The 144179-nt window shown below is 43.9% G+C and overlaps 1 protein-coding gene and 1 long non-coding RNA gene across 4 annotated transcripts; both read right to left on the reverse strand.

Moving 5' to 3' along the window:
* Positions 1-7922: 7922 nt before the first annotated feature.
* On the reverse strand, positions 7923-8651 carry LOC120231651. The gene is made up of 3 exons (XR_005528372.1): positions 8551-8651; positions 8151-8224; positions 7923-7981 (listed from the first exon to the last, which is right to left on the reverse strand). It is a non-coding gene; the product is annotated as an uncharacterized LOC120231651 (long non-coding RNA).
* An 18600-nt stretch (positions 8652-27251) lies between these two features.
* Positions 27252-102096, reverse strand: LOC120231679 (androgen dependent TFPI regulating protein). 3 transcript variants are annotated; one of them, XM_039231875.1, is made up of 7 exons: positions 102077-102096; positions 95813-96067; positions 85565-85699; positions 84314-84415; positions 51402-51517; positions 37806-37957; positions 27252-29137 (listed from the first exon to the last, which is right to left on the reverse strand). In XM_039231875.1, the coding sequence occupies exons 2-7, from the start codon at positions 96056-96058 to the stop codon at positions 29103-29105; spliced, it is 786 nt and encodes a 261-aa protein (XP_039087806.1). In that variant the 5' UTR covers positions 96059-96067; positions 102077-102096; the 3' UTR covers positions 27252-29102. The 3 variants fall into 3 exon arrangements, with proteins under 3 accessions (XP_039087806.1, XP_039087808.1, XP_039087805.1); XM_039231877.1 differs by lacking the exon at positions 102077-102096 and adding an exon at positions 96740-96847 and having other exon boundaries at positions 95813-96049; XM_039231874.1 differs by lacking the exon at positions 102077-102096 and adding an exon at positions 96740-96847.
* Between the last annotated feature and the right edge of the window lie 42083 nt (positions 102097-144179).

Consider the following 144179-nt stretch of genomic DNA (forward strand, 5'->3'; position numbering starts at 1 on the left):
CTTCAGCATATTTGCCCTGGTTTCCTTTTGCCGCTAAATAACACATAAGTGATGTGATGGCCCCAGAGGCATGCTACACGTTCAGTAGGTTTGCTTTGAAGCTGAGGAACCCAGGCCCCAGGGCACAGCCCTTCTTAAACAGGCAGCTCTCAAGTCCCCCACTCGGAGGGAACAAGCAGAAATACAGTGACCATGCTGTCATCATCTGCATCTCCTTGGGTCCCTATGTGACTGGTTGCAGGAACTGCTCAGTGTCAGGGGATGGACAAGTCTCATAGTCTGGCATGCTTGGCAAGGGTGTGCACAGACACTTGGCCCCCATGGCGGACTGCCTTTCCAAACAGGGCCAGACAGTAAGCAGAGGCTCTCTCACCTGTTAGATGATGCTGAGGAAGTTGACCTTTGCCCTAAAGCATGTGGAGTCACTCAAGACTTGACCAGAGAAATGTGCTGATGGTCGCTACAAGTTGCAAGGATGACTCTCGTCTTGTGTGGAAAGGATTGGACAGCAAGCTGAGGCAATGAAGAAAAGTCAGTAAGGTGGCAATTCCAGCATTCCATCTGTGAAGTGAACTATTGGGAGCCAAGGTAGTAGAGGAAGAGGTTGGGGAAGGTGGTAAATCCAAGGATACCATAGTATCCTTGGTAGGATCGGAAGCAGTTTTGTGGGGTTGGTGAGAAGAGAAGAAGAGAAGAGAAGAGAAGAGAAGAGAAGAGAAGAGAAGAGAAGAGAAGAGAAGAGAGGGGAGGGGAGGGGAGGGGAGCAGGGGAGGGGAGCGGGGGAGAGGAGGGGAGGGGGAGGGGAGAGGGAGGGGAGCGGGGGAGGGGAGGAAAGGAAAGAAAAGAAAACTTTAGAAAAAAATCTAACATCCAATATTACTGACAACTTACTTTGTGTCCTTAATTTCATTAGTATTTTTACATGTGTCAGGTCACTTAATCTTACTCTTTGAGAAGCAGATACTATTGTTGTTTTACAGATGAGGAAACAGATGCAGGGAACCTAGAAGATGACCCCTCCCAGTTGCCACACAGGGAGCTGGGTGGGTGGTGGTGTTTTCCAGTGACATGGGGCATAGCAGAAGTGGGACAGGTCTGGAAGGGAAGATAAGGCATTTGGTTTTTGGCCCATATTATGACCTGAATGTTTGTGGTTCCCCCCATCCTCCAATTCATATGTTGGAGCCCTAATCCCCAGTGCAATGATATTTAGAGATGCAGTCTTTGGGAGGTGGCTAGGGTTTGATAAGGTAATGAGCATGGCACTCTCATGATGAGGTCAGGGCTCTTCAGAGAAAAGGAAGACAAAGAATTCTCTCTTCGTGAGCATGCACTGAGTAAAGGCCAAGTGAACACACAGAGAGAAGTTGGCATCTGTCAGCCAGGACGAAGGGCCTCACTATAGGAACTAAACTGTCTGGTCCCTTGATCTTGGACCTCCCAGCCCCCAGAACTGTGAGTGTTGTTTAAACCACTCATCCTCTGGTATTTTGTTGTGGTAGCCCAAGTACACTAAGACAGCCCAGTTGAATGTACAATATCTGGGCGACATCTGAATGGTGATTCTTAGCAGCTATTTGAATCCTTAAGTCTGGACTCCAGAAGGGAGGTCTTTGCTGGAGAAATAGATATAGGAGTAGTCACTGAGGAGGTGGGAAGTGAAATCACAAACGTGGATGAAATTATCTGGAAAAGTGGGAAGAATAGAAGAAGCAAAGGGTTATGGCATGAAGCTGAGGCAGGAAAACTAAAGAGATCCCATGAAAAACTTTTTTTCCACTCCTTTTTCTGCTTCTATTCTTGCTAGGAACCACACACTTGCCTTACACAGGCCCTTATAGAGCAGATCATGGATTTCCTCCTTGTAAAGGTGGTGGAGTTAATATTTCTTTGGAGTCTTTCGGCACAGAGACTACTGGCTTATCAGGACGCAGGGCTCCAGGGCGTAAGTGACTCATGGCGGACATCTACACATTTGTATTTGTTCTTGGATGCCTGAGAAGACACATGCACAGGACCACAACCCTCAAGAAAAACCCCAGACCCCAAGCAAAGATGGGACTCCCTCTCTTTTCCCTTCTGAGTCTTCTGAACACTCTATGTCTATGCTCTGTCTTCAATAAACTCAGCTCTCACTCCTCCTGGGCTTGCACTTGATTTCTATGCTACCTGAAGCCAAAGACCCTCTTGGCTGGTCCTGAAGGACTCCCCTCTGAATCCTCAGACTCAGTCAGCCTGCATCAAAGCTATGAAGCTTGCATCAAAGCTACATTTCGGGGGCAGGTAGAGAGGAATCAAAATTAGATTTCAGAGACAGGTAGGGAGGAAAGCCCCACAGAAGACCAAAATGGGATGATTAGAATGGTAGGAAGGAGAAAAGGAGAGAAGGGATGGAAGTCAAAGGAGGGGAGAATTTCACGTAGAATAGAATGCTTAATAAAAACTTGACCTCAGGGGTGCCTGGGTGGCTCAGCAGGTTAAGTGTCAGACTCGATTTCAGCTCAGGTCATGATCTCAGTGTTGTGAGATCCAGCCCCGAATTGGATTCTGCACTGGGCATGGAGCCTACTTAAGATTCTCTCTTTCTCTCTCTCTCTCTCTCTCTCTCTCTCCCTCTCTGACCCTCCTTCACTTTCTCTGTCTCTCTAGATAAACAAAACAAAACAAAACAAGACAAAAAAACTTGACCTTAGAAAGGGTGAGTGACGAATGCACCATGCCAATTGAGTAAGGTGATTTGCAGGTAATTTCTTTTATTTTTAAAATTTTTTTATAGTTTATTTATGTCTTGAGAGAGAGAGACAGAGCATGAGCAGGGGAGGGGCAGAGAGAGAGAGAGAGAGAGAGAGAGAGAGAGAGAAAGAGAGAGACTGAAACAGGCTCCAGGCTCTGAGCTGCCAGCACAGAACCCAACAAGGGGCTCAAACCCACGAACCGCAAGACCATGACCTGAGCCGAAGTCAGATGCCCAACTGACTGAGTCATTCAGGCACCCCAGGTAATTTCTAAGTGTAAAGAGAATAAGTTAAATTAGTGGACAAATGAGGAGTCATTGAAATTTGAATTGTGGATGACAAACTTGAGACACCATGTGTTAAGTTACCTGTAGGATAATTTCAGAGGATGTTCAATCTGTGTTGGTTGGAGGGATAAGTGAAGCAGAAAGGGCAACAAAGTGGACAACCTTTTTTCTTTTTTTAAAAAATAAATGTAATTCCATCTCTGTCTGGAAGCGAATACTGTTGGCCTTGAAGAAGGTCATAGCAAGATTATGTATTCCCCTTGCATAGATTGAAAATACAGAGTGGGCATGTGCCCCAGATAGTCTACTTGTAATTTAATTTTTATTTTATTTGTTTTTAACGTTTTTATTTATTATTGAGAGACAGAGAGAAAGAGATAGTATGTGCATGGGAGGGGCAGAGAGAACGGGAGACACAGAATCTCACAGACACAGAATCCACAGCAGGCTCCAGGTTCTGAGCTGTCAGCACAGAGCCCGACGCGGGGCTCCAACTCACAAACCACGAGATCGTGACCTGAGCCGAAATCGGATGCTTAACCGACTGAGCCACCCAGGCACCCCTACTTGTAGTTTAGACAGGGTTTGGATTCTGATCCCGGCACCTTGCTATGCTATGATAAAAACTGCGAGTGAGGGGTTCAGAGAACAGAGCCAGCTCTCTTGCTGGTCATGCTAAAATGAACTGTTGTTTTTTAAAAAGCGTTAGAAGTGCTATAAGATAGCAGGAAGTGGAGACAGGCCAAAAAGACCATGTGGTGGAGACCTCTCTTATCTTTCACCGCAGTTAATTAACCAGCTCAGAGAAAAGATAAAGGAGAAAGAAATGCTTAGAAAATAAATAAATAAAACCCGGGCATAGGGTCAAGCAGAACACTTGTTGTAGAAGGAGATAATTATTATAATTAATGGTGATACATATGGATGATGTCAATTTGTGAAAGCGGTGAGGGTCTGGGAATTCTTCCATTCTCTCTTCCTCTAGGCCTCTGCTAACTCACCTACAAATCCCTGTTAACCCGGTGACCCCACTGCTATCTTTGTATTTTTGGGGGGAGTGTGTGTGCGCGTGTGTGCACGTGCGCACGCGCACGCACACACACACGTGCATGATTCTAAATAGCTCTGGAAAGTAGTTCTACAGATAGCAAGTAACCCAGAATAACCAAAAGGGCTCGACAATATGCTTAGTTGAACGTAATCTGAAATGCAATCAAGTTCATGGTCTCCCGTGATTAAGAAGAGCTAGCCCTCCCAACTAAGATGAAAAAGGAGGATGTTTTTTCTTCAGTATTGACTGCTGCACATTATCCAGCCTATTGAAGAATTACTAAATTTTAAAGTTGGAAGGGTTTTTAGAAATCAAAAATTCTAATTTTTTAGGAGGATGTTTTTTCTTCAGTATTGACTGCTGCACATTATCCAGCCTATTGAAGAATTACTAAATTTTAAAGTTGGAAGGGTTTTTAGAAATCAAAAATTCTAATTTTTTATCCCTGTAGATGAGAAAAATTGAGGCCTAGATAGGCTAAGTTATATCACCAGGGTTGCACGGCTGGACGGTGGCCCGGCCAGGATTGGCACAAAGGTTTCTAGTAACTTATTGTTACTCATTTCATGTGGCAGGTGTGTGAATAGAAGTTAAATATATTTTTAATGTTTATTTATTTTTGAGACAGAGAGAGATAGAGCGTGAGTAGGGAAGGGGAAGAGAGAGAGGGAGGCATAGAATCTGAAGCAGTCTCCAGGCTCTGAGCTGTTAGCACAGAGCCCGATGCAGGGCTCAAACCCACACAGTGTGAGATCATGACCTGAGCCGAAGTCGGACGCTTAACCAACTGAGCCACCCAGGCGCCCCAGAAGTTAAATATATTATTGTGTGTTCAGACACGTTTGAATATGTTTTTTTAAAACTCTGCTGTCATTACTTTACACACAAGTTTTTCAAGCACAGACATGGGTTCAAAGACCTATTCAGCTTTTACTTGTATAGTCTTGAGCAACAAAATTTTGTTATTTGCAGAATATTAAGCTATATCATTGAGAACTTTAACCCTTTTATCTTCCCATGTCCTAGCTTTTTAAAAAGTTTGTATTTACTTATTTTGAGAGACAGAGAAAGAATGAGCTGGGTGTGTGTTGGGGGGGAGGGGCAGAGACAGAGGGAGAGAGAGAATCCCAAGCAGGCTTTGTGCTGACAGCAAAGAGCCTGACTTGGGGCTCAAACTCATGAACTGTCAGATCATGCCCTGAGCCGAGATCAAGAATCGGATGCTTAACCCAATGAGCCACCCAGGAGCCCCCTCTATATCCTACCTTTTAAAATCTAAATCTTTTGCAGGGGGTGTTTCTGGCTGGCTCATTTGGTACAGCATGCAACTCTTGATCTTGGGGTTATAGTTCAAGCCCAACTCTGGATGTAGAGATTACTTAAATAAGTAACCTTAAAAAAACAAAAACAAAACTTTTGGGGGGAAAATTTCAGGGTGATGATAAAGGAAGTCATATAGTTAGCTGGGCATAAGCTCAAGGTCTCTTAGATAAGCCTGTCAAAGAAAGATTCCTCAGGAGGCAGGGTGGTCTCTGAGCTGTGAAGCGCAGAACACACAGAAGGGCTGAGCTAGAGAAAGCTTCAGGATCTCACTGGTGATCTCTCCAGCTCATCTGGTCTTATCTGGAGGCCTGTGCCAACTTGCATATTCACCTTTGAACGTTGGTGCGAATTCCCTCTTTTAAATATCACAATCATGTCCCAGATGCATGTCATTCTGTCTCTGACATCAAACAGACAGCTCGTGTTCTTTACCAGCATGCCTCCAGTAGCTCGAGAATGGCATTCTACAGCAGGCCATGGGTTCATGAGTCAGAGCTTCCCATCTTCGCTCTTCCTTCCATCAGAGCCTATAGCACCGAGTATTATCATGTAATTTATTTTCGTGAATGTTTATATCTGTTACTATTTATTTCCACTTACCTGTGGAAAGCTCTGATGTCAAGTTCCAATTCAACCGCTTTTGAACTCTGTGGCTAGAACCAAATCACTCGGCTTCTTGGAGTCTATTTTTTTTTTTTTTTTTAAATCTCTGTAAAGCTGTAAGGTTTATACCTGATCTTCTGTTCCAATGAGATGAAAGTGGGAAGTGCTTGACATTTTCCGGGGTGATAAGCACAATTCAAAGAAGGGCCCCAAGATTCTCACGCCCTGGTTTATATAGCCTGTGTGATCTCCTCCCCTTGAGTGTGGGCAGGACCTGGGACCAAGATAGGATTTCACAGCTATGAAAGGATTACTAATCAGTTGACTAGGAGTTCATCAAAAGGGTGGGCCTGGGGGCGCCTGGGTGGCTCAGTCTCCAAGTGTCTGACTTCGGCACAGGTCATGACCTCACGGTTCATGGGTTCGAGCCCCACGTCGGGCTCTGTGGTGACAGCTCAGAGCCTGGAGCCTGCTTCAGATTCTGTGTCTCCCTCTCTCTCTGACCCTCCTCTGCTCACACTGTCTCTCTCTCCCAGAAGTAAATAAAACATTAAAAAAAAAGGTGGGCCTGGCCTAATCAAGTGAACCTTAAAAGAAGAACTACAGCCTTCTTAAAGGGAGATATAAAGCCAGAGAGACGCTCCTGCTCACTTGAAGAAGTCAACTGCTCTGAGCTGTCTGTGGATGGAGGGCCTGTGAACCTGGCAAGGACTTGAGTGTGGCTTCAGGGAGCTGAGAATGGTCCCCAGCAGACAGCCACCAAGAAGTTAGGGACTTCAGACATATGGCTGCAAATAAAAAATCCCACCCTCATCTGAGGGAGCTTGAAAACAGACTCTTGTCCAGTTGAGCCTCTCAGTGAAATGCAGTCCAGCCAACCCCTCCATTACAGCCTGGTGAGACCGTGAGCAGAAAGCCCAGCTGAGGCTGTGCCGGAACTCGGGTCCACAGAAACTGTAAGGTAGTAAGTTAGTGTTATTTGACACTAAGTCTGTGCTAAGTGTTACGCAGCAGTGGAAATGAATACAACTACTCAGTATCGAACACCAAGAGGTGAGGGGTGAGGGACATGGACATTCTCTCTTCTCTCCTGATACCCCCACCCTGTCAGCTAGGGCACAGGTATGATCAACCAGATGTGTCCACCTGGAACTTCGAATCTGGGGGGAGGGACACGAAAACTCAGAGACCGTTAGAGGTTAACTCCTGAGGTCAGCAGCAGTGGGAGCAGCGCCTGGCACAGCTTTTGGACAATATGTGACCGTGGCATGACTAGTGGGGCCACATGGAACCAGGTCCCCTTCGTTCCTGACCGTTCTCCGTGTTTGGTGTTCATGTAAATTCTGTGAACCGTGCATTGCTTTTCCAATGCATTTATTTCTGTTGCAAGTAGCCAGAAATTGCTTCTGTAATTTGCCCCCAAGAACTTAGATTATTATAGATCATACATGGAAAAGTGCCTTGTAATATTATTTTAGCTGTTTCTCTGCCTTCACTTTTCTTCAGGCTTCTGCGTCTGACCTCTAGCCCTCTCTGACCATTATAATTCTTGGTGTCATTCTGCACCCTGATATTCCTATAAATAATACCTTGATTCTAATAAATAAATGGAACAGATATGTCCATCTGTGTGAAAACGAAGAGACCATTATCAAAAACCACTGAGGGAGAACATTTAGGCACTCAAAAATGCAGAGAGGGACCATGGGGGCTTGGGTGGCCTGTTTAGGTTTAAAAGAATTGCCTCCAGTTGAACTCCAAGGTCAAATGGAAAAATCTCTACCTGTCTTCAACCCTTCAGAAGACAAGTGTCTGCTACCGTGGCATCTCCAGGGAAGATGTTTCCTGGACGACCATTCAGAATGGGATTGGGTCTTAGAAACCTCCATTCCAACAGGCTCAAATTCACATCTAGGGTTCACACCTGCCATGTAATGAGCCAGAAGTCTGTACATATCTTCTCAGACTCTGCATTCCCACCACTGCCAGAATGGGAAACACATGAAAAGAGAAGCATCATCTTTGAGAACAGATGATTAGAAAACACAGTTAAAACAACAACAACAACAACAAACAAACACACAGCGATGCCCGGGTGGCTCAGTCGGTTAGGTGGCCGACTCTTGATCTCCGCCTAGGTCATGATCTCACCGTTTGCGAGTTGGAGCCAGCATCCGGCTCTGCGTTGATGGCGTAGGATGCAATCTTCCCTTCTCTCTGCCCTTCTGAAACAAACAAACAAAAACACACAAACACAAAACCACTGCCTTCATCAGAGTGGTCTCAGGGCCCGAGGATATGGCTGGGCAAGGGGTGGGGGGGCAGCCCGCGACCAGCAGTCCTGGAAGCTATGCTCTTGGATCATGAGTTGGGGGCTGAGGCTGCAACAAGTTTGAGAGCACCCGAGAGCAGGCCTGTTTGTTCAGACCAGCTAAACCCAGGGCCCTCGGATCACTTTACATACGGCCAGGGGGGCCCCTGGGGACCCTTTGTGCAGAAGGGCCTCTGCGTTTGAGGGAAGAGGACTACGACCATGACTTCCCCCACTCACCATATCTGCATCCAGCGCCCAGCAAGGGGGGGAGGGGGGGGCTGAGGGGTTTGCCCGTGACTCCTGGCAGGAGAGCTCCGGTGAAGGGAAAGGCAGGGATGCTTGGGGCCGGAAGCAGTCAGGCAGTAAGTGTCCGCAGAGCACAGAGCACGTGGCGGAAGGAGGAGGAGTCACAGGTGGCCCCACGGTGCTACGCCGAATAGCCTCCCAGGATACCCGCCGGGGGACTGCATTTAAGTTCCTAAATAGGGAAAAAGGTGCCAATGCGACCTCGGTCGAGGAAGCTGTAAAAACGAGTGAACAAATTTAGCAACCTCGGGTGGCAGTTTACCTGTAACACTTGGGGCAGAAATGGGGAGCGCGCCAGAAAGCCAGTGGCCCAGGGACAGTGGGAGGGGCAGGGCGCATGCGTGGTAGAAGGCGCGGCTGCGGGAGGAGCAGAGCGGAGCAGAGCGAGCACTGGACGCAGGCGCGCCCACCCCGAGGGCCTCAGGCCAGACTGCGGTGGGGGGAGCATAGAGGGATCCGGCTGGGGGCTGTCCAGGCCTGGCGCTGGGCAGGGTCCCATCTGCCTGAGGTTCTTCATGTTGACTCGGCATTCATGGTCCGTCCCTCGGGGAGCAAGCAGAGCATGGCCAGGGTCTTGGAAGTATTTGAGCACCTCCGCGTCTAGGTGATCACTTTCTTTGACAGTCCCAGCTTGGCTGGGAATAGAGTTGTGTGCCAACTGCTGCATCAGCATCAACTGGCCATCAACCCCTTTCGTTATGAGGTCAGAAGAGTCGTACCCCTGTCCCTTAGGCTTATATTTATGAACGTGGCCTGTGATGTCGTGAGGCCTTGTCAGGTTCAAATTTCCTATGAAAATGATGCTTTCCATTGAGGATAATATAATCGCAGAATTCCGAGGCTCAAAAGATAACTCAAAATAGGAAAACAAAGTTTAAATCATATTTCCTGGTTTACATAAAAACGAATATGGTTGTGAGCGAGGCACTTTATGTTTAGAAACATTGGTCACGAGTTTATACACATGGGTCACGTTATTCATATTACTGCAAGTCAGGGGTGCAGCATTTAAGCTAAAAACTTGAAAGCTTCCATGAGAGAATAGGGGAGGCTGGGATTTGCAAATGCTTGGACAAGGTGCTGGAAACTGATTGGCCCCAGATTCTTTTGTAACCGACATTCTGATCAGTGTCTCTGGGCAAAAGTTTGGTAAGGCTGAGAGCAGAAGAATTCTGATAGGGAGCCCTCTAACCGACCAGGGGGTGACCAGTTGGCCAGGAAGAAAAGAACCAAGGTATGAACAAACCTAGGGCAATAGAAGATACATTGTATTTTCTGATTATAGCAACATGATGGTAAGTATTAGCATCCCCTTTTTGATCACATACCTAAGGACACACAGTTGGTAGATAATCAAATAATGATGACGATGATAATACAATGAGGGTGAAGTCCTACCTGTGTATCGTGCTTTTCTGCTTACAGAATAAATTATTATTAACTAAGTGAGATCCTTGGATCCCTATAGTACACAGGTGATGCAGATTTTGTTATGATCATTTTTATTTCTGGTGTAGGAAAATTTGGACCAAAACAGCTTTTTAAAAATAAGTATTGGAAAGTCATACTTATTGAAATAATAAATCAAAATCCCTCTTTCATATTCATTGCAGGCTCAACAATTTTTAGCTGTGTGACCTGAAGCAAAGGACTTAACTTCCGTAAACCTTAGTTCCCTGGCACCGACTTTCCACACTACAAGGCATGAATGTGATAATCACTTTAAATTGTTTTGTATTGTTAGGGCTTCATAAATATTAACTATTTAAAAATAGGTATCATTAGAGGGGCTCTGGGGTAGCTCAGCCAGTTAAATGACCCAACTCTTGACTTTGGCTCAGGTCATGATTTCAGGTCATGATCGTGAGATCAAGTCCCAAGTCAGGCTCCATGCTGAGTGTGGAGCCTGCTTGGGATTCTCTCTCTCCCTCTCTGCTACTTCCCTGCTTGTGCTTGCTCTCTCTCTCTAAACAAAACAAAACAAAACAAAACTTAAAAACTCTTTAAAAAATTGGGGCGCCTGGGTGGCTTAGTCGGTTAAGCGTCCGACTTCCGCTTAGGTCATGATCTCGCGGTTCGTGGGTTCGAGCCCCGCGTCGGGCTCTGTGCTGACTGCCAGCTCAGAGTCTGGAGCCTGTTTCAGTCTGTGACTCCCTCTCTCTCTGACCCTCCCCTGCTCATGCTGTCTCTCTCTCTCTCTCTCTCATAGAAATAAATAAAAACATTAAAAAAAATTTAAAAAAAAACTTTTTAAAAAATAGTTATCATTAGAGATTCAAAAGTCCTTGGGCCTTTTTCATGTATTTATTTTACAAAATTGTCAAAAGAACTTTTTGAAGATTTTTTATATTTTTTTTTTTATTTTGAGAGTGGGGGGGGCAGGCAGAGAGAGAGAGAGAGAGAGAGAGAATCCCAACCAGGCTCTGAGCTGTCAGCACAGAGCCCAATCCTGATCCAGGGCTTCAGCTCACAAACTGTGAGATCATGACCTGAGCCAAAATCAAGAGTTGTACACTCAACTGACTAAGCCACCTGGGTGCCCCAAAATGACTTTTTAATAAGGTGTTCATATCCTTGAAATGTACCATAGCATCACCAAGACAAGCTGGATTGAAGATATATCATCTGCTTATATATTTTGTGTCTCTTACTTACTCCTCAATATATTAATTCAAGAAATATATGGTTAATGCATCCTCTTTCAAGAGCTTACAGTCCAGGGATGCCTGGGTTGCTCAGTTGGTTAAGCATCCAACTTCAGCTCAGGTCATGATCTCCTGGTTTGTGAGGTCGAACCCCACATCAGGCTCTGTGCTAACAGCTGAGAGCCTGGAGCCTGCTTTGGATTCTGTGTCTCTCTCTTTCTCTCCTTCCCCCCCAGCTTTCACTCTGTCTCTGTCTCTCTCAAAAATAAATAAACACTAAAAAAAAAAAAATTAACAGCTTACAGTCCAATGAGGAAGCAATTTTTGTAGGTAATCCCAGTATAGTGGGGTGAGTACATTTTGACCCAGCAGTTCCACTGTTAATTATTTTCCTAGGAGAAAAGAGAAAATGTAGCCACAAAAGTACTTGCACAGGACTGTTCATAGCAACTTTATTTATAATGGTTCGAACTATAATTGATTAAAGTATCTAACAGTAGGATTATGGAAAACAAACTGTGATAAATCCATACACACTAAAAGCAACAGAAAGGATGAAATATGGATGCAAAGACATGGGAATCTCAAGAACATCATGTCCATGTTGAGGGTAAGAAGCTAGACACAAAAGCGTACATCTATGTGATTTATATGAAATTCCATAGTAGGTCACGTTCATCTATGGTGAAAGGAATCAAAGTGGTGTTGCCTGCAGTTGGATGTGAAACAGGTATTGACTGGGAAGGGCCATGAGAAACCTTTCTGGAGTGATGGAAATGTTTTCTATCTCGATGGAGGGGGCTGTGGGATAGGATACAGAGGTGTATATACGCATTTGTCAGAACTAACCAACTCGAACAGGTAAGATGTGTGCATTTCACTGTATATAAATTCCACTCTAATACAAAAACATTTTTACACTTTTATAAATGATATGTTTTAAAATCTTATTTTCCAAATACTTACTAATAGTAATATATGAATAGTAATACTAATAGTAAGTATATACTAACACATAGCAAGTCAATTACTTTCTGCATATTGACCTTGTATCATCTATTGATAAATCCACTCATTCATTCTGGTAGCTGATTTTTTTTAAATGTAATTTTCTCTGGGTTCTGCCTATGGTAAACCTCCTTCAGGCTTCCATTTCTCTTAATTACCCACTTAGGCTTCCCATTTGTGTCTCTCTGTGCTACAGTTGGGATCCTTTCTTTGATCTTCTTGTTCTCGGGTAGCTTTGTTGATTCTGCTCTCAGACTCCTCTTTTGAGTTTTTAATTTGCATTTTTGCATTGTTCATTTCTGATGTTCATTTGGTAATTTTTCAAATCTGTAGGTCACTTTCCCCACCCCCACCCCAAGTTCCTGTTTACTGCAGATAGTTTTAATTCTCATTTCTGTAAACATAGCTGTTTCATAATTTGCTTCTGATTATTTGGGAAACTTAAGTCTTTCAGGATCTGCTTAGACAGTGAGGTTTCTTTTTTCTGCTGTTTTTCTTTCCTCCCACTGTTTATAACTTATTTTCTTGTGGCTAGGCTACCATGACTTTGCTCCGCTCACTATCTATGAGACATGATTATTGGTGGTTACCGTGGCTTGGGCGAAGGAGCTCTTTTTTCAGTTTTGCATTTGCTTCTGCCAGACATTTGGGGACACTCTCTCTCTGTAATCAATTCAAATTAAGTCATGGCTTAAAGTTTTCTGAATCACTCCTGGGTTTTTAATTTAGGTTATAATTTCTCAGGGGGAGGGCTGGACTCTGGGTAGAACTACCCAGGGACAGATTGTGTGTGTGGTGTGTGTGTGTGTGTTTTCCCAATCCTTTGCTTTATTCAACATTAAGATGTATGTATCTTGGGAAGTTTTTTAAGGGGGGAAGGAGCCAGTAGTCTTACTTCTGCTTTATCTTTATCCTGAGGATACTTCCTTTGGGATTCTAGGTTAACATAAAAGAGGTGTCTAATATTAACCTTTTAACCTGGTGGACACTAAGCTTTGACTTCTCTCCTTCATACTCTGTGAAGTCTTGAAAACAGTTATGTAAGTCCCCTGGATATGTCTTCAGGGCAAAAGGCTTTTGTTGCATTTCTAGCCTTTATGGGTTCTTGGAGCCTCTTAGACTTGGTCTGATAATTTCCTATTATCTTGTTATTTTTTTAATGTTTTTAAGGAGACTGGAAAATTATTTTCCATTGACTTTACCGTGTTGGTTCAAATGGCCTAGCCCATTATTATTGTAAATAGAGGAAAATAAAGTTTAGAACATTTTTAATAGGTTCTTTTTCATAATTTCTAGGTATAAAAATACCTAAATTGGCAAGTTTCACTATGTGAAAATTTAAAATTCTGCATAGCAAGAAATAAAGGATGTAGAAAAGAAAGAAATCATAAGGAAGAAAGAAAATAGACATTCAACAAATAGGAGGAGGTGTTTGAAACTCAAATAAAGAAGCTCAAACTCAAGAGAAAGGACTTATTTTCTTAATACATTTAGAGCGCTATATTCTTGTTGATTGATACATAACAAATTACCTCCAAATTTAGCAGCTTAGAACAACAAACATTTAGTACCTTTCAGTTTCTGAGGTACAAGAACATGGAAGTAGCTTAGCAAGATGGTTGTGGCTCAGAGTCTATCATAAGATTGCAGTCAAGACTGTGGTCAGCTGGGGCTGCGGTCTCATCTGAAGGCTCAGCTGGGGCTGGAGGCCCCCCTTCTAAGGTCTTTCATGTCTTGGCAGGAAACCTCAACTCCTCACTAGTCACTTGCTGAAGGTGTCAGTTCCTCACCACGGAGACTTCTCCATCACCAGCTGGCTGACATTGCAGCTGGTTTTACTCCAGAACAAGTGACTCATGAGAAAGAGTCACCAAAAGAGAAGTCAAATGTGTTTTACAGGCTAATCTTGAAAATAACACACCATCACTTCTGCCATATACCGTTGGTCACTGAGACCAACCTGGTACAGTGTGGGAGGTAACTGTGTGTGAATGTGGATATTAGGAGGTGAAGGTCATCTGGAATGTCTTGGAGGCTGCTCACTACAAGCTCCCAAAGTTCAATACAAAATAAAAAACCCCAAACAGAAAAATAAAAGATATAAAATCTGTGCATTAAAAATACATATAAACAATACACACTAAGCATCTAAAACATGACAAGGTGTTCAATCTCATTCAAAGTAAGAATCATGTAAATTAAAACTATAGACAGATGCCATGTCTACCCATAAAGCTGTATAACCCACTGTATTATTGAAGATTTGGGGAAATAGGGTCTCATATTTTGTCAGCAAAGGTAGACACTGGTAAAACCTTTAAGAAGAGTAATTTGGCAATAACTATCAATAGAAAAACACACATTTCCTTTGATCCAACAATTCCACTTCTAGAAATTTATCCCAAGTATATTCTGGCACATATGCAAAATGATGTCTGTTTGAAGATCTTTATTGCAGCATTGGCTTACAATAGCAAAAGATTGGAAACCATTTGAATTTCCATCTAAAGGGAACTGATTACATGAATTATAGCAATATATATATAATGGAATTCTACGCATTTCTTAAAAGGAATGAGGCAGATCTCTTCATACTGATTTAGAATTTTCTCCACCATGTACTGGAAGATGTGAAAGCAAGGTGTAGAAAAGCATGTTGTCACTTGTGAAAAAAAAAACATATATATTTATGCTCACACATGAATACAGTATCTCTGGAAGCATATGCAAGAGATTGGAATTGGAATTGCCTTTGTAGAGGGGGACTGTGTGTCCAGGGAAGAAGGGGTAGACCAGGGAAGAGATTTAATGCATTCATTATTGTATATTTTGAATTTTATAATGTGTGCATTAACCACTCAAAATAATTTTTAAATATACTTTTTATAATTTTTTGAGAGAGAAAGAGAGAGAGTGCATGAGTTGGGGAGAGGGACAGAGGTAGAGAAATCTTAAGCAAGTGCCATACTCTGCATGTAGCCCAGGGCAGGGCTCAATCCCACAACCCTAGAATCATGACTTGAGCTAAAATCAAGATGCTTAACCAACTGAGCCACTAGGGAGCCCCAAATATATATATTTTTAAATATATTACAGTAGACTGAAGTGATAGTGACTTAGGCTAAGCTGATGTTGATGGAAACAAAGAGAAATAGAATTGGCAGGGGAGAGTGGGTAACTGCATTGGTGAGTGGGAGAAGGTAGAGTTCAGAATGGTGCTCAGATTGCCGGTACAGGGACCTGAGTGGATCGAAGAGAGGGAACCCAAGAGCATATCTCTTAGAAGAAATTTCTGTCGTTGATAAAATTATCAAGTTTTATTAAAAGAAAACCCACATTTTAAAAAATTCAAGGATATTCTTTTCCATATTGTTCCATGTGCTTCTTGCAATTGGAGATTATACTTTAAATGTCCTTGTATCTCTTACGGCACCTCGTGTGGTGTTTGACTTGTTACAGATACACAGTAGATATTTGCTAGATAAATGTCTGAAAACAAAATTTGTAAAAATGTGTTTTTTCTCTTTGGAAGGTAGATTAAATAATTGCCCAGATATGTGCCGAGGGTGAGCATCAAAGAGATTGAAAATAAAAAATCTTATCATCTCTTTACCTGAGCGTGAAGGGCCACAGGTGGAGGAAAGATGAAGTTCATGCAGCAAGTTGCTAATTGGAACAAGGCACAGAACTTCCAAAACACAAGATAATTTGTTTTCCTATCCCCAAAATAAGGGGAAGAGCGCGTCTGTCCACCAGAGGGCTCTCATCATTCCATTTAATTGTAGGCCTAGAATTACTCATGAGACAGATAGATGTAGTTGAAGACCAGCAGAGACTAGACCTCCTCCCCCACCCCCATTAAATTTATACTACCATGGTAAGGATGTCCTGCCGAGTCATCTTATTACAAGATGAGAGCCTTGAAACTCAGCAAATGTGCTTTAAACGCTACATTTCCAAATGTCATGGATGGCATCCTTGTCTTGCATTAATTTAAAACTGAATTTATCTCTAGGACCTTGTACCACAAGGACTGCTTGGAGGGTTTTCCCATACATGGGATGGCAAGAAGGAGGACCCTGCAACGGACTGCGTCCCCTCATGTAAGCCAATCTAAAGTAGTGATGTCTGTTGAAATTTCAGTGCTCTATGAAGACGTACAGGGTTCCGAAAACTAGGATTACTCGAGCCTATGCATTTACAGTTGTGCATTGCTTTCTCCCATTTTTCATTCTGCTGAGTCCTATGTAATGGTCTCTTATTTGGACTTGAAGTCAGGTAATTATTGGGACTTTCTTGTTGATTTCATGCAGTCATTCAGACAATTGGTTAGTGTCCCTCCCATTAAAATCTTCTGACCCTTAGTGCCCTCATCAGCTGCTTGGTCTCTGTGATTTAACTCTGAATCTACAGGATCACAAATGAAAACCTATAAATATCCTTCAACGGATTAATAGAGGCTTTGAGTTAAGAGAGCAGAGAAGGACGTGGACGTTTATTGGTTTCCAGACACTGGGCTGTATTCTAGGTCCATTACGACATTCCATCCATCCATTACAGTAACTCTAGCACAAGGTGGGCATTGTGCCTTCAATTTACAGATGAGGAAGCCCAGCTCTGAGGGCTGAATGAGTCACCCGAAATGGTAAATGCTGTGGTAATGGAACTAATTGAATTTTGCCTGCCTATAGGGTTTGTGCTCTTTCTGGCATTACATTTCCCCCTAAAATATGAACTCATGCTTTGGGCTTTCTTTATCTCTGCCTACCACCCTCTCCCCAAGCCATTCAGGGATCTTTGGTGGGGATTTAAGGCAGTGTGTTCTATATATCTCCTGGGAGTGTGGTTTAATTGTCGTTACAGCAACATTGCAAGGTCTCTCCCCAGTGTCCCCCCAGCTGTCCATCAACCATAGTGGACATAGAAGAAAGTGATGAGGCCCCAGCAGGTCTTTTGTAGTAACTGGTTTGGCTATGGCTGCTCTTCCCATTCCAGCTACTAATGACCTCTGGCCCTGGGACAGCCTGCCAGACTAATAAACACAGGTAGGGTTAATGGGCCACCAGATCAGTAATCGTGCTCCTTGACGTGGACTTTATGTATTGGCCATCTGCTCTGAGCTCGTATAATAATTAGACTTGCTCCCATGAGGAAGACACAGTGGCCCAATGTCAAGAGGACATATGCTTTTGGGTTTGCTCTGATTCCTTCACACCTTCTCACCCAGTTCGCCAGGAAAGCGATGTTATAGGAGCAAGATGGTAGCATGAGGTTGGCTGTAAAATCTGTCACCATGGAGGACAGTGACCTTTACCACCTGAACCAGAAAGCCACACCCAAGACCACAGCCTTGTAGGGTCATTAGCAAATGTGAAGATGTACCAAGCAGAAACCTGTGCAGTCCAGCCCCAGCCCCATCTGAAGCAGAGCATTTTGAAACCCCAAGTCCCCTCAAAGTCATGTGTGGAACAGTCTTGCAAGTTCATTTTCAAAGCAACGCTCCAACACTGAGGTTTTCTTTCTGAACTCCATTCCACTGAATGGGCTTATCTGAGGGAGGGCAGACTGCTGTTTCTTTGATTGGATGATGCAGGATTTGGGGAGATTCTTGAATGAAGGGAAGAGAGAGAGTGTGCATTCGGCAAACGGAAGCTGAGGGCTTATTATAGGCCTGTGAGTCACAGGGACTGCAGGCAAACGGTCTGGAGAGGGGCGGGTGAGTGGGGGTAGGTGTGAAGCAGGGCTGGAAGGGAAAGGAAGCCAGGACAGGGGAGAGGAGAGGTAGAGTGTATTAGTCAGGGCTCTCCAGAGAAACAGAACGAATAAGATGTGTGTGTCTGTGTGCATGTGTGTGTGTGTGTGTGTCTATACATACATGAGTGAGGCATTTTAAGTGATGGGCTCATACACTCATTTTTTATTATTATTATTATTTTTTAATGTTTGAGAGAGAGATAGAGGCAGTGTGAGCAGGGGAGGGTCAGAGAGAGAGGGAAACACAAAATCAGAAACAGGCTCCAGGCTCTGAGCTAGCCGGCAGCACAGAGCCCGACGCGGGGCTCGAACCCACAAACTGTGAGATCATGACCTGAGCCGAAGTCGGGCGCTTAACCGACTGAGCCACCCAGGCGTCCCTGGGCTCATGCACTCATAAAGGCTAGCAAGTCCAAAGTCTGCGGGGGGCGGGGGGGGCTGCAGTGGGCTACAGACCCAGAGGAGAGGCCCTGATGCAGTTCCCATCCAAAGCCTGATGGCTGGCAGAACGCCCACAAAGGGCCTCCCCCATGTATTAACTCTGAGAGCTCTGAACTCTTCTGCTTCTAGGGAAGTGTGTTGAGGTCTGAGGCAAGCATGGGAATGTTCAACCACAAAGCCCTGCAGAAGCCTTTGAACCATTCTCAGATCCCCACACTCTGCCTCAAAGTTGCATCCAAAGGAACTAGGCAGCCAGTCATGCCAGCAGATCTGTGGAGCGTTCGGACGGCTGGACTCCAGAAGGCAGCTTGGAAGGAAGGTTCTTCTAGGTGATGGTCAAAACAACCGGAAAGTTATTATATTCAATCAGACTTCAGTTGCTGCCGTGTCCAAGGAGAACTCCCAGACATTAGTGTTTCCAACTTTGCCTACACGCTGGGGTGACCTAGAGATGCTTTTAAAATTCCCAGTGCCTAATCTATATCCCCGATGGATTCAAATCTCTGGAGGAGGGATCTGGGCATAAGTATTTTTGCAGTTCCCCAGGTTCCAAATAAGCAGATGAGGCTGAGTAGCTCTGCTCTACCCCTTCCATAAGCCCTTCGTGTTTCTGCTCAATTCCCATTTAATCCACTTTCATGGACATTCAAACTGCGAGGCACAGGAAAGAGGCTCTTCCACGGCAATGAGGTCTTCTTGGGGTCTGCACCCTTCCCATATTGCCCCAGGAGGCTTAAAATGAAAATGGTTAACATTTTGACCTTAAGGAGACAGAAAGAAGGGTTAACCTTCTAAACATCACGAAGGAAACAGAAGCAAGATTTGGTGGAGATCACATGGCATAAAGGAAAGGGGGCCAGGCATCCCAAGTGACCAGACTGGGCTTGGACTCCATTCTTCTTGTATAATTCCCCCTTGGGAAAACCCACCAGCCTCACTGAGCCTCAGTTTATTTTTATCCTTAACATTTGGGAAGTTGAGGGGGCACCTGGGTACCTCATTCACTTAAGTATCTGACTCTTGATCTCAGCTCGGGTCATGATCTCATGGTTTGTGAGTTTGAGCCACGCATCTGTCTCAGTGCTGACAGTGTCCCTGCTTGGGATTCTCTCTCCTTCTCTCTCTCTGCCCCTCTCCCACTTGGGTGTGCTCACTCTATATATATCTCTCTTTCTTTCTCTCTCTCAAATAAATAAATAAACTTAAAATTTTTTTTAAAAGCTGGAATTTGAAATCCAAAGACCTCTGACCCTCAATCTCCTCATCTGTAAAATAGGGATAATGTTCTGGGTTGAATAGCCTTTAGGTCTGGCTGGAACCTTGGCATGTAAACTTACTTAGATGAAATTAGTTCATTGATCATCTTCAAAGTGAGTTAAATGAGAAGCAATCATCTCACCTAGGCTCATGAATCAAGGGGGATAAAAAGCAAAGAGGACACAAAGAGATCACCGAAGCCTGGAAACAAATGGACTCCAGAGACTCTGAGTTCCAGTCCTTTGGAGAGGGGACAGGTTTCCTGGCTGACATGGTGTACTAGGAACAAACCTTCCTCTTTTTTCTTCCTCCAACTAAAGAGTCCCATCTGGAAATCCCTTCCTTCTCCTGCTTCACCAGTGTGTGGGGAGAGGTTTGGCATCTCCGTGGCGCAGGTGGATTTAACTCTGAGGCCTTATATCTTTCTCCCCCAGGCACTGCCCTGTAGCCAGGGAGGGTGCACTAGGAGGTGGGGGACATCTCTGCGGTGGGGTGGTCTGAATGAAATGATTCTGGGCTTAGGAGAGCCCTAAGAACAATGACTGGTGTGTTTAAAAGAGAAAGGAGAAGCAGATTGGACACAGATTTCAGAATTCCACCATGGTAAGAGACACAGAGACCGTACAAGGTAAAATTCAGATGAAGACGGAGGCAGAGATTGGAGCAGTGCAGCCGCACACCAAAGATGATCAGGGGCCATCGGAAGGAAGGCTTCTTCTTTGGAGCCTTCAAGGGAAGCATATGCTGCTGCCACCTTGATTTCAGACTGCTGGCCTCCAGCCCTGGAAGAGGATAAACTATTGTTGCTAAGCTACCTAGTTTGGGGTCCTTCGTTGCGCTAGCCCTGGGAAACGATAATGGCTGTACTACTTCTAGATTGTTGCAACTATAAATGAATTTATATTGTAAGTATAATTATAAATAAATATAAATATAAAATACATTTAAATTATATTATAAATGTATTTAAATTGTATTATAAATATAATCAAACTTAGCGATGGTAAATGTCAACTGGGGTTATCCAGATGTACTGGATAAACAGTCTAGCCTGGGGTTCACTGGCACTTGGAAGGTATTTCAAGGGTGACCCTATGAGAGATGAAGTGACAGGACAAATGTCAAGTGGAGAAGGGGGCAAGGTGAGAGGCAGCAAGGTCATCAGTCAAATGCAAGAGATCCCCACCCTGGGCATCTCTACCCACCAGCCGGGGAAAAGGGGCTGGCTGCCCTTAGATCTCAGGCACACAACCACAACCCCCTTGTAACACACACACAAGCACACTCACTCACAAAAAGCTCAGAGCCTTGCTGACTCCCCTCCTCGGGGGCACTGCACCCCCATCCTGAAGTTGTACTTCCGATCTCTTTCCCAATAAGCGGCCACAGGACCAAGATTTATGTGCATGTGACATTTTCATTAACCCCCTTAGAAGGCATAGCACTCTTTATCGTCATTTTAAGTAATCCCAGGACCTAACGTGGCTCCCAGGTGGGCCCGAGAGAGTTCATCTGTGAGTTGGAAGGACATTTCCAACAGGTCTTTTCTGCCCAGTGGTGGGAGGTTTACCCAGAAATCACCACTGCTGACAGGGAGACCACGACAGAATTGGCTGTAGACATATCTCTTGGCCTCTTCCTCTCTGTTTGGTGGTATGTGAGGGCACCACCTCGAAAGGTCAAAAAGGCCAGCCTAGAGTCTAGCAGAGGAAAATACAGGCAGTGCCAATGCCATCTATTTTACAAGAAAAAGAATTTTACTTACCATGTGACTTTACAAATTGGCAAAGATGTGAGAATGCGTGTATATAAAATGACCAAGTGAGTGCATTTAGGAATATGCTTAAGGAAAGTTTTCCAGTGGAGCAAAACACAACTAGATGGGGAGTTTTCAGAATCACATACCAGATTCCTGCCAAGGTAAAAGTCATACAGTATTTGTTTTCTTAACTCAACTTCATCTAACTGCATAACTTGAATCTTAATAAAATTAAGTGTTGAGTGAAAACAAATCCCCACAGTGTCACTGAGTGTATCAGCTCAGGCCAGACTTGAGCCTCAGTGGAAGGTTTTGTAAGCTCTTGCAGTGGAAATGTTTTTTCTCTTCTTCCTGTCTGCATCTCAGAGGGGCTGAGTGCAGCAGAGCAGCTGTTAACACAGCGAGCGGGAGAAGCGAGGCTCATCTCTACGTTCCCACAGATGCTACAGGCGGAAAGGCTGCAAACCCCTAACCCCAGTGCAAGTGGCCCGAGCGGTGAGCACCATTCCCTGTCCTTAGGCCACGCATGCATATGACCCAGACACAGTAGGCATTTGCTCAGTGAATGAATGACTCCTGTTGTACAGTGGAGTACTCTGTTGTTCAATTTATTGGTTGCACTTATAGTTGGATTAAGAAATCAGGGGCGCCTGGGTGGCTCAGTCAGTTAAGTGTCCGACTTCAGCTCAGGTCATGATCTTGCGGTTTGTGGGTTCAAGCACCCCGTCGGGCTCTGTGCTGACAGCTCAGAGCCTGGAACCTGTTTTAGATTCTGTGTCTCCCTCTCTCTCTGTCCCTCCCCTGCTCATGCTCTGTCTCTCTCTTTCTCAAAAATGAAATAAACTATTAAAAAAAAAAGAAATCAATTGAATGGGGAGCACCTGGATAGCTCAGTCCATTGAGCATCCAACTCCTGACTGCAGCTCAGGTCATGATTTCACGGTTGGAAGGTTCAAGCCCCGTGTTGGGCTCTGTGCTGACAGCCCAGAGCCTGGAGCCGGCTTCAGATTCTGCGTCTCCCTCCCACTCTGCCTCTCCCCCATGTCTCCCCCCTCCCCCACCTCTCTCTCTCTTTCTTTCTCTCTCAAGAATAAATGTTAAAAAATTATATTAATGAAAAAAAACTAAATAAACATTAAAAAAAGAAATCAATTTAATGGCCACGATTTCAGGTAATAGAATAGAAAAGAATAGGACAGAGAATGAAGTGGTCTATCACATATATTAAAAGTATGTGTATGTGTTTCTATGGAGTCATGATGTAAAATGTATTTCTGAGGTGTCATTCAGACAAGATCGGGCGCGTTCAGTGTGGTATGGCCGTAGACTCTGAGGTGTCAGTCAGGAAAGACTAAAAGCCTTTGGTGATGTGGAAACTGTGGGGACACTTTGGGGCGCCTGGGTGGCTTAGTCGGTTAAGCGTCCGACTTTCGCTTAGGTCATGATCTCGCGGTTCGTGGGTTCGAGCCCCATGTCGGGCTCTGTGCTGACTGCCAGCTCGGAGCCTGGAGCCTGCTTCAGTCTGTGACTCCCTCTCTCTCTGACCCTCCCCTGCTCACGCTGTCTCTCTCTCTCTCCTAGAAATAAATAAAACATTAAAAAAAAAAAAAGAAAAGAAACTGTGGGGGCACTGAGGTGGATAGATCTGGATTTAAATTCCCACATCACCATGACACGCTGAACATGCTACTTCAATCTAAGTGTATCACAGTGTATCATGCGCCGTGCTCTGTGTATGAGTGGGTACAGTGGTGAATAAGCCATGCCCCTTGCCCTCAAAGCCACCCAGTGTACCTTTAATAGTTGTCAGTCTGTCCTGAGCAGTTCAGGAGATCTAGGACTGGTTGCTAAGATGCTTGGGTAAGAAGGAATCTTGGGAAAGTTCAACCAAGCTGAAGCTCTTCAAGAGTCAATGGAATCCAATTTTTTTTTCTTGCTCTGCCTCCTCTCTTTTTAAGAATGGCGACAACCCAGCACTAACTTCTCTTTCCAGCTATAAAGCAAATTTAAATTCCTGTAGTGCCAGCCAGACAATCAAGACTAGAAACATCGAGAATGACGTGTCACTGCTGTGCCTCCTCTTTCCACTCTTCCAAAGGCTCACAGAGTTTTGTTGACCTGTCAGTGGCCAAGATCATTGCCTAGGTCTATTTTGGGGTATGCTGACCACCCTCAGAGTGCGATGGAGAGCCAGGACCCATACCCAGGCATCTCTTGGAGACTCACATGGTAAACCATAGTGAACTAGGCAAGGTTTGCTCTTGGAGTATGCGGCTGACCCTTTCTGAACCTATTCCTTGTCTCCCAATATCCTCATGTTCATTCTGCTAAGCGTACCTTTCCATATCAACACTTTCGAATCACCAAATATCTTTCGCTGATCATTGAACATGAATGAGAGTAAGTCAATGGGTCCCCTCACTCATTTATGTGTTAAATGTGTCTCTCCATGCCCAGTGGAATGCTTTATCCAGGTGAAGGTTCTTTTGTATGTTAGTAAGATACTCGGAGTGGCAATAAGACCAGAGACCCTTTCCATGGTCCCCAAGAATCATACCAAGGGAGTGGCTGAAGAAGTCTCAGTTATGACAAAGAATCAGACTAGACCAAGACTTAACGAGAGGAGTCATCATCTGTGAGAAAGGGGTGAGAAGGCACCTAAAGGGATACAAATTCTGATGTAAACAAGATTTGTCTTCACTGGTCCCCCAACCTCCCTTTTTTAGGGATCAGTCTCCCTGATTTGGATCAGTGCTCTGTTGGTGCTCCTTGGGGTAATCAGGGCTATCCAGTCATCCAATATGGAGCTCCACCTGCATGCAATCTTTATTCTCCATGCCATTCCTCATCTGATTTTCCCCTTTATCAAAAAATGTATTTGTACTAAGTTTCATTCTATAATGTGCTTTCTACTGCTAGGCCCCACAAAACTCTAACCTGATCATCACTGTTAACAGGATTCTGAGATTTAACATGGAGAGAGTATCTAAAGTGAAACAGTAGCTCACATCTTGGCAATCTCAGCCTCTGGCAGAGGAGGTAGACCACTGGTGATGAGGCCTATAGGATTAAGAAGCTGTAACCAACCCTCAAGTCCATCCTCTGTACGTGTTTCCAGTACTTTCTTTCTCACAGTTCGGATCTAGGCCTTGTGAGGGACACAGACAACTCGACATGGCCCCCGGTTCTCAATGAGCTTGCAGTCAAGTGGCATGGAGAATCTTGGACGCTGCCGCCACTTTAAATAACTGTATTCACTCATGGTAGGTATTGTCATGTGACTTTAAAGAACCAAGCCTCAGAAATGTAAACTATTTTCTTCAGATTGTAGGTGCGTGGTGAGGGGTGGAGTCTGCTGTGGTCCCAAAGCTCACCTTTCCAGCCCACTGCCATAGGGAGAGAAGCCAAGAGGCTGGATAGAGAAGGGAGGTGCAGTATTAGGTGGGGCTGCTATGGACCACTCTGGGGTGTAGAGAAGGGAATGAGCCTTGTGCCTCGGAGAGAGCTCCAGGGAGCTTTTTAGGAGGTGGGACAGTGGCTCCCACTAAAGCCTGAAGCCACAAAGGACAACTGATTTATACGGCAATAGCCAGAGGAAGAGAGGTCTTTCCAGGTAGGGAGACCAGTTGAAGGCAAGGCTCAGAAATAGGAATAAAATCATGCTGGAGGCCAAACCAGGGGGTGCTGATTATTCCTTGCGGGCCACCTGCTCCTTCCCCGCCTCTTTATTCAGCCGAGGGAGGGAGAGGCAGGAGGGTTTCCCTAGTCTAAGGGGCAGGAGCTCCGCAAACCTGGCCTTGCTCACTGTCTTATCCGGAGCTGTGGCCTCATGGCCTCATGGCCTCACGGGGAGGAAGAGGAGGGTCTTCAAGTCAAGGGGCTTTTTCTCAGAAGGCCCTGATGACGTGGGTTGCCAGTTTCCAGGGAGGAAGGCTGAGGAAGCCAGGTGCTGCTGCTTTCCCTGTTTGGAATCCTGACCAGTTTCAATTTACATAACACAGCTTAATCCACAGAAACGGAGCCCCAGAGGCAGGTTCTTTCTTTCTCTCTCTCTCTCTTTCTTTTTCCTCTCCAAGACACGGAAACCTTTATTTTCTCCCTACACCACAAACCGGTGCTGTTAAATAATATTGGATAATTGCACCTGTCGTACTCCCCATATTGTGCTGAGGAAAAATAATTGCTGGTTTTCTGCTTTGCAGTTTAGCTGTGACTTCGTCATTTGACTCGGAGCATGTCATTTTCTCCCATTTTAGACTGTGTACAGTCAAACTGTGTGAAAGGACTCACAGATAGCAGCCCTGCGTGTGTGAGTGGGCGCAGGCCTCATTCAGCAATGATTTCTAATTTATACAGCATTGAAAATCCAAGGCTATAAATAAACAGTTCTGACTGGCTTTGCTGCCTACTCAAATGCGTTATTAAAAAAAAGAAAGAAAGAAAAAGAGCCACCAACTGCACGAGAAGGGAAAACAATGTCTGGGGATGGATTCTGGTTTCTGACACCAGGGCCTGGGAGGAAGAGGCCCCGACTTGGACTTGGGATGGGTTAGTTCAGCGCCCAGCCGGGTGGCCTTCGGGGAAGCCCCGCCCCGCCGCGGCTCCCTCGGCCCCCTCCCGCGCCCCACGTGCAGGTGCCACGTGTTCGGGGATTACACTGTATGCAACTAACTTCCTGTTATGACGAGTATTGCAAGCGAGTAGGTGCAGAGGAGCTGGAAATAGCTTGAGAAATGTATGACCCATTTGAGGAGAGGATGAGGCTAATGGATTGTTGAGGCAAACAGAAGAAGCCTTCGGCCCAAACTGAACATTGATGTCACGGGTAAGCTAGCAACTCCGGAACGTTCGGACCAGTCATGAGGCACCAGAGTTGCTCTTCCCTTGGTCTTTGTGAGTTTCCGCCAAGCTGGGGTCCCCTGACCACCGCTTTCTTCCGTCCAGCCCTGCTGATATCCTAATACACGTTTGCTTTTTTTGAGTGAAAACTTTCAGATGGCAGGTTACTGCTTTGCTGTGTAACCAAGAGGCAGGAATGTGGTCTCGGGAAGCAACCATCACTGCGACCTTGGCCTGGTCACTTTCCTCCTCCCAGGCCAGTGTGCAGGAGCCAAGTCCTACAGCCTTGCCAGGCCCACGTGGTTATGCGTATCTCGTCCCAGCTCTGCATTCAGTGGCCTGCTTGGAAAAGGCTGTGGCGGAGTGTTTACACCATGGAATGGGCAAACACTGTAAATCAGAGCCTTACAACTTTCTTTTTCCCCGGGAAGTTGATTTTTCTTTTAAGTTTTCTTTTAAAGTGTATTTATTTTGAAGGAGATAGAATGCGTGCACACGTGCACATGCACGTGTGTGCTCCAGTGGGGGAGGGATAGAGTGAGAGAGAGAATTCCAAGTAGGCTCCCCACTGTCAGCTCGGAGCCCTACATGGGAGCTGGACCCCACCAACGGTGAGATCACGACCTGAGCCACAATTCAGAGTCCATCACTCAACCAGCTAAGTCACCCAGCATCGCCCCCACCAGAAAAGGTTTTAAACTTTTACGAGCATGCCCTTTTCAGAAACTCGGTTTGTTCATTTGGAAAATGAGGACATAATACATTTTCTACTTATTTTTTTGTGCGGATAAAGCGAGACCAAGTGGGTGAGTACAGCTTGTAAATTACATGACCCTATACAAATACTATTGCTGATTATCTCATTGGTTGGTATTGTTTTCTAACCACTCAGGGCTGAGCGCAGCCTCAGGCAGGCAGCAAACCCTACATACGTCTTAATGACTGTTTATTTGATACTCATTGCAGGTATTTTGTCGATTTCCCCTTCTTAAGCTACAGACACCCTACCCCGCTGATGTATGTTCTCACTGGGAGGTGGTTCTGAGGTTATTCTGCTGTTGGAATGGATACTGCACTTTGGTCAGTGGTACAGAAATCAAGGTTTCATTTGGTTCCAAGGACAGTGAAGCCGCAAATAAAATTCTGCAGGCTCATCCCAGCCAGCAGCTTACCATCGCTCTGAGAAGTATGCAGCTCGAGTTGTCTTTGAGGTGTGGAAAATTTGGGTGATCCCCTGCGGGCTTCACATTTGGGGAATTTCCACTGTGACAAGTGCTTCTGGGCTCCTGCGGAGACCAGGTGCTCGAAGCAGTCAAGCAGCAGCAGGTATAGGAAAGGAGGTGGTGTTCTCAGCTCAGTCCAAAAAGACTTGAGGCTCATATTTATATATTAGTAGATAAAGGATGAGGAAGACAGCAGGTTTCTTGGTGTCTCTGCTAGGCTTCCCGTGGTCTGCCTGCCCTGCTGTGTCAGTTGGGCCTCTTCTGTAACACTTCAAGACTTCTTGGTATTTCTGAGCTTTCTGATGTTGGAATAGATAACGGTCCGATGGCCAGTCAAATGGCAATCAAGGTTTGGTGTGGTTCCAGGATCCATTTTTACCAAATTTTACCTATTTTTTTAACCAAATTTCTCTTGTATGATGTTAGGTTGGAAAGTCCAAGCACAGTTTACGCTGCGTCCCACACCCAATTCACAGGTGACACACTAGACTCACCCATCAGTAGACCCTTGTCATTCATTTCCTTTACAAAATAAAGACAGTAAATAAAGAGCCTGTAAATAATGACCCACAGAAACCCACTAGGAAGATCAAAGCAGGGTTCATGAATATGCTTTGTTAATCACCTGGCAATCAGTTTTGTTAAACCATAAGAGCTTAACTCAGCAAAGTGCTTTGTACCAAAATGTTCTTAGGGTTCCTCACGGCCATGTCACTTCCCGTCACTTGCTCCCCAAGTAAGATGTACATTTATTTGACGAAGTAATCCATATTTGAATGGAAGAGATTTTGATGGCATTGCCATGTCCCATATTTGGACCTGCCCCAAATGCTCGCTCACAAGATGGACAGGTTTCCCCATAGTTTTTACAACTTACTTTCTCACTGCACAGGTCAATTTGCAATCCTATGAGGTGGACAGACAACTTTGGCAGCACTCGTCTCCCTACATTTCTGTCTAGACTGTGGAAAACAAAATAGATGGGCAATCCGTGAAAATGACTAGTTTATAAAAATACTTGTTCTGAGGAAAGTTGCGGTTATTAAAAATGGCACAGGACTGAGAATTAGATGATCTGGGGACAGATGCTATTGTCTTGGCTCAGACACTAACTCTTTGGCCCTTGTGCAGGTGACTTTTCATCTAGATCCTCGGCACCCTCCTCCCTAAAGTGAAGAATTTCCACCACCCCAAATTCCTTTCTCTTTCTAAACATCCTCTAACACCAAGTTTATGCAAATGTCCTTGGCCTTTGGCCAGATTTTGACCACAGAAGCCAGAAGAAGGGAACAAATTCTGAGACAGCAGTTGTTTCGGGCATGCCCAGTAAACCTTTCAAAAAAAAACAAAGAGTCCCCAAGTTAAGCTACCTTCATAAACCCTCTTATTAAATTTAATATCATCCTCTGTCCTTTCTACCTTCCTATGTTGCTCCATCACCTTCCCCAACCAGAAGAAAGAAAAAGACAATAAAAAAGAAGAAAAGAAAAGAAAGGAAAAGAAAAGAAAAAAATTCTCATGTTTTCTTCCTCCTTTGGTCTTAAAAAATGGCCTGTGTCACTTCCTCTTCTTCTTTGGCTGCATCATGTCACCTGCACAATGAAGAACAGAGAGAGAGATCAGCCTTCAGAGTTTCCCTAATGGGTATTCTTGTGTGAGTAGATATTCACTCTGACTTGGGACAGTGGAAAGTCAAGGGCAATTATCCCCAGGCAAGAAGATGCACTTCACGAAGTTCCAGAAACCTGCCACCTCTACAGAAAGGGCAAGAAGTGACTCTGTTGTCCTCTTTGGTGCTTGGTCACTGTTAGCCTGTTGACCGATCTTTCCATTTGCCTTCGTGGGGTTCTGCATGTCTAATGTGCCCTGACTGATGTTGCTTTTGGTCAAGTCTGTACAGGCGGCACACAATCCATCGACTAGTTCTGAGACTGTGCGAATGGAGATGAAGAGACATCAAATTCGAGAAGAAATAGGAAAGTGGATATTCTCCTAAGTAGGGTTTATTCCACGACCTCTCACCAAATCAACTTGTTAGAATGGAAAAGCACTGGCACATTGATTAGATTTTAGTAAGCTCATTAGAGGGGTTTTCTTCTACTGAAATTATAGCATTAGATTTCTAGACTCATTTCCATTCAGCCAAGTTGGTACCTCCATGTTTATTGGTCATAAATTTTCACATAAGCTCTGAAATGTCTAACACTTCATTAGTGCATTTTCCTTTCCACCTGTTGCCAAATGGTATCAATCCTACTTTGAAAACTTTTCTCAAATCAGCCTCTCCTGGTCCATCCCAGAGCCCTGTTAGCTCTGGCTTGGTGTCACAGCAATTTCAGGTCCCTATAGTTTTATGCGTCGCCCTTCGAATTCTGGCCTCTCCCTCAATTATGTCCTTAAATATCTTCTAGTAATTTTATTTTGCTAGAAGGCCCCTTCTCAGAGGCGGAAGGGACTGATGACCTGAAGCCCCCCTCATCACACGGGGTTTTTTTTAGTGTGATGTCCTATATTCATATAGCGACTGTCCTATATTCATATCTCTCAACATTTTAGCCAGTCTTCTCTCTTCTTCTCCTCATCAATCCAGACACCCTCAGTCACTCCAGGGAAACTTCATTAATTTCTCCAGCTTTCCAGGCCTGCATGTCACTTTCATTTACGATCCCACTAATTTTTCATTTTCCGTGTGGATTCTCTCCTCCCCAGTCAGGTCTTCTGTACATTAGGTCTCTGAGTACAAACAAAGGAGCTTCTCTTTTCTGAAGCACACATTTTTGTCTGTGATAAATCCTTTTTTAGCTAAATGACGCATTCATCCCTTCACATTCAAGAGCTTGGGCAACATAAACTTCTCAACTTTGTCCCCCTCCCGCAGTCCCTCTGAAGGTTCCTAAAACTCTCTCTCTTTTAAAAAATTTTTAATGTTTATTTATTTTTGAGAGAGAGAGAGAGAGAGAGTGTGTGAGCAGGGGGAAAGCAGAGAGAGAGTGGGAGACACAGAACCCGAAGCAGACTCCAGGCTCTGAGCTGTCAGCACAGAGCCCAATGCAGGGCTCGAACCCAGGAGTGATGAGATCATGACCTGAGCTGAAGTTGGACGCTTGACCTACTGAACCACCCAGGTGCCCCTAAAACTCTCTTTATCCATGATGTTTACCAACCCTAGCCCCTCAAGTGCAACTGTAATCATAACCACACTCCCGCAACCCCAGTTGCCGAGGATTGGAGAGCCCTTCTCCATTTAAGAAACACAACAGAAACTGAAGGCTTAGAGAGAAGGAGCCCAGGAGCAGAAGTGGTGGCAGGAAGTTCCTTTGTGGGAGGAGAGCAGGTGGCTCCTTCTTCTGGATCAGAGTCTTCCCCATCTAACACTAAACAGCTAGACGGAGCACTGAGACATTTCCATATACCCACAAACACATTTGAGAAGGCATCCTCCTCAGGTGCGGACTGTGTGGACTTCCAACAGTCATTTCTTAGGCAGTCGCTTCCGTGGTGTGAACGTCACAGAAACCATATTTTTCTTTTTGTTTCTAGCAGGTGGGGGTGGGTCCTTAGTCCTGAATTTTCACGCTACTGAGCAGTCTCTAGGCTTCTCTGAGTCCTCAGAATTGGTCTCTGACCATGATTCCATAGCACATGACTGGAGACAAAGGAACTGTTGACTGTTACCTTACTCGGACAAAGTTCACAACATGGACTTCAAATTCTGACTGGGAAATAATGTTGTTACTCTTTTCTTAATGGAAGGGCAATTTTTCCAGTGGGATGCCTCCTAGTCGGCAGGCAGTGAGGGAGCTAGGTCCACGCCTGCCTCATTTTCATCCTTTCTTAATCCTCTGTTAGATAGTACCAAGGAGTAGAGATATTTTGGGCCAAACACTTAGCATTTGTCTTGTGCAAGATCCAAATATTTTTTTTTGCCGTCATGGCAAAAAACACCCCATTCTTTTAATCAACATCACTATGGATACCATATGTAATTATATTCCTTATTATTCCAATAGTCAGAAAGCAGAGTAAGTAAAAACATTATATTCACAAAGATTTACACCTATGTATCTACAGTCACAAAAGCTACTGCTGCTAGACTTTGAACTGAAAATGTGAAGAACATTTGCCTCATGTATGCGGGTTGGCTTGGAAAAGGGTGAGAAGGCAGATGGCTGGGGAGATAGGAGGTGTTAGAAGAATGAGGTTTGAACATGAATGAGGAAAAGTTTCAGTGCAGACGTAGCAGGAAGGCGATGGATTTGAGGTTCTGGCTGGAGAAACCCTCATAAAGAAAGAGGCAGTGAAAGACGGAGAGACAGTAATCTGGTTTGGACTCTGAGCTGAGGGAGATAAAATTAGGAAAAGAAGGCAAAAGGGAGATGCAGTTTTGTTGTTGACTGAATGCTGCTCCTGTGAGTCCCTGGTTTAGATATACACGTGGACCAGAGCGCCGGGGTGGCTCAGTCGGTTAAGGGTCCAACTTCGGCTCAGGTCATGATCTCGCAGTTCGTGGGTTCAAGCCCCGCATCGGGTTCTGTGCTGACAGCTCAGAGCCTGGAGCCTGCTTTGGAGTCTGTGTCTCCCTCTTTCTCTGCTCCTTGCCTGCTCATGTTCTGTCCCCCTCTGTCTCTCTCAAAAATGAATAAAAGTTAAAAAAAAAAAAAGAAAGAAATACATATGGAATCATCTCCTGATAAGATTCTTTTGTTATGAAATGATCAGGGGCAATGTGCAAGACAGAAAGGAAGGAAGGAAGGAAGGAAGGAAGGAAGGAAGGAAGGAAGGAAGGAAGGAAGGAACGGAGGGAGGGAGAACTCAGTACTTACATGGCAGACGAGGTGTACTGTATTGAAGCCCCTTGATGGTCCCTTTCTCCAAATCAGGGTGGAAACAATATGTCTGGGGCATCCCTAGGTGCTCAGATGTGGTGGACCCAGCTTACAATGATCTGCCAGAGACTATTTACCTTTGCCTGATTCTACTATTGTTTGAAACCTATGTTGCATCTAACTCTGCCCAAAGAGTAGACATTGAATCTTTCCTGGTGGGCATCTGGTCCCAAAAAGTGACCCAGTGATTGTCCAGCCCTCTGTCCTATGACACATAAAAACTAGAACAGGAAAGGTGGGGAGATGGTGACGAGTCAGGCAGGGTGGCCTTCTGGACCCACCTGAGAGCTTTGTAAACCACAGCATCCTCTTTAGGACCATCAAGACCTTCCTGAGGGCCTGAGAGCATTTGTCTCCCCATACAGAGGGCCAGTTCTGTGCATCTATATACTCCTGGGGGACATCACACACTATCCAGGTTCACATTTATTGGCATCACGTCTTCCTACTGCCCTTTCTCACTCCTCTCCATTGTCACCCACTGACATGACACATGAGGAGGTAGAAAGCGGGTAGACATTCAGCCACAGTGGCCATCACTGCCACAGACCAGTAGCATGAGTATCTCTGGGTATAGACCGTACCCCAACTCTGCTGAATCCACTGAATTTTAACAAGAACCTCATTTTAACAAGATCTGGAAGCACATACAAGTTTGGGAAGCACTGCTCTGAGACAGTGGCTCCTGATGTGGACTGCAAACTATGGTAACCGGAAAGCTTTTAAAAATATCAATGCCAAGTACCCACCACCAGAGATAGCGATGTAATTGGTCTGGGATGGACCTGAGAAGTCATATTTTTAAAACTCCCTCAGTGATTTTACAATAGTGACTTTATAATGTGGTGTGGAGCTTAAGGACTATTGCTAGAGAGACACTTGCACATTGGGTGGGTCTTCACTGATATATCTTGACCGCTTGGTACTTGGCTAGTAATTCCTAAGTGGACCACATTGTGTCTCAGGATTTCAGAACCGGGGATTCTAATGAATTCGAGACTCAGTTAGCCTGACCTCCTCTATCACTCTGTAGTTTTTAGGAATTGTTCCACCTCTGTCCATTTGCACTCAGCTATGTGATTGTTGCTTTCAATGGCCTTCAGCCAGGGAAACTGGTAATTGATGCCTAAAACTGAAGGAGAGGATTAGAATATCCACATAGAAAAGGTTACTGGTTTTTGAGGATGGTGAATGAGATTAACATCAATGGTAATGAATTCTTTTTTTTAAACTTTTTAAATGTTTATTTATATTTATTTTTGAGAGAGAGAGAAACGAAGTGCAAGTGGGGTGAGGGCAGAGAGAGAGGGAGACACAGAATCCGAAGCAGGCTCCAGGCTCTGAACTGTCAGCACAGAGCCTGACGCTGGGCTCGAACTCACAATTCTTGAGATCATGACCTGAGCCAAAGTCAGACGCCCAATCAACTGAGCCACCCAGGTGCCCTGCAATGGTAATGAATTCTATGTGCCAGGCCCTGTTCTAGTCACTTGACACTTCTCACATCATTTATGGTCTTACCGGGTGTCAGGAGGTGGCACTAGCATCGTCTCCATGATGCACAAGGAAAACGAATCAAAGGCATTAAGTGCCTTGCCCAGTGTCACAGGCCTACCAGTAGTGGGACCAAGATAGGAACCCGGGCAGGCTGGCACAGAGCTTTCCCCCTAGCCACCACCTCCCACTGCATTACCAAAGCACTCCTTAGAATTTCGCTCTCATCCAAGGAAGCTCAGGTGTGAAAAGATGACAAAACAGGGTCAGCCCTGGATTTGGACAGAGGGGGTAGCTGCTGACATCTCTCCACAGATCCAGAACAGAAGGTTTGGAGAGGAACCCAGACTTAGAAGAACCTCACAACTGATTGTCCAGGCCTCGACAATGCCAAACTACATGTAACCCGGCATGGCAGGCATTACCCGGGACTGTCCTGGGCAAACGGGTATGTGTGAGGTCATCCTGTAACTGAGTTGTTGAAGTGTACTGATATGGCTTATGTGGTTCATTTGCGGCTAGAAAATACCCTAGTTTTCTTGATTTCTATTCCAGTGCTCTTTTTGCACTGCCTGCCCTAATATGCATCTGTTTTTCAGCACCTCTCCAACCAGTATTCGATAGCATCCCTGTCTCCACTCCTTAAACTCTCTGTTTAGTGCTTTAATCTTCAACCATTAGAGTCACTCTTTGACCACTATATCCAGAAGCCTTGTGCACAAAATCCCAAATGAGACCTCGAGAGAAGAACCCTCAGATATTCTCTGTCTGCACTGACTGATCCATGGAATAAGCTAATGGAAATGGGAGATTCAAAGATGGAGAAGACACGCTCCTAACCCTTATAGAACTCAGGGTCTAGAGAAAAAACAAATCTCTGTGCAGACCAGAGAAGACTTCCTAGAAGAGGTGAGTTGATATGGTTAAGTGGGTGTGAGACAGGCAAAGACTGGGGAATGTGAAAGATGGAAAAGGAAGCCCATGGAGGTGAGTAACAGCATCAATGTGTAAAGAAGACAAGCAATTTGGTGGTGCTGGGGCACACATTTAGAAAAAGCGGAGCAAAAGCCAAGGCAGGGATTGCTTCCCAGAGACCCTCACATGTCATCCCAAGAGCTTGGATTTTCATCTGTAAATTGGGGAAGGCCTAAAGTGTTTTAAGTAGAATAAGACATGAGAAAGTGTGTTCACATAGATAGCTCTGTTTACTTTTAGGCAATTTAAGTGTTCACTGCCATTGGAATGTTAAGTGGTCTAATTTCTCTGTCTCTTTTAAAATTTTTATTTATTTTTTGAGAGAGAGAGAGAGCAAACGAGAGAGGGGAAGAGAGAGTGGGAGAGAGGAACCTCAAGAAGGCTTCATGCTGTTAGCTCAGAGCCTGACATGGGGCTCAAACTCATGAACTGTGAGACCATGACCTGAGCTAAAACCAAGAGTCCAAAGCTTAACCTACTGAACCACCCAGGCACCCCTCTAATTTCTCTTTTAATTCTTATTAGACCATTTGTAATTATGATCTGTTTAGAATTTAACCCATTTATGATCCTATTCTGAGGCTATATAGGACTTTTGACCCAGTCTATTCATTAAGGAGTTAAAAATTTAGAGAGAGGAGAGGCATGCAAGACCACGTACAGTAATCTCTGTCACTCACATGAACATTCACATGTGTGCATGTGAGGGTCCGTCCACATGTTGATGCTCGCCTCTTTACTCATTGGGACCTACTTGTAGTGAGAAATTAGATGTAGTTCTTAACTGATAAAGCCTATTTAAAAGAAATTTGTATTGTGAGGCACCTGGGTGGCTCAGTCAGTTAGGCATCTGACTCCTGGTTCTGGCTCAGGTCAAGATCTCTCAGTTTTATAGGTTCAGGCCCTGGGTCAGGCTCCTCGCTGACAGCGCATAGCCTGCTTGAGATTCTGTGTGTGTCTCTCTCTCTCTGCCCCTACCCCTGTCTCTGTCTTTCTCAAAAGAAATAAACTTTAAAAAAAAGAGCTTTATGTTGAAAATAGTGATCTCAATAATACTAGATTTGGTGAAAAAATTTTTAATGCAATGGGTGTTTAAAAGTCACTGTAGAATAACAACTTAAAATTAATCATTATTAAAGTCAATGCAATTGTTTTAAAAAGTTAATGTTTGGGGCGCCTGGGTGGCTCAGTTGGTTAAGTGTCTGACTTCGGCTGAAGTCATGATCTCACGGTTCGTGGGTTCGAGCCCCACGTCGGGCTCTGTGCTGACAGCTGGTTCGGAGCCTGGAGCCTGCTTCTGGTTCTGTGTCTCCCTCTCTGTCTGACCCTCCCTTGCTCATGCTGCCTCTCTCTCTCAGAAATAAGTAAAACATTAAAAAAATTTTTTAAATAAAAAAAATATAAAGTTAATGTTCTCTATGCCCTGAGTAACCACATTTTTCTCTGCATGTCCTGTATCCATCACATTTCAAATGCATTAGTTTCTTTTTTCTTTCTTCCTTTATATACATATGTGTGTGTGTATATATACATGTATATATGTACATACACACACACACACACAAATATATTTGGGGTAGACATCAAAAATTCTTACCAAGAACTTCAAGTTGCCAAATCAGTTAGAATTAGATGTCAACACATCTGAAATGTCAACACATTTTCCCCCCTCTGGATAATTCCCTGCGATTTGGAATCCTGATTTGGGGAATAAATAAATACAACATGAACTAACCGGTTTTTTAAGTGTTTGCTTTCAAGGATATTGCCTTTAAGATTTCCCCAACCGATTAAATCCTCCAAGAAGAAGAAACAAGTGAAAAAGCCAAGTTGCATACTTATTTCTCCAGGGTCTCATTCTCCTCTCAGAAATATACACGCTTGTACTGAACCTTCTCAAACTGTCATGTTGTTTTTCTTTTCTTTTTTTCTTTTAATTTTTTGCATACATGGGCTTATGTTTTCACACCAGTTCATAGATTGGGCGGAAGATGCCACTTCTGCCATCTCTATTTTGATAGAACAGAATGGCATGTGGGCGTGTGATGTGGGGGATTGTATGTGACTCTTGTTTTCCTTATATATGAAATCAGGGTAGAGTTCTTGTGCTTCCCTTTGGGTAGGGAGAAAAATCATGGTTATTTTACAACCTAACTTTGTGATAATTTCTTCTCCAACAAAATAATATTCTAAGGGTGGGGGCAGTGGGTGGAGCAAGGAATCAAATAAAATCTTCTATTTTAAAGTCAGCTAAGATTTTTTTTGTTTTGTTTTTTAAATGAAGAAACAACATGGTTCCAACCACCTGTAGTTAGAAAGCTTGGCTTGCTGACCCATTCACTTTGCCCAAGACCCTGTCTAAATGAGAATTCCCATTCTCAAGTACAGGGTGTGATTTTATCTGATAAATGTTGTACTAAGGGTTGAGAAGCAGCTGAATGGGCGAGGGATGGGAAGTCATCTGGGAAGGCACTACTGAGGGTGGAAAAACTAAGAGGGTCATCTGGACCCACATCCTTCAAAAAGGAAACCTTGACATTTAACAGCTTGTATCTGTCAGTCCCTCACTTAGAGGAGGAAGACTGAGTTCATTGGTTCATGTAGGGATAGGGACACCTTGCTCTTGTTCTTTGGGTCCTGAACTCTCTAAATAAGATTATTTTTGCCTTAGAGTTAAAGGAGGTGTAGTGGGGGGGGCAGGGAAATAATTTGATGGGGTCTTTTGGGAAGATTCACACTTCCTCCAGGCTTTCCTTTTGCCTACTTTGGTAGGACCTGAGTCCTCTGGACAAAGGCATCAAGCATCACTTCCTCCTGCTTTGGACTAGATTCTCCCTCCGTTTCCAGGAGGAGTGGAGAGTGTAAGGAAGGTGTGTCTCTGTAGGTAAAAGAGAAATAAACTGACCCCATTTCCAGTGGTTGAGTTTCTCTCCAAGTAGATAGATGCTGGCGCTAAAGATATAGCTGAGAGAGAAGAAGGCTGTTAGACCCACTGGGCTGAGCTTGGCAAACACAGGATACACCCACGTACCCGTCTCAGAGTAGATCCATAGGACCCTGCAAATAATGACAAATCACAATAATTAGGACGATGTGTGTGTGGGGGGGGGCAGCGGCATGGTGGTAGAGCCATTTTATTCTCAAGATCAATGGGTTCTGGAGCCCAGGCAGATGAAAAGAAGCCATGGGGATCATTTGTCAACAGCTGAGGTATTCCACAAACCTGCAGAAGTGATTCTTTTCTGGATAAATAGACTTGATTCAAAGAGACATCCTATTTAATAAGCTGCGCTTGGCTATTCTACCTAATCCATTAAAATTCAATGTTGGTGAAAGAATATGGGAGAACATCAAACACATCATCAGCCAAAGAAAGTATGTGAGGACATGAATTATTTTTTTCCCTAGGTGGTATGACCTGCTGAGACATTGAACTTGCTGAGATGGCATCATTTTTTGGCTCTTAGCCAGACAAGTGGGGTTTGCTTTTCTGTACCTAAGAGTCAGGTGTAGCCCTGAGTCTATTGGGGTAGGAGGGACAAAGATGGAGCATTATTGCTCTATTGTAAGAAGCTTTCAGAGGTAGGAGGGGTTTAATCGTTGGCCCTGATTTTCAGCTCATGAATCTAGCCGTGGATACAGTGTTCAGTAGGAAAGTGTGGATTTACAGGAGGTTCAGATCTTGCTTACGTGTGGATAGAATAGAAGCCACTTCTGTAAGCCAAGAGAAGGAAAAGGAATGTGAAGAGAGGAGCCACGCTATCTAAGCGAAGCCTGCAAATGCAGTATGCTGGAAACCAACTGCACTGCAAATGCCAAAATCTGAAATAACTTTTAAAATTAAACATGGGGAAGATGATGTATTAAGTACAGTTTATAATTGGTTAAGCGGACAGAGTCTGGAGCCAGCCTTTTGTGATTCAGAGTCTAGTTGTGCCACCTTTTAGCATTCTTACCTTCAGCAGTTTATTCAACCCCTCTGTCTCCTGCCCTCATGTAAAACATGAGGGGCAAACAGCATCCATTTCATAAAGCTGCCATCAAGATTAAGGGAGTTAACCCATGTAAAATAAAATAGTGTCTGGCCCACTGTGATCATTTCATGAGAGTTTTAAAGCTTCTCTCTTCTTAGGGATGGCACAGAGGGGTCTTAGCAACCCTTCTTTGAGGCTCCCTGTCTCAAGTAACAATTAGGATAGACCAGGTAGGTCATGCTTCAGAAAGAATATTCAAATTTGGATACCCCAGGTTATCAGTTCAGATAGAAGAATAAAATTCTGAGCTTAATTAAACTTTCAGAAACCCAAGTGACTCTGCGTTGCTTCAAATACTTTAGGTATTTCATGTTTATGGAAGAGACAAGGACTAATATCAGGGTCAGGACTGGGGAGAGGCAAGGGAGGCACTTATGGTATGATATTCATGGGGTCATCTCTGTACATTAAGGACATAACCAATAGAGTGAAAAGGGAACCTATGGAATGGGAAAAAATATTTTTTTTTCTGAATAACAAAATTATTTTATTTATTTATTTTTAAAATTTTTTTACAAATAGTTTATTGTCAAATTAGTTTCCACATAACACCCAGTGCGCATCCCCACAAGTGCCCTTCTCCATGCCCATCCCTCCCTCCCCCCCACATCCATCAGTCCTCAGCTGAGAAAAAATATTTTCAAATCACACATCTATTAGAGGATTAATATCCATAATATACAAAGAACTCCTACAACTCACCAACAGCAACAAAAACCCAAACAACCCAATTAAAAATGGACAAAAGAGTAAATAGACATTTTTCCAAAGAAGATACACAAATGGCCAACAAACTCATGAAAAGATACTCAATATCGTGAATCATTAGGGAAATGCACATCAAAACTATAAGGAGATACTACTTTGCACCCAGTAGGATGGCCACAACCAGGAAAATATCAAGTGTTTGGAGAGGGTGTGGAGAAACTGGGACCCTTGGGTCCTGTTGGTAGATATGTAAAAGGGTTTAACTGCTATGGAAAATAGTGTGGCAGTTACTCAGAAAATTAAATTTAGAATTACCATATGATCTGGCAATTCCACTTCCTGGTACATACCCCAAAAAATTGAAAGCAAGGACCCAAAGAGATATCTGTATACCTATGCCCATAGCAGCATTATTCTCAATAGCTACAACATGGAAGTATTCAAGTGTCCATCTATGAATGAACAGAGAAGTAAAATGTGGTATAGACACACAATGAAATATTATTAACCCTTAAAAAAGGAGATTCTGACACATGCTGCAACATGAATGGACCTTGAGGATATTATGTTATATGAAATAAGCCAGTTGCAAAAGAATAAATATTGTATGATCAAATTCATAGAGACAGAAAGTAGAATGGTGGCTGTCAGGACTTGCAGGAAGGAGGGAATGGGGAATTACTGTTTCATGTGTACAGATTTTCAGTTTGGGAAGAAAAATATTCTGGAGATGAATAGTGATGATGGCTGCACAACACTAAATATGTAATGCCACTGAGCTTAAAAATAATGAAAATGGTAAATTTTTCTTATGTGTATTTTACCACAATAAAAACAAGGAAGAATCAGTCTTAGCGTAGTACAAATCAATCTAGGGTTGACCCTTGGTGCCTCGTCCTGACCATGCTAGTATCACTCTGCTGTCCCAAACTCATCTAGATGCTCCTCTTATGTAATTAAAACTTTACTAGATAGAAAAGAAACAATAATTATTACTGCTTGAGGGGGTGGGGGGATTGCCTCCACCATTCAAGACCCTTCTGGCTAGTCTAAGAATTACACTGATGTGTGGCTAATTAACAGGAGAAAATAAAATTTAATTTTGTATGTATGGGGGGCTCCACAAGAATATGAGGCCCATATTCTTCCAAGCAACGGAAGTGTATATGTCATTTGAAACTAAAGAATAGGGGAGGGTGTTCTGGGTCTTCAAAGGGAAGGAAGACAATTCACAGAAAGATGAGAAAGAGTAGAGGTTTGTTAACTGAATGATTGCTGAGCTGTACATAAGAAGAGCATAAACAGACTTTGCTAGGGTCCTCCCTGTCTCCCTCACCTAGGTTATATTATACTGTGCTTATCTATGGGAACAGCTCCCAACCTGGAGCAGTCCCCGGGATGGATTTAGTCCCCTAAAGTCTTTTAGGCAGTTCGGGGAAGGTCAAAGTTTCTTCCTCAACATTCTACTTCTTAAAAATAACAGAAGACGGGGCGCCCGGGTGGCTTAGTCGGTTAAGCGTCTGACTTTCGCTCAGGTCATGATCTCGCGGTTCGTGGGTTCGAGCCCCGCGTAGGGCTCTGTGCTGACTGCCAGCTCAGAGCCTGGAGCCTGTTTCAGTCTGTGACTCCCTCTCTCTCTGACCCTCCCCGGCTCACGCTGTCTCTCTCTCTCTCCTAGAAATAAATAAAAAACATTTAAAAAAAATAACAGAAGATCATGGAGGGGAAGAAGGGGGAAAATAGTTGGGGAGAGGGAGGGAGGCAAATCATGAGAGACTCTTGAATGCTGAGAACAAACTGAGGACTGATGGGTATGGGGGGAGGGGAAGGGGGGTGATGGGCATGGAGGAGGGCAATTGTTAGGGTGAGCACTGGGTATTATATGGAAACCAACTTGACAATCAACTATTTAAGAAAAAAAATAATCAGAATAAAATAGTTCTCATGCTGGGGTGCCTGGGTGGCTCAGTCAGTTAAACATTCAAGTCTTGATTGCCGCTCAGATCATGATCTCATGGCTTGTGAGTTTGAGCCCTGCCATTGGGCTCTGTGCTGACAGGACGGAGCCTGTTTGGGATTCTCTCTCTCTCACGCTCTCTCTCCTCTTTCTGCCCCTCCCCCCACTTCTCAAAACAAATGAATAAAACATTTTTAAAAATACAGTAGTCTTCATGTCAAAGAGATACATTTTGGGTTGCAAACGGTGCTTCCTTACATTGTCATTATTACCAATATTGGGATTCTGTGAGAGGCATGTCCCATGGGCATGTGCATTAGAAGGATATCCACAGTACTTCTTTCCTACATAGCTGCTTCTCATTACAGACCAGAGAAGGTATAAAAGAATAGAAAGTAAATCCCCAAGGAGCTGGAATTTGGGGTCAACCAGGAGATCTGAATGCACTCCAAACAGATTGTTTTAATTAGCTCACCATGTTTACTTTATAAACTAGAAATTAGGGCTTCCTAGTTTCCATGCACATTTATATAAGATAGTCTGTGAATAAGGAAATTCCCCTAGAGGCCTGGAAAGTTTCTCTTTATTTACTTCATTTTTGTTTCCTTCAGCATAAGGTTCCATAAAGGGAAGTTCCTGAGGTAAGTTAATGAAGTCTGTAGCTTCACAGAGAAAATGAAAAGAAAGTCATAGGTGTGTTAACTGTCAGCGGAAAAGTAATGAAAATACTAATACAATAGCAGGCAGAAGTGCAGTTATTTAATGAAGAGCAGTCAGAGAGAGAGACAGAGACAGAGAAAGAGAAGGAAGAGGAGGAGGGTGAGGGATGGAGGGAGGAAGGGAGGGAGGGAGGGAGGAAGGAAGGAAGGAAGGAAGGAAGGAAGGAAGGAAGGAAGGAAGGAAGGAAGGAAGGAAGGGAAGGAAGGGAAGGAAGATGGAGGCCAAAATGGAATTCGTCAATGTCTTCCTAGTCTATGTCAGCCCTTCCCCAGCCCCCATGTAAGATCCCATGAAACCACATCTAATTGTTTCTCCATTGCACTCATTTCCTAATCTTGGTCCAGGCTCCTTCATCTAGAAGGGTTTCTGTAGTTGTCTACTTGCTGGGCTTTCTTGGATCCTTCAGTCCACTTTCCTGACCACAAGCTGCTAGCGATCCATTAATCTTTCCAAAAGAGAAGTCTGTTCATGGCACTCCCCTGCCTCCAGTGGATCCCCACCAATGCTTTAGGAAACCCAGCTCCTTTACCCAGTCTACCTGGCCTTGTCCTGCCCCTCTGTCCACCTTCATATTGAGAGTCCATCCATATTAGACCTTTTTCTGTTTCTCAAATAAGCCAAGCACTGCGGCTCTGGGCTTTCACTTAGGCTGTTGTCTCTGCTTGGAATGCCTGTGACCTTTTCACTTCCTAGGACACACTTCTCCTTGCTCTGTGCCTGGCTGAACCATGCTCACACTTCAAGTTTCAGCTTATATGTCAGTTTCTCTAGAAAATATTTCCCAAAGATCCCATAACACCCATTTTGTTAGGCTCTTATGTCATATACTTCCTTTACCATGAACTTACCCTTGTTGTTTATTTGATTGTCTTTCTCAGCCTGGAATGGGACAAAGATTTTATCTATTATGTATATCTATTTCCCAAGTGCCAGGAACATGGCAAGTTCTTTATATTTTTAAATAAATGGCTCTATGGGGCATTTTTACTAGCACCTATAGTTCCCTCTTTTTTATATATTTTTTAATGTTTATTTATTTTTGAGACAGAAAAAGACAGAACATGAGCTGGGGAGGGGCAGAGAACAGAGGAGACACAGAATCCGAAGCAGGCTCCAGGCTCTGAGCTGTCAGCACAGAGCCCGACACAGGGCTCAAACTCATGGTCTGTGAGATCATGACCTGAGCCAAACTCTGATGGTCAACCAACTGAGCCACCCAGGAGCCCAAGCACCTATGGTTCTCTTTAACTGCTGTTCACTGTAGCTTCCGCAGATAGCTCTCAGCTGCCTGACCCACTGAGAACATCGCAGCCTCTAAAACCAGGGAGATGTACCCATGGCCTCCCAGATTTTAGTAAATCGATTGCTTGCTTTATTAATACCTTGAAGAGGCCAATAATTCTGACTCTTAGTTCAGAGAGCAATACTATATGCCCTTCTAAGCTATCTGCTGAGTGAACCTATATGAGTCAGGCTAGGCAGGCACAGTTTGGCAGCCAAAAATTAATCTTTTATAGTTTTCTCATCCTAGATCTTGTAGCATCAATGGTTTCTCATAAAATTCATGTTTTCTATGTCTTATCAGTACAGCAACAGTGGTCATCTGTGGGTTGGGGACTAGTATATAAAAAAGGGCTTTGGAGGCTTTATGCTAACAATTCCTTGTTTTTAAGTTTATTCATTTATTTATTTTGAGGAAGAGTGAGCACAAGTGGAAGAGGGGCAGAGAGAGAGAGGGAGGGAGGGAGAGAGAGAATCCCAAGCAGGCTCCACACTGCCAGTGCAGAGCCCAATGTGGGGCTCAAACTCGCAAACTATGAGATCATGAGCTGAGCTGAAGTGTGATGCTTAACCAACTGAGCTATCCAGGCTCCCGGATCCATATACTTCTTAAAGTACGAACACTCATGCTGCATCTCCCTAGCCCAGAAGAATAATGGAATTAAAGGGCCCTCTGGCCCCATATTTTCATGCTGACTTCCTACAGAAGCATGCAAGGCGGTCCCAGTTGTATCTGAGATCGGAAGCCAAGCACACCCTGAATTCACATTTTGTCAATAAATTCAACAAGTTAGCAGAAGACTTCCTACCATGGAAACGTCCCTGAGAACAACTGGGACCTGGTGATTGTTTAAGATGGGGACAGGGCCTATTGCTGCCTTTGCAATGCACCCCCAAGTCACCCTTATGTTCACCGGCCTTCCCAGGCCCCCAAACATGAGCAATGGCATGGTGAAGATACTTGCCAGCCTCTGGCTTTTTAATAGTAACTTGTGAATTTCTACCACTTTTTTAAAAGTTCGTTTATTTATTCTGACAGAATAAAGAGACAGCAAGAGCAGGGGAGGAGCAACGAGAGAGGACGAGAGAGAATCCCAAGCAGGCTCTGTGTTGCTGGTGCAAAACCCCACGTGGGATTTGAACTCATGAACCATGAGATCATGACCTGAGCTGAAATCAAGAGTCAGACGTTTAACTGACTGAGCCACCCAGATGTCCCTTCTACCACTGTCTTAAAAAAATACATGTAAGTAAAGAATGCAAAGAGAAGAGAAGAAAATGAAGTGAAAGAGGAGAGGAGAGGGAAACAGAGGAGAGGGGAGAAGAGGAAAGGGGAGGGGGGAGGGGAGGGGAGGAGAGGAGAGGAAAGGAGAGGGGAGGAGAGGAGAGGAGAGGAAGGAAGAGAGAAAAGAAAAGAAAAAAGAAGAGAAAAGAGAAAAGAAAAGAAAAGAGAAAAAAGAAAAGAAAAGAAAAGGAGAATTTTAAATGGAGTAGGAACTGTGAAGCTAGAGGGCTAAATTGCTTAACTGGATGTTGAAAATATCAGCAATTATGAGAGCTGTTTGGGGTGGCCACCTGTTCAAGACAGTTAAAACTGTTGCCCACCCTTGCTATATCGCCCCCTTCTGGCCAGGAGCTTCCTCCTCCCTTTAGCGACCATCGGGCTCTTGGAACTTCTCCATTTTCTACCACTGGATCATTCTTTGCAACTTTGCTGCCCCCTTGCCCCTCCTGCCCCTTAGAGGAGGGCATTCCCCCCAGCATTACTTCCTACCTCTCTCTCTGTCTGTCTCTGTCTGTCTGCCTCTCACTTTCTTTTCCCAGTGAGCTCATTCTACCAGGAGGGTTCACTCCCTGGATCTCCACTGTCCCACCTCTCCTAGGAAGGATGTCCAAATGGAAGTTCCTCTAAGCAAGTGGTTCTCAGCCTTGGCTGAAGATTAGAATTGCCATGGGGAGCGTAAAAAATCCCAATGCTCAGGACATACCCTAAACTAATTAAACCAGAACCTTTTGGAATAGGACTTAGATGGGGGATTTTAAATGGAGTCTTTCACTTACACCCCCAAACTATTTTGTTTCCCGAACGTTTCCACATGTATTAGTGGAACTACCATCTTCCCTGGTCTACCGGCCAAAAATTCATAGAACTGTCCTTGACTTCTTCTTCTCATTGGCCCATGGCATGCCAGTGAAGCCACAAACCTATTCTGTTACTTCTGCAATGTGTCTTGGGTGCCGTCACTCCTGCTTGGTATGGTATTACTTCAGGATGGTATTACTTCTGATTTTTGAAGCAGGCATTTGGGTGGAGCAGGAGCTGAGGCTTTCACAGGAGGGCCATGTGTAGATGACCATTCCCTCTCCCAGCCTTCTACTTTTACTCATCTCTAGTTTGCTTCCCAGCTGGCTTGGCCTTCTCCAAATGTTGACAATGAGGGGCATTGTGTGGCATCTCTATATTTATTTCATATATTAATTTACATGGGGGCAAAGGAGTACTTCTGTGAAAAATGGGGCTGGGGTTCTGATCTCAAGACTCAAGGTTATGAAACTATGGTGCATCAGTGACAGTCCCAGACAAATGTACTTATACCTAGGAGAAAGCTAATGGCGGCTCTGGGCAGGGATGTGTCATAATGCCCTAGTGGAAGTAGACATTGACCTTGGAACTCAGTTAAGTGCATCCCTCTGGCAGTTTTTAATGTATTCCGGTGGTAAGATATCTGGATGTGTAAATGTGTGTGTATGTAAATGGATGCACAAATTTAGAGGCTGGCTGCACCTGAGAGCCCAGGCACCTTTGACGGGGGAGCTCACCTGAGTGAGCAGAACATAGAAGAAAGAAATGATCTCTCCTGCCTCATAGGAGCTGCTATTGAAGATGAAGTTACACATACCTCCCCCACTGCTGGGTTGTCGCTGCATAGATGCGTGATGCTCGCCCTTGGCACGCAAGACTGAACGCACAAGCAGAGACCCACCGCACCGGCAGATTTCTGGTCTCCTGAGACCAAGGTGGTGGCACACTTCAGGCCAGCTGGGGCTGTTGTAGGGGCCGATAGCATTATTCTAGGGACACAGGGGACCCGTGAGCAGTAACAGTGTGAGTCTCAGCAGATGGGGGTTGGGGTGCAAACCGGCCTGGACTCGGAGCCGGGTGGAGATGTCGGGTCCAGGAGGCTAGGTGTATATGACCAGTCTGCAGAGGTGAACAACATGGGTAGGTATGAATACTCGTGGGCTTATTAGAACGCTTAGAGAGGAGGATCTTGGAGATCCGGGCCACCTGCAGCCAGGAAAATAGCACTCTGAGCACCCAGACATGGCCTGACATGGGAGCTAGGTAGGACATAACCATGGATCAAGAATAGGGCCTTGGGATTAAACTCAGTAAGAAAATTCCAGCTACTGTTTGTCTGGGTGTTATTCTATTTTGCTTCCCAAGTCTTGATGCACTTGTCCATTTTAAGCACCACTGTCAAGATAGCCTCGTTACGACATAATTCTCTGGCCATGTTGCTAATGCCTCTCACTTCCCCTCCCTGTTGCAGAAATACAAACCCCACGTGGTCTATACTGGGTCTAACTTCTAGTCTGCCATCTGCAAGCCTCCGGGGGCGGGCAGTTTTAAGGCCACTTCCGATCAGCCTGTGTCACCAGCAGGCCCAGCTACAGGGAGGCGCTGACCATCGCTCTACCGTGATCATGCCCTCTTGGCCTTAGGGACACGCTCTGTTGTGCACTTTCATTTTTGCCACTCCCCTCCACCAGCCCTTCAGTGCCGGCAGCCAACACACACCTTTCCTGAAGCCCTTCCCGCACCACCCAGCCAGGCAAAACTGCTTCCTCCTCCGAGTTCCCATGGCTCCTTGCCTTTGCTGTATTTCAGCACTTCCCATCTTGCGTTCTTACAAAGCACAGCGCATCTGCACGTACTAAGTACAAACCCCCTGCAGGCTGGGGCTGGGTCTTATGCTACTTGGCTCTTCCCAGCAGGACCAGCCCTGTGTTAGGGGAAATATTTGTTCCATAAAAATATTTGTTCCAGGGCCAGCCGTAGGAACATTTCTGTCTTCCTGCTTCTCGCCATGACCTCAGAGAGAGCTAGGTGAGGTGTTTAGGGGTGAGAAAGGAGGGAGCAGGGAGCAGGCTACCGTGTTTATAGGTGAGTAACGCTTTCCAAAGGAAATGAAAGATTTGCAGTTATTACTACTTCGCAAAGCTCTCTTTTCCCACTCAGGGGCCAGCCCTCCGATGTTGCAATCTGAAACGTAACAAAAGTCAAGTGCCACATGTGAGGCAGTCCCCACGATCCCGGTGGCTATTTTTAGGTCATCGTAACGTGGTTTCCGCAGTGCGATGCTTCTCCAGCTCAGAGTTATTGCCATTTTTCTGAGTCATGTTTGTTTCTCACGCTCACTCTGGCCCCAGCCCACGTTCTTTACCTCATTCTTGCCGTGCCGTTTCCCTATTTGACCATGCAAGCTGGCATGCCTCACAGCTGGCCCCCAGCCACTTCCCCAAAACGGCTCCGTGGATAGCCACCCTTTGTGGAACTCTCTCGATGGCCGTCTGTGGCTGTGAGGGCCCGCGGGCCCCAGAGCATTGCGCAAGGGCGGAGGCAGCGGACAGCAGACGTCTGAGCTCCCACCACCAGGATGGGCAGAGGTCTGGAAGCTTCTGTCAATGCAGCAGCGTAGATGCCGCATGCAGGTGTCATCCCTTAGTCCTAGCAAAAATGGACCCCAATGGGCCAAACGCCGATGTGGTTATTTCATCGGTGACGAGGAAGTCCAAATCCCAAACTTCTTCCCCCCCTCCCCAGGCACATTCTTGCTTATGACAGGTCTTCATCGCCTCCCTCCCTCCCCTTGCTCCGTTGTATCACTGTCACATCCAGTCTGAGCACAGAGCTGGGAACGATGACATCACCAAAGTTTTCTGACTGTAGAAATGAGGTTAAGCTTTTGCGCATGCTCACCTCCTTACCCCTCCCTCCCCCAGCATGTAGCAGAGCATGTTTGGCACGCACAGGGAGCTGAGCAAATACCTGGCCGTGTGGGTATAGTGGAAAGCGAACTGGATTTGGAAATGGGAGCTCTGAGTGTAAGTCCCAGCTTCGACCTTCCCCAGCCATAGGACCTCCGTCATGTCCTTTAATCTGTGAGGCTTCAGGCCTCCAGGGCTGGATGACCTCCAAGTCACCTCCACCACTCGCCCTCTCTGATTCCATTTGCAGATTGACCGATATGGTCGTCGGTTGGCTAACACCATTCTTTCGAGTTACCACAAATGCCACTAATTGATCTCCCCTGTCTTGTTCTTCTTTAATTGCCACACTTCATCCAGAGGCATCTTTCCAATCAATCATTTACTCCCCCACTTAAAACTTTCCCACAGTCAAGCCCTCCCCTCCCACAACCCAGATTCACTGAGTGAATTCATGATTCGGCTTTTCCCTGTCTTCCAATTCAGCCCTATCCTCAGCAACTCCAGGCCTTTGCAGATGCTGTTCCCTCTGCCTGAAGATCTTTTCCACATCTCTTTTGACTTATTCCTTCTCATTCTTTGGGTCTCAGCTTAGACACCAATTCCCTTCAGACAGCAGCTCTCAACATCCCTCTTGGGCACCCACAGCCCCCTGTGTTTACCCCCATTATAGTTCCCTTACTCCGTTGTCCCTTTGGAATTTTCCACTCTCTCAGACAGCCCCTGAAGGCAGCCTGTGACTTGCACACTGCTGTATCCTCAGCTGATTAACATAGTGCCTGGCACCGATGAATAATTGGATGGATGCATGATACTCTCGCATCGGACCCCCATCTCATTGCACCTCCTTTCTCCTCCGACAAGCTAAGCTCTCTTGACTACCGCTTCTCATCTTTACAGCCACCACACTTATTCTCTAGGACACGGGTGGTTGTAGGTCCTTTTCTACCCTCTTGGTCCCTGAAGATAAAAGGGCAAAAGTCAGGTATGATGATTGATGACCACTTTCCAAGGCATTAGGTAGCAGAAGTTAACAGACCAATGAAGGTGCTGTATATATGAACTCCAAAAGTTACACTCAGCACAGAGAACTAAATCAGATGAAAGTCCACACAAAAAAACAAAAGTATGGAAATTCGTGTGGATAATCGGCCAGATGCCACCCTGCTTCTGCTCCACACATGATAATCGGAAAAAATATCTTTATGTATGTACGCACCCAACCTTGGGATCCAGATATTCTGTCGTTAGGGATTTATTCCTTTGGGTTAAGCCAGATATGATAACTATGTGGCACCGGTCTTCCTACCCTCTATTCTTACACTACTGACAGATACTGCTAAAGGTGACAAAACCCTTTTTTGGTAGGATCTCAGAATCCTTCTCAACACTGTGCTCCAGAATCAACCGCCAGTAGGTGCCCAACTATCACCTGCTTCTTAAAAGTGTCCTTTGTTAAAGTGCAAAGGCCCCAAAGATGCCTGGGTGGCTCAGTCGGTTAAGCCTCTGACTTGATATCAGCTCAGGTCATAATCTCATAGCCGTAAGATCGAGCCCTGCATCAGGATCTTCAATAGGTGTGGAGCCTGCTTGAGATTCTTTCTCTCTTTCTCTGCTCCTCCCCTGCTCATGCTCTTGTGCGCTCTCTCTCTCTCTCTCTCTCTCCCCCACAAAAAACAAAAACAAAAACAACAACACAAAAAACAAAAGGCCCCAGACTGGCGACTAGCGTAGATCACTGGAGTTCTGAGGGAGACTCATTGAGCAAGTACTTTCTTTCTTCACAAGAGGAGAAGCAAGAAAGAGTTGGGGCACTCAGAGAAGGAGAGGTGCAGAAGGGTGGGAGGTGCATATGTTCCAGAAGGAAACAAAGGGCATGAGTGGAAACATCATCAGAGCTCTGGGCACAAAGATTATGGGCTCTGAAGCAAAGGACAGCGAAGCCATGAAACAAGGGCTGTCCTATGGAATGAGTTCTCGTTCTGGCTTCCATCTCTAGCAGAGCCCTATACTTAATTAAACTTCCGCCACATAAGGAGGCATTGGGGGATTACCCAGATTGTCAGATATGAATAGCTTATATGAGTCTAGACTAGAGAAGGAATAGCAAGATTAGCTTCTGATCTGCAGGGATTATGCTTGGCAGGCCCCTATCTGTAGAGCAAGACACAGTAGTGGATGAGAAGGTGACAGGATGGAAAGGAGGGTGGGTTAGTCATTGGGTAGAAGGCCAAGTCTTTTCGCTTGATTACAGACCATCAGCAGCACTCCTGAGTATTGCTGTCACCAGGTGGTCGAATAATGAAATCCAGGCCAGCTCCTTGAATTCTCTCCCATGTCTCCAGTGTGGGTGGTCTGTAAGACCCTGGACAATTGCCCCAAGGCTCTATGGGAGCTCTGGTGCCTGATATTGATGTAAATAAGTCCCTAAAAACACAGGCAACAGAAATGGGCCAAACTAGCATGCCGGACCCGTCAAATGCCTTTTTAATTGCAAATGGAGCCAACAATCAATATTTTCTTGGGGAGAGTAACATGTGTAGCTTTGCAATGATCACTTCTCCATGAGACAGAGAGAGGAGTGTGTGACTGGCTGCCTGTGCACTCACACCTGTGTGCTCTAGGGTACGTGCTGTTCCCGTGAGCATCAACATCAAACGGTAAGAATCTTTCCTACCTAAAAATACAATGATGGTCAAATCCCTGTTAACCCAAGATGAAAGCAATCCTATAGAATAGAGTGCTTCTTCTGGGGTATGCAGAGTCTTGAAAGAAAAGTCTAAGTAGATTTCCTCTCTGTGATTCGTACCTGCTGATGTAAGCGAGGCTGGCCACAGCCAACAAGGTGAGTCCTTTCTTCCTCAGCGGGTAGCAATGTGGCCTGAGGAGGACTTCAACCAGTGAGAAGGGCAGTATGGATGTGTGCTGTAGGAGAAGAAATGATAGATCGTAATGTCAGAAAGCCCTGGATGCCTGCATGCCCCCAATTTTCTCTTTCCTTTCCTTTCTTATGCAACCACCAGATGAAACTTCCCCAAACTGGGCCAAGATCATGCTCCTTAGATGCCCGAGAGCCTTCAGTGTCTTCCTATTGACTGCCATGCTGGCCCAAACTCCTTTGGCTTGTCACCAAGCCTCTTTGTAATGTTCTACCACCTTCTCTGCTCCTGCTTATTGCTCTCTGCTCTCCTCTTACACACACACACACACACACACACACACACACACACACACACTCCTCCACTAGAATAAAGCTGTTTCCTCCATTCCCCTTTGCACTCAGTGTGCTAGCCCCCACCCTCACACTTCTCTTCATGCCTCGACTCTCCGTGTGGATTGTCTTCTCTCCCTGTATTCTAATCATTCATGTTCTTCACGGCCAAGACAATCTTCCGTGATGTGGTCCCTGAATTTTCCTCTTGCTAATTTCTCTCACTCAATTCTGCTGCATTTATATCCCGCGCCATGTAGTCTAGCACTTATGATGTGTACTCGTAAGATCCGGGGGTGGGGTAGCGGAGAATACGGCTTACTGGGAACATCTAGTAGTGTTAGTATTTTATATATATATATATATATATATATATATATATATATATTTTTTTTTTTTTTTTTTAACACATACAGCTATCATTCCTCTTTCATCCTGGGTCCCCAATTACCTCAGCTCTTGGTAGCCTCCTGTGTCCTAAGGCTTCACCTACAAACCCCAACTCATTCCCATTCCTGATCGGCAAGGCAGTGGTCGCCGGGGTTTAGAGATGTCACAGAGCCCATGTCACTGTGGTCTCATGCCCAGCTACGTGGCTGGGACCCTGGGTGCCGGCTCTGGGTGGCCTTTGCTGTCAGTTGTGTCTGTGTTGCGCTCATAGGCGCCTTCAAGAGACCGCCGATTCTTCTCACTCTACCTGAACTGCGAAGGGTACGGTCAGGAGATCAGGACCCACATGACAAAGAATGTGGCAAGTTTGTACGGCGTAGGGGTGGAGCGAGAAGGAACAGATCTTAATAGTAGGGCACTGCTGGGCAGAGATGGCCTCCTGGGGCCCTGACGAGGCTGCGGTTTCGTGGCACCAAGTAATTAGGTCTCTTACAGGCCCTTCGTACCCTGATTTTAGTTGCAAAGCTTAGAAGAACAGCATTGCAGACAAACTATAGCATATATATATATATATATATATATATATATATACACTTTCTCTTTAATTTCAGAGAGAGACAGAGAGAGAGAGAGAACAAACGGGGGAGAGGGTCCAAGGGAGAGAGGGAGGGAATCTCCAGCAGGCTCCACACTCAGCCCCATGCAGGGCTCCATCCCACAACCCACCATGACCTGAGCCGAAATCAAGAGTCGGATGCTCAACCGACCGAGTTCCCCAGGCACCCCCCATACTACATCTTTTATAGACTTTGCCCAAAGTTGGTTCTGACCTTACTGACGGGTTGCATGTACAAGTGGAAAGACACGTAGGCCAATTGTCATACCCTGCATCATTCTCTGGGTCTGATTTTAGGCTACAGTTTCTGTGTCTCTCCCTCTCATAAAGGAGCATACTGATTACAGGCATGAACTTTCACATCTGACCATGGGCTAGTGACTGAATCTGTTTGAACTTCAGCTTCCTCAGCTATAAGATGGAGAATCGCCAGTCCATATGTCACGGGGAGTGCCACCCTGAGGATTGGAGTTAGAGTGTGTAAAGGGCTTCCTCCTTGGCTCCTGAGCGCTTCCGGTGAGCATTAGCTACGATTGCCACTATGACCATTGTGACTGCTGGCCTGCACCCCCTTGGTGGCCCCATGTGGAGTGGGCTGAAGCGAGGTTCTGGGATGCCCACAGCCCCAGTAGCTCAGCTGCAAGGCATGCAAGCAGCTGGAAGAGGTTAGCACAGCAGTCCCCATGGCCACCCTGTGGCTCCCACCCCCCAGCCAACAGCGGATGCCTCCGCTCCCAGCCGAGGCCACCTCTGAGCCCTGGCAATGCCGGTGACTGCCGTCAATGCTCTTTTCACCCAGAGGCCACCTGGGGAGGTGAGAGACGGACGGGGCTGTCTGCCCAGTGTGGCCACCTGCCTCCCCGCCCGCCTTCACTCTGGTGCAGCCAGGAAGCTCCAGCTTCTATTAGGAAGCATTAACAGTCCCATTATACTGGCCATTGATCTGACAGATTTTATTAACCCTGCCCATCGTCAGCACCTTCCATTCTCTACATTAATGATCATTTGGAACAGAATTCCCGTGTAATAATGTAGTGCGTTCGCATTAGGACCAAATGAGTTCGCGGTGATTAATGCTTTTACAACAAATAACTCAGGAATGCATGACTGGTCACCTCTTCTAGAAGCCTGCCCTTTGCAAGTGACATTCAATTGGATTTCCAAATGAATTCTCCCTGATGACTTCTGGGAAGTTTACCTCAGTGGTGTCATTAGTGACGGGCCATATACTGTGGCTTCATACCAGCCAGAAGGTCTTTAAAAGAATCACAATTTTTTGTCCGGGGCTGGGGGATAGAAGGAAGACGCAGGCTGTGAGCTTTCTAAACATTGAGTTACTGTGAAGAGCCAAGTGTGGTCTAACAAACCTCCTGGTATTTGAAATGTGCTGGTATTTCACCTCGCGCTCACATAAACTGTATAACCTTTGTCAGGCAGCGCATAATTTTTTTTCTTCCTTAAAGAAAAAAAATCAGCAAGAGAAAAATCAAATATGCTTTCTGCTTCCAAAAAATCTAATAATTAGGCTGGGATTGACACAAATTAGAGCACTGCCAAAAATTACTGAAAACAGTGACTCATTCTGTATTTCAATTAACAGTTTCTCAGTTTCCCTTATAAACAGAGAAACTGACAAAAATTAATTATCTCAGAGGGGGTAAAATATTTCCTTCCAGGGTAAACAAAAACATCATGGGCTGAAACAATAATACGGGCACACAGAGAGGATGGAATGAAGTGGTCTTCCTTTGTCAATCAGCCATCATTTTGGTAGATTTTTCCTTAAATGTCTCGTTCCAAATGCATTGGTTAAAAGGACAGTGTTACCCTTTCCCCATCCTTTTCTACCAAATTATGCCGTTGCCTCCTGTCCTCAGTAACGCCCACTTCCATCTGAACATCTTGGAGATGTAACTCTAAGCATGAAACAGGGATTTAAATATTAGGATATTAAAGCATTTTATTTTTATTTAAAAATTTTTTTAATGTTTATTTTTTTATATTTTTAATGTTTATCATTTTGAGAGAGAGACACACACAGTGTGTAAGTGGGGGAGGAACAGAGAGACAGGGAGACACAGAATCCGAAGCAGGCTCCAGGCTCTGAGCTGTCAGCACAGAGGCCGACATGGGGCTCGAACTCACGAGCCATGAGATCATGATCTGAGCCAAAGTCAGAAGCTTAACTGACTGAGCCACCCAGGCTCCCCAAATGTCTATTTATTTTGAGAGAGAGAAAGAGAGAGAGAGAGAGAGAGAGAGAGAATGTGAACAGGGGAGGTGCAGAGAGGGAGACAGAGAATCCCAAGCAGGCTCCACACTTTCAGGGCAGAGCCTGACATAGGGCTCGAACTCACAAAACCAGGAGATCATGACCTGGGATGAAATCAAGAGTCAAACACTCAAACCACAGAGCCACCCAGGCACCCCTACTATAAAGCATTTTAGATTCCCTGTTGCAAAATAGCCTTGCACATAAGTACTTAAATTTACCAGCCCACAGAGCATTCTTACAGGATTACATTGAGTGCCAACATGAAACATAATGTGCACTTAGTTTTACTCACTTCACACCTGGAGATATGTAGCTGTTATAAAGAGCTTCCCTGTTTTCAAGGCTACAAGGTACAATGAGATGCATTTGGCTGATTCTTGAGAAAGAGGCAAGCCTTAATCCCCAAGATAAGCCATGGAGCCAACGATTTTTCACCATCATCATGCAGGCTCCAAGGGCTAAATCCATAAGCCTAGGATTGTCACACTCTTATCTCTAAGATCCAAGAGCACTTAATTTCCTCCAGTGAAAGGAAGTGAGGGAGCCTCCACATTTTGAAAATCAGATAACACTTAAAAATACGGTCTCTGCCTCTTTCCTTTATTTCATTTCCTTGTTGGACTAGCTCTCGTGTTGATCTGAATTGACCGAGACAAATACAGCTGCTTCTAGCCTCTCGGACTGGTCATTGAGAGACTTTGTCCCTCAGAAGCTGTTTCTCAAGATGAGCGTCCGTAATATCGCCCACTTTGTGTTCGTCTCAATGTTTGCCTTCTTCCCTCTGTCCAGGCAATGCTTCGATTTGAGAATCAGTTCTTTACATTGACTCTAAACTGAGGTCTTTTCCCCCAAGTATGTAAAATGTCTTTCGTTTGTTTATGGTGCTGATGGATAGATACTTTTAAATGAAGTCTTAGGGATGCCTGGGTGGCTCAGTCAGTTAAGCGTCCAAATTTTTTTTTAAGTTTATTTAATTTTGGGAGAGACACAGTGTGAGCAGGGGAGGGGCAGAGAGAGAAGGAGACACAGAACCCGAAACAGGCCTCAGGCCCTGAGCTGTCAGCACAGAGTCAGCGCGGGGCTCGAACCCATGACCTGTGAGATCATGACCTGAGCTGAAGTCAGACGCTTAACCAACGGAGCCACACAGGCGCCCCAAGTATTCGACTCTTGATTTCAGCTCAGGTCATGATCTCATGGTTCATGAGATAGATCCCTGGATCAGAGTCTGTGCCTGCTTAGGATTCTCTCTCTCCCTCTCTCTTGGCCCCTCCCCCACACTCTCTTTCTCAAATAAATAAACTTTAAAAAAAAATGAAGTTCTTTGCACCAGCAAGATCTCATTTCTGGGGACATTCAGGGTATTTTTTGCTTACTATACAGTAAATGTAACACTTCTTATGTATTAAAAAACACGAAAGCCTTTACAAAATCTCCTCGGGGGCAAACACATGGCTAAAACATCCATTAAAACATAAATGTAAATACAGCAGACACGGAAAAGAAGGCAAAACAAACCTTAATAGGATGCTATTATACTCAGGCTTGTTATTACACTGCTGGGTCATGTTCCTTAAGCTCACAAACTCCATGTGGTAAAAACACACAGTAATAATTGTTTTGTAAATCCTAGTAAGGCCATCTCTGATTTCAATAGCTACCATTCATTTGCCAGCGAAAAACTTTTGCCTCGTTTCTCACCACTGTAATTTCTGACTCTGACATCCATGAGTTGGGACAATGGTGAAGATCTCCCTGGGAATATTTTGTATCCAAAAGCAGAGACCATCTGTATTCTCTCTGCCCTTGTGTTGCTACAGTTACAATTTCGCTTTAAGTCCCTCTGATGCATGGAAACCCAGAAATGTAGACATAGGTTATATTTTTCCTTCTTCCTTCCTTCCTTCCTTCCATCCTTACTGCTTTCTTGCTGTCTTTCCTTCTTACCCCCTTTCAACCTTTCTTTCTCTCTCTCTCTTTCCTTCCTTCTTTTCTTTCTTTCTTTCTTTCTTTCTTTCTTTCTTTCTTTCTTTCTTTCTGTCTTTCTTTTTCTTTCTGTCTTTCTGTCTTTCTGTCTTTTCTTTCTTATAAACTACATTACCTGTGGGAGTCTTTTCAGCCTCAAATACCAGAGAACAGAGGACACTGCGATTGGACTTGGAAAAAGTCCCTTTTCCACTTTCTAGAAACTCAAGTGCACAAGCTAGGCACCACTATAATTAAAGAGCTAATGTTTAAATGCCTGGGGAGGGGGATTGGGAAGATAAATCACCCATAGAAAGAGCCACGGGTTTGCCTTTGATCTTGGTCTTCCTAGGTGGGCTGTGCAGCATGGCAACACTTCAGAAACATAAGCTAAACACCATTAGTCTTATTTACCAAGGAAGAATAGTAATGTTTCCAACTGGAATATACCAAAACTAAGATGAGTCGATGAATGAGCAAATGCACAGATTTGGGGTAAAGCAAATCCAGTTAACTATGAATAGTAGAATCCAAATGGCAGGTAATACAGCGGATCACTGCAAAAACTCTTTCAAGTGCACTTGGTTTAAAAATTTTCATAATAAAAGCTTTGGAGCAATGTGAATAGTCTTTACTGACCAGGGAAGAGAAGTAAATGCTCCGTGGGGCCTGAGGAAGAGAAGCACAGTGTTACTTAGGAGCTCCTATGTGCCTTGAACAGAGGGTTAAATGATACATTTCTAAATCTTCTAAAGAGGGTTTCTAAGTGATTTCTCACTTACTATACTATTGTCCCTTGGGTCAATATGGGATATGGCCAACATCTCAAAGCAGCAGATCTTCTAATAGGAAGCTAGTTGGCTTTTTTTTTTTTTTTAATGTTTATTTATTTTTGAGAGAGAGAGAGAATGCTTGCATGAGCAGGGGAGGGGCAGAGAGAGAGGAAGACACAGAATCTGAAGGAGGCTCCAGGCTCTGAGCTGTCAGTACAGAGCCTGATGTGGAGCTCAAACTCATGAACCCTGAGATCATGGCCTGAGCTGAAGTCGGACACTTAACCACCTGAGCCACCCAGGCGCTCTGGAAGCTAGTTGGCTTTGACAGCATCCAGACTGGTGAAGAGGTGGCCATTTAGACTCTATCCAGTTAAGGGTGGGGTAAAAAGAAAGATCTGGAATCTGAGGACTTTACAATCCAGGAATATATTTGCCTCTTCCTCTTCTCCCTCTCTCTCTCGGTACCTCTCCAAAGCCCCCAAATCTCTTCCTGTCACTTAATTCTCTCTGGCAATAATAACACCCTAGACACCTGCTGTAATCACTGACCCATTCCTTCATTTCTTCTATCCAAACTTGACACACTTTTCCTTTCCAATTCATCCCACAGCTACCTATCTTTTATCTTCTCCAGCTTCGCCTCCCTAGCTTTCCACCATCTTGGTACATAATGAACACTGCAATGAGACCAACCTTCCTAAAACAAGTTTCTTGTTGCTACCCCTGCTCAAAAAACCTTCTGTGCCCCCTGCTACCTCGGGTCCACTGTCTATACCCCTTTCCTAATCTCATCTCATCTCTCTGATTTTCCACAGCTTCTCAACAGGCTCCTCCCTCCTTCGACTCAAACCAGTTTCCTCATCTTCCTGGTCTTTCATTCTGTTTCCTTCCCTAGATTTCCTCTCCCCCCCCCCCATTTGTTGAGGTCTAGAATCTTTCTCTCCCAACCCACCCCTTTTGAGGTGCCTTACAACCAAAAGTGCACACGTTAACATGAGAAGACATGAAAGAAAATCAGGACCCAGGAGAACACTGAAACACACATATGCAACCAGAGGTGTGCTGGGTTGCTATTATTGCGATTCAAACTTAGCAATAGGTTGCCAGACAACCGAAATAAAAAGAGAGAGATGGAATGAACACAGTCTCTTTTTCTGTTTGTCTGTGCTTAGGGGAAAGCAAATTGTTCCACTAGCATTTTCCACGTAGGTGGTGTCCCTGATGCAGAACAGTTCAGAGAACTGGGTTCCGTAAACTGATAAACACTAAAGGCAAAATAATAAAACAGAATCTATAGAAGGGGCCTCTGCCTGTAAGGAGAGAATATTGTATAATTATGTAGGCTTCTAATGATCAAAGTAGTAGATAGACTGCAGAAATACCAAATGTCCCCCCTTGGGTGCTTTTGTTTGGTTTTGTTCCCATTATGAGTCAGACAACAGCCTGTATTTTATTCTGTGTTTAGAGCCTGGAGCGGAGGTATTCTACACTGTTGACGACGGCACAGAGATCTAAATGCTTGGAGGCATTTAGTGGTAACGCTGACTGCCCCTTACTACAAATAAGAAGCCAGCTGGCCTCTCAGGGCTGAGCGCCCAGCCTTTTCTGCACCTTCGAGGGCCCACGTCCCAGCCACGTCATACCCATGTCACATCCTGCGTTTGCACGAGCTGCATACACTCCTATCCCTCCCACAGCTCTTTGGGGCTGCCCTTGACCCTTCGGTGCTTCGTTCCATTCAGTTTTACTCTTTATGCTGTCAGTTTAATGTTTACACAGTCAGTCTTTTTCCCTGGTGTGATCAGATTATAAACCCGTTGAGGGCAAAGCTCTCATCTACTTTTTCAGGACTCCTCCTCTGCTTAATAAATGCTTGTTGACTGATTTCCTTTATTTGAACTCATGTGTTACAAAGTAGAGTTAAGTCCTTCATGCAGCCTGCAGAGCTGCTGGTGATCTGGTGACCTCGCCCGTCTTACCTCTATGCTCTGCTGTCCCTTCTTACAGCCATCACCCCACTTCCGCCACTCACAGTGATACATCACACCCTCGTCCTTCCCCTCCGCCACCTCCTCCACCTTCTTCTCACCTTACAGGGCTCAGGGTAGATACTGCTGCCTCCAGGGAGCCTTCACAGCACTCTGAAACCTACAGTACGATCCTTCACTGCCACAGCTGGACCTCCCCGTGCTAATAGACATCACAGAGTCCCACCCTTGTGCTCACTTGACCCTGGCCAGACTTCCCAGGGATGGAAACAACTCGAGGCTTAGGGCTGTCCCCGTTTCATCTCCAGTGCCCGACCCAGTACTTGACCTACTCTGGCCACGTGGCTGTTTGTGGCATTCGTGCACAAATCAGCGGAACGATGGAGTGGGGCAGAAGAGGAAGGGGCCATCCTCTGCCTCGCCCGGCAAGACAATCCAATGTTCTGGAAGGAGAAGACAGAAGCTGAAGGCCAAATGCAGCTGAGCTGGGCAGCCACCGCCCGGGCTGCATCCATGATTGCAGGGCCACATCAATCACCTCTTCGGGCTGATCACCTTTATCCATTGCCATGGCTATGGACGGAACCCCAAATCCCGAGAGTGGGCATCGTGGGCCACAGGGAAACTCACGAGAAAATGTGACTCCCAGGAACAAGCTCAAGGTGTCACCATCATGGCAACTACCCCGTAGACTCAGCCAAAGGGGTGTCAGTACCCAGGAGCCAGCAGCCCCTCAGGAGGTGAAAACATATGTCACCAGCAGAGGCTGTGCTTTGTTCATCTTGGGACCTGCTGGCCCGGGCCTTCTGCTCTGCGATTGGGCCTGGCGGAAAGCCCCGGGTTTTGTCCGGCGTCTTCTATGTATCCCTTCCTCTGGATGGGTGTGTGATCCACCCTTCCTCCCTGCTTCTGCGCCTGGCTCCAGATAGCACACATGGAGACTTGTTTTTAAGACATAGACAGATGGGCAGCTCTCTAGAAAGCTGCTCCAAGTTGGAGAGAAGAGACTGTTCTTTTCAAGAAAGAGAAAGTTGCAGAAGCATGAGAATCTGCTCTTGCTCTGAGAGCCATGATGTCTTGGGCATCGTCTCTCCTCCTCAGAGATCACAGCATGATGTCAGTAAGGGACGCGATGTGTGGGCAGCTGGTTTCCCTGGGAGATGACAGTGATTCAGGAAAGCACCCTGTATGCACATGCACCAGGGCAAAGTTCCAAATTCCCCGCATGACCGGCCCCATGAGGGACCGGTTTCCACACTCTCTCCTTCCTGCCTCCGGCTCTCCCTTGCCGACCCACCAGGATGTTCCTGAAGGAGGTCCCAGCTGTTTCCAAGACCGGCCGCTGCTCTCTGGTGGCTTTCCCAAATACAAGTAGGTGGTTGGCTTAGGGTTAGCCCATACATGGGTGAAGAGGGACATGTGTGCTCACTGCCGGGGGCGAGTCTTACCCGCAGAAGGGAAGGCAGCTGGGAGTGTGGCACAGGGGCAGAAGTAAAGAAGACGTTTGCTTGGGAAATGACCTCATTCAATATCTGTCAAATGTCTCATGAGAAGCAGTTCTGTTGTAGCACCCCAAGCACCTGAAATGTATATGAGGTAGGGTCTTCAAACTCAAAGAAATATTAATGAATTTCAGCATGTTAGAGCCCTGCAGTACGAGCTGGGACTTGGCGAGCTCTAAAGCATGATGGAGTGGGGGCGTCTGGGTGGCTCAGTCAGTTAAGCGTCGGACTTCAGCTCAGGTCATGATCTCACGGTTCATGAGTTCAAATCCCACATCCAGTTCTGTGCTGACAGCTCAGAGCCTGGAGCCTGCTTCAGATTCTGTGTCTCCCTCTCTCTCTGCCCCTCCCCTGCTCACGCTGTCTCTCTCTCTCTCTCTCTCTCAGAAATAAATAAAACATTAAAAAAAAAACTAAAAAAAAAAAAGCATGATGGAGTGGAGACTCTTTTGGAAGTATTAGACAATGAGAGGTGGCAGTGGGGGAGCCCCTGGACTTTACGGTCCTTGTTTAACCCAAAGACCCCCTTTCTCTTTTGCGAGGTTCACTAAGGGTGAATCTGTCTGACCTAAAAGACTCCAGGGTGTCTCTTCAACAGAATTCCGAACTGCGTCTCACCTCACAGTGTGTCACTAAGCTGTGCTTTGTTCTTTCAGGACAAAAATTCATTTTAATTCCCTTTTATTAAAAACAGAGCATATAGTGCAGACTAATTTTTCAATGATAAACATTTTTTTCTAGCTGAGAATTTTTTTATTATTAAAAAAAATTTCTTTTAATCCTTATTGTTTGAGAGAGACAGAGTGTGAACGGGGTAGGGGCAGAGAGAGAGTGAGGGACGCACAGAATCCGAAACAAGTTCCAAGCTCTGAGCCATCAGCACAGAGCCTGACGTGGGGCTCAAACTCACGAGCTGCAATATCATAAACTGAGCCAAAGTCAGATGCTCAACCGACCAAGTCACCCAGGCACCCCAATGAAATTTATTTTTTCTTAAAACAAAACAACTAGATGGCTCAATCATTTGGTCTTCTGACTCTTGATTTTGGCTCAGGTCATGATCCCAAGGTTTATGGGATTGAGCCTCTCATCAGGCTTGCGCTGAGCATGGAGCCTGCTTGGAAAAGTCTCCCTCCCTCTGCCCCTCTCCCCCACTCGCTTGTTATCTCTCTCTTTAAAATAAAAAACTTCGGGGGTGCCTGGGTGGCTTTTTGGTTAAGCGTCTGACTTTGGTTCAGGTCATGATCTCACAGTTAGTGAGTTTGAGCCCTGAGTTCTGTGGCTTCGAGTTCTGTGTCTCCCTCTCTCTCTGCCTCTTCCCTGCTCATCCTCTGCCTCTCTCACTAAAAAATAAATAAATATAAAAAAATTTTTTTAAATAAAAATTTTTTACAAAGCAAAACAAAAGGGCTGTCTGTAGGTTACTATACTGAATATGCCCAAAGAATGATTGAAATATGAGTTTTGTGCTCAGAAGAGACATCTAGCTAGAGACAGAGACTTGGGAGCCATTAGAGTGTAGCTATAACTTTTTTAAGTGGCAGGAGATGACATGACGCGAAAAAAGCGTATGAATGCAAAGAATAAAGAATCTAGGAATAAACGCTGTGGAATAGCAAGAATGAAATCAAGGTTTCTCAACCATTGCCCTACTGATGGTGTCGAATCGATAGCTCTCTGCTGAGGAGGGCTGCCTATACATCGGAGGATGGTTAGCAGACTCCTCATCTCCTCCGTAGGTGCTGGGAGGACCCACTCCCACCCCCCAGTTGTGACAACCAAAACTATCTCCACATATTGCCAAGTGTCCCCTGGAGAGCAAAATCAATCCCAGTCGAGAATACCTGATTTAAGTGATTAGCAAAGGAAGAACATCTTGCAGAAGTACTTGACAAGGAACAGTTAGAAAGTCTGGAGATCAGATAAAGGAAAGAGAACTCTTCGGTAAATACAGTCAAATGTGTCAAACGTTGGGAAGGTATTAAGGCTTGAGCCCCAGCCCCCTCAGTTTCCAAGACAAGAAGGCTGTGTTGGGAACCCAGCAGCTTATTTCTTGCGTTCTCAAGATGCTTGTTCTTTCTTCCAGGTTGACACCATGTTCTTTGTTCACTTCCCTGTACCTGTGGTTTCAACCGTTTATTCGTGGTGTTCTTGAACTTGGACCTTGGAGCCCTTGGGCACTGGGGAAAGTTAGCACGCAGTGTCTCCGTGGCTGCCATTGCCATCTGTTCCACAAACCCTGAGGCTGGGTGAAAATGAGAACAACTTTCTGAGCACAAAATTTGGGAACCTTCATGGGGGACAAGTTGGTAACAATTTGCTTGCTCAGAGTCCCCTACACCGTCAGGAACACAAACCTGGGGCATTGAGACAATCTTCCCTTCGCCAAGAAATTTGCCTCACTTCCTTATCGTGGTTTTCTTACGAAAAACAAAACAAAATTTCTCAAAAGGTCACAAAATTCCTTCTCACCACTGAATAGTAAAATGTGGCTTTTAGGAGTTCCTAGATGTGTTTGGAAAGGCAGGCCCAAAACACACAAGCTTTTGTTCCTAACCAGTTCTTACTAGGAGAACTCTCTGGAATAACTCTCCAAAAGAATCATGCACTTTTTGGTTTCCAAACTCATACCACCACCACCCCCCCCCCACACACACACAAAGGTTTTTTGTTTTATTTATCCTTCAAATCTGAATTTTCACTGGTAAAATCTATTCCTATGAAGGGAAGTGAAATGCCAAACTCTCTCCTGCCTTTATGAGCCTTTTCTAAATTTCTTTTTAAATTTATTTATCTGTGGAGAGAGAGAAGGTGCATGCGCAAGCATGAGCTGGGGGAGGGGCAGAGAGAGAGGAGAGAGAGTCCCAAACAGGCTCTGCATTCTGTCAGCACAAAGCCTGATGTGGGACTTGATCTCATGAACTGTCAGATCATGACCTGAACCAAAATCAAGAGTTGGGCGCTTATCTGACAGAGCCACTCAGGTAGACCAAGGTTTTGTTTTCTTGTGTGTGTGTGTGTGTGTGTGTGTGTGTGTGTGTGTGTGTTTTAATTCTGTACTCAACATAAGAAGACTCTTAATTACCACTGAGATGTTCAAATATTAGGTTCCATGGCAGGGAAGGGGCAGAGAGAGGGGGACAGAGGATCTGACATGGGCTCTGTGCTGAAAACCTGACAGCAGCGAGCCTGATGCAGGGCTTGAACTCACGAACCATGAGATCATGACTGGAGCTGAGGTCAGACACTCAACGGACTGAGCCACCCAGGTGCCCCAAGAATTTATTCTATTTATTCTATTTCTATTGAAGTTCTGTGTTCATGGATTCACTTTTCACATACATATACTAATGCACCCCACTACTAGCCTCTTTGCCCATCAATAGAAATCCTTGGTTGGATATATTACCAACCAAGAAAGCCAGCAATAAAAGGGTGGGGAACTGGCCTTTCACACATTTTCCCAGAGATAGAAAGAGGCTGTTTGGATTCTCTTTATTTTTCCTTTGACCACCTTACTTTCATCTGGTTACTTCCAATGGGGTCATGTCCTTATTCCTATTCTTAGTTTCAGCCTCTGCCATTTTTCTTCCCTGACTCAATGGCTTTTTTGAACTCCCTTGGGCTACATGAATACTCAGTTCACTAATTAATATCCAAGAATGATGGTAACAGAAGAAAGTGTAAGCCTGAAAGTGTTTCTGCCAGAGAATGGTCCACCTATGAACCACAGCCCCAATCAGAAACAACATCTTTTTTTTTTAAATATTTTTTTATTTATTTCTAGAGAGAGAGAGACAGTGTGAGCAGGGGAGGGTCAGAGAGAGAGGGACTCACAGACTCTGAAATAGGCTCCAGGCTCTGAGCTGGCAGTCAGCCCGACGCGGGGCTCGAACCCACGAACCGCGAGACCATGACCTAAGCGAAAGTCGGACGCTTAACCGACTAAGCCACCCAGGCGCCCCACAACATCTTTCCTTTAATAAAACATATGTAACTGCTATGACTGTGCACTCTTTGAACATAAGTCAATCAGTAGTATATCATGTCTCAGATAAAATAACCAAAACTCATATAGACATTTCAAGCTATCAATAATCCCTCTAGAATTTTCCTCACAACTTTTTGAACAAAAGAACACCTCACAGTTTCAGGGCATATAGTGTCAGCCACAACTCTTGCTGCAGGGCTGCTAAAGGCTTCCTCTCTGCCTTGGACACCCCCTTAGCGCCAGTGCACCCCACTCCATCCCTAAGGGGGCACTCTGGGGCCAATCAACGGCACAGAGATGCTACCAGAGTAAGAGGTGAAGATTTCACTCTTTCTTCCATGAAACCATCTTTATTAAGTGCCTACCTCAAGCCAGGCGCTGTGAGAGGTGCTGGCCTTAATAGTAAACAGTGTGGTCCTTGCCCTTGTAGATCTTAAAGTCTAGTCATCAACATTTTCTATAAATAAGCAACAAAACCACATAGATACCAATCATGATATATGTTATGAAGGAAACAAACAGGAATCTATGCATTAGAAGGAAAATGGGGCCAGGGACATACTCTTAAGTAGGGTAGGTAGGAACGGCCATCTTGAAGAAGTCATTTTTTAAGTTGGGGCCCAAAAGATAAGAGTGATCCATGGAAGAGCAGAAGGAGAACATTTCTGGCAAAGGGGACAGCATGTGCAAAGGTCGTGGTGTAGGAAAGAGTTCTGAGGGTTGCAGGCTCAGAGCAGAGGCCAGGTTCATCAGACATGGGAGGCCACAGGAAGGAATTTGAGTATTATTCTAAGCATAACAGAAAATCACTGAAGAGTATTAGGAAGGGAACTCTCCGTTTCCATTTATTTTGTTGTTATATAGAAAAGGTTAAGAATGGAAGCAAGAAGACCAGTTTGGAGATAATAAGTATTTTAGATGAGTCGTGAATGTGGACACCAGGGTGTTGGTGGTAGAGCTAGAAGGTGAACAGATTTGCTAAATATTTTGGAGGTTGAATGGATTCGATATGAGGGTGGGGGGATGGAGGGAGGTAGCAGGGTCAATGTTGGCTTGTGTTGAGCAATTGGGAGGATGGTGGCTCCATTTTCTGAGAGAGAGGAGCCCAGGGCAGGCTTGGCGGTACGTGTAACATGTCCACCTCAGGCCCCATTGACTCAACAGGTATCTGTATCACACCTACAGGTAGGTCTTGCACCAGCTGTGTCAGCTTAGGCGTCAGGGGGCAGGACTGGGGACTGGGCACACGGATGGGGATGGATGTGTTCCTGGGGAAAGAGTAGTCGCAGAGAGGGTGGCCCAGGGCAAGTCTGGAAGAACACCACCATTTAGGGGGCAGGTAGGAGACATAAGTAGAGACTGGGGTAGGAAGAAAGCTAGTTACTGTGGTATCCACAGAGCCCAAAAGAGCAGAGTTTCAAGGAGGGAGAAGTCTACCATGCCAAGCGCTGCTAAGAAGTGAGTACATTGGAGGCAAAAGCAGGAGCCCCGGGTTTGGCAACGTGGAGATGGTTGGTGACCAGAATAGGAAGAAGGAGTAGAATAAACATAGATGGTACTTATTATGTTCTTGGGCGCTGTTCCATTTGGAGGGGCTTACCTGCTTCTTTTTGATGTAGCTTGTCTCCCCAGAAGGAAATTCCTAAGAAGCCAACCCTGCCATCACCTGCCCCCAACACCCCGGTGAGAATCAGGGACGGGTTCAGGACAGTGAAGTTTTAACTTGAGGTTTGTCTTTGCTTTGGGTGGTAGAGAGAAGGGTGTCCTTCCTTTCGTCTTCTCGTAGAGTGGTCCAATTGAAAGACTGGAAGCAAGAGGATAGGTATCAGGAAAGTGTCTAAGCAGCAGCCTGCCATCTTGTTTCTGGCAAGGCCTTGAGCTTAAAGGAACAAAATGGGCCACTCTGATTTACAAGGACAGAAAGGACTGGGGGTGTGGGGGAGAGGAAGCAGCTCCTGTGTTGGCAATGTCTTCATCGTGGGGCATTCACAGCTCGTGGGGGCTTCGGGGAGAGCTAGGAGTTTGGTTCTGGTTAAATCTCTCCATGGGACCCAGCGCAGATAGCAAACAGGACTTGCATTTCACACTTCCCTGGGGGTGGGGGTGGTGGAGGTTGTTCTGTAGGCTTGTGCGGAACCCCACGTTGATGTGAACGGGAAAGTAAATCAAGCAATCCTGAGGAGGTTAAAATCCAACGCCAAAGCCTTATTTATATACAAGCTAAACAGCATGAGCCGGAATATAAAGAAGCACACACACGACTTGTGCTTAATTGTGACTCTGCCCGGTACAGGAGGGGGGGAAATTTGGTCACTTTATGATCAAGAGCCTCTCCTTAATGCCAGAAACCTCTAAGGGCCTCCCCTCCAGGGACACCTGCCAGCATTAGAAAGGAGAACACTCCACCAAATTCCTCTATAATCACAGTTTAATATTATTAAATAGCAGCCTATGGAATAAGCCTTGGGGACCTGGGCTCCTGTCCCTGATAAAGGGATGAACAAAATGGACTGCTTAATCATTCACTCTCTTCTTCTGCCTGTCCCTTTAAAATGTGTCCTTTAGAAACTTTGCCATTTTCCCCTCAAATACATTCTTATCTTCCCCTATTACCACTCCTGTCCCTGTGTCTGACTACATTAATAACTGGCATAGTTCAATTAGGGGTTCGTAGCATAATTTAGAGATCTGGGCCGTTCAGAGCAGTAGAAATGCTTCTGGGGTGGGAGTGGGGAGGTATGTTAATGGCGCACAGGGGCCTGTCCCCCATAAAGCGCACCTGCATTCAGATTTGAACCTACGCCACAGGAATCCTATGCTAGCGCTTTTCTCTACGCCTTGGAGCAGTCTCTGATTGTGGATTCAAATTGTCATCAGTGTATTTTTCCCCCTCTTAAGTTTTTCTTCTGCTGCTGATGCAGAAGTCGTTCGCTTCATTTCTACGTGGCTCTTGTAGACATTATAAGGTTCTCCTTTAACTTGGTAGTGGCCAATAGAAGTCCTTATCTCTAGCCCCTCCCCCAAGCCTGCAATCCAAGGCAGCCTTCAAATGCTTGCATTCCAACCATCCTTCTCCCAATTTACATTCTATTTTCATCCAGCATTTTAATGCATTCTTTTTTTAAATCACCATAAGTTGAACAAATTGCTTGCCATTTGCTTTTGGGATCTCCGACCTCCCTTCTGAGACCATTTTTCTTCTTCTTGAAGTATCCCCGTTAGCCTTTATAGGTAATAAAGGCTGTTTCTGGGCATCTGAGAATGCCATCTTGCCCCTGTTTCAGAAGACACTTGTAGGGAGTAAATAGGTTGGTGGGTTTGTTTTTTTTCTTTTCATCAATGCTTGAAGCGGTTACTTCACTGTCTGCTGGCGTCTTTGTTGCTAAAGAGAAATCAGCTATCAGATTTCTATTTGGGAAATCCATCTTGTTAATCTAGTTGCTTCTAGGATCTCCTCATGTCTAAGGTGTCCGCAGGGTCATACAAGTGGCTGACTGTCTGCCCTTCGTCTTGCGCGACAGTGTTTGGTACTTCTTGAATCAGAGCATTAGTTTTTCAAAAATTCTAGGAAATAATCAGTGATTCACTCTTTAAATATTGCCTCTACCTCCATCTCTTTGTTAGCCTCTCTTTTGTTTTATTTTGGGGACTTTTCATTACTTTCTTGTCAGCCAAACATTTAAAAATATTTTTAAAAATAGTTTACTCAGCGTCTTAGGTGTCTTGTAATGTTTGTTTCAGGGTACGTATTCCCACTCTACAGCCAGAAACAGAAGTTACTGGAGAACTTGTTTCCTTTGGGTGGATCACTTTCTCATGCGTAGGGTGTGGGCATGATTCAGGAGGAAGCGGGAATTTTATCGTCATGTATACATCCGAATCCTGGTAGGAACACAGAAGCCCATCGAGAGATTCCGAGGGGGAAGGTCTTGGGGGAATAGGCAACCATTGGGAAAGGTAGGGCAGTAAGAGTCAGGGAAACTTCTGATCAAAGGGAGGATTTAAGGGAGTTGGCCAAGAGGCTGTGGCAACTCTCCTAAGTTTCTAGGAGCTGCCACCATTAATTCAGCTGCTCGTAGTACAAAGTGTGTGATTCCTAGATGCTTGTCCAGCAGCCGTGGCTAAACTTGTCACTGTTTTCCCACAAAACTGTTCTCAACTGCCATTAGAGAATAATGGCTTCTTCTCTTGCACATCTCAGGAGAATGCCCCTCATTGGCTGACTGTTGCCTGGAACTGTATGGAGGAAGGGATTCTAAAAGCTGTATGAGGTCCCAGGCTTCTCCCTCGCTATGCATAGGAGGATGGAGAAGGGGTCATGGTGATTCCAAGTTGACAACGATTTGGCCTGGGTCATTATGTATCACTGATAACTTCATGTTGCCTGGGTCATTATGTATCACTGATCACTTCACGTTGCGCATGTATAATTTTCTTTGCTCCTAAAACATCCCCGAGAAGAACAGTAAACATACCTATTTTAAGGTACCCAGTATCACAGAGAGGTTAATTAACTTTCCCAGACTCACACAGCAAGACAATAGCAGAAATGAGGCCCAAACTGAGATTCTTCTGGTACATAAAGGCCATTCTTTTCATGAAATCAAAAATCAACTCATAGGAAAAATCTGAGTTCAATCATTTGTGCAACTTACACACAGAGTGAAGAAATTTTCTTCCATTCACCCCGACCTGATTATTGAGGATCAAGTTCCAACACCCCCTTTTCTAATAATTTGTCCCTTTCAACTTTTCAGCCCCCGAAGACACTTAATAAATGTGAAGAGAGAGGCCATTCACCGATGGTCCATTTCCTTCCATGCACTTGAAGATGTCTTGGATTATCTGCACCGTGCTATACTCTATGAGTCAGCCCCCACCTCCCCCCCAAAAAAAACCACTACCATTTTCATTGGGTATACAACTCATATTCTGGGTGTCAAATATCATTCAACCAATATTTCTTAAGCACCTTTTGTGTCGGGCTTACAATTTCTGTGATCATCATGATACTTTAATACTACTAACTCTGACATTATTAGGTTAGCAAAGTATTTTAAAATATGTCAGTCGAAGTATGCATATTAATTAAAATGTTCCCATTATAAGCCTTAAACTAACCTCCCCAGGCTGATTGGAGACAAAAGACTTTTATTAAATACTGTTTGATAGGTTAAGTATTTTAGTATCTCTGCCAATCATTGCTACAAATGCATATTGAATAAAAATGAATAAAAGAATATTTATTGTCAAGCAGGAAATGCGTATAAAAGAGAACTATTGCTATATTATTGTCTGTTAGACTCATATGCCCTAAGACAATCGCAAAAAATAACATTTTTAAGAAATGGCCATACCCCTTTGCCCCTTATCTGACAGACTTTCATTCTGTCTTGTTTTATTGTTTTGTTTTTCTTTTGAGAGAGTGAACGAGAGAGAGAGAGCGAGACAGAGCGCATGCAAGAGTGGTAGAGAGGGAGAGAGAATCATAAGCAAGCTCTACGCCCAGCATGGAGTCCTATGTGGGGCTCTTATTCCACAAGCCTGAGATCATGACCTAAATCAGATGTTTCACCCATGGAGACACCCAGGCACCCCTCATTCTGTTTTTAAACATTCATAATTAGACAGCTGATTCTCTGAATCAAGAGATGCACTCGACATACCTGTAGATTTTTGGGTTAATGGAGGGCCTTTTTAATGGCATCCAGGGCATTTTTCGTTCTCAGTAAACTGTTAAAGCCTGCAAGTATATCACAACAAGAAAGGCAGGTACGAATATGCAAAAAACCCACAAGTGAGAGAAGATACTGTCTCTCTCTAATCATACAAAAGTAGGGTGTCGACAAGTTACACAAACTCGTAGACAAGTGGCAAAAAGGTATACATTAACAACGGGAATATGTGAACAAATTTCACAGAATCATGAACAAGAGCTTTAAAAAGGCTAAGTCCTACCCAAATTTTGGTAACACTAGCTCCTTATATAAGTATGCGTTTTATGGAGTCACGGGGCTTGGCCCAGCTGTCACCCCAGCCCCCTTCAGTTTTATTCAAGGAGGATTTATTGGGTAGAAATCAGTGGAATAAGAAGTTGCTATGTTTTCTGGTATTCTCCATTATGATAAATGACAAGGGCATTCATGATAAGTAAGAAAAACAATCTGATTAAAAGGAAAGTGCATTCAGGGGCACCTGGGTGGCTCAGTCACCTAAGTGTCCAACTTCGACTCAGGTCATGATCTCAGGGTTTGTGGGTTCAGACCCCACTTTGGGCTCTGTGCTGACAGCTCAGAGCCTGGAGCCTGCTTTGGATTCTGTGCCTCCCTGTCTCTCTCTGGCCCTTCCCGGCTTGTGCTCTCTCTCTCTCTCTCTCAAAAATAAATAAACATTAAAAAATATTTTTAAAAAAGGAAAGTACATTCAACGAATCATAGAGCTGACTCCACAAGTCAGAAGTTGTCAAATGGTAGAGCCCACAAACTCCATCTGGTTAGCAAATATGTTGTCTACCTTAGCAGTGTCCTAAAGACTGAGCCAGAACTTACTTTCTTTCTTCTTCTTTTTTTTGTTTTTCTAGGGAGAGAAGCTACACGTGCAAGAGCATGAGCCATGGAGGGGCAGAGAGAGAGAGAGAGAGAGAGAGAGAGAATCCCAAACAGGCTACACAGTCAGCATGGAGCCCTATGCAGGGCTCAATCCTATAACCTTGGGATCATGATCTGAGCTGAAATCAAGAGTCAGACGCTCAACTGACTGAGCCACCCAGGCACCCCAAGAGCCAGTACTTTTAAATGTGTAGTTTTCACAATTTTTCAAAATGCAGATTTCCAACTTGGGTGTATCTTTTATTGTTTTTTTTTTCTGTTTTTATAAATAATAGCTACCTCTTAAGACCATTTAAGACTACTCCCTACTATTTCCACAGCACTGAGGGGACTTTTCTCCCTTCTCAGTGTCGTTTTACACAGTAGACAAGTACTTGTGCTCAGTTTTCAAAGATAAGAAAATTAAAGCAAAATCTAAGGAAATCTAGAATCTCTATGAAGTTTCTTCTGTCTGCTGGCTTCCCTCAGTTTCCTTGCCTTCCCCGCCCCTTCCGACATCCGCATTTGTGACCTTGGGTAAGTCATCAACTGGATTTTCCCAATAGTGCCAAGTCAGTGTCCCACAAAGGGCCATATCTAGAAAACCAAAGATAAGGTCAGAATATTCGCGCAACAGTGAACTGGGGCTCAGACTGGGATCGGTGCTAACCAATCCCTTTATGCAGGCCTGGAATCAGGTCTATTATCTGCCCCTAGTTGTTCATTTAGAATGAAATTACAATAACAATAATGCAATTTTGTAAAATGCTATCCTTCAAAAATGTCTTATTTTTAACTCTGATGTGCTCACAAAGGAGAGGACCATGAAGATAAGCAATGGCTCATAACTGCAGGACCAGAGATCTTTCAGGGACTTGGAGAAGTTCCCAGTGTCAGGATCTGTGTTGGGACCCCACCGTGTCAGCAAATCGAGTAATAAATGATCCGTGGGGCAAGTCTGGTAATTTTAGACTTTCCTGGTCACGCCTGCAAATGTTACCAGCAAAGCCATTTGATAGCAGGTTCTAAGCCTCTGTGCATTTGGATGCCTGTGCCCAATTACAGCTGTTCACATTTAGAAGGGCCATTAGGTGTTCTGTGTGCTAAGCAGAATACAAAAAAGCCCACGGCCCCAGAAAAGGGAAAGAAAGCCTGCATTTGCTAAACCCTTAACCACGTGCCTCACATGATGCAGGACACACGACACATACCACGACCACACCGCACAACAGACTCCAGCCAGCAGGTCTTACTCTGGGAAAACGATCAAAGCAAAGTTGCCTGGTCTTCCTCTCCCCCGTCTTCCCCATCGATGCAAATTCACCCCCAGTTTCTCTGGATAAATATTAGGGGCATAATCTTAGATTCTTTCCTTTGCCTTACCCTTGAAGCCATCAGCAAGGTTGTAAATTCTACCTCCAAAATACTCCTGAAGTCTCTCCATCGCTGCCCATCTCCGCACCTAAGCCACTGGCCCCAGCCCTAGGGCTCGCCCCCGGAGGCCGCCAGAGGCGGCCTGATTGGTCCTGCTCTCTGCACAGTGCTCTGTAGACAGCAGCCAGGGTGGGCCTCTCCTGACACAGAGTGGATCACGAGATGCCCCGGCAATGATTCCACAAAGCCTCCCCATGGCACAAAAAACAGGATGTACAGTCCTCAGCCTCATCTCCACGGGCTTCACGTTCTGACTCCGACAACCCCACCAGCTGGGGTTCACCTGATCAGCACCTCTCCCTTGTTCTCCCTTCCTCTGGGGACTGAGCTCCTTCCCACCCTGGGTGCTTCCTGTGTGCTTACCTCTGCCTGAACTCCTTCCTGCCCTGCTCCCTCCCGGTTAGGAGCTACTCATCGTCACAGACATACTGTGACCCACAAACCCATACTGTGCTCTTGGTCTTTCTCACAGAGTATATAATATTTGTCCTTACCCATGAACTTGGGAGATCGTTTAATGTCTGTCCTTCCTCTGGACTATGCACTCCATGAAGACAGGGGCTACGTCTGTATCATCCCTCATCCATCCTCATACACACAGCCCAAAACAGACATGAACTGGACATCCAGCAAAATTGCAAAAACACCCTGCTCCTATTTAGGCTCCTTAATTCATCCTTCCCTCAAAAGCACAGGGACTAGAACAAGATTTTATATAAAAAAACAAACAAAAGGGCTGTAAGTATACGCTCCCCACTCATGTAGGAAGAGCACTGAGCGTCAAAGCAGGATCCCCACTTTGAGCAAAGCTTTTACTCCCACCTCCACAGACCAGTGCCCCCTGCTGGCCTCACAAGGCTCAGCGCACAGGACCTCCCTGGAGAAAGTGCTCCCTCTTGCCCCCATGTGCTCACACCCCCTTAGCTTTGCTCTTGTGTGAAAAGTCAGAGAAAATGGGTGAATCTTAGGTGAGAAGGGGGGCCCCACTGGTAAGGAAGGAAGGCTGCCGCCAGCGCAAGGGAGTGGGCGAGATTGAGGACTTAAGTCGTCAAGGCAAGCACCCATATACACGAATGTGCCCATGAGAGCATGAGAGGGAGATGAAGGGCAGGGCGGAAGATTCAAATCTCAAGGCAGAAACGTGTCTGAGGGCTAGGAATCCATGCAATGGGCATGCAGTTTGTGGGTAAGTAGAGTCACCATCCAGGAGAGTAGACAGTGCCCTGCAGAAATATTCTACTGTTCGGTAATGTGAGGACCCGGAGGCGAGAGAGAGGTGGGGGACACAGGCAAGCTGGAATTTCCAGTTAGGCACAAGTGACTGTTCTACAGGCGGAAAAGATGCAGAGACAGGGAAGGGGGCTGGGGGCTGGTTGAAGGCCCATCATCAGCTCCCTGCTCCAGGCGAGCACCGGGCTCCCCGGCTGTTTAAGTGGCTGCCAGTGGGCATCCCAAGCAGCCAGAGGCATGGCCGGGCTTTCCTGTGCAACCTCTCTAATCAGGCAGGGGTTGCTCATTGGAGAGAACAGGACTCTAGGGTGCTTTCACTTCTGTTCTGAGATCACGGGATGTCACCTCTTTCCTACCCACTTAGCTTTTTTTCTTTCTTTCTCTTGGTATTTTAGAGGAGTTTGGGATCTTCCGTTATGAGTGTCTCCATCCTGGTTATTCTTCAACGTGAAGTCATCCAACGTGTTGGTAGTATTACGCATGGTTGCCATGGAAGTGAGGATTAATTACGTCACATGGGAGGGGAGACCCAGCACATCCTCAAGGGCATCGAATGATTTTAATTATTCAAAATCCTAGTAACCACTGAGAAGACACGTATATTGTTTAGATATTTTTTAAAAATCTTTGACCTTAATTTTGAAACTGGGATGTATTTTCTTTTTTATTTTTAATAGTTTATTGTCAAGTTGGTTTCCATATAACACCCAGTGCTCATCCCCACATAACATCCATGCCCATAACCCCCCTTCCCCTCTCCCCCATCCTGGGATGTGTTTTCTAATGGGTATTCTATTTAGAAATATGAAGAATCACTGGATAATGGAGTTGTAAAAGAGAGCCAGTCTTCAGCACACATTGGAAGTTCTCAAAAGTGGGATTTAAAAAAAAGAAAGAAGATACACTTTCACCACTCTGGTCCCTGCTCTCGAGAGATGAAGAAAACATGGGGCACCTGGGTGCCTCAATCAATTAAGCATCTGACTGGCTCAGGTAATGATCTTGTGGTTTGTGAGTTCAAGCCCTGCATGGGGCTCTGTGCTAACAGCTCAGAGCCTGGAACCTGCTTCGGATTCTGTATCTCCCTCCCTCATTGCCCCTCCCCTAGTGGCACTTTGTCTCTCTCTCAAAAAATAAATAAACATTAAAAAAAAAAAAGGAGATGAAGAAAGCAGGCACTGTGATCGCTTGGTTGTAGTTATATAAAACTGTGAGTGTATCGGTAATCCTTTGGCAGTTCATTATCAGAATCTGCTGTTTACCTTAAGCCTTCCTGAGGGGCAAGATGGCTTTATTGTCCTTGCTCAGTGAATTCTGCTTCCTAATCCTGATTTAGCTTCTGATTTCACTGCTGAGCCTTAAGCATTCACTCAACCGGTTTCCCAGGTGAATGCCTATTGGAGACTCTAACCCACCTTGGACTGGAAATGAATAGTATGAATAAAGGGATAGAAATGGTTTTCGGGGTGCCTGGATGGCTTAGTCGGTTAAGCATCCGACTTTCGCTTAGGTCATGATCTCGAGGTTCGTGGGTTTGAGCCCTGTGTTGGGCTCTGTGCCTTCTGCCAGCTCAGAGCCTGGAGCCAATTTCAGAGTCTGTGTCTCCCTCTCTCTCTGACCCTCCTCTGCTCACGCTGTCTCTCTCTCTCTCTCTAGAAATAAATGAAAATATTTTAAAAAAAAAAGAAAAGAAATGGTTTTCAACGAGAGGACAACCCACAAACAACACTGTAGTGATTAAACCTGGGAAAATCCAAGGAAGTATCAGGATGTGGCTCATGACCACATTTTCATTCTTGGCTCAGGAGCTATGGAACAGTGCTCTGGAAAAGGATGTCTTTTGTGGCACACCATTTAACTATCAAGGACTTAACTGGTGTATCTCTACCCTCCATGGAGTCCCAGAATGGGTTATTTCCCAATACCATTTTCTGATCTTTTTTGGCAGTCGTATTGTCTTTCTGACGTGAAACTTGTCTAGGGTAGAAAGTCACCAGAGGAGATTTTAAAATGTAATGGTACAGCAGATCTGAAGAAGGGGGAAGAGGCCACGAACCAAGGAATGTAGATGGACTATAGGTGGAAAAGGCAAGCAAACCGATTCTGTGGAGTCTCCAGAAGGAATGCATCTGGGCTGATGTCTTGACTGTATCCCACAGGACCCATTTTAACCTTCTGATGTCCAGAACTATAAGATGATAAATTTGTGTTGTTTTAAGTCCTTCAGTTTACATTACTTTCTTAAGTAGCAGCAAGAAACTAATGCATGTAGCATTGCCAAGGCTCTCCATCAAATTGCTCTTGTACAAGTCACTGGAGAGTTCGATATTGCCAAAGCCAGTGGAAAATTTAAACTCAGGTCATCTTACAACATCATCATACTTGACCTCTTGGAAGCTTCTGACATGCAATACTTCCTCTTTCTTGAAACATTTGCGTACTTGACTTTTGGGAGACCTAAAGGCATTGGGTTTCCTCCTAACTTATGGGCACCCCCTTCTCAATCTCCTTTGTAAAACTCTGCTTTTCCTCCTAAGCACAGGAAATGGAATGTTCTAAGGCTTAGTCCTAGGGTACCTTCACGAGCTGTACTTAGCCCTTAGGTGATCTTAATTAACTTTAAAAAGAATCATTATGATGAAGACACCCATGCTGATAGCACCACTCCCTTATGCTCGTATGTACAACCTGCCTATTCTGTACCTTGATTTTGCTAACAGGCATCTCAAACATGTCCTCTTCCACAACCCTTGCACTGTCCCTGGGATTTCCATTCAGACCCCTTCTCCATGCCTTAGGCTAAAAATCTTATCTCTCTCAGTACATCTGGGGGGCTCAGTTGGTTAAGCATCTGACTCTTGATTTCGACTTAGGTCATGATCTCATGGTTTGTGAGATCAAGCCCTGCATCGGGCTCTGTGCTGAAAGCATGCAGCCTGCTTGGGATTCTCTCTCTCCCTTTCCCTCTGGCCCTCCCTAGCTTGCACACTTTCTCTCTCTCTCTTTCTCAAAAATAAATAAACTGAAAAAAAATCTTATCTCTCTCTCTCTCTCTACCACAATTTAGTGAATCCCGAGAGTTCTATGTTCAAGATCTATACTGAATACAAGCACATCAACTCCACTGCCACACTCACCCAAGCCTCCATCATCCCCTGCTGCACTCTGCAAACACCTCCTAACTGGCCTTCACTTCCCTGCTCCCATCACATAGACATTTTCTACACAACAGTGAATATGATGCTTTTGGAATATGAGACAGATAAACAAGTAAAATGCAATATAGATGAGATAGAAATAGAGAGAGAGAGAGAAGGAGAGATAGGTAGGTAGGTAGAAAGATAGATAGACAGATAGATAGATAGATAGATAGATAGATAGATAGGACATAGGGGTAGGTATTGGGAAGAGACAGGTAAGCCTGTCCCTCAGCCTTTATATAGTTTATATAGTTTAAGCATTGAAAGTGCTCCTTCAGCAAAGAAAGCCTCCCCCAAAAGATGCCCTTCCCCATCATACTTAGAATAAAATCCCAACTCCTTATAAATCACGTGAGGCATAATTCAACCCCCAGCTATAATCCTATAATTCTCTTCTTTATTGACTTTGAACCAGCCACCCTGGCCTTCTCGTTGTTTCCTAAAGATGTCAGTGTCTTTGTACGTGCTGTTCTGTCTGCCTGAGCCCTTGTGCCAAAATGTCCTGTGGCCGCCTCCCTCACTTTATCCAAATTTCTCTGAAAATATCAGCTCACCATAGAGGCACCCCTGACCACTCTGATTGGCCTACACCCTATAAAACTACTAGTTCTAAATACACACACACACACACACACACACACACACACACACACACACACACCTTTGTCCCCTCACCCTGCTTTACTTTTCACTTTAGTACTTTCACTATTTGACATCATTCATTATTTATTCATTTATTGCTTCTCTTCCCCACGAGGGTATATATATTCCCCAGAAGGACAGATTTCATTTGTTTGTTTGTTTTTGCATCCTTAGTGCCTAGAAGAGGGCCCGGTACACAGAAGGCACTCTATAAATGCTTGTTAGCACTGCCTCATGTTAAAGTTAAAGGTGTTGCTTATTATTATATACATTAGCTAGAAAAAATATATATCATTATATATTATATAAAAATATGTAGATATATGGGGCGCCTGGGTGGCTTAGTCGGTTACGCGTCTGACTTTTGCTTAGGTCATGATCTCGCGGTTTGTGGGTTCGAGCCCCGCGTCGGGCTCTGTGCTGACTGCCAGCTCGAAGCCTGGAGCCTGTTTCAGTCTGTGACTCCCTCTCTCTCTGACCCTCCCCTGTTCACGCTGTCTCTCTCTCTCTCTCCTAGAAATAAATTTAAAAAATTAAAAAAAAATATGTAGATATAATATAAAGAGGCTCCCTATAGTGAGATAACATTTGATAAAAATGGTGTCAGTCAAGGTATGACTTACGAAGATATTTTTGAGGAGAGTTTATTTTCAGCTATCCCACTGTACGGGAGCTGTGTGGTTTCTAGTAACTTCGGAAGTGATTCAAATATCCTCCAACAGATCGCATTTGCCATCCTAAGAGTGACATGGCCTGTGGCGCTCTATCAGCAGGACATATTTTGGCTGATGTCTTATATCACAGGGAAGCAGAGGTGGATGGGAGTTGGAGTCTCCCATGGGAACTTGACCAGGTCCCTCTTTCCCTTCAGGTGTGGACTTTCTGGGGAATAATACTTGGGTGGGGCTTGTTTTTGTATTTTTTGCTGTAACAAAGATCCTCCCAAAGATGATGCAAAACACAGCCTCGGCATTAAGTAAGTTAAAAGGCTGAGCGGGAATATATATGTGTATGATATACATATGTGTATCATATGTGTATGATATATATACATATATATGTGTATGTATTATACATATAATCTTTATATATATATCTTTTTATATATGTATATGAAATTAGACATATAATATCTATAGTTTAAGCTTTTAGAAGTTAGGAAACATAGCTCACAATTCTCTTGTCACCCCATAGAGGTGAAAGCAGATCTATGTATATCATAATGGCTTTTTTTTTTTTAAATGAATAATTCCTGGGGTGCCTGGGTAGCTCAGTTGGTTAAGCATCAGACTTTGGCTCAGCTCAGGTCATGATCTCAAAGACCATGAGTTTGAGCCCCGCATTAGGCTCTGTGCTAACAGCTCAAAGCCTGGAAGCTTTGAAGACACCTCAAAGCTTTCTGTCTCTCTCTCTCTCTCTCTCTCTCTCTCTCTCTCTCTGTGTCTCTCTCTCTGTCTGTCTGTCTGTCTCTCTCTGCCCCTCTCCTGCTTATACTCTCTCTCTATCTCTCTGTCAAAAATAAATAAACATTAAAACATTTAAATAAAAAAATAAATGTGTAATCCTTGATTCTGTCTTTTTGATTTGAACTGAGCATCAAAATCATGTGGGGGTCCTCTTTTCAAGTATATACTCAGTGATGCAAGTAGAGGTTAACCTGAGTTCCATAAATGGAATTTATAGATTCAGAGGTTTCCCAGTTCTCAAAAAGATCCATTCCTAAAGGCTGACAACCACTGAGCTACCCATAGATATCTAGATTGTAGGTTTCCTCTGCTCAGAGGAAGGGCTGGGGTGAGGAATCAGGAAGGTGTGGGTGATGGGTTGGTAATTTTTGACAACAAAGGGTGACTATTTGGTACTAATATGCCCACCTCATCAGAAGGTGGCATTACTCATCAGAACTCACCTATCTCTCCTTAGCAGCCCAACTACTTCACACCAGGTTTATGGGTGGGAGAGAAAAATCTGAGACTGGGTCTGAATTTGTGAGAGACTACATCTTGCATGCTATGAGGGAGGAAGAAACTGGAAGGTTTAGAATTTCACTGTCTCGACATTTTGACTCCCCAGCACATCCCCAAAGAGGGCCCAAAGGCCTTCTAGACATGAACCATGTGTTGGTCACAGCCAGGCCAGGACACAGGCGGCGCAGAAACCCTCCTGTCTACATCATTCATCTCGCAATAATGACTTACTGCTGTATGATACCTCGTATATCAATGTCTTGTGTTAGTATTAAGTGTTATTTTATTATTTTACCTTTGGGTGTACATACTAGCCTCAACCAGACTTAAGGGTGCTAGAAATCAAAACCCTTGTCAAATATTGATCATGATGCTACACACATAGTTGGTACTTAATTACTTTTTTCAGATGAACAAATGACAATGCATTAAATAACTAAGAAGCTGTATCTGGCACTTGCTCCAATTTAAAGAGCCAAGGAAAGGCCTGTCTCTTAAGTGGAGATGATTATGAAACCTCTGTTTATACAAATGAAAGCTTTTCAGTTTTGAAATTCTATGACCATGGATTGAGGGTTTTATAGGACCATAACATATCTATGCCGTCCTTGATACTTTACAAAAGTGCTTGCACCTCTGTTCTCAGCAACTGTGTACTATTTTCAAATGTAGAGGGACTCTGAGGGGTTCTCTGGTCTATTCCAACTCTCCTTGGGGGCAACTCGAACAATTTAGGTTGGTTTCCAGAGGAATATGTTCCCTAGCTCCCTTCAGATTAGGATCTGATAGTCTCCTCAGTTCCTGAGTCCTCTTCTTGCTACTTAAATCTGTCTGTTCTGGTTCTATCTTAATAGTCATTTAGATGAGACCTGGGGAGGTAGTGTTTTCCTGGTGAAACCTGGAGGAATACTTCACTGATCTTTCCCTTCTTTCATGAAGACTGGAGAACCACTTAGCAGTGAAAGAGTCAGGTTAATCTACTTTAGTTTGTAGGGCACCAGCGAATGGCAGCCTGGCAATGGCAAATGCAAATATCTCACTGATGTTACTATTTGGTTTGAATATAGAACAAGGGTAGAAAGACGTCCAATAGAGACGAGAGTCAACTTTGAATGACTCTACTTCAATGATAATCCTCCAAGGAGCTAGAAGGGTCAGGCTGGTAGGGTTCCAAAGACCTGCTGAATCATGAAGATTTTATAACCGCATTGTGTCAAAGGGGAGAGTGATATTTCTTAATATGACAAATACTACTCATAAATCTCAGGACAGCACACAATGGCAAAAGGGGAAATATTTCAAGGCTGAGGCTAGAATCACAAACATAACATGTGACTAGCTATGGACAGCAATAATCTTTCTCTTGGGGAAGAGGAAAGGGGGTGATTCCCTTCAGACCAGGGCCAGCCTCATATGGAGACTAGTAACAAATGTCTAGCCTGACTGCTCATTATCACCCTGGCTGCCACAGTAGTCATTTCCAGGTATTCCCTCCTCTGGATTGTCATGGAAGGACACTGTTAGAATGTAGAAAGAGTTGACAAATGGACCCAGTGATATCCATTTCCATATTCATTCATACTGGTATTCAAGAAATTAGCAGAGAGCATTCCTCAAGGAAATAAACCAGGAGAATTTAATAGGACAGAAAATATGGAGAGTAAGGGACACAATTTGGGAAAGAGGGTTGAGATGCAGTCTTGAAGACACTGGATTTGGAGCAGAACAAAAGGAAGCATGAACGTTAAAGTTTGAAGGTGACCACATCAGGGACACCCAATGATGGTTCTGTGATGCCGACATTTTCCCCTGAAGACTCTGTTGGGAGTTTCTCCAATTAAATGAACAGAAACACAGAAGAGTCTGTGGCTGACTCAAGGCAGCTTGTCTCCTCCTCTCTTCTCTTTGTCACCTGTGTGACTCCTCTGTTGACCCTAGCCATTTCTCTCTAAGGGATTCAAGTTACTAGATTGACCAGGGTACACAGAGAAGGGTCAGCAGAAACCCCTAGATTATGAAAGCACAAAAATACCTTAAGACCTCTGTTGTACAGTATCTGCCTTGCTGATTAGTTCATGGATATGATGCACATTATCTAACTATCTGCTTCCAAAATTACCTAAAATCCGTATGGCTCCTTAGCAAGGTCACAAATGCCAGACATCACCATTACAACTATTTGGAAGAAATCCAACTTGACTTCTATGTGGAAAATGGAACCTGAAAGAGGTAGCAAAGCTTGTATGGTTGTAGGAAAACTCCTACATGAACTCACAGAGCCATGAAAAAGGTATTTGATATATGTGTTTGGCTCCAAATAAGAGATACTTCCTAGACTCTCCCTTTATATTTTAGTAACATCTAGCTCAGTCACTTGTCCCAAATCACTTCATTTTCTTAAGTCATATTTTGGCTTATTAGCATACAGATGGGGATTCTGGGCTTTTTTTTTTTTAAGTGAGAATTCTCACTTTGCTATGTTAATCAAGCTGAGTGACATCTTTTTGGTTGCCTGGTGAATTATGAAACCAGACCGAGCCAAAATTTTGCACTTATTGTACTAAAAAGCAATAAGGAGTGACTTAGCCTTGGATTTAAGTCTAGCTGTCCCATTTTTGAGCTTGGTAGCCCCAGGAAAATAGCTTAGCCTCTCTGAGCTTTTTGTTTTCTTCAAAAATCAGGATTACAGTTGTCATCTAAAGAAGTTTCTGTGAATTAAATGAACTCAGATTAGAGGACCAAGCTCAGCACAGTAGATAGTGCCATTAAAAAGCAGAAATATTGCCTGCATGGATATCTAAGATTGTTAATGGGAAATTGGGAAGGTGAGGAGGTGGTCTAACCAAACAAAGGTGGTGGAGGGATCCTTGGGAGGTGGGACTCATTTAATACACACTTTTCCCCCTGAACTCTAAGTTAGGTCAGAATTTATGTATCTTTGTCAATTAATCATCAGTATTTCACTCAGTACATAGTAAAAGTGAAAGAATATTTTTTTTTTCTGGGGGCAGGGCACACAGAGGGGCAGCATGAATGGACTGAGTCACTTTTCCAAATTGGTAATCATCTGAGCTTTAAGACAATGGAAGGATTAGGATTAGAAGAAAGTTTGTGTACTTGAAGAGTCTTCATATCCTCCCTCCGGATGCCCCCTGCTTTTTTAATGCTATTTGCTTTGCAGAATCTGAGACCTCCTTCTGAACTCCTGACTAATGTGGAAATGCATTTGTAAATATTGAGGGCTGAGCTAGGACTTTGAATGATTAGTGCGTGTGTGCAATGCCAAGGTCGCAGACCTCCCCTTTCATCCAAGTCTTGGATAACCGTGTGCCAGGACCGCTTGTCCAGCTCACTGTTACTAACATTCAGATACCAGTGACCTGCATATCTCAGAACAGGTTTTGTTTACTATCCAGCCTCTCAAAAATAAATGGGTGAATAAAAAACAAAATGAGAATATATCCACAGCAATGTGTTAAAGATAATTGCATTTACATTGAATAACCCCCCTATCAAGTATAAGCTGAGGAGCTAAGCTGTGTGAGGTGTTCCTTAGATGTTGGGGTAAATTTTTTTTAAAGGTTGCTTGTCTTCTTTCCTACATCAGATTTTCATTACATGCTATTCACTGAAGTCACCTCTCTCCCTGTAGCCACCAGGAAGTTGCCTGTCCTTATGGTTGGGTATCTTTTCAATGACTTCAGAAGCAACCTGGCAACAAGCATTGCCTGGACATCCCCTCCACTCACTGTGACTCCAATTACAGTAGTCATGTTTGTTCATTTTGTATCCTCACTGCTCTTTAAATAAATAGTGATGGGACGGAGAGCGAGGAGTGAACAGGATGCTGGGGGCTGAGAAGTTTGGAAACATAAATAAGGCACTGCAAAGTTCTCAGTACAGAGGCTGTTGCCTTTCCATAGTTACTGAATTTCCCCGTCACTCACCATTGCATGATTCAACCATTCTGGAAAGATACCATCTAGGGCCTTAGGGTAAACGAGCTCCCGATCGTAGAGAAAGAGGATCCAGAATGACAAAAATACAAACTGGAAAATAGAACACCAAAATAGCATCATTAAGTTCGTTGTCAGTCGGAGCTTTCTAAGTTAACCAAGGAAACATGGTGAAATAAGAATAGACAACAGTTTTAAAGATATCTTGCAGACACATGATAGAAACATAAAATGAAGACAAAATTCTTCACTGCTGAATTTCTAGGTCCACTCTGGGGATTCCTGAGGGTTGGGGATCAATTCTTTGTCATCGTAGCAGACAGGGAGGGTATAGATAAACAGGATTCACAGGCTCTTAAGTCATTTTATTTTAAGCAATGACCTCTCTTGTCTAAGCTTTCATCAGGAATATTGAGAGCAGCCACAAAGAGTGGTTTGAGTCTTACACTTTCCTCGTCTATTTAAGTTTGAAGGTTCCATACTAGAGGATGCAGAACAAGGGCAGGTGGAAGGAGGCAGTCATTTCTAAGCATAGATGCTGCTCGGTGGCCAACAGGCTTGATCTCAGTTTGTTTCTATTCCAGCAGATGAATGAAAACAGGAGCCATGTCATCGACACGCGGACAGTATCAACAGATCTGCTCACTGTCACTGGCATATGCTGTACTTCTTTCCAGGGTCCATTCATTCAATGAAATGAATGAGGCTCTCACTGCGCACCCCACATGAGATATTTTGGACAGACTGTCTCACTCTCTCCCCAATTGTCTTTTCCACGCACCAACTCTGAAGTTCTCATACCCTTTCTTTTTTTTTTTTTTACGGTTTCCACTTGCAGAAGTAACATATGCTCATTGTAGCAAGTGAAACAAGATGTATAAAAGGGAAAATGAGTCATCCATCTCCCAGCACCCTGCATTCCCGGTACTCCGACGGAGCCAAGGTTATCTTAGTTGTAGTTTGATTAAGAAAGAGCCTTCAAACTTCCCCATTAGACATCAACAAGGATCTTGTATCAAACATTCACAAAGATAAGAAGGCAGTGTTAACTCTGGTCAGTAATGAGCCCAATTTTCTGATGACACTGGGCAACACGGTACAGTTCTCAGACATGACATTCATGCAAACGCAGTTGCTCTGGTTTGTAATAATGGATGCCCGAACAGCTTTACTGCCCAGGAGAAGGGTTGTTCATCCGAGTCTACCTGGGTATTATATTACGAACATATCTTTGTAACTTACTGTGGATATCGGAAAAGCCAGTGTGGTAAAAAGCAGGTCTCTGAAGGCAGTCACGAACTTAATGTCTTTTTCCACTTTAATTCTTTTTAGCACATCTTCCACGCAGGCGACCCCATAGAAAACGGCCTGCAAGAGCTAAATTCATTACACCAAATGAGGGCATTTTCATTTGCTTTAATTAATACATTCTTCACTGACGTAAGGCTCCATCCCTCTGGGAGCAATGTTGATTTGAGAAGGAGGGGGCTGTTGGCTGTTTTGGTTGAGAGCCAGTTCAAAGGCTGGTCTTCCAGCTCAGTGGGCCCTGACCTTGCTTGCTAAAACTGATTGAGTAAAGTCGTTTAGGGGATAATAATGTGTACAGTATTTAGTGTAATGGACTTGAGCTAAAATGGAAACAAAATAAAGAGTCAGCTTAAAAGGAGAATGTAATGAGATAGATACCTTAGCTGCACAGAGGTGGGCAAAACCAAATCAACAACACGAGGGCAAAGAGCCAGACACAATGGTGGGCATATTCTGGCCTCTTCCCAGAAGAAAAAAAAAAAATTTAAATGCCTAGTGCTACAATCATATTAAAGAAGCCAGAATCAGGGTCAAGAACACCACGAAGGAGCTCTGTGCTCTCATGAGGGAGAGGCGCAAAATGGCATCTTGCTTATCTGAGGGAGAAGCTGATATCCTTCTCTGATTGAAAGGGAGTGCCTGAAGGCCTTACAAAGGAAATCTGCCTAAGGGAGTGACTTAAATCCCCAAGGGTAGAGCAAGCCAGGGTCTCTGGTACTCACTGAATACCACGAGGTCGCTGAGGCTAGGTGAAGGAGAAGGACAGCCTTCTTCAGAGAAGTAAGACCAGATAAGGGCAAACTTTGCCCATTCTTACTGTTTGGCACAAACCTATGGCTCCTGATTTAAGGTCTCATGGGTCGCAATACAGAGTTGGGGGTGGTTTTGAGTTATGCTTGCTTTAGACCCCATCCTATTCCTTAAAAGCACTGGGTTGGTACAAAAAGGGAGGTCTGGACTCCTCTCTGAAAGTATGAGTCAGGCAAGGTCTGGACCCCAGGGCATTGTACTCTGGATGGATCGATGCTGTTAGGGAATGAACTCTGAGGTCTGAACTCTAGGAAAGTTCTAGCAGAGTTGACCTCCTGTCACCCTTTGGCCTAAAGGAGGAGGTGGGAGAGGATACAGAGGTGAATTAGGCCAGAGATATGCCAGGCTGGGTCCTCAGGCCAGCAGCACTGATGTCACCCGAAAACTTGTGAGAAATGCAGACCTCAGCCCCACCCCAGTCTATGGAGTCAGAATCCCTGGGAGTAGGGTCCAGGAACTCATTAGCAAACTCTCCAGGTGATCCTTATATGTGCTAAAGTTCTGGAAACACTCACTGGGTTAGACATAAATTTATCACTTACAAATCCTACTGACTCCTCAAAGCTATAATAGAAGACTTTCACTGATGTTATGTGTGAGGCACTGATCAAGGCTTTTAATTTCTCATAATAACCTAATGAGGTAAGTCCTATTATTAATGCTCTCTCCCAACCCATTTTACACATGAGGAAACTGAGGCATAGAGGCATGAACAAACTTGCCCTAAGTCTCACGGTTGATAAATGGGGATTTGAAACCCAGAGTCTGGTTCTTGAGTCAGACTTTTTAAAAAAGGTTTCTAAGAACAGTTTAGGTTAAAGCACTATCAGAGGTCAGAAGAAAGACAATTATCTCCAGGTGGAAGAATTAAAAATGACTTTGAAAAATACTGATGTCTGATTTCCACCCTATTCCCTCAGAGATTCTCATTTTCTGGGGTTGTTGCCTAGGCTTCAGGATTTTTAAAAAGTCTCCCAAGTGATTCTAATTAGGACAGATAAGGTTGAGAACCACTTGCCTAGAAGAATTTCCATTTGGACATTTGGATTTGGCCTTCCCAAGAGGGGTGGGATGGAAGGGGGAGGGAGAGAGGAAGAGAGGGAGAGAGATGGAAAGCAAATGCTGGGGCAATGGCCTCATGGCACAGGGGCCAGAGGGTCACCAAAGTAGCAAAGAATGACCTGATGGTAGAAGACAGAACATATAGGAGCCCCATGGTCCCAGAAGGGAGGAGGAAACTTTGAGCCAGAAGGGTGGTTCCAGGGAGGGGTGGGAAACAGTTTCAATGTCATAAACCGGTGGCCACCCCAATACTCGTCATCTACTTTTGACATTCAACCCTCAGGCTGTAGAATTTGGAGCACATGCATGTTAGAGGAAGTCGCCTCCTCCACCCCTCCCCACGCCCACCCTTCCAGCAGCCCTCACCTCACCCCTGGTTTCACTTCCAGCTGTTTAGGCCACAGCAGGCAGCTGCTTTAGTAAGGAAGGGCAGGCATGGGGCCTGGGCCCTGGTGAAGAGGCCCACACTCTTCTATCAACATAACAATTAATCACGTACTGAGCTCGGAGAGTCTGCCAGGTTTTCTGTTTGGAGAGAGGCCGCCTCCACCCAGCATGTGAGGTCCATGTGACCGCTTTCCTTAGCAAGAGCGTCCTAGAGTCCCCATGAGTCAAGCTGGTCCGAACCCGCTCTTGCTTTCCCAGTCAAAAATGTGGAAATTGGATTGGGGGAAAAGAACGCATTACTCAGAGCCTCCCTGGCTTCTCCTTTATCAATAAAACTTTTCTCCCAGCCGCAAACTCGCCAATCGCTTCTCCACCTCCATCCCCCAGCTCCCATATATATGCCACACTGTGATGGTGCCAGCTGCGTGCGTACAGCAGCCTTGTGGCCACCGATCTTCATCTGCATTGGCATATGCCATCGTCTGTATCAACAAGGAATATTTGTGGAGCCCTCGCAAAGGAGCTTGGGAGAGAGAGGCTAAGATGTTGCTAACAGAAATGAATAAGCCAGAAGAGCACAGAGAGGAGCCAGCTGAGCTGGAGGGTGAGGAGAGGGAGGCGCCACAAGCTCATTCAATGGGGAGACTTCTTGGTGGCCCTCAAGAACAGGCCTCGATCTGCTCACCCAACGCGACAAGGGTCTGCTCAGTCCCTAAGGACAATACTATGAGATGGTTATCAAACAAGTATAGAAAGAACAGTCAAGGGAGAACATGGTAGCTATTAGGGACTGAATGATGTCCCCCCCCCACTCAAATTCATGTTGAAGTTACAGCCCTCAGTACCTCAGGAAGTGGCTGTATTTGGAGATACGGTCTTGACAGAAATAAGCCATCTAAAATGAGGACACTAAGGGTGAGTCCTAATCCAATATGACTGATGTGGTTCCAAGAGGAGACTAGGACACAGTCGACAGCCAGAGTGAGGCATGGCTGAGTGAAGACACAGGGAGAAGATGGGCCGGTGTCAGCGGGCTGAGAAAGGGGCCTCAGGAAAAACCACCACTGCTGATACCTTGATCTTGGACTTTTAGTCTCTGGAACTGGGAGAAGATAAATTTCTGCTGTTTAAGCCACCAGCCTGGGGTACTTTGTTATGGCGGTCAGAACAGGCCAACACAGGAGCATTAAAACAAGGTAGCGATGATGGACCTTCTTTTAAGAATCTTACAGCGAAATCACTGTCATTTACGCTTTTTTTTTTTTAATTTTAATGTTTATTTTTGAGAGAGACAGCAAGGGAGGGGCAGAGAGAGAGAGGGAGACAGAGAATTGGAAGCAGGCTCCAAGCGCCAAGCTATCAGCATAGAGCCCAACACAGGGCTCCAACTCACAGACCGGGAGATCATGACCTGAGCTAAAGTCAGACGCTTAATCCACTGAGCCACCCAGATGCCCTACTGTCATTTACATTTCTCAACTGTTTTGGCCACCCAGGAAGGCAAAGCTAATGGTATCTTCTGACCAGGGTTTACCTCAGAGGTACTGCTCTGTGATTTATCTTTTTGACCAGTTCTCTAAGTCTCTTTGTTCTTTGTGCCTTTTTTCTGAAATGTTGCAGGTCTAAGTTTGTTAGCTGGCTTCTTTTTTTTTTTTTCTGCTAGCTAACAAATTTACCACCTGGGAAGGCTGAATTACATTTTTTATAACTAGTGCAATTTAAGAAACCATAGCTAGAGGAGATTTCGTTTTTATATTCATGTGCCTTCACAAAATTCACAAAAATCTTGAAATTATGGAAACTGAGCCTTTCTAAGTCATTAAGTTCATTTCTTTGCCTTTAAGTCAGAACCGTCTTCAACTATCTCAGGAAATGAGAATTTCCTCTATTTAAAAAAATAATTCCAGAGAGGGAGATTCCACAAGTTTTTCTGAACCAGACATTACAACGCTCATTGGATGAGTCAAGTCATCCAACGCCCAGCCCAGCTCTGTGCCTGACTTGAACGGGCTGGGACTTTCTTAGGTCTCGCCTTCCAAATGATGCAAGACTTAACAGTGGGAGACTATTCCAGAATAAAACAGCAAGTGGGGTCTAACTGTGGTGAGTATTTTCTATAACTGCGGTGATGAGCGTAGTAGTGTTTGGGGACAGGTAGAAGAAGCCTTAGCTAAAGTATATCTGTAGTATACACAACAATACACTGTTTCAAACATCGTTCGTATGCAGTTAGCTTCAGCAAAACACTAAGAGAAGAGAATGAGATAAGAAAAAAAGACATAGGAGAAATGAAGAATATCAGCTGTCAACAAGAGGGGAAAAACAAGAGAAGAAACCAAGAGCACTGGTGGGCGGGTTAGAAGAATTCTAAGAATGCCGAGTCAGTGTTGCACACTGATGATAACTGGGTTCAGAGAAACAGTGGGATGGATGTGGAGGGACTACCTTAAAGGTGGGGTGGGGGGCCCTAGAGAGTGAGTCTTACCAGTTAGACCCATGCTCTGGTCATCTATTCATGCCACCAACATTCACAGAGAGCCTGTTAGGTGCCATATCCTGTATTCGATGTAGTACAAGCCAGGGCAGGCCCTGTGCTAATGTGTCATTATTAGGAAGAAGCAGAGAGGAGGAGTCTTTCCTGTACATTTTCTATTTTACATTATGTAGGTCAGTTTCCCTGGGAAAGGAGCAGATGCTTAGATCTGCCAGCAGAGTGTTCATTGAGGGGTACCCCCAGAACAACTGTGCGTGGGAGGGAAGAGGGGGGACAGCAGGATTGAGCAACAAAAGAGGAAGAGCAGTGCATTGGCATGAAATCATCTGGTCCCCAAAAGAGCTCTGGATCGGAGCTGGCTCTTCAGGGCGTTCCCAGAGCCCGGCCTCCACACCACAAATCAACCAGTCACTGGATGCAGCAACTCCAGGGAGGGCCCTGAGCCTCGTCTAGGCAGCTCCCATCTGCTAAAGGGCAATTCTAGGACAGGTCCCCAGATGTGAGGCATCAACAGCCAACACTCTTCCCAGGAACTGGGGAATGAGTACCTCGATGCTCGGGAGATGGGGAGATCCTGGGGGCCACACCACAGTACCCACTACCTATGAGGAAACTGGGGCTCAGAGAAGCTAGGTAACTCATGCAAGATCACACAGCAAGTGAACGGCAGAGCCAGCATTCAACGCCCAGGCCACCTGACCTCTCGCCTGTGTGTAAAGAACTTACAAAAATGTCACGGTTGCTCAGTAAGTTACAGCTATTTTATTTTATTTTTTAAATGTTTATTTATTTTTTTGAGACAGAGAGAGATACAGTGTGAGCAGGAGAGGAACAGAGAGGGAGGGAGACACAGAATGTGAAACAGGCTCCAGGCTCTGAGCTGTCAGCACAGAGCCTGATGTGGGGCTCGAACCCACAAACCGCGAGATCATGACCCCAGCTAAAAATGGACATTTAGTCAGTTAAGTGCCCCCAGGCACCTCAACAGCTATTTTATTTGGGATGCTGGTGGTGACAGATCCCTGCCATTGGTTCTCTTCCTTTCAGCCACCTGAGAGCTAACAACGGTGGCCTCAAACATCTTTGTGAATGGACAGTTAAGTGTATTTCTGACTCTGTTGAGCTTCAGAGTTCCACAGATTAAGAGGTTAACCAGAGGATGGAAATTCAAGGTTGGCCCCAAGTACTGAAGTGGGTGCCAGAACATAAATGGGTCCCTGTCTCCTCATTGTTTGAGCTGCTTTAGGGTTTGGACCAATGGAGGGTCCTCAAGGCTTTCTCTTCCCCCGGCCCTGCTTTGCCACTCCTGAGGACCCAAGTGATGGGGTTCCTGTTGTCATGGTTACGGCTCGAAGAGAATGAAGTCAGGGCTGCCTGAGGCTTTCGCAACTTTATGACAAATGGAGGGAAAGGTCGTGTCTGTTGGTGAAACAGGGAGGCCCCCGCCCAGAATCTCCCTTGGAGATCCCAGTTATGTGGCGCCACCTCTACCAGGGTGTCAGAAGGAACTTTACTTTTCAAAAGAGGAAAGCCCAGCAAACTGTATAAAGTCAGCAAGCTAAATCACAGCTAAAAGTCCCCTCCGTCCCCACCTCCCAGCTTATGTTCCCTGAGGTAAGACAGTCCCTGGATGGCAATGGAGTGGCTAGAGAAGAGAGGAAATGTGTGGAGGGCTCAGGCACTGGAAGCCAGAGCCAACATGGGCACCACGATAATGTCCGCGGCACTGCCTTGTCCCCAGGCCCAGCTTCAGGGGCTTCCTTATTCAGCCTGCTCCCTGCTTGAGGCTGCAAAATCTACTCCCAGGATGGCCCCAGAGCCTGAAGGCTGCACCTGCAGGGAAAGTGGGGGCTCTCAGTGACCATCCTCCGGCTGGGAAGCCAGAGCCTGCAACCCACAGAGGGAGATACCTGAGCAGTGAGGCGGGTGGGCGACACTTGTCTGGAGCCATGACCATGGTGCCGTGGGGGGACCAATGTCCCTCCAAACCTCCTTTCCCTCTGCATGACCTCTATTCAAAGACAAGAGAACTAGAAGTTCATCCCCACCTCCTACTTCTCTTTTCATCATCTGGTGCCTACAGCATTCTGAGTGCTTCTGGCACAGGGAGCCATGCATCCCTTACAGTCGCTCTGTGACGATGCACTACCTTTATTTCTATTTGGCAGCTTTGGGAACTCAAAACACAAAGAAATACCTCACCCAGTGTCCCAGAGCCAGGAGGGTGTGAGGCTGAGGTACCATCCTAGGGACCCATGACCCTAGAGCTCATGCTTATGACCACCAGGCTACACACCCTCTCCTTCCCAACAGAGAATTGGCTGCCTCTTCCCTGGGATGGCTGGACCCCTCATGAGGCAAAAACTCCCAGCTCCTCTCTCCTTTCTTTACTCTCCTTAAGCACCAGGCAGGACTAGGTCGCTGTGACCAACACTTAGCAACACCCCACCCCACCCCATCCCCCGCCACCAAGCCTGTGTATCTCCCTTTGGAATGCCCTGGGATACTTCAAGAGGAAATGGGGACGCTCAGAATTTTGACCTGCACTCAAGTGGATTGTGCTCTTCTGAAAGGAAGCATCACTGATACTCGGCCAAGTAAAAATTGAGGCTGTTTGAATTCAAGGGAGGGGGGTGTAAATTTCCTGGAAAGCAGGATAGGGTACGGATTTCAACAGGCTCACATAAAATAAACTGAAGAGTGTTAGAGGAGGTTATGAGACTTCTATGACTTTATAAACACAACCGTTAGCTAATCATTAATGAATCCCTAGTTAACACCAATTAATCATTAAGAAACACAACCATTTATCAGCCCAGGAGGCCTCAAAAGCAGAGCAATGTTAAAGCCCAGTATCTCACCATAAGTAACATACATGAAATCTATTCTTTAAATCGAAACTCTGAAACACAGCCAACCACAGTCAACTCATCTTCACCAACTGAAAAATTTTGCATTAAGTCATACTTTCAGTGACACCTAACAGAACCCGGAAAGGAAGCAGCTGTAAGTGAGCCCCTCTCTGCTCTTTTCAAAGGCCAGAAGATGTCACAAAAGATAATATTGCTCAGGAAGGTAGAAAACGCTGAAGGTCAAGTGCAGTCAACATACCAAGTCACTCAGTACTCAGGGGTACTCCATGCCAGCCATTGTAGCAAGTCCAATGTAGAATCAGAATGTTAGAAGACAAAGCTCCTGTTTTAGAGCCATTTGTGATTTGATTGGAATCTTAAGACTCACATGTGGGTGGAAATAAGAAAATAATAGTATACATAAGTAAGCAGAGACTGAGAGATGTCATAAAAACTCAGGGAAAGGGGTGCCTGGGTAGCTTGGTCAGTTAAGCTTCTGACTCTTCACTTAGGCTCCAGTTATAATCTCATGGTTTGTGAGTTCAACCCCCACATCAGGCTCTGCCCTGATGGCATGGAGCCTGCTTGGGATTCTCTCTCTCCATCTCTGCCCCTCCTCTGCTCACACATACTCTCTCTCTCTCTCAAAATAAATAAAATAAATATTAAAAAGAGTTTTTAAAAAAAAACTCAGAAGGAAAACATGGGATATCAAAGGGGCTATGAAAACAACAAAATGGTGGAGAGGCTGGTAGACCTTTCATTCAAGGAGGTGTAAATACAGGCAGAGCAGTGACAGCAAGAAGCATAGGGACCAATGCTGGAGAAGACACAGGCTTTCTTGGAGAAAAGACCAGCTTTTCTGGGGAGAAGGGGACCTGAAAGCTGGGTAGGTAGGTGAGGTCTTAAGTCAGAATTTGTAATTGGTTCCATGAGGTAGGAGGGAGCCGCTATGTTTTCTTTGGTAGCAGGCCACATTTCTCAAGCAGGCTCATGATGTGTGTAACAAAACCAAACCAAAAACAGTGCTTTGGGAAGATTAATCTGGAATCTGAGTGGTAGGTGGGTGAATTGTTAATGAGAGGCCAATACAGAGATAATCTCGTCGCCCAGGCACAAATTAATAAGAGCCTGTAATAAGAGGGATAGTAAGACTGGGGGAGAAGTAAGGAGTCTAACAAAAGGAGAAAGATAGGATTTGTTGGCTGATTAGTTGAGGAAGCGGAAAGGGGATTAAAACTAGGAAATAATAGTGTCTTTGACAAGGTAAGTGGCTTTTTCCATACTTGGAAATAAGAGAGCTCTGGGTCACGGAACGGAGTTAAAATGGAGAAGTCAGGGAGCTGGTTTGTGGGAGTAGGTGATACTTAGTGTGAGGTGGGGCCTCCATGCTAGAACTTGGGTTAGATCCCACCATCCTTCCTGACTACAGACACCCCTGTCTTTTAGTTGACCAATATTAATACAAAGCCAATGGATGCACAGAGCAGAGGTTTTCACTGGGTTACTCTAGTTCCACAAAAGCATCTCTTTGTTGTTTTCTATGTGTGTGTTTGTTTCATAAAATCCTATGATTGAAACAAGCAGTCATCTTGATAATTTCAAGAGACACTGGAGCTACCAGGGTTTGAATCAAAAGCCAGCAAATGGCCAGAGAAGAAGAAAAGCGTCCAGGCCTCTTTGCTTTGGACCTTCTGAATTTCCTCTCCTTATAGTGTCACGTGTCCTGACCACGCATAAGTTCTGCTTAGGATCGTGATTCCAAAGAATTGGAATATTTTGCCCAGTTTCTGAAATCAGAGTTTTTTACCACACCCTACATTTCAGTTAAAAATCTCAAACATTCATTAGCATCCCCAAAGGATGTGCTATTTTTAACTTTTAAGTCTGAAACTACTTTTACATCTTCCCAAAAAATTTTTCTTGTTAAATCGATTTTTCTCCCATTCATTCACACTTCATTCATCAGAATGCGGTCAGCTGGGCTAGAGAGACAAGAAGGAATCAAGTCATTGGATTGGTTTGTAAATAGTTGAAAATGTGCATTTGCCATTTGGTTGGGTGATTTATCCTTTAAGATGGAGCCTGAGCCTATAAAAAAATTGAAGTGGTATCTGAACATGGCAAAACTTGTTTGCTTTTCTTAGACAAATCTTTTAGTCTGTGCTGGGAAATGGCATCATTCCCCCCATTGGAAATTATGCTTCCCACACAACATACGCCACTCTGCCTTCCCTCACAGATTTCCCCAAGCAAAGTTCAAAATCCTGCCTGTGTTTGTAGTCAGTCCCCTGGTGAAGCCATTCATTTAGTCTTTCCATTTGAGCTCATCTGAGAACTCCTCCAAGATAGGATCCTCCTTGAAAGAGCGTTTAATGATTAGCTCAAAATGTAGCCACCGAATTAGGTTTCTCACAGCAAATTGTCAAGGGAAAAAGAAAGCCAAAACTTCCAAACGATGAAGAAGGAAGACAAAGAATGGGATTTTGTATTTAATAAAATTCAAAGGTGATATGTGTAAAACCACTGATATTATAGACAAACAGATCGCTTCCTGGTATGGTCATAGAGACTTACCAGATTTAGGAACGTCAAGTATTTCCACTGTCCTCCATTTAGAAAGATTTTGGATTTCCGATGGTCCCCTCCTTGCTGTGAGATGTAGTAATTGAGAAAAATATACCAGCTCCAAACAAGGAAGTGGTATATGCACGTACGAGTCTTCCTCATGGCCAACTCTGACCACGGAGCTGTGAATGTCTCAGGTAGCTGTTCTCTGGTGTCCTTCTCCTTCTGTGGGTCACAGTTCGAGTCCTGTGGCATGCCAGAGAGCTGTAAAATACACCCCTCTGGGATTGGGAGTTCCAACAAGGCTGAATTTTGCTTCTCTCATAGGCTCCCTCCCTGATAAACTTGGGAGACAGGATTATTGCTGGCTTTCAGATCCTTTCCTTTAGATAACTACAAGTAATCCTCAGATTTGCATAAATTCTTAGGCAAGGAGGAAGGCCAGAGCTGCACTTTGCACTGTTTGGGTGGGGTGGGGGTTAAATGGCTTTATTGTGAAACACCAATAAACTAATATTGTCCTGGCCATATTTTCTTTTCTTTCCTTGTCATTTGGACAGAACCAGAAGGTTGGGATAATACTTCTTGACAGATGAGGGAGGATCAGGTCGATGCAGAGAAGAGAGATTACGGGCATGTTTATGGCACAGAGGGAGAAGGAAGGAAGTAGAAAGGGAAAGGATGTTGAAATCTTGCTCCTGAGGACTCTGGGACCCTATAAAACCTGCAACATACTTTGCTCTTCCAGGGAACAGCCCCAAGGCTTTTTTTTCTTCTTCTTTTTTTTTTTTTTTTTTTAGTTTTATATCTATGTCCTAGAGAACCAAAGGTTACCCAGGGCTGCCCTAAATAATTTATTTGCATGGGTATTTTTGTGCTCTGAGAGCATGGCCAAAGAAGCACAGGAAGAAGTGTGTAGCCATGACCCCAACATACCTGAGTTTAGACATTGCCGGGAGAGAGTGAGGGTCTCTGCATTGCCTTAGAGAGGACTAGAATGTGTTTAGGCCAGGCAGAGTTGGCAGAACCGGGCAGTGCTCAGGCTCAACAGAAGGACCCTGAGAAAGTGCTAGAAGTGTGATACCTTGTGACATCACCACCTTGTTTCCCTGGGCAACTGACTCAGAGGGTTCTGAGCAAATCCCCAAGGGAAGGGCTCCCAATGCCGTTCCTAAGTCTGGAGTTGGTGCTGTTGGATGATTTAATCAGGGCTTGCAAGTACTGGGAGAAAGAACTCCAGGCTGCACATGGAGCGCAAAACAAAAACAGACCCACCTCCTAAGAGTCATCAGACCCCAGATATCAGAAAGGGTGGTAGATGGTGGCCGGAGGTGGGGAGAGCAAACCTGAGCCAGCAATAGAGGGTCTTCATTGTAAGTGCTGCCAAGGGAGAGGATGATCTGGCAAATGGTGACATCAAACTCTGTGCACACAACCCCATGGCCTGGGTTAAAATTGCAAATAACAGGGGCATCCCTGGCTCAGTCAGTTGAGCATGAGGGTCCAACTTCCTTCCACTCAGACTGTAACCTTGCACTTCATGAGTTTGAGCCCCACGTCTAGCCGTTGTTGTTAGCACAGAGCCTGCTTCAGATCCTCTGTCTGCCTCTCTCACTGCCCCTCACCTGCTCGCTCACTCTCTCTCTCCAAAAAAAATAATAATAATAATTGCAAATAACAGAAGCAGTTAATGCTTTGCCAATACTTAACATGTGACAGGCCTTGTTCTGAGTGCTTCACACATGTTAGCTCATTTAACAGTCTAAGCACCACTATGAAGTAAGTACTATGATGAACCTCTCACTATTAGGAACCCCATCCTCAGCTGAGGAAATTGAAGCAAGGATGCTTGAAAAGTAGTAAGAGACAGAGCTGCATTCTGCACTCTAACCAGTGTGCCTGACCACAAAGAAACAGTGTTTGCTCTGCAGAACCTCAGACTTCCTTTGCAAATGTTTCTCCACTCCCTGCTGAAGCCCTTTTATTCCTGTCTCTCTCCCATGGGAAAGTTCTCAGGAAAGGATCAGATCAGTTTTGAAACTTGGTGCACATATAAGTTATTGTGCTGTGTCTCCTGGGGTGTTTTCACGGTGCCCGTGATCATGGATTTAGGGGACTTATCCCCTTATACAAAAATCTCAAGCAAAGATCTGCAGATGTGTGAGGATTTGAGGAAAAGAGAGGAAGACAAAGATGCAACTGTCTGGAATATGTATACCCAAAAGGGAGGGTGCCCTTTTAACACCAGGATTTTCCCCCCTGCATTAACCTCAGTGCCCAAACATAAAGCCTTTCATCAATATTGATACAGTTATTTAAATTTGTTTGTAAGCTGCTCAATGTTTGGCACTGAATGATATATATGAGGACTTCTATATAGAAGATATATAACTTTTTAATTCAGCATAGTTTCTTAGAAAATTTTCCACAAAAATGTTGTTGAAAGGAAAATCTACCTTGTGAACATGTTCACATAATAACTTGTACCTGTGGTTAAATAGCCAGATAAATTTTCATGAGGCACTTTGGCCATCCATCTCCTGCTCTGCGAACAGGTAGAGCTTTGGGGAATAACAGCAGTGTTACCATTTAGCTACATGATATTATAAACAATCTTCTGTTACCCTGCCTTTCTCCATTTTCCAAGTATCTTGAGGCTTCACATCATATCCAGGAGAAGCAGTAGAGAATTGTTTCCTAACTGAATAGAAAACTGACAGAAATATGCATTTTTATAGGAAGTACTAAAAATATAAAATAAACATATTTTATCCTTTGAATTGAGCAGATAACTTGACCACTAAAAGCAACATTCTTTGAAACTCTCTACCCTCTGGGAGTTTGGAACACCAGTCTTTAGTGACACAAATATTTATTGAGCAACTGCTAATTGCCAGGTACTTACTAGGCTCTGTGGATACCCTGGGGAATTGGGGGGGGGGAATCCAATCCCTGACCTCATGGAGTCTTTATTCTAGTAGGGGATGTGAACATTAAAGAATAATACAATTGAGTATTAATTTATAGTTATGGTAACTTCCATGGAGGATAATAGCACAGGACCTGGAGTGGCCTGAGGTCAGGGAAGCTGGCCCTAGGAAGCCACACATGAGCAGGGCTGTCCCCCTAGCACCTCCAAAATGCCCCGACTGTTCTACCCAGTCTTTTTTGTGAGCTCCTCTATCTTTGCCAGCTCCTTATGTGTTGGTGTTTCCCAGGGACCTGCCCCAGCCCTCTGTCCATCTCCCTACACACTCACCCTGGTGATACTCCCCACCACAGATCATGGTGTCTGCCACTACTTTCCAGTGGATAACCACAAGTTTTATATATGTATTCCCAGGCCTCTCCCTATCCTTGCAAAGTTTCAAATAGATCTTTCACTACATGTTGGCTATTTTCTGAATGAGTCAGATGCACCTCAAACTCAAGATATCTAAAATGAACTCACCATTGTTCCCCAAACCTGACCTTCTGTCTCTATTCTCTGTCTTAGGTGGATGGCCCCATGGTCCACCTGGGAGTCTTCCTTGTCTCCTCTGTCTCCCTCATTTCCATATCCTGCCAAGTTCATCTCCCAAATCAAGCACAAGTCAGTCTTCTTCTTTCCATTCTGTCTACAGCTGCCCTAGTTCAAGTTTTCCCAATCTCTTTCCAGTACTGTGGTAACTGTCTTCTACCTAGTTTTCCTCTTATCCCCAACTTGGTATTCTCTCCAGCCTCATTTTGGTTTCACATTTCCTCCAACCACACTTGGCTATGTCATATTCCAGACTTTACTAGATACCATCGTCTAAAAAGTTCAGCTCAGCAATTTCCTTCTCTAGGAACCCTTCCCTGAACATCTCCTCAACCAGGCCATATTAAATGTCTCCCTCTAGTCTTCTTAATACCTTATGCCTCTCTGCAAATTTCATGATGATTATTAGTGTCTTAGTCCATTCAGGATTCTATAACGAAAATACCATAGACTTGGTAGCTTATAAACAGCAAAAACTTATTTCCCCCAGTTCTGGAGTCTGGAAAGTGCAAGGTCAAGGTGCCGGGAGATGCAGTATCTCATGAGAGCTTCCAGGTTCATAGACAGTCACCTTCTTGCTACATCTTCACATGTGGGATGGGGTGAGGGATCCCTGTGGGGACTCCTATGTAAAGGGAATAATCTCATTCATGAGGGCTCCGCTCTAAAGGTCTAATCACCTCCCTAGGGTCTCACCTCCTAATACCATCACCTTGAAAGTTAATATTTCAACATAAAAATGTTGGAGAAGCAAAACACTTACTCCATAGCAATTATAAATGAATCTCTTTAACAAACTGTTATCTCCCTGGGTTCAAAGATGGTGTTTTTGGATTCTTAGAGCTCAGCATAGTGCTGGACACACAGTAAAAACTTAAGAAATAGTTGTCAAATACATGAATATATATATATCCAGGCATAGGTGTCTAATGAGCCTTACTGTAAAGCCAGCTCATTCATTAAAAACTTACTATGTTCAAAGTGTTCAGCTGCTTGGTTCTGTGGAGAAGCTGGAACACTAAGATGAATAAGATATAGCCCAGGTCCTGGGCTATATCTAAACAAAAAAAAGTGACACAGAGACAGATACCTAAACAAAAAAAATTTAGCATGATGTGATAAGTACCATAATAGAGGTACGCATAACCCACTAATGGAACCTAAATTATCCTGCACATTTCCTGTCATTCCAAATATACAGAAGATTGAGCTCAAGATAAATGCACTGACTGAATCATGGGAAAACTCCAGATATCATGTAGGAGAAGATAAGGATTAAAGCGATCTCACTGAGCAAAGTAGCCATGGCTACCAGGATGGATAATGGTGTTGCCTTGTAGAGATTATAACCCATTCCTAGGCCAGTCATAAAATGATGAGGTCCAAAAAGCAGGGGCTCAAGCTGGGCTTGAGTCTACTGTGTGACCTTGGGCTGGTGGCTATCAGCCTCACTGGGGTGTTAGTTACCTCCAGGGTGAAATGGGACTTGCAGTACCTAGAGTGGTGATTGTCTTGCTTCCGAAAATCAGGACATACCCTGAGCTAAAAGAGTAATTGACCAAGGCTGGGCCCTGAAGACACTGGAGGGAAGCCCCAAGGCCTCACAGATACACACCTACTCATTCCATGAAGCCAACTAGAGCCCCACGGTGCTGGAAGATGCTCCACTGTGTTGGTTACAGGTAGCACAGTGGTGAGAAGGAAATGGGATGGCAGAGCTCAGCATTCTTGAGGTCACAGTGAAAAGGTTGAGAAGTATGGTTTCATTCTGGCACAAGAGAGAGGCCCCTCCAGCTGCAAGTGCTAAACAAACAAAATACGAACAACTCACAGTCATGTTAAGCTTCAAGGTCAGTAGAACTTGTCTGCATTCCCCTTGCCTCTTAACTTTGCTCAGAGCCAGTTTGAGATGGCTCATTCCCTTGAAAGCTGATATACCTCCACACATCTTGTAGCCTCCCTTAACTTTGCCCACTCTTCAGTAAATAGTCCCATCCTTAAATCCCCATCTGAGCAGGCTACCTTTTCTTGCTGGAACTCCTACCCGATGGAGCCAGGGGTTGTCTGGTACACCTCTGGGACCTCAGAACTATTCACGGTTGTAAGTAAATCCCAGATGCTAATAAAGATTTGTTTGCAAGGATCAATTCTGGTATTGTGGTATTCTTAATATCTACCTATGGGGTCTTGAGCTCGTGGTTTTCCCGATTATCACCACCCTTGTCACCTAGAGCTATTTGTGTTTTCCTAAAACCCCTGCTGCCTTTGACTCGGTATCACTTCACTGACTTCTAAAGGACTCTCCCCAGTAAAAGGGAAGTGATTCTGGAAATAAGTAAATAACAGATGCATGATGTCCAGTTGGAGCCAAGGTAGCGGGGAAGTAGGCTCTGATTTTCGGTGCATTTTGCATCCCTAGGAGCCTTTGTCTACTTGCTGTACATGCAGCTAAGAACTGAGTTAGAATGAAGCATTTTACCCATTGGGTTATTTATACCACATCTCAGAACATTTGTTTTTCTTAGAGGTCACTGTAACTACTCTGCTTTTTAAAAACTACAACGTTCATTGAAGACCCCTTCTGAAGTCTCTTTGGTGAGAACATGTGTGTTTCCAGCTACCAAACCAAGTCAACTCTGAAAGGCAGAGGAGTCTTTTTTTTTTTTTTTTTTTTTTTTTTTTTTTAGTCTAGTAGAACTTTCCTGGCCCACCACTCTGCCCCTATTGCACTGGGAAACCTTCTTCAGGCTCACCTTACTCTTTGGCCCCCAGGTTTGTTTTCATAGCAGAATGCAGTGCTTTGTGCTGATCTTCTCAGACTCACTCAAAGGAGCAAAGTTCTCTGTCGGCAGTTTTGAAGATGCATTTTCAATCCAGAGGCCAAAGAACTCTTCCTGTTTACAAGCAAGAAACTGACACATTTGTTTTAAAAGTTCAGAACAGGAAAGAACCTTTTGAGGTCAGTTAATTCAACCTGTTCATCTTTCAGATGAGAAAATTAAAGCTCAGAGAGGTGAAAGGATTTACCCCAAATCACAGAGCTGCTAATAGGGGAGCAGGTACTAGAATACAAGTCTTTCAATCAAGCCAGTGAGCTCTCACTGTCTTTTGAATTGCTTTGTTCTGTACCCAAGTTCTAGAAATTTCAGGTGAATTTTTCTTGCTTGAGTTAGTTTGTGTGTCACTTGATTATATGAGGTCTGATGAAGTTATTAAAGAAAAACTAACTACATAGAAATGCCTTTTTCAGAGACGCCTGGGTGGCTCAGGTCATGATCTCACAGTCATGAGACTGAGCCTCACATTGGGCTCCATGCTGGGCGTGGAACCTGCTTAAGGCTCCCTCTCTCCCTCTCTTTCTGCCCTTTCCCCATCTCTTCAAAAAATAAATAAATAAATAAACAAACAAATAGGTAAGTAAGTAAAATCTTAGAAAGAATTTTTCTTTCTAAAGGAGGGAGGGAAGAAGGGAGGGAGGGAGGGAGGGAGGAAGGAAGGAAGGGAGGGAGGGAGGGAGGGAGGGAGGGAGGAAAGGAAGAAATGCCTTTTTCAGACTCGGTGTTAGAGTTGATGTATTTTGCAAACACCATGTTAATCAGACTTCTCATAAGAAAACTCAGATACTTCCAACAGATTTTTACATCCTAAATTAATTAACATACTTAAGAAACATATTCAGTGCTGACCACCGGCACATTCTAATTTCAATCTTTTAAAATTCTCATGTGAATTTATGCTTTCTTGGGAAATTCACTGTAAGGGGACCCTTGGTTAAGCTCTGGTTATCTTGTTTGGAAGTCTATAGAGAAATACGTATAAGTCATGTACAGCCATATACATAACCAGCACTGTGATTTGCTAATCTTCTATTTAATAATTACATGATTTGCTGAAAGGGGGTGTTAACATCCCTAATAATAATTATGGATCTGTGTACTTTTCTTTTCAGGTCTATCAGATTTTGCTGTTATGTATCTGATACTCTTGTTTGGGATGTACAAAACAAGAAATTAGGAATGCTATGTCTTCCTGGTGTTTAGGAATTATCATTATGTAATGTCTTTCTTTGTTTCTAATACTATTTTTTGCTCTTATAAGGTCTACCTTATCTGATATTAATATTACTGCTCCTTGTTTTTTAATTTAATGCTTACATGGTATATATTTTTGGTCCTTTTACTGACGAGCTACCAATTTTGTTGAAATTAAAGTGAATTTTGTAAAAGTTTTTATTTATTTAAATTATCTCTACACTCATCACAGGGCTCCAGTTCATGACCCTGAGATTAAGAGCCACACACCCCTCAACGGAGCAGGCCAGGCACCCCTAAAGTGAGTTTCTTGTAAATAGTATAGATGGGTTGTGGCTGGGGGGTTTTGTTTGTTTGTTTGTTTGTTTGTTTGTTTGAGCTCACTGTGCCAATCTCTGCTTTTTAATTGGTATATTTAGACCATTTACATTTAGGGTAGTTGTCTATCATTAAATTATTTGTTACTTTTTGTGTCCTCTATTTCTTGCACCTCTGTTCCTCCTTTCTTGCCTTCCGGTGTATTATTGTGTATGTTTTTAGTATTCTATCTTGATTGAATTATAGTGGTTTTGAGTGTATCTGTTTGTATAGTTTTCTTAATGGTTGCTCTTGGTATGATAATATACATACATGACTTATTAGAGTCTATTGTCATTAACATTTCAAATGACGTGTGGACTCTTTGCTTCCATTTTAGTTCCTTTACTTTTCCTGCTTTTAAATATCACACTCTTGAACATCAGATGGTGTTGTAACTTTTGTTCTACTCCTTAAATATGATTTACAAAGCTCATGAGAAGAGTTAGTCTACTGTCTGTACCATACTTTTGCTCTCACATTGCTCTTTTATCCTTTCCAATGCTTCAAGTTTCCCTCCTTTATCATCATCTTTCAGTTTGAATTACCATAGGCCCTTGAACAATGCTGAGGCCCCACGCATCTGCATATAGCTTTCACCTCTTCAATAACTTAGCTGCTAATAACCTACTGTTGACTGGAAGCCTTACCAATAACATAACTGCCAATTAACAAGTATTATGTATATGTTATATATTGTGCTCTTATAATAAAGCAGGCTAGAGGGGGAAATATTATTAAGAAAATCATAAGGAAGAGAACATACATTTATAGTACTGTTCATATATTTATTGAAAAAAAAAATCTATGTATAGATAGGCTGGGCCAGTGAAAGACAGCAGCAGCGGTGGGCCTGGGCCCAGGATGGGGATGTTCCTCTCCTGTTGGCTCCAGCTCAGCAGTATCAGATGTTGGTTGGACCCACAGGTGGCCGTAGTAGTGCAGAGGTATAGAACAGTTGCCATATCTGCCTACAAGTATACCACCAGCCCATAGCTGTGGCCATTTGTGAGTGCTTAAGTTTTCAGGAGGCCACAAAGCCAGGCAGGGCACCACATGGGGAAGGGCCCATGCCCAGCCCAGGTGGGGCCTGAAGCTCCAAGCTTCCCCTGACCAGCTTCCCCAAGCTAGTGCATGGAAGATAAGGGGCAGAAGAATCAGGGACTCCCTACCTACTGTGGTCCATGCCCTCTGAGCTATTCCTCTGCTCAGCTTAGCCTCCCTCTTGCCAGCCCTGAGCACCCCACTCACCCACCCTGTTGGCACACAGGGAAAAGTGTAGCTCTGGACCTGGAGCCCCCAGGGGCTGCTGACAGCCTTGGTCAGCCTCCCTGTGCACTCAGGGGCCGGCAGACAGGGCCTCGGCACCAGTCACCTTTGATCTGGCCCTGTGGAGACTCAGGTGAGCAGTTGCAAAATAACATTCTGTGGCTTTTGCTGTCAACTCTTAAAAAAAAATCTACATATAAGTGAACCTGGGCAGCTCAAACTGGTGTTTTCAAGGGTCAGCTATATTTCCTTTAGCCATTTTGTAAAGGCAAGACTGCTAGCAATAAAAGTCTTTTGTTTTCCTTCATCTGAGTTTTCTTGATCTGAGAAGGTCTTTATTCCCCTTTCATTCCTGAAGACTTTTGTAAGATGTAGAATTTACCATCGACAGGTTTTATTTTTCTTTCTTGAAAAATGTGTGGGACATCTGGGTGGCCCAGTTAGTTAAGCATCTGAATCTGGCTCAGATCATGATCTCATGGTTTGTGGGTTCAAGACCCGCATCGGGCTCTGTGCTGACAGCTCAGAGCCTGGATCCTGCTTCATATTCTGTGTCTCCCTCTCTCTCTGCCCCTCCCCCACTTGTGTGCTCACTCTCTCTTCCTCAAAAATAAATAAATAAACATTTTAAATACATTTTAAAAAATAAAAAATCTATTAAAAAAAGGAAGAAAAATGTGCAACTTCCTCTGGCCTTTATGGTTTCAGATTAAAAAATATGTTTTTATTTGAATTTGTGTTCCTTTATCATTGCTTCTCTCCAGTTGCTCTATTGCTTTAATGACCTCGTCTTTAGTTTTTAGACATTTAATTATGATATGTTGTGGCATGGATTTCTTTGAGCTTATCATATTTAGAGAACTTTTCAATTTCTTAAGTCTGTAGATTTATGTCCTACATCAAAGTTGAGAAATTTTCAGCCATTATTCTTTTTAAATACTCTTTCATTCCAACTCATTTTCTACTCTCCTTCTGGGACTCTGGTAATATGAATTTTGGAATTTTTGTTATTATCCCACAGTTCCTTGAGGCTCTGTTTATATTTTTCCAGGCCATTTCCTGTTTTTCATATTGAGTAAATTATATTAATTGGTCCTAAGTTTCATCAATTTTATTTTCTATTACCTCTGCCCTATTATTGAGCCCAGCCAGTTAGGTGTTTGTTTGCTTTCTTGTTTCTGTTATTGTATCTTTTGGTTCTATAATTTCAACTTGGTTCTTTTCAATAACTTCTACTTCTTTGTCAATAGTTTTGATTTATCATTTGTTCCGGGAAAATTTGTAATTGTTCCTTAAACCATTTTTATAACAACTCCTTAAAATCTTTGTCAGATGATTCCAATATCTGTGTCTCTCTTGGTGTCAGCTGATTACCTTTTTTCATTCAAGCTGTACTTTTCCTGATTCTTGGTGTGGCCAGTGATCTTCATTTAATCTTAGACATTTTGATTATTATCTTAACAGTTTCTGAGTCTTATTTAAGTCTTTTATTTTAGCAATCAGTCATCCTGTTTAGGTTTGGCACTCAGGGCGTAGCTTGACTTTTGTAGGCTGTGGTTCCAATGATAATTTCTTGAGACATCGTAACACTACTTTGATGTACTTTGTTTATCTGATGCCACTGGAGCTCGATCCTAGTAGGACAACCCAAAATATCTCCAGACATTTTGAAATGTCCCCTAGAGAGAATAACACCCCCAGTTGAGGAGCACTGCTTGGCAGAAGTCAGAAGAATTCAATGTCCCCAATGAGACCAGCCATGATTGTGTGGAGGGAGGGGTTTCTCCCGAACCCTTATGGGAGAACTTCAGGATCCCAGTCTGTGTTTGTGTGTACCAATTCCTCCTGCCTGGGACAAGGAAAAGGCTTTATTTGCCTCTTACCACATCTGCTCAAACCTGTACTCAAGGAGGATATTGGCAACGCCTCCTATAATGAAACAGGATTTGATTTCCTGTATAACCCAGCTCAGAGGCTAATCTAGCCTGAGACAAACAAGTGGTCTTTATTATGGAATTAGAGCTATGAGGTTTCAAGGTGAAATCCTCTTACCATTACATATATACGCATGCATACTTATATTTTCTGCTTCAAGACATGCTGCCAAAGATCGTTATCAGATATATGCTTTTTGCTTGTTAGTTGGTTTTCTTCTTATTTCTACATCGCTGAAATGACATTACATGACCTTTTGAAAGTTTTTGCTTTTCTGCCTGGAAACATGGGGCAGTGTTTCATAAAAGTGAGGAAAATGTTGCTGTGCTTTTAAAAATCCCCTTAACTTAAAAAAGAACCTGCCAGATTGTTTATTGCAGAGTTGACTCATTTGGCCAAAACGAGTTGTTTGGGCTCATCATTTGGCTGCCCTCTGAACAGAAATGCCATCCTCAAACTCTGAAAATTACATGAAACTTCACGGAATTCTATTTACCAAATGGCTGAAATTTAAGGTCAAATCTGTTGGCCTCTTTGGCATTTTCTCCCTGCCAAGCACATAGAAATTATTACATACTAATCATTTAGCTGGAATTGCTTCACATTATCTGGTTGGTGGAGGTGTGTCTATGACTACTGGGCAATTTTCACCGTTCTCCGCCCAGAATGTTCATGACATTTGGGGCTACTTAAAGTGAATCCAGGATTTATTGGTGTCCAAAATCAAGCACACACCAGTACAAAATAAAGTCAGCCTTTCTGTGTTACCGTCAACAAAGGTAGATTTCTTTGAAATGTGGCCTGCTCAGGATAAGAATGTTTTATAGATTGTCAGCTCCTAGAGACAGAGGTACAGCTGGTCTTCAGCTGATTGGAGAAAATGTCTCCTTCTGACTCTGTACTTTGGTACCAATCCTTTGTATGTTTGTCTTCAAAGAGGTCAAAACTTTTGTTCTACTTGTTCCCCTTCTCTGTCCACCTTCCAAGAGTCAGAGGATATCCTGTTACAAGGATTTGGAGAAGTCCTAATAGAAAATAAATGAAGCATAGCCATTTGTCTTCAAGGCTCTCCTCAAACCATGAAGCCTCCATGCCAATAATCTTACTTGAGGTGCAATAGGCTGACTTTTTCCCCATTTTGGGGAACAGTGATTATATGCTAAAGGCCAAATGACATCCTCCCCCACCTAGTAGTAGTGTAGAAAGAGTTTTTATATAGTTTTTTTTGGCTTTTCGGAGGGAATAGTGTGAGGATCTCTGGTTCCATCAACCTGGCTGTAACTCTGAAGACTGGCCCAGGAGCTCAGAGAGAACATGCTGGGTCTAGAAGCCCTGGGATCAAGGGCCAAGTAGCAAAATCCAGCCCTCAGTCTTGGCGCTGCTCTTGGTCTGCTACTCTCTGCCATCAGTGACATCATTGTGGGGACATTATGAGAAAGAGGGTGACAGAGGAAATGTCTGGAAGCTGCTGGGTGATTTCAAAGGCTCTCAAATTGCTCTCTGTTATTTTGGTGAAGCTTCCAGCCTGCAGTTAAATGTTGGCTTCTAAAGAAGTGTTGCCTCCAAAGCCAAGCAAGGCAAAATATTTTCACACAACGGCCAGGAGCGTGAGCTCCAAAGTCAGTGTGCCCTCGTCAAATCCCAGTCTCCTTTCTTCCCACCTGTATGTCTGTGAGCAAGTTAATGAAACTTTCTGTGTCTCAGTTTCTGCAGCTGTAAAGTGGGGATTATAATAGTGCACAAGTCGTAGTGTTTCCATGCAGGTTGAATGGAATAGTACATGTGAAGGGCTAAGGGTAGAGCTTATAAGATGGTACATACTCAATAACCATGAGGTCTTATCATACAGAGTACTTGGAAAATGTCTGTCCTCACAGCCACCACCTCAGAAAGCCCATCTGGACCACAAGTACCTAACCACCAGGAAGTATGTTTGCAGTCGCAACTTCTGCTGTGTATCTTTGGTGAATGGCATGGTATCAATAGGCTCTCTGTTGCAAGCAGCCTGAATTCTTTCCAAAACACATTGATGGGAACAATTTCAAAATGCATTTCAGAGTTGTCTTAAGGGCACATTGGCTTTTAAACTGAAGACAAGTTGCTGCCCTTGACCTGGGGCTTTCCATTCAGACTATAATGACCCATAATTTCCCAATGCCCCTGCTAAGTTTGCTACGAATTGAAAAGAGCAACTGAAATTGACCTAATGTCCAACGTTTGAAAATTATCACTACCTCTCCCTTGAGAGAGAAACAGAAAGACAGACAGACAGAGAGACAGAGACAGAGAGTACGCAGATTCAGGTGGGCAAGGAAGGGCAGGAGGAAAAGCCATCACTCAGCTGCTGTCTTTGATTTAATCAAGGGGGTGGCTAAGTGACAATCAGAATGTCTTCTGGTAGCAGAGAGAAATATGGAAACAATTCTAATATGCCTGACTGTTGACCAAATTTTGAAGCTTGAAAAAACTGTTTTTGAAAGCATAGCCCAAATATTGTCTAGATAGAAGTATTTTCTTCTAAGGAAATCAGATGGTAGGAGTGACTGTTATGCAATGATGAAGGTAAATGCACATGACCCTAATGGACCACAGAGAGGCCTGCAGAGAATCCTGGGAGTTCTCTGTGTTTGTGAGGTAGAGAAGTGGCCCTCAGCACCTCAGAGGTCACAGACAGGGAAAAAAAGGAAGAGGATACTTGCCCCCTGCCCCAGTTTCTCTGCCCTTCTACCCCTTTTCCCAGATCAGCAGGGAGACACTGGAAAGCTGATCATTCACCAGCCCGAAAGAAAATGGTGTCCCATATCCATGCCCAGAGTTCCCGAAACGGTGCACTGTGAGCTCCCTCGGTGAGCTTCTACTGAGCAGACCACAACAGAATGTTCCAACCTTCGATCCTGGATAAGTGCTATGGACTAACTGTCAAAGTTCACATATTGAAACCCAATACCCCAGGTGATGGTATTTGGAGATGGGGGCCTATGGAAAGTAATTAGGTCATAAGGGTGGACACCTCATGATGAAATTGGAGCTCTAATAAGAAAAGGCTGGAGAGAGTTTGTTTCCTTTCTCTGCTTTCTTTCATGTGAAGAGATAATAAGAATATAGCCTTCCGCAAACTAGAAAGTGAGCTCTCACCAGTCACTGGATCTGTTGATACTTTAATCTTGAACTTCCAGCTCCAGAACTGTGAGAGATAGAGGTCTGTTGGTTGAGCCACTGGTATTGTTGTTATAGCAGTCTGAACTAAGACAATGGGTGTACCCATTCCATCTTCCCTCCATTTCTTTAGGTGGAAGAGCTTGTTGACAATGTGAGACAAGAAGATGGTGGATCCATTTGGCCTGGTGTGGAATGAGCCTGGATGGAGGTTAGAACTAAGAGCTCCCTCAGCTGCCTAAGGAAAGAAGAAAGATAAGGAAGGAAATGGAACTTATACTTTGGAATGGAAATTATCATTGCTAAACTTTGGCCATTTACAATTATTGTAATGTATGGTTTTCATTAATTTCTTAAAACAAATATATCATCCATATAAATTATAAGTGCTAATGCTTATTAAGCACATCAATGGCCCAGGCACATACAAAACACTTCATGCATATTCTATCATTTTTCTTTCCTACAGACCTCTAAAGCAAGTATTTTTGTGCCATTTTACAATTCAAGAAGCCACATCTAAGAATATAGGTGGTTAAACAATGTGTCCAAGGACATGATAACAAATTGCAGAACTGGGACTTGAAGTCATTGCTATCTGACTTAGAGACCTACTGTCATCTGGAGACTCCAAGAACTTTCTTTGCAACTATTCCATAAATGTAATATCATCCCAAATTAAAAAGTTATTTCAAAAAAATTAAAAGCATTATCTAAATTGCCCTACTATTCTATCTTTCCAAATATCTTATAAAATATAAAAGTTTTATTTTGCTTATATGCTAAATTTCCCAGAAATTTTGAAAAATAATGTGTTGTATTTTCACCTGGGGATCCTTCTAGCATTTATATTCCCAAAGTATTTTGTACTTCTTCATGTAAAGCACTTAGAAGAGAGAGTTTGTCACTGTCAATGGGAGAAGATATTTGCAAATGACATATCTGATATATGGTGATTATCCAAAATCTATAAAGAACTTATCAAATTCAACACCCAAAAATGAATAACCCAGTTGAGAAATGAGCGGAAGACATGAATAGACACTTTTCCAAAGAAGACATCCAGATGGCCAATAGATACAAGAAAAGATGCTCAACATCACTCATCATCAGGGAAATACAAATCAAAAACCATGATGAGATACCACCTCACATCTGTCAGAATGGCCGAAGTTAACAACAAAAGAAACAATAGGTGTTGGTGAGGGTGTGGAAAAGGGGAGCCTTTTTGCACTGTTGGTGGAAATGCAAACTGGTATAGCCACTCTGGAGAACAGTATGGAGGTTCCTCAAACAACAACAACAACAACAAACCCCCCCAAACAACAAAAAACAACATTTAAGACCTAAAAATTGAATCACCATACAATCTAGCAATTATACTAATAGGTATTTACCCAAAGATATAAAAAATACAGTTTCAAACGGGCATACGCACCCTAATGTTTATAGCAGCGTAATCAACAATAGCCAAACTATGGATAAAGCCCAAATATCCGTCAGCTGATGAATGGCTAAAAAAAGATGTGGTATAGATACACAATGTAATATTACTCAGCCATCAAAAAAGAGTGAAATCTTGCCATTTGCAATGACGTGGATGGAGCTAGAATGTATTACGCTAAGAGAAATAAGTCACTCAGAAAAAAACAAATACCATGTGATTTCACTCATATGTGTAACTTAAGAAACAAAACAGATGAACAAATGGGAAGAGGGAGAAAGAGGAGAGAGGGACACAAACCATAAGAGACTCTTCACAACAGAGAACAAACTGAGGGTTGATGGAGGGCGGTGGGTGGGGGATGGGCTAGATGGGGGATGGGTACTGAGGAGAGCACTTGTGATGAGTACTGGGTGTTGTATGTAAGTAATGAATCACTGACTTCTACTCCTGAAACTAATATTGCACTGTATGTTAACTGTATAGGAGTTTCTCTCCCTCTTTCTCTGCCCCTCCCTCACTTGTGCCTCCCCCCAAAATACACTTAAAATTTTTTGAAAAAGAGAATCAGTGAACACATTAAATTCCCACACTAGACTGTGAAGGACTCCAGAGGAGAGACCATAGCAGGTGCTCACTAACATTTTATAGAACAAACAAATCCCTTTGCTCACAATTAGATCCTTCAGCAATGAATCATCAAATCGACAGGCAGTTTGCTTTTTGTTTCTGTTTCTGTTTCTAACTTGTCTTTGCCCTGGGGGAAGAGGTATGTTGCCAAAGGGCCGTCTTCTCCACGACTCTTGGCCACCTTTGTAAGAGGAGAGGCCCCGTTACCCCCACCATCTGATCCTTGGTGTGGGGATGTGATTGATGTAAAGCCACTCATTCTGAGGGTAATTTTCCTCCCGAATGTCCTCCCTCAGCTCTAACTCAGATCCAGCTCTTCTCTCTGCTGTGCTGTGTGCATCAAGGGAAAATCTACAAATGGGAGCAAAATTAGTGAGCCTTATGCCTTTGGACACAATTCTTGCTGTCATGTTCAATGTTTCTTATGCCATGTCCCCATTTCCACTCAATGCCAACAGTGTTTATAAATTCGTGGGATCTAGGAAGAGCGAGGGCAGAGCTCCAGAAGCCTGACGCATCAGGAAATGTGGACTCTGGAAACAAAAGTGTTCGCTGGGGCTTTGCTGACCCAGCAGACTCTGCGCGTTCCCCGAGATGGCAGGCGCGTCACATGTTTGCTCAACCAACTGGTGAGACCAGGGCACTGTTTTAAAAGATGTCAGTCCTAGGTAATTGCAGGAAATATCCTCTAGCTCAGCACTATTCAGCAGAACTTTCTGCAATGACAGGGATTTATATATCTGTGTTGTCTAATAAGGTACAGTGGGAATAGACAGTCACCAACGCGACCACAGAATTGGGTAAAACCACCTCCCAGATTTATTCCAGGGTGACCACCCTCAGAAGCGTGACCTTGGTCAGAGGATGGGGAAATGGGAGTGCGGTTATGGGTGGGGGTGTAGATGTGCACAGACGTGAACACCAGGATTTTATAGATGAAGCTAAACACTTAGAATTGCTTTTCCTTTTTCTCTCTCTCGCCTGGAATATGTTTATTTTCCATAAACTAAACAATCCTTTAGAAATTACACCTTTTTAATCTTATGCCTCCAAAGAGTTATTTTCGAATTCTTGCCTCAGTAACAACAGCGCTATTTTCCCCCCTGAAAAAGCAATTGTTTAAATTGGATGTCTTGGTTCATGGTTAACAATGAGACTTAGGTCAGGTATAAATCTTGGTCCCCAGGTAAAATTGTGACTGGGGCCTCAAAAAACCCACAAGCATCATATGACCTCCGACATATGACATGTTGCTATTCATCACAGATATATAATTGGGAGGGCAAAGGAAGATGGATAATTTACTTCCAAAAACCTCTTAAGCTCCAGCAAATAGACTCTAAATAGGTGAGGCTGCTTTTCAAATCCTAAACACATCTGGAGCTGCCTGTATCCCAGCATGAAAGCAGGGCACTATTCTGAAAGGAGGAGCCTAATTCTACTCATTGGATAAGAAGAATGAGAGGTCCTGTCGAAATAGAAACAAAACATTATTTCAAATACAGGTTCTTCATAAAGTGCTATTGCGATTTTTAACCCCTTCACCATTTTCTTTGTTTTGAGGCATGACTGGGAAAAATCAATAATTAGTCAGAAATTTGAATTTCTTTCTTCATTGCTTATAGGAATGAATTTGGCAAGCCATAGAGTTTACGAGTACAAGCCATATAGTTTACAAGCCATAGAGTTTAAGAGTACAAGCATGTTTGTACTAACCAGATTTTGTATCTCTAATCCGATGTGTTCAGTTGTGCCCTGTGATTGCTTTGAAATGCCATCCGTAGTCTGTGTTGTTTCAGAGCAAGGAGGGTGTCTTTTTTTTTTTTTCATAGAAGACATATCCTCAAGTATAAATCTGTTATATCTTGCTCATAGAAATCTTGTCGGTCCTGAGAGCAAAATATTCTGGAGATCATTCTGGATCAGATCCATGGGTCTTCTGAGCCCAGATCCCTTGGGTTTGCTAGTTTGGCTCAATAGCAAAATCTAAGGCAAAGGTTCCCCTACACAGCAAGGCCACACCACAGTGTAGAGGGTTTACATCATGGCTCTCCATCAGACCTCCTCTTCCCTCTCTTGCATGCCTTCAGGGAGGCTTTCCGTCTTCCAAAGCCCCATCCACTAATTTCCTCTCTGGTAAACAGAGTCTAACGATAACCTGTGCTTGTCTGAGTGGTACAACACAGTGGTCAGTGATCTCCCCATCAGCTGGCTGTGTGCGCGCGTGTGTTTGAGTGTGTGTGTGTGTGTGTGTGTGTTGGGGATGTGGTGAGGTGTAGGGGAGGAACACCTTTTCCTTCTATCGTGTCACTCCCAGCTGGAAGTTTTACCACCAAAAACTAGACACCACACAGTATAAATATCTGGGACTCTGGGAAACAAAGCAGGCCAGGCTGTAATAGACTCTCTTCTTCGTTTATTCTTTCTCGGGACACAGGGAAAACTTTTCCTGATTGTAAAGAAGACAATAAACGAGAGGCGAACTCCTAGGTTTTGAAAGGAACGAGGATGGAGGAAAGGGGGCACTTCCTCGGCTTCAGGACATGCGGTGTTCCGGGGATGATTCCATGCACTGTATGCATGGGAACATACAGTGTGGATAGGTGAGTTGGGCCGGCCCAGCCCGGCGTGGGTGCACACACCAGAGCAGCAAGTGGAAGCACAAACATGGGCTAGCTCTTAATCTGTGTCTCGTTGGACTCATGGGGTCTGGCTGTTCCAAAAAAAAAAAAAAAAAAAAAAATGGGTCACTCTGTAGCTGAGTCTGCAGCACTACGTGTACTTTGCCAGGCGCCTTCTGGCAGCAACAGCGGCACCATATTGATTGGCTAAGCTGTGAGTGACTTCAATGGTTTAAAGTTCAGCAAAGTTTTGGCTAGATTGGGTAAGTCATCGGAGGAGGGTTTGGAGGTGAGGAAGGCCTTTCACCATTTTGGAAAACACAGCCTGCTGACGCCTGCCTCCTCTCCAGTTTCTACTTGCAGGTTGTGGGGGCCCAAACGATCCTGGTCAGTGCCTAAGGGAGCCGGAGAACACCATTCACCCTACAGGAGTTTCGTAATAAATACTCAGTTGAGTAATGTTTGAGAGCAAAAGGAAACAAGATGTTCTGTATTACGTTTAAGTTGAGGAAAACTCCAAGTCCAGGAATCAAAGGCGTTCCACTTTTGGGTCTCCATTTCTACAGCTCGCAGGAACTTCTGCCATTACCCCTTCTTCCTCTCTGCCAAAGCGGTAAACACCATTAAACCTCTTCGTGTGACTGCACACCAGAACCGTGACTGAGCAAATATCTGGCAACGGGTTGTTGGCACACAGAATAAATGCTCAGAAACCCAAGATGCATGCAGCTCTACAAATCTCCGTCGCTTCCCGGCCACTGCAGGGGACCCTCTCTGTAAGTGTTCATCCGCACACAGCAAGGACCCTGTGATGTCGACTCCAACGTAGGGCAACTCACCCAGGGCTACTGGAGTCTCGCGAGAAGGGAGATGTAAAGCGGGAGACCAAAGATCACTTCTGCGCACAGGGGATTTCCAGGCCCAGAGTACCGCCCTCCCGCGACCAGCTGTCTAGACCTTCAGAAATGTTAAGTCGGAATGGGCAATCTAATGGCCCCTTTGACCAGGCCACACAGTTAATTGTTCCCTCCCAGCCAGCTGTCAGACGAGGAGGACAGTCACCTGCAAGCTCTTTTTTCTTAAGATTGGGCCTCAGATTTGTGTTTTTTGGCACAACGGCTCTCTTCCTGAATCAGGTCATCGCTACTGGAGACGATGGAAAGCTGAAGTCTCCCTTGAGGGTGGGTGGTAACTCATTTTGCTGGCTGAAAAGTAAAATAAGAAAGGTGTCTCTGGTTTGGAGAGCCTCTGAGGCCGTGAGGCTGAGAGAATGCTATGAAAGGTGAGCCGGCTGCATACCTGACAGATGAACGGTGAAGGCCATTGTTGCCAGGAAGTAGAGTGGGTGTGGTCACTGGCAAAAGCTACGTTTTTCTTCTTTCTTTTTCTTTATCTTTTTTTTTGTGTGTGTGCGTGGGAGTTCAGAGGCAACTCCCTCCAGGGCTGGCATCACCCACTGGAGTAAAATGTGCAGGAAAAGGGTGACAGAGAGAGCGTGTGCAAGTGTATGGGGTGAGGGTGTGCAAATACAGTACAACAGGTTTCTATCAATGAAGCAAAGAACTGATTTTCCTTTAAAAAATTGCTTAATCAAAGTATAGTCGCACAGTAAACCACACATATTTAATGTGTACAATCTGATGAGTTTGAACATACGCAAGCACTTGCTACCATTAGCCTTCCTAAAGTTTTTTTTGTGTCTCGTAGGCTTTTTTTGTTGTTGTTGTATTGTGGTAAAAACACTTATTGTGGGATCTACTCTTTTAACAATTTAAAAAAATTTTTTTTAATGTTTATTTTTGAGAGAGGGAGAGAGGTGGGGAGGGACAGGGAGAGAGGGAGACACAGAATCGAAAGCAGGCTTCAGGCTCGGAGCTGTCAGCACAGCTGCAGGGCTCGAACCCATGAACCAGTAGATCATGACCTGAACCCACCAACCCCGAGATCATGACCTGAGCTGAAGTTGGACGCTTAACCAACTGAGCCATCCAGGCGCCTCACCCTTTTAACAAATTTTAAAGAGCACAATATCGTATTGTTAACTGTTAACTGTCGACACTGTGCAATACAGCAGATCTCTGGGACTTACTCAGTTAGCAAAACTGAAACCTTATACCCACTAAACATCAGCCCCCTGTGTGGAACTGACTTTTCTTTGAACTTCTATATTACAAGAAGTTCTAAGAGCTTTGGGAGCTTCTTCCATGAAGCAACATGATTACACAGTGGTTTTCAGACATTTTTTAAAGCACTGGAAGCCTCTCTTTTTTCAAGTCGTACACCTGAGCCCCAAGTTATAAACAAGATGAAAGCTAAGTTGTTTTCTTAGGAGTGAGAGCTGGCCCTGGGACCCAATCCTGATCCTCCTTCCTATAACCAGGTAGGCTCCAGAGGCTCCAGAGCTTCCCAGAACAAAATTTAACAAACTTGCGGGTAAGTAGAAAGAGGTCTGGCAGACCTGGGTTTGGATCCTGACTCTGCTGCCTGGGAGCATGGAGACCTTCAGGCATTCACGAACATATCTGCACCATACTTTCCTCCTTATGTTACAGACTAGCTGGAAGGATGGGAGAAAATGCAATGAAGGCACCCAGCACCCCTGACACATGGCATCTTTACACACTTACTGTGGATGTAACTATTTCCGGAGACTTTGGGATTCAGGCTACTTACTAGAGGCCAGGAGAGAGAGGAAAAATGACAGTAAGGAGACTTCCTTTAGGTCAGAACTGTTAGGGCTGTTATTGTCCTATTTGGTACTCCTCTCTCAAAAGCATCCAAATGCTTTGCCCGATATCTTCTCTTTAAAAACAGGACCATCAAGACAGCAAACAGACAACCCACAGAATAGGAGAAAATATTCGTAAATTGCATATTTGTTTTTATTTTTATCTTTTTAGAGAGAGAACACACAAGCAGAGGAGAGAGGCAGAGGGAAAGAGAGAGAGTTATCTTAAGCAGGTTCGATGCCGAGCATGGAACCCAACACGGGGCTCGATCCCATGACCCTGGGATCGTGACGGGAGCCAAAACCAAGAGCTGGACGTTCAACCGACTGAGCCACCCAGGCGCCCTGGTAGATTTCATACTGATTATGAGTCTAATATTCAGAATATTTAAAGAACCCTTATAACTAAAAAAAAAAAAAAAAAAAAAGGCAACCCAATTTAAAAATAGGCAAAGGACCTGAATAGTGATTTCTCCAGAGAAGATATACAAAGAGTCAATAAGCCCATGAAAAGACACTCAACATGCTTAGTTGTTAGAAAATGCAAATCAAAACAACAATGAGATATCACTTCATATCCACCAAGATGGCAATAATAATACAGAAAATAACAAGTGTTGATGAAAATGTGAAGAAATTGGAACCTTTATACATTGTTGGTGGAGCTACAAAATGGCGAAGCCTCTGTGGAAAACAGGTTAGCCATCCTTCAATAAGTAAAACATAGAATCGCCATATGACCTAGCAAGTTCACTGTTAGACACGTACTCGAAGGAATTGGAAAGAAATGTTCAAACAAAAACTTGCACACAAATGTTTATAGCAACACTATTCACAGTATGTGAAAGGTGGAAATTATCTAAATGTCTATCGACTGATGAATGGATACACTGAACAGTATATCCATACAATGGAATATTATTTGCCCATCAAAGGGATGAAGTGCTGATCTGTGCTACAAGATGGAAGAACCTTGAAAACATTATATTAAGTGAAAGAAGCCAGAAACAAAAGTCACATATTGTCTGATTCCATTTACGTGAAAAATCCAGAAGAAGCAAAGCCATAGAGACAAAAAGCAGGATAGTGGTTTTCCTGGGCGGAGGAGGTAGGAATGGGGAATGACTGCTAATGGGTGCAAGTTCCTTTTAGGGTGATGCAAAGTTCTAGAACTAGATGGTGGTGATAGTTGCACATTACGAATGTGCTTGATGCCACTGGATTGTACATTTTTAAATAATTAAAATATAAGTTTTCTGTTATGAAAAAGGACAGGGCAAGTGTCTGTCCAGGTAAAATACAGCCTGTGCATTTTTAAAGCAATTTTGAAGGCTTGGGTTTTCTTTTTTCTTTGATCTTCTTGCAAGGACACGGCAAACAGAGCCCCAAAATGCCAGAACATTTGTGTTAAATAAAAAGGCTCACTCTTATTTCAGGGACACTTCCTTCCAGAAGGCCAAAGAAAACTCGCCTGGGAAATATGAGTACCCACTCCTCCCTCAAAGGATGATCTAAAAGGGAGAGGTTTCAGGAGACCAGCCCAGGGGACACCTGGGCATGACCAAGCTGGGATGCACCCCAGCTCACTGATGTGAACATGGCTACTCTGAGCTTAGTCGAAGATGCCCCCGTTCAGTCTTGGTTTGTTATGTTTCCCATTAAACCCAAACCGATTCCCTTGGCTCCTTCCCCAGGAAGGGGACATGCCAGAAACTATAGTTTAGGGAATACGCCTCAGGATTTCAAATGAGATCAGCTATAGGGCAGGTGTCGTGGAATTCCGTGGGCTCTTTTTGGTTCAGATACCACCACTTTGGCCACTTTTGCTATTGTTATTAATTTTAATTGGTGGGGCAATCATTGCACCCCTCTGCACAGCTTTCCTCTGAGTATCTCAAAGCTCCTTACCTCCATTCCATTCCTTTGCAGCCCGTTTAGCAATAATCAGTCTTTTTTTGCATTCATTCCAGGCTGGAAAAGCAAAACTCTTGGGGAGGCAAACTCCCTCCAGCCGAGTAAAAGACACCTCTTAGTGAGGGAAGTGCCTGCCTGCTCACCTGGGATGACCTTGTTCCACATCTGATCTTTACACATGAATACTTGTCCCATTCTGAGCCAGCCAGGATTTTATTTTGTTCTTCTGTCTTTAGCTAATTCCTGCTTTATCATTCAATAGCTTAAATACAGTACAACAGTCCATCTTTATAGTACAGATTTCCAATACCTCCTCAGAAACAGAAAAAATTATGAGTGGGAGCCATTGGAGACAGAGGGGGTGGGGCACATAAGGACCAGTAGGGAAGAGGAAGAGCCGCCATATTAATAAAAGTGAATTCTGACATTCCCAGACTGCCCTCAGACACACAGCAGACCCCGGTAACCACAGGATCCCTGTGATTCAACTGAAGGGAGGCACAGAGCTGCCTTCAATGAAATAACTAATCAGTTCTTTCCTTCCCATATCCATTCAGTAGTATGGTGTGTTGGCACAATGCACAGTCCTTGTTAACCACTCCAGGAAAGGAAAGAGCCACTCACCCTGATTAGCTGTCAGAACTAATTTTCAGCCATGTTATTATATGGTAAAGAGGAAAAAGAAAATCCAAGGAAACTGTGCTTAAGACCAGTGCCTAATCAGGTTTTTTCCCCTTCATCTGTTTCATACAAAAGCTGCCTAGAATCACTGTGTGAGCCATTAGGTTCCTCTCTTCAAGTGTAAATTAAATGTGATATTTTAAAATATACACTCCTTTCTCCAGGTAGAACAAACTGAGCCCTTTGTAAATTGCTCAATGCCCGTTGGTCCCCCCTTGAAGCTCTACTCCATTGCCTTGCACTTTTTATTCCCCTGTTGGGCCACAACTCCTACAGCAATAAGTATAGAGTAATTATTTCTGCCAGATATGTTCCCCCTTAAAGGGGCTTGCCTTATTTTGGTTTTGTGTATGTGTGTGCTCGAAAGAAAGGCATATTATAATATCAGCCTTCTTTGTTTTCTCTCTTTTACTACCCACTGGTTTTCCAAGATGTCGTTGGCAAACACAACACCATTTGCTTTTGTTCCCTATACAAATATTTTCCACTTGAGCCCTGTTTCTTACTTACAACTGCTGAGTGTCTTGCTATGAAAAGCAACTGTTCCAAAGTAGTAGGACTGAATGAATGCGGTCTGTGTGGTTTTGATTTAGGAAATACGTACTAAGCTTTTGGTCTGAAATGCCTCAGAATCTGGAGCAGCTTATAGTCTCTTGGGTCCTTGAAGACAACTCAAATGGTAGGCATGTGTGTGTGGTGGTGGAAGCTGAGGGCAGATGGGGAGACTTGGAAATTCAATTGATTTGTCTGTTTGAATGATGCAGTTATCTACTCAACGGTTGCTGAATGCCTACTGCGTGCTTGCTACTTCTGAGCAAGTCAGGACCCAACTTTGCATTCATAATACAAAACGAATAAGCTTTGTAGCGTGCCATCAGACAAATCACGTTATTGTCTCTTACTCCAATAAAACAACCAGATTATTTTACAGAGTGCCCAGTTCCTCTCTTGCCAGAGTTCATTGCAACAAGGTACTTTCTGTCCAGGTTAAGTTCATCTAACAAAGCTTCCGATCCTACGCTAAGGTGCAACAACAAGGGGCCACATGTCTGGATAACATGCACAAGATTTTGCCTTCTTCCAAACCTCCCGCACTCCCCAGAGAGCCTCCAGTTTTAATTTGACCATGCTACTATGACTTGTTCCCCCAGAAGAGTGGTCTGCATCTCACCCTAGACCAGATTCTACCAACCATTTCTTTTTAAAGAATTGTAGCAAGTGAAGAAATGATTCCTTAGTTTTGTTTCCATTAAACCCTTGGTGGGTTTACCAAACCAGGAGTCTCAGAAGTATATAGCTAGATAGACTTTCGAGTGCTCCATCCTAATGGAATTAATTCTCATTCCAAGTGTACATCTAAGTACCCAAGACTTGCGGGCAAGGACTGGCCCTTTCTCCCTGTGGAGTCCACCATGCCTAGTAGAGTACTAGCAATGGGGAGCACACAAAATGTACTGCTCTACAGATGGGATGCTCCATTAGTTAGTGCTGACTAGTATCTTCATTCAAGTAGTGAAAATGAACTCTGGTCCTTCTCTACCCTGGACACTGATCAAGAATGTATTGAACCCATTGAATAAGAATATACCTCTATAACAGGAGGTCTATCAAAATCTCAGGCATCCTACCCTTTATTTTCTTAAAGTGACATAATATTTTTCCTGCCACTTTGAACAGTTCAGGTGCCATCCAAGAGGACTTTTCAATGACCTTGTGGTAGACTACATCTTCTTTTCTTCTTTTCTCTTTTAAAAAATTTTTTAATTTAAGTTTCATTTAGTTAACACACAATGTAATATTAGTTTCAGGTGTATAATACAGTGATTCAACACTTCCATACAACACCTGGTGCTCATTACAAGTCCACTCCATTTTCAAAGGTGTCTACAGCAATGTCTTTCATTCTATAGGTCTTTTGAACTAGATCTTGTCATTCTGCCATAAGTGGGTAAAGCCTATTTCCTCTCTACCCCCCTTGCATCTAAGCCAACCCAGTGACTTCTTTTGACTAATATAATCCTACAGAATTACACTGTACCTGCAAGGCAGAGCCTTAACTTTACCTTTACTTTTTAGAAGGCTCCTCCTTAGAATCCAACCACCATACTAGGAGGAAACCCAAGCAGACACATGGACTGGCTCATATGGAGAAGAACTGGAGCTTCCAGCTGAGCTCCTAGACAGCCACCAGCATCAACTACCAGCCATGGGGCTGAGACCATTGTGAACATTCCAGCTGTCCCAGCATCCCCCACAACATCATGGAAAGGACAACTGCTCAAATTGCGAGAATAGTAAAAGACGTTTACTTTGTAACCCACAAAGTACTGTGGTAATTTGCCACTCAGCTGTGGATAGCCAAAATAAGTTCTGTAAGACTTTTTTTTTTTTTTTTTTGCCTAGATTGTGTGTGTGTGTGTGTGTGTGTGTGAACTGATGTTTTTTTAAAAAACTGGTCTTCTACATTGCATTTGTCTAATACTTTATATTTACTACTTACATGGCAATTTCTAGTAAATCTTACAGCTTGGGTAGGGAGAGAAGTGTCATTCATTCTGAGGTTGAAACCTGCTTCTGTAATCACTTCTGCTCTACTTTTCACAGTGCTTCAAGAGCGAGTTTTCTAAAATACAGACTCAATCATATCAGTTTCTTGTTGAAAAACAACTAAATGTTCCTCATTGGTTACATAATAAACTCCTTAAATGCTCTTATGTTGAACTGAAGTTCAAGTTTCCAATACAAACATGCTGTTTGGAGTAGAGATTTGATAGAACAAAATTATCATCACTGATCTGAGGTCTATGATCCCAGAAACAGAATTAGAAATCAAAAGGCATCAGAGAGAATTCATATTTAGGTTAACATAGAAGATTTGGGATACCTAGAGATTTATGATGGAGAATTTGAGGGGTGGAGTGAGTTTTGAATAATGGGATGGGGCGGATTGGATTTGAATTCTTAGAGGCCAGTTGAACTAGAGTCTAGACAGACTATGGTTAGAGCTACTATATTTGTTCTCGAACAGAAAAAGATGAAATAATATGCATAGGGCTCAAACTCATATACAGTTGATCACATGAAACAGCCACAGTCTGAGAAAGATGATGCTAAAAATTGTCACACATTTGTCCTCTAACAATACAGAGTCATTCAAGCAGCCTGAATCATGGCAGGCATCCCAGCTGTGGCAGCCTGCACAGAGAGGAGTCACATATGTCCACTAAGGGAGGTTTCACTTGGACCCAGGACACTCAAGACAGAAAGAAGAAAGAAGAGTCATTTTGTCACAAAGAGTCTGAATTTCTGAATCCCAGTGTCCCCAAACAAACACGTAAAGCTTGAGGCCTTAACTCTTTTCCCCAAATCATCACATATGTGGAGTAGGACATGTGGCTCTTTTTCTTTCTTTTTTTAAAAATGTTTATTTATTTTTGAGAAAGAGAGAGTGAGCAGGGGAGGGGTAGAGAGTGGGACAGAGGATCCCAAGTGGGTTCTGTGCTGACAGCAGACAGCACAATTCAGGGCTCGAATTCCAGAACTGTGAAATCATGACCTGAGCTGAAGTCAGATGCTTAACTGACTGAGCCACCCAGGTGCCCCAGGACCTGTGGCTGTTAATCAACCACCCTTAGATTTCTAGAATATGAATGAGCATTCCTTGAGCAAAAACACTGATTCACCAGGGTGAAATTCCTGGTGTAGGAGGGCAGATGGTGGCAAGGGTATTGGCTCCATTTTGGATAACTGGACTTTCACAATATCTGAAATCATGCTGTTCGGTTTCCTGACCACTCTTAGGGACAATTTGTAAGAATAGAAGGTGAAAAGAATCCAAAAATATTTTTATTTAGACAAGGACATCTCTTTTTTTTTTAATTTTTAATGTTTATTTATTTTTGAGGGAGAGAGAGTGCAAGCAGGGAAGGGGCAAAGAGAGAGGGAGACACAGAATCTAAAGCAGGCTCCATGCTCTGAGCTGTCAGCACAGAGCCTGATGCAGGGCTCAAACCCATGAACCACGAGATTAGATAAGGACATCTTAAAGACAGACCCTGAGTGGACTATTCAGCCCTCTTTGGTAAAAGATGCTTTGGGGAATGAAGGCAGAGGCAGCTTGGTGGGGCCTTTATAGGTCTCTCCTTCCCACTCCCCCCCACTACCAGTTATCTTTTGTTCAAGCAAATATCAATATTGCTTATCTGTGAATATCTCCAAAAATATTCAAGCTACATGGGCTTTCAAAAGAGCCATAATGGGGACCTGGGTGTGGCTCAGTCGGTTAAGTGCTCAACTCTTCATTTTGGCTCTGGTCATGGTCTCGAGGTACATGAGTTCGATCCCCCTGTCGGGCTTCATGCTGACCGTGTGGAACCAACTTAGGGTTCTCTCTTTCCCTCTCTGCTCCTCCCCTGCTTGCTCTCTCTGGGTCTCTCTCAAAATAAATAAATGAAAACTTAAAAAAATACTTTTAAAAAAGCCATATTACCTAGGACCCCAACATTAACCAGACCTTTACAAAGATTCACATGAAAACAGTGCCTTTCCCCCTCCAAGAGGGTCCGTCTGCCCCATAAAGGTTGAGGTTCTGTTTCACTGGACTTGGAAAAGCTAGAAGGATTTAACTTTTAGGATTAACTACAAATAAATAATGCAAAATTAGAGAGAGCTTGCCATAAGTTTCCTCCAAGGGACACATCTGTCTCCTTAGGTCACTGCATTTGGGGCCTCAAATGAACTTCCCTTTGGCAGGAGATAGTTACCTTATAGAACAGTACTTCTCATATTTTAATGAACATACAAATTACTTGAGATCTGGGTAACATGCAGGCTCTGTAGGTCTGGGGAGTGCCTAAGAGTGTCTATTTCTAGCAAACCCCTACCCAACTTAATGCTGATGCTGTTGGTCCATGGCACATGCTTTGAATAGCACATGCTATGAATTTACTCCATTGTCAATGAGTCAAAAGACATGGGTTCAATCCACCTTCTACCTGACTTTATGCAAATGACTTAATCTTACTAACATTCTGATTCCTTATCTCTAAAACGACAGGTGATAACATCTGCCCCAACGTCTCATCTTCAGAATTCAGTGAGATAACTAGTAAAGCACTTTGTAAGTCTACAATGGTGATCTTGAGGTTTGGACTCTCCATCAAGTGTGTATGAAACAGCTGTGGGGTTTTCGTGGTAGAGCTGAGAACTTGGTCCCCACTGCTGCTTCCTCAGGTCTAAGGAACAAAAGTTAAAATTGATCATGATGACACCTTCAGAGGCCAGTTGAGACCTCAGCCCCCAGAGAACGCAAGACTGTCCCTTCTTCGTTTCTGAAGAAAAGCCAAGGATACATGTGTCCCTTTTGATTCTATTTCTTGTTAAAAAGAATAGGAAGGAAAATAGAAAATGTTGCTTTGACTGAGAAATTAGATTCGATGAATTTAATGGACAGATGGAACAATTCTATCCTAGGATCAAAAGTGAAAGCCTTTAAGACCTCTGACACATATAACAGGTCAAAGAGCCTATTATAGTGCAGTTTCCTTGTTGAAACAGATCTCTTAGGCCACATGCTGATCATGTTGAACAGGAAAAGTCTTATAATTCATCCAAATAAGAGTGGCTTGCTAGGTCCCGGCTAGTTAAGCTGGGTTAAAATTCTTTTTTAATATTTTATTTATTTCTGAGAGAGAGATAGAGTGAGCAGGGGAGGGTCAGAGAGAGAGAGAGATACAGAATCTGAAGCAGGCTCCAGGCTCTGAGCTAGCTGTCAGCATAGAGCCCGACATGGTGCTCGAACCCACGAACCGTGAGATCATGACCTGAGCTAAAGTTGGACACTCAACCAACTAAGCCACCCAGGCAACCCTAGTTAAGCTGGGTTATAGCTAAGCGTGAGCACTATGACAAGGAGAGATTGCTTGAATAAAAGTCAGACAGAAATCACATCTCCCTAGAATAATCATTAAACTCCTAAAGCACCTTCAGATTAAGCCCCTTATGATGTTCTGTAAGGTTTCTCCAAGGCCTTTCTTCCTTGGCTTTTCTGCCAGTAGATAAAGATGCATCAGCTACCTTGCATGGAAAACCTGTTCTCACAAGTTTTATCACACCACTTGGCAGGAAAAAAAAAAAAAAAAGGCTTGGGTAGAGGCTGAGAACTTTCACATAGATCCAGAAAGCTTGGGAATTCAGCCATTTTGACTTCCTGCCCACCACCAAAAAGAAACAGGCAAAGTCTGAGTGCCAGCATCTAAGATTCCCCTAAGCAGAAAAGAGAAAACTCTATAGGCTCAAACTTCCTCTTTAGGGTAAATTCTACCCACTGCAGAACTTTTCAGGGGAGGGAGGGAGCTCGAGGCTGCCATAGCTCTCCACTTTCACATCCCCTGGCCCTTCTCTTCTCAACCTCCATTGGCCCAGAGTAAGTCCCCTCAGGGGACGATAGCCCTTGGAAAATGCCAGAGGGGGAAGTAGGGAGAGGAATTATTTTTATTGGGCCATTCCATGCATTTGGGAGTCCATAAGAAGTATGAGGTGGCCTCACTGTAATTCAAGAATAAACAATGAAAACCATGGGATATATAACTGGGAATCTATTGAGAATGTCTTCACATTACTCACAAGTTAATAATTTCCCCAAGAGTGGGAGTTTCTCGAGGATGTTTGCAATTTATTTTTAAGCCTTTTAGAGCTTAAGAATGACACTTGGCAGTTTCTTTTTTACTATCTTCATGGTATTCAAAGGTTTCAAGCCCAGGCATTTTAGAGCCCACCCACTTTCAAAAATGTAGACAAATTAGTGATAAACACCCAAGGTCCCCTCAATACTTATATAGATCCAATACCTCGTGACTTTGTGGGACACTGAATGTTGATTCCATTGCAAATATGAAATGGTAGACTGTTAACTACAGTTATGTCCCCAAGCTATGATCGTTGCCTACGCGTATTCTCATTGCTTTTCATAATTGGTGCTGTGGAATATGTAAGTCAAGGGGGATTTTCTGAGAACCTATTAGGTAGTTACACCACACTAGGGACTGGGAGGGAAATATGTCATCACAAGACATGACCCTTCTTGCCTGAGAGAAGAGGCTTCTGAAAATTATGGAGAGAGAAAAACCATATATTTGGATCTCAATCAAATGTGTTCACTTCCCAGTTTACTCAAAGGGAAAATGAACTGCTGAACTCGCTTACCATTTGTTGATTTCACAGATAATGTTATTTCAAGTGCTATTAGGCCTAATGGACACACAAAGCTAAATATGCAGTGTGACTCAATGAATCCGAATCAGTGTTGCCCACTAAAGGATGGCACACAGTAAGAGCATAATAAATGTTAGTTCGTATCCTCGTCACCATCATTCTTATCATTATTTCCGTTATCAAGAACCTCTAAGTCTAGTAGGACAAATAATCTGCACATAGTTTTAAAAGAAGACAAGTATACAGATTGCATTGTTGGTACAGGTAAAATTCTGTAGGAATCCAGGGAAACGAAAAACAATTTCAGATTGGAAATAACAATTTGAGATATCTAGTAATAGGGAAAGCCAATGAGCTCCTCTCTTCAGTATTATGTGTCTGAAAGGCCATCAAGTACAATTTTTGCAGGAAGGCATGGTCATTTATAGAACCCCAAGTGTTCCGGATTTTCTTAATAATACATTGTGGCTCTGTCCACCGTTAATGGATTCCAATCCTTCTAAGATTTCCTTGTATCTTTAGTTATATGATCACTAAATAAGGGATTCTCCAAGCCTCTTGTTGGCCAAGTGTCTTCAGGTGATAGAATTATAGGATTCAGTAGGTAATTCTATGGTCACTCTATTTTTATCTCCATGATTTTGTAAAGTTTTAACGCTTGTAAGTTTGTAAGCCTCTCTGTAGTCTGAGTAAAGAATTCTAGTATGTCAGCTGTTTTTCCTAAAATAATGCATCCAACCGCTTTACTCTTGGAATGCCTTCCCATGGGCCTCTGTGGCTCTCGGTTAACATTTTGAAGGTCTGACAATGGAATGGCACACAGAATTCCTCAGATAGGGATATCCAGATTAGGTCCAACACTGTGATGTCGTTTCAATTCATCTCCGTGTTAGCAGAAGCAACTTCATGTTGACCGGGAAGTATATGCGTCATTGGTCACAGGGCACTGTTATCTAGGTTACAAACAGAAATAACGTTCAGCTATAAATTAGTGATGGCTACTTACGAAGTTGCCTAAAGAGAAGGTGCCATGATACAATTGATCTTCTCTCACACATCCTCGTCACACTCTGTGCTTGGGAGTTTATCAATCGCACTACTAGCTGAGCATGATTTATGGGCTCAGCATTGTGCAAGGCACTCTGAGGGTTGCTAAAGAGGCTTATGGTGGGTCACCTGTCCTTCAGAAGTTTTAAATCTACCTGAAACAATATGAAATGCAAGAGGAGAACACATGATCTCATATAATCTGTAATAAAGTTTCTGCAATAAACTTCAGGTGGAAAGAGCTTTTAAGAGTTCAGAGAGTAGAGAAATGAATGTTGACCAGAGTAGTCAGGTGAGGGGCATTTTGGGGGGCCAGAGAAGAGCTCTTTTGGTCTGCATTATAAAGCAGAAATGGCCTCTTGTCATACCTCCCAGTACTTAAGAGCCTTCAGAAATGAAAATCACAAGTGGGCCCCTTGTCTAATGAAGAACATTCTGTGTGTCCTCATATGTTTTCAAAGGAGGCGGCTATAAAGAATGGAGCCCTGTGAGTGCTTTTATACACTCCATGTTATCCTTGAGCAGAACCAAATGATCAATCGCCTTTCCCTGAGGAAAATGTCTGAGTTATCTTGTCAGGGAAGATGAAAGTTGGCTGTCATCCTCATACTTGCCACAAAGGAGAGGGGAATATTTCTCAGCTGAAAGGGAGCATGTCTGATCATATCCTCAACATTACTGGGCTTAAAAAAAATGTAAGATTACCCTACATCTGCCCCTTTTTGAGAGCATGCCTTGGTGAAATGGCACACAAGCCAACAGTTTCACAAAATCATCAACTGTGTGTTTTCTCTTTTCATAAATTAGCCTGCACCACAAGGCAATTAGAGCAGCAAAACCAGGTGGAAAGGGGGTCCAACTGATCCAAAGGTTAGGATCTCAGATTTAAACCTCTCAGTCTCTGGGGCTCCTGGGTGGCTTCAGTTGGTAAAGAGGTCATGATTTCACCATCTGTGAGTTCAAGCCCCTCTTCGGGCTCTGTGCTGACAGCTCAGAGTCTGGAGCCTGCTTCAGATTCTGTGTCTCTCTCTCTGCCCCTCCCCCACTCGTGCATGCTCTCTCTCCCTTCCTCTCTCTCTCCCTCCCCCCCAATACACACACACATACATACATACATACATACATACATACGTAAACCTCTTGGTGTCTTCCAGAGGAAGATCTCCCGGGATCTTCCCTGATCATGGACACACCACCCCAGGATAGTGCTTCCAGCAGAGGACGGCTTTGTGACTGAAAAGACAGGACCTGTGTAGCGCTGACATGTGTGGAAAGTTTCCTCCTTCACTTGCTGTGGCACACCCAGGACATGGAAGTGTCTGCAACCAGAAAAGAAGCCTGGATCAAAGCCGCATGGCCCATTGGAAGCCTCTCAATCACTCATTGGTAGGCGTATTCATCCACCACAACTCCCTGAGCACCTATCACCTGCTGGCCACCTCTTTATGAACCACCCGTGCAAAGATAAATACAGCCTCATTGCTGAGCTCTCTCTCAGTCTGGGGAAAGCTAGACACAGAAATTCGTAAGCAGAATGCAGGATGGGAAGAGCCACAGCAGTGTTATAAAGCAAGGGTCATTGATCTCAGTGGACAATAGAACTAACTCTGAAGGAGATACGATCATCACGACAACTTTTGAGCCGCTGTATCTTGCAGGGTTAGTTGGAGTGCCAGTGGAGAAATGGAGGAGGAACCAGAGTAGTTACAGAATTGCAAATAGTCTTGCCTGGATGGAGTACAGGGTCTAGGGGATTGGGTCGAGGAGCTTATGGTAAGAGACGGAAAGAAAGCTGGAAAGACAGACTGAAGACAGACTCTTAGTGGGAATTTCGAAGCAATGTTAAACGTAGGAGTCAAATGGAGGATCTTTGGAGGTTTGTCATTGGAAGAATAACACGATGTATGGAGTGTTTGTTTTGGACTCTACCTTGGGGCAAGGGATTAGCAGGAAGTGAGACTGAGGTTGGACAAGAGTTCTCAAACTATTAGCTCTTACTCTGAAGGATGTGTGAGGGAGAGCACATGCTTCAGCCTTAAAAAACCAGGCCCATCATCAGGAGAAAGCCTACAACCATCAAAGTAAATTCCGTGTGGTTCTTATTCATTCAGCCATCACTCAGTCACTCCAACTTTGCTCCTCAAGTCTTTACTGAGCAATTGCTATGTGCTGGACACTGGGGCTACAAAACACCTTCTTGGAGTTTAGATTAATGGAGAAGATGACAATTATCTCAGCAATTATAAGTAGGTTTAATTCACGGGACCCAAGTTAAACACAACATTTAAAGATCCACAGCTGAAGGCATGCTAAAATAGTGCTATTCAATTCTCCTCATTGCCTGACTTCTGGCCCCTAGCTAGTTGTTGAATGGAGGAATGCATACATGAATAAAGGCAAAGAGGAGATTTCATCCCCTCAGAGTGGCATGCCAGCTGGACCTCCTCTGGCTATGGGGACCCTATATTTTCATCTTTGTCCATGGGGAGAGGCAGTCTAACAGAGTGGGTGTTCGGATGGTGAAATAGGGAAACTACCCAGGTACCATCTCCTACACCTTCTTAGCTGGGGGAAGTTGAGCAAATTCTTTAACCCCTTTGAGTCTCAGTTTTCTTATCTTAAAAATAGGGATGATAAAATCTCCCCCACAAAGATAATATATAAAGCATTATATGCAACAGATTAAAAAGATTTAAGTGGCAAGATTAAATGAAAGGACGTATTTCAGTGCTAGGAACAAAGGAACACAGCTAAGGGGTAAGTGTTATGACTTCTGTTGGGTCCACCTGTGTGAACTTCCTACCTACAGAGAACGTGAATGAGCTTCAGAGTAAATCCCTGATGATGCCACTCCTCTCCCTAAAACCTTAAATGACTCCCTAGTGCCTTATTCCTTTGTATGACATTTAAGTCTCTCTGTGATTGAGTCCCAATCTCTTTCCAATCTCATTTCCCTTTGCCAACTTGGCTTCACTACGACTGCTCCCAGGGCCTCTGCTCCTCTGATCTGCTAGGTCAAAGCACACACGTTGTAAAGTAGCTTCTATAGTAGCCTGGACCTGTTGCCCTCTCAATGACTCGCGAAACTGTCTGACTTAAAGATAACTTGGTGGACTAAGTAGAAGAGTATACATGACCGATGCTCGCTGCCTCCAGAAACTAATGAATCCCACCAGCCTTTGTGCCTCTTTCTTAGAGGTAGGAGGGGTAAAGGGATGTGAGCCTTCTTTTATCTCAAAAGGCATACTTCAACATCCCCAGACCACTAGGCCCCAAGAAACATCACCATCGGTGTGGGTTTCTGCTCTCTACCACAAGAAGTGTATCCCAGATAAAGAGTGCTCCTTTAGCTTGGTTCCCTAGAATAAAAAGACACATGGTTTAGGACCAAACAGAGCTGCAGACGATCAGCAGATCTAGGAATGGTACAAAAATAATTGGGGTAATAAACGTCTGAGAAGTGGGGGATATTTGTTACTGAAGCAAAAGCTAATGAATACACCTTCAGACACCTTTATCTTGGCCAAACGTAACTCATAATGCTATACACACCCCTTTCCTTCCCATTGCCATTTCTTGGCTGGCAAATTAAAGTGTTATTTTTCATCTTGCTCTGCCCGATTCCAGCCTTCGATGCGGAAGTCAGTTCTTTTTGAGTCCCCAGCTGGAAATAAGTTTCTCCAGGTTTAACACCCAAAACACTTTAGTTATGTTTCTTTTGTGGTTCAACACTCTCCACCTTGCACTTTATGGTTTGTTTACATGCCTGCCGTCACTTTTCTGGTTGACTTCTCAATATCTTGACCATCTGAAGTGGTTAGTCTAAGCCAAAGATAATAATACCATGCTTTTATTAGTGATAGTTTTAGCAGTGACCTTAGAACCAAATGTTGGTGAGGGAAAAGCTAGGGAAAAGCTCTGAAGGATTTCTAGGGAAAATTTTCTTGCTTCTGAAAAAGAGAAATAAATAAAAGAAGGAACAAGAGCAAGGCAGAAGCAGCCCTCATCCCATCCATTCTTTCTCTACTTTGCTAGCAATGGGATGATGAAGCAAACAGGAAAGTACACTAGGCTGAAAGAAGCACATAGAAGGAGCATCCCACATGGCTTGGGGCCATGTGCCACTGCTCTGGGAGTCTTCAGATCAAGGTCAACTGCAGACCTTCTTCAGAGCACTCAGTGTGGGCCTTGCCCAAGACAGACACCCAAATAATTCATTACATGAATAAATTAAACACACACACACACACACACACACACACACACACACCATTCAGGTTATTTAAATCTGAGAGAAAATATATTTTTAATAATTTTTTAATGTTTAGTTTTGAGAGAGAGGGAGAGAGAGTGCACACATGAGAGTGAGGGAGAGGCAGAGAGAGGGAGACAGAGGATCCTAAGCAAGCTCCGCACTGTCAGTTCAGAGCCCATGCAGGGCTTGAACTCAGGAACCTGTGAGACTGTGATCTGAGTTGAAATCAAGAGTTCGCTGCTTAACTGACTGAGGCTCTCAGGCACCCTGGGATAAAAGGGCTTTGTGTAAAGTATAAGACAACATGATTATTACAGTCTAGTCAGTAGATGAAGAATATCATTAATCCAGGTACACAGATATATATATATATATATATATTTAAATTTTTTAATGTTTTATTTATTTTTGAGAGAGAGAGAGAGACAGAGTGAGCAGGGGAGGGTCAGAGAGAGAAGGAGTCACAGAATCCGAAGACAGGCTCCAGGCTCTGAGCTACCTGTCAGCACAGAGCCCGACGCGGGGCTCGAACCCACAAACTGTGAGATTATGACCTGAGCTGAAGTCAGATGCTTAACCGACTGAGCCACCCAGATGCCCCTATATTTTTTAAAACAGAAGAACAAACAAAGACTTTTAAGGGAGTAAGAATCACTGAAGAGGAGAAAAAAAATAGGGAAAGGATTTTCTGGAACAAAACTTGCATAATCTGTCTTTCTGAGGTCTTTGTAAACTAGACCAAAGATTCTACAGATTTGCATCTATACAGGAAGTCTAAGTTTAATTCCATCTATAATTCCAGGATGTGTGGCCAAACTAAATAAGGATGAGAACGAGAATTCACTAGTGTTCCTGACCAAAGACCACACGTAAAAAATAGTAATTTATTATGCAAAATAAAATTGATATATATGTGTGGTAGTTTCATACTATGTCTGTTAAAGAACATTGTATTACATCTCACACCACAATTGAGAGCAGCCGTTTCCCTCTTGCTGCAGAGAGCTGCACGAGAAAGGTCCGATCACTCTGTCCAAGCTGTGTTTTTCCCATTTCTGTATTGAACAAAATAGTAGGTGACTCGTCTGAGGGACCTTTCAGGGACTGTGAGTCTATGACCTTGAGGCTCCAAAATAGGAATTGTCTTTTGGAACTTGAGAATACTGTTCTAATTCCTGTGAATTGCTCAACTCCTCTGCATGGAATAATTAAACCTCCCCAATAACTGAATGCTTTAAGTGAAGGGAAATGAGGCTCTATAGAGTTTTTGTTTTGTCTTCAGAAACCGTAGAAGATGCTGGCATCACTGTAACATGGACAGGGCCAGTTGACTTTCAATCCCAGTAGAAAAAGGACAATTACAAAAGATATTAGGTACTTATGAATTCCTGGCTCCCTTCACCTTGGGAAAAAAAGAGAAATTCAGTATCCACACACCCCCCATGATCTGTGACCCTCTCCCGCCTACCCATCCTCAACTTTAAATCCTAAATACATAAATATTACTGGGGAGAATAACATAAGCAGGAACTACTATGGTTACTAGGAAATTAAAACCTGTAACTAATATACCAGGAGGCAAGCAAATCTGTCCTGTGGCTATTATTTTATTTTCTTCTGCGATACTGAAAATACATTGCTTCATTCATATGAAATGGTATGTCTATTATAGACAGACTCTGAGGAATCAATATTCAGTTATTTACCCTTTGGCACACATACAATGCATGATTGTCCAGTATTGATGTTCTCAGCCTGCAGAAATAGTGCAATCACAAGGTAGTGGTCAAGTATGGTGCAGGATCAGAACATCAGATTTCTGACTTGCACATCATTCACAAGGAAAAGTAAAGATAAAATCACCCTTCATCTCGTGGTTCAGTTTATTTCTTTTGAAAATGAACACATTATATTCCAAAACTCTTAGCTCACAATGTTGAGAAAAGCCATCTGGATGTTCCCCTTCAGACTTTTCCTTTATTAAAAAAACACTAACTTTTGACTCATCAATACCCATCTTGCGAGAAGTGTGTTCTTAGTACATGATCGTTGAATCACATTTTTATAAAAGCACGAGTGTGCATTCATGGACGGAAGGTTGTCTTTGAAACATAGATTGAGAGCAAATGGTTTTGTTTGACTTTCTGGGATAGAAACTAAGCAGCAATCTAAGGAGTAACTTTGACAAAAACTTTTATGTTGGGAAAGAGCTCCAACGGAAGAAGAGGAGGCAAGCTGGGGGAAAGAGGAGGCATCTGGGCTGATTTAAGGCTAGTAACTAAAGGGATAAATGGGAACCAGAACAGAGACAGTGTTCTTTGTCTTTTGCATTTATCTTGTCTACTAGAAGCTATGAAATCATTTTATGGGATAGTGATAATGACAAAAGATTCATCTTCTACCAATTTGCCTGAATTATGGTTTGTTGCCACTGATTGACTTATTTAACTAAATAGGGTTATGGGTATTCAGGGAATTGACTAGCAAGTCTGAAAAAGATAGTCTTCCTGATTCCCTTTGGTATTCATATTTACACTCAATTCTTTACACTCAATCAAAAATTGAGTAGGCAGCTACTTGCTGGGAAATAAGGTGGCTGTTAAAAGTCCCTCTCAGATCTTGACTGAAGGTGGTGTGATTGACCAACAGCATGAGACTGCACTCTGAAAAATACCACCACATTGATGCCAAGGCCATGCTTCCTACGGGCTGCTTCCAGCCAACCACTGACTATGGGTTGTAAGGCAGGTCCTTTCCTGGAAGATGAGGATGCCCCTGATGGGCTTCTGTGGCTTAAGGATTCCCCATCAGCACTGCCAATACTTTCTTCACTGCACTCTAGTGTAAGATGCTTCCACTGGACCATCTTTCCTTCCTTCCACATCTTCTTTAAGGTCTAATGGCCCCCTCCCTATCTTTCTCGCAAAGGCATTTCCCCTGAGAAATCTCTTCCATGGCTAATCTCATCTTGAGGCCTCTTTCCTGGAGGATCCAGACTAACACAGAATGGAGGAAGAAAACCATTTCTTGGCTGATGTCTACTTGCCCAACAACATTCATTTTTAATCCATTCACTGGATAATTATTGGTTATCTACAGCATCCCAAGCATTGTGGTAGTATGTAATGGCATCAGAAACAAAAAACTTGAAGTCTACAGAGGGTCAAAGACCAAGTTATGTTGACTTCATTTTAAGTCTTATCATTGAGACACAAAGAAAGCATTGTGATTTGAGTAGCAAAGAGGTAGCAGATTACCTAGAGAGGGCAGCTGGACATATAGGCAGGCCATGAGGGATGTGTATTTCTTGGCATTGTTCCTTCTGCAGTCTGATCCACAAACTCAACTTTTCAGTGCCTGAGAGTTGATTCGTTCTTAAGAACTGATTCACATTAAGTAAATGTATATTTAAGGTCACCCACCGGTGCCCCCCATGTTGCTAAACGTAGTGGTCTTCATCTTACAAAACGAACATTTGGCAAACACTCTTTCTGCTCCAGAGACAATATCATCACCTGGTTTTTAAGCACCATACTTTTTCTGGGTTTCCTCCCCAGCCATTCATTCTTAGTTTCTTTTGCTCATTCTTCCTCCTGCATTTGACCCTTTATCGTTGCGCTGCTGCAGAACTTAACACTTGGTCTATTTTTCCTCTCTATACCCACCCGCCCCTCAACAATTTCATACATTCTCTTGTCTATCTTACCATCTATATAATAATGACTCCAAAATTCATACCTGCATCCCACATCTCTACTCAAATTTCATTCAGTTTCAAGAATGGACCACGCGTCTCTGTTTGGATGTTTGATAGGCATCTTGAATCTAATATGCCCTAAACAGAATTCCTAATCTTCTCACTGAGTCTCTTTGTCCCATAATTTCTTCATCTCTGGTGAAGAATGGCAACTCCATTCTTTGAGCTATTCAGGCCAAAAGCCCTGGAGTTATTCTTGAATTTCTTGTTTGTAGCCTGCACTGAGTTTAAAAGCAATTTATCTGGGCTCAACTTTTAAACTACTTCCCAAGTGCAAACCCTTTTTACCACCTCCACCATCATGTCACGTTGGACAGAGCCCGTTGAATTGTTGCAAAGCCTCCTAATTGTTCGCCCTTCTTACATTTGTGCATCCCTACAGCCTTGCAATCTGTTGTCATCATAGCACCCCAGTGATCACGTTAAAAGTCCAAGCTAGATGTTATGAGCCAATTTGTACCCCCAAATTCCTACGTCGAAGGCCTGTCCCCCAGTACCTCAGAAGGTAGCTATATTCAGAGATGGGGTCTTTATAGAGGTAATTCAGCCAAAATGAGGTGAGTAAAGATGAGCCCTGATACAATACAACTGGAATCTTTATAAGAACAGGAGGTCAGGACATAGACTCATACAGAAAAACCACGCGAGGACACAGGGAGAAAACAGCTATAAACAAGCCAAGGAGAGAGGCCTCAAGAGAAAAGAGCTTTACTGAGACCCTGATCTTGAACTTCTGACCTCTGGAACTGTGAGAAAATAAATTTCTGTTGTTTAAGCCTCCCCCAATCTGTGATCTTTTGTCATGGCATCCCTAACAGACGAATAGATGAGGTGATAAAATTCCTCTGCTTCAAACTGCCCAGTAACTTCCCATCTCCGATCTTCTATAAGGCCCACTACCATCCCAGGTGGTAGTGAGTGTTGGCGTGACTTTAATCACTAGACACCAAAACCCTTTTAATCCTTTCTCCAAGAGCTGCTTGGACTCTTCAAGGCTTATAGTACCTCATCTCCTCTCCCCCCTGCACAGCAAATAAAGGTTTTGCCTTTCTAACCTCTCATTGTTTTAAATTTTCACTTAGCATATTTTCCTGTGGTTAACACATTCTTTCTTTAAATGTGTCTGCATTATGGATCAGGCTTTTCAAACCGCATCAACCTTGGACAAGGTATTTAAACTAGCAAGTCTTAACTTCTTCATATAAAAATTAGGAAAAAGTTGGGAATAATAATAATATCTATTTTGTAATGTCATCCATTCAATAAATATTCAGTATTCAGTCAGTAAATATGTATCGAATATCTGGCATGTTCCAGGCACTATGCTATGAAGTTAAAATATATAAAGCAAGATGCTTGCAACTTGAGTTATATTACTTGGTCAATAAATGGTAATATTGATTTAATGTCATTTTTTATTATTATGGTCATTATGATCAAACTCTAATTCTGCTGTTTCATCTGAGAAATAGTTTCTCTTTTCAAGGTGGCTTTTGCACAGAGGATCTCATTCCTTATTTGTTGATTTTCAGGTTCAATCCTCATAATCGTAAAAGCCAACATTTCTCCCAGCGAATCACCCCTTTTCTTTCCCTTCCTATTCAAGTTTCATGAAAGAGTTAGGCTGTTCCCTGTTGCCATTTATTTACTCACCTGGTGCCCATTCGTCAACATACTCCAATCCAGTTTTCTACCTTCGCACCCCCAGAACAACGTTATCATGGGTTATCTTTGACCCCTTGTTACTTAGGTTAGTCTGCTAGTGTGACTATAACAAAATTCACGGACTCAGCGACTTACCCAACAGACATTTCTTTTCTTCCAGTTGTGAAGGCTGAAGTCCAAGATGATGGTGCTGGCAGGGTGGCTCCTCATGAGAACTCTCTCTTGGCTTGTAGCTGGCTGTGCTTTCCCTCTGTCCTCAGTGGTCTTTCCTCTGTGTGTTTTCATCCCTATTTCCGCTGCTTCTTCTTCGGACACCAGTCATACTGGATGAGGGCCCATCCCAATGACCTCATTTAACCTCATTACCTCTTTGAAGGCTCTGTATCCAAAAACAGTTACATAAGGCATTGGGGCTTCAACATACAAATTTGGGGAACATAATTCAGTTCATAATATGCTAAATTATTTTCTCCTTTGCTTATTTTCCTTGACCTAATATGAGGATTCAAGAGTATTGTCCGTACTTATCTTCTTAAAACCCTTTCTTCTCTGGTTTTCTGCACCGCCATGGACACTGAGTTTGTCCCCTGTTTTGACCACCTTTCAGAGTCACATTTTCAAAATTCTCTTTCACTCCCTCACAATGACATGTTGGAATTCCTTAAGATTGTGACCTCAAATCCTTCCCTTCTTGCTCCATAATCACTTTCTACATGAGCCCATCTCTCCATGTGGCTCTCTCTCACTGAGACACAGAAAACTTGTTTTTTTTTACTCTGTAGACCTGTACCTCATGATACATTTGCCCCTGCCTGGAATATAACAGGCAATGAGAAAAACTCAGTGCTGTTTTTTTTTTTTTTTTTTCCTGTTCAGAATGGTTGTTGTATTGAAACACATTTAACCTGTAAAATCACCCCTCATTGCACTGTACCATGACACCCATAGGAGGGAATTTCCAGGGTAATCTCAAATGAACTTATGTCACCCTACAGAGAACCCACACGTATAGCTCCCTTTGACATCAAGGCGACGGGGTGAGGGGGGAATTCCAAGTTGACTGATAACCATCTACATTGCAAACACTCTTCGACTCTGTCATTTTATGATTAAGGGCTCTGCTGCTATGACCACACACTGCCAGTGTGGAAGAGAGGGGTTTTTTTCAGTCTGAGGGATTTCATTTGCTGGGCTATGGTGGACAGTTTCAAGATATTACAGCTCTCTAGATCTTAGATGTAATTATACATTCTTGAGATAATACATTACTAACTAACACTAACTAGAAATGAAAAAAGTCATTCAGAAAGAACACATGTGTTGAGTCTGAGGTACCGAGTATTGTGGGAATAAGTGAGGGAGACACCTAAGGATGAAGGAAGATGGGAAGAAAGGCAAGCTCCCCGAGCTCTTCAGTGTCACAATCTTGCCAGGTTCTGTCTGCCTGGTCAATTCTCTCAGAATCACTCTGGATGCTTCTTGGCCACACACGCCTTACCTGGCCAACCTCAGAGCAGACACAGCCACATTTGCCCTGGGCAGCCAAGCCCCACTTGCAACTGAGATAGGCAACTCTGGCCACTTAAGCTCCTTTCACCGGGAACTATTTCACTACACGACTCTATGCTTGTCCTGAGGTGCATTCGCTTCAGTGACAATTGTGTCGAAAGCTCTAACCAAATTTTGCTCAAGGGCATCTAACTTAGGACATGTCATATAATTAACATGTGTATACTTGAGTATTTATATTCTTCCCAAGGCTCTAACTCAAAATAGTTCCAGTAGATATTGGTTGACTGTTTTTAGGGTGTTTTTGCTTCCCTAGCAAAGTTAGAGAAGTTAATTTTATTAAAATTAACAAAATTAATTTTATTTTTTAAAAATTCAAAATGTTCTTTTCCCTGGGGACAGCGGAGCTCCATTGCGTCAACTCTACCTGCTGTGAGTGATGTAGCCTCACCCAATCTTGTCTACAACTTTCGAAGGATAAATGGGACTTTAGCACAAGTGCCCAAAGCCAGTGAAAAGAACAGGGAAAAACAAAAACAAACACAAACAAACAAAAAACAAAACAACAACAACAAAAACACCTCTAACCATTAGGAATAATGGAGGAACAGAAGCCTTATGTAACATATCTCTGAAGGAAAAAATAAAAGGAATAACTTCACCCCATTTCAAGTGGAGTTACATGGGTTCCAGTAAAATGGAGATTAATCCCCGGAGCGACCTGTCACCCCTTTCGCCATTCCTGTCCCCTCAGTGCCCCACGGATACCTACTGCATTTTTCTTATATAAGGGGCTCCCCCTTGATTCCAAAGGAGCTCAGGGAAGTGAAGACTTCCAAGCCAGAGGACACGATAGGGGGATGAAAAGCCGTTGTTAGCTGAGATCACCCAGATGGCAAAAAGGAAGGAAACAAAGTGACAATTTTGACCTTAGCCGCATAGTAGTAAGAAGAGTCAACCTGAGCTGAACTCCCATTTCCCCTTTGATGGCTCCATAAATGTTAAATTACTTTGCAAATATTTTCAAATGAGTGGTTTTGCAAGCAGGGCTGGTGGAGAAGGAAAGGGGGAGAAAAGTTAACGGCCACACATAAAACAACCAGCCCCTACAGTCTATGGCCAATTTTTACAGCTGGATTTTTACAAACTCCTTGAAGAGTTGGGCGAGGGATGGGTTTATGATGTTGCCATGGCAGTCCTGTAATTTTTTGCCAAAATACTGTGGCACTGAAGCAGATGTGCTTTGGGGAGGCGGGCAGTGTGGTTGGGAAGCATATGAAGGAATTTAAGACCCTCACTAAATATCTCCACAAAGAATGTCCCACTGAACCATCGCTGGATTTAATTAGCTGTAGAGTGAAAGGTGAGGGGTTAATCCGAGGTCCATGGCGGGGGTGGGGGGGAATGAAGCCTGTGATACATGCAGCTATTTGATTTGCTCAGTGCCACACTTCAGTCGATTAGAATAGCACAGTGTGGGAATGAATAGACACGTGTCTTTAAGTCATTTTGATATAACGGTGTTTAATTATTTAATTTCCATATGCGTTTCTCCAAAATTCTTTCTGTCAACCCAGTAATGTGTTCTGAAGTATTGAAAGCGACTGCTGAGTAAGAAATGTTCCATTCGCAAAGTGAGAAACAATTTGACTGAACTCAATTAAAAACCATTGTAATTTGTTTAGTAGTGTTTGGTGTCTATATTTGCCTGTTTGCACTACTTCAGTTTGTTTCCTTATATACGGGGGGGGGGGGGGGGGGGGGGGGGGGGGGTGGAACCCTATTGGGCTGCCTTTTTTTTTCTTCCCACAGAAGCCATAACAAGCTTGTTTGTTTGAGCAAGAACAAACTCTGTAAGTCTTATCTAGGGTAAGGGAAGATTTGTCAAGCACATTGAACACCTCAAGCATTCATTAATTGATTCAACAAATATTCCTTCCATCTGTTATAGGCCAGGCATTGTGCAAGGCACCACGTTCTCACTAACAGGGGAGATATGTCCTTATCTTCCTAGAGCCCTTTCGGGACCCAGAAACAATGGCATCTCTTCAGAGCAAATCTCTGAAGTGGGCAGGGGGAATTTATAGTCTGCTAACCAGAAGGATGATTAAACGATTTGTCACCTTCACAACAAACCTGAGTGCTAGAAAGGTTGATTGATTGGCCAAAGATAACTGGCTATTGCAGTATGGAGAGACATAGTGAATAATTCTCTGATTCCTATGCTTAATAGTTTCTGATTTAACCATGAGGTAGATACTCCATAGTATCTTTCATATAAATTCCTCGTATATGCTTTTTTATATTAAAGACATATTTTGACGTTTCTTTCAGGATTTGTACTAATGGTATAACTTCATGTACTATCAAAAGTGAGTATTTACGGGGCACCTGGGTGTCTCGGTCAGTTAAGCATTGGACTTCGGCTCAGGTCGTGATCTTGCAGTTCGAGAGTTCGAGCCCCACATCAGGGGGCTGTCAGCGCGGAGCCTGTTTGGAGTTCTCTGTTCCCCCCTCTCTCTGTTTTTCCAGCTTTTGTGCTCTCTTTCTCTCAAACATAAATAAGCATTTAAAAAGAAAAGTATTTAGGGTGGCTTGGGTGATATGAATGAACAAGTATCTCCTATTCACCACAAGTGCGTAGCAGGAAAAAGAGAAGAAAATCAACTAACTTTAGCAAAGTCACAGAATAGTAAATACCCAAGAGGATCCTGAGTGTTGTTAATATGAAAAAAAATAAAAATAAAACCTCTGAGCCCACATTTAGCCGTTATCACACCAGGCACAGACATCCTTCCAAGCCAGGCTACAGGCCAGCTCGAGCCAAGGAACATTAGCTTTAGCAGAAAGCACTGGGCAGTTCTAGCCACTGTGATATCTACTGAAGATAGTGAAGAAGCTCTATTCAGCAGTGGGGTGAGAGAAAATGACCAAAGACTGAGCATGAGCCTGGGTGAATACTGTAGCCTCCACCAGCTGCCTTTCCACAGCTGACCTTGGAGCCTAAGGGCCTGACAACTGTGAACTTTAGCAGTTGTGGAAATAAGATAGAGGAGTTTCCTTACTGCTACCCCAACAGCCATGCAATTCCCCCAGTTGAAATCTGGTTACCAAAGGCCTGTTGTGCAGTAAGTGTTGTACTGGCGGCTTGTCCTGCACAAGAAAGACACTGATTGTCCTGTGTAGTTCAGTGGACTCTGTGGTGTGGGAGTGTGAGCTGGTGGTCTGGTCAGGAAACTGATTTTTCAATTGCTTTGAGTTGAGTTACCCTTGCTCTGGTCGGTGACCTCCATCATCCAGGCAGATATTAGGACAAGGACCTCTACGCCAAGGTCAGGTGTGGCTGACACAAAGGGGGCAGTGTCTTGGAGGTTCCTGCTCACCCAGCATTCTGCGTGTGGCAGGAGGTCACAGAGGAATGTGGTCACAGTTCCCAACACTTCCTCTGTCTTTGATGGGTCTGCATTACACACACAGCAGCTATTCAGGACTGTTAAATGGATGCAACCAAAGTGAAAATGATATCTACATTCCATCTCCCCTAATTGTTCAAACCCAAGCATCCCTTGGGACCCAACCCCTTCTGCAAAGTGGCATATACAAACCCATTAACACACATGTGTATGTCCGAAAGAGCCATTTGGAAGAACAAAAACAGGTGACCTGGGGCTCAAGGCACAATGGCATCTATTTTCATGGGATCCATGGCTGATGGCCTTGTAAATTCTCAAACTGAACTGACACTAATCATTCTTACTGACTCACAGACGTACATCTTCCACTCAAGGAGTAGATCCACTTAAGCTAAACTAATTGAAAACAAAACAATGTAAAAAAAAAATCTGCCTAAAAATAAAGGAATGTAATTGTTACATAGTACCAGTTTGGGAAATTAGTTGTTTACTCCTAGAAAGAAAGGAAGTAGGGCACTGGTTCACAAGGATCCCTGTTTCTGTGATGTGAAGTCAATGGCACAGTTAATGTACTTCACTGACCTTCAGTTAACCAGACACTTAGCAGAAAATCCTCCCTCGCACCCTGTAAATAGGAAAAACACTTCCATGAGCATAACTCTCTTCTTATAATGTCAAGACAAATGATTGTGTGAGTATGCATAGTATCCTTTTAAACCATAAAGGCATATTCAGCACAAAAGAAAAGCAATTTAAGAAAAAGCTGATCCTGAAACTCCAAAGTGGTTAGGCTCTAGAGATGAAAACAAAGGTGAAGTTGACTTTTTATTTTTTTGTTGGGAAATCAGGTAATAGAGAATGCCAGTTATATTGATACCTTGTGAGCTAAATCCCCAATGACTGCTTCAACAAGCATTTGCTGAGTACCTTCTGGGGACAAGACCCCGTAGTAGGGTATTTTCAAGATGATATGATTCTTCATGAAGATTTGAGACCTAATGGTTAAATCTTATTCACAGAAGTGGGATATAAATCATGCTTCAGCTTAAATGTAAAGGCATTTCTGTCTATGATTTGGTTCTCTTATCTGTACATGACCATTTTGGAAAAAAAAAAACTGCCAATCAAAGCTCCCCAAATGTTGTACATTAACACCATTTTTTTAGGGGTTCTAGCAACAAAGATAAACAAAATAGAGGGCATTATGCTAAGTGAAATAAGTCCGACAGAGA

This window comes from Hyaena hyaena, unplaced genomic scaffold (assembly GCF_003009895.1).
Source record: "Hyaena hyaena isolate Hyena2069 unplaced genomic scaffold, ASM300989v1 scaffold_60, whole genome shotgun sequence".
Taxonomy (NCBI): Eukaryota; Metazoa; Chordata; class Mammalia; order Carnivora; family Hyaenidae; genus Hyaena; species Hyaena hyaena.

Bases quoted from the DNA above. Each gene is read 5' to 3' on its own strand.
- LOC120231679 (XM_039231875.1), bottom strand. From the start codon at position 96,058: ATGCCACAGGACTCGAACTGTGACCCACAGAAGGAGAAGGACACCAGA. The intron at 85,700-95,812 runs GTAAGTCTCTAT...TAATGAATTTAG, and splicing joins ACTTGACGTTCCTAAATCTG to CTCTTGCAGGCCGTTTTCTA. The intron at 51,518-84,313 runs GTGAGTGACGGG...CTTCTCCTACAG, and splicing joins AATGGTTGAATCATGCAATG to CACACATCCATACTGCCCTT.